The sequence below is a fragment of the Pinus tabuliformis genome, chromosome 4_2 (assembly GCF_031772625.1).
Source record: "Pinus tabuliformis cultivar Carrire ecotype Pingquan chromosome 4_2, CPIR1, whole genome shotgun sequence".
NCBI lineage: Eukaryota > Viridiplantae > Streptophyta > Pinopsida > Pinales > Pinaceae > Pinus > Pinus tabuliformis.
In genome coordinates, this window is record NC_142304.1 from 46,954,757 (window position 1) to 47,098,935 (window position 144,179).

General features: G+C 36.8%; 1 protein-coding gene across 1 annotated transcript; it reads right to left on the reverse strand.

Moving 5' to 3' along the window:
• Positions 1–126,566: 126,566 nt before the first annotated feature.
• On the reverse strand, positions 126,567–129,956 carry LOC149168234 (uncharacterized). Its single transcript, XM_089424860.1, has one exon. The coding sequence runs from the start codon at positions 129,954–129,956 to the stop codon at positions 126,567–126,569; it is 3,390 nt and encodes a 1,129-aa protein (XP_089280986.1).
• Between the last annotated feature and the right edge of the window lie 14,223 nt (positions 129,957–144,179).

The window sequence follows — 144,179 nt, forward strand, 5'->3', positions numbered from 1 at the left end:
GTCGCCAAAGGGAGTAGTACACAAATCTACATTTAATCCTCGTGAAAAAATAACACAGGATTATAATATAATAGAGGACCTGGCCCAATCGTCGTCCGCTATGTCGACACTTGAGGTAGCGCAAAATTGCACCTCCCAAGAGCAAGCTTTATTATCAGCCATCGGTGGGATTGGCCCAATGGATTCCAATCTTGTGACCTTTGATCATAAAGGATATGACCCTCAGTTACCAGCTCAACAAGCTTTCCTTATTCAAGTGAAAGCCCTCAACAAAACTATTCATCGAACAATTATTGATGAGGGGGCATCTACATGTCTTATGTCGATGAGTTGCTGGAAAAATTTAGGCTCACCACCCTTGTCGAAATCGTCAACGACCTTAAAAGCATTTGATGGACGATCATACACTCCATACGGGATTCTAAGTAACTTGCAAGTTGAACTTGGGGGCAAAACAGTAGAAGTTGATGTTGAAGTAATCGATGGAAACCTCGATGACAACATCCTACTGGGAAGGCCTTGGATATATGCCATGGCTGCAGTTGTGTCGACCTACTTCAGGAGGATTGTATTTCCTTTTCAAGGAAAAATTACAATCGTCGACCAACAAACATTTCTCCCCAACAGTTCTCAAGTTACGGGAAGCAGCACAATGATCCATGAAAGTAATCAATCCCTCCAAAATATCGGAATAGGTCTCCTAAAAGACCCTGCCTTAATGGGTACTTTTGCCCTACCGCCGGCAAGTAATCTGGCGGAAGTAGCCACAGTGGAAACCTACAATATGAAATCTTCTATATCCAACGGATTCAGAAGATTCCTAAATATTTTGTCAGCATGGATCATCACCCTAATGGAAATACTATAAATACAGTGGGCTCCGAGGACGGTTCTTATCTCATGTCAACCTCGTTAAAAAATGAAACAAGGAGTCACGAGGATAGTTCTTTTACTATGTCAACCTCATTAAAAAATGAAACAAATCCCCTTTTCAAAATTCAAAGGTAAACCTTCATTCCAACCACCAAGTTGAATGCAATGAAGCTTGGGGGGCACCCTCCTTTGACATGCATTATTATGATGCTGGGGGCATGCAAAATAAATGAGCAGTTTTGGCAAAGTTCATGCTCGTTAAAAATTAAACGTAAGCATGTGAGCAGGCTTCCTCCAGAGTTCAAGCTCATTCAGAAAAAATGAATCGGTAAATAACCTTTTGAGACCATAAATTCATCAGCCATAAAAGCCTTGGTCGTGTTTGTGCACCGTCACCTCCACTTTTCATTTGGCTGATCATTCACATCCACTTGATTGTTTACCTATTTTGAGGAACAGCTGCGAAGAGTGATCCCACTTAGCCATCCTTGTAATACTGCCGTGATTGGAAAATTCCAACCTGTACCTGGAATCTGCTGCTATCCCTGTTTATCACTCGTTCCTCAAAATACGAGTCTTCTTTGAGCTCTTTTCACTGACTCGTAAAAAATGAAAAGTTTGCCGAGTTTTGGCCTTCCAGCTCGTTAAAAGGACCGGAAGAGCTATCCCTCCTCTAGATTTTAATCTTTTTGGACCTAAGGGATTATTGCACAAAAAGATCGAGCGCTTGTCTGGTTCGGCTCGATAAAGATATCGAACATTCATCCCTTCTGTATTGTTTTATACTTTTTCGGACTTAAGGGATTAGATGACGAAAAAGGACCCCTGGAGTCCACTTTATGTACCCTTTTCAGACTCTCTAAAAATGAAAAGGACTGAGTTGTCTTTGTCGCTGGGCTCGTTAAAAATATTAGATAGCGACAAACTTGTCTTTAGACGAGAACGAGTTTCCCCATCGTTAGGCTCGTTAAAACATAGCGATGGGCTTGCCCGAAGGGCAGGTTATAGAACAAGCATATGTTATCCTCCTCAAGCTTGACAAAAATAAAGAGGTACTGGTCAGAAATGACTGGGGAAAATTGGGAAGAACCTCAAAGCTTAATGGTAGCAAGTCACTCTTGAACATGACACTTTTGCCTCCGTAAATATCGGGTTGGGTTATTATCATTCACCGGTCCCTTCACCATGGTCTCGCCATACCATCCAAATGGGGTAATGCTACCGATCCATCACATCAGTGTCGAGATATGTTCAAGAGATGTCATTCAGAAAGTGTCAACCGGGTCCCATCCACTACCATACATCATCTTTCATCCTTCCATGACCGCCACTGTGGATCATATTTCACAGATCGTTTTCACCATCATCACTAGTTCCGTTCCGTGTCACTGATGTGGGATTCATTAAGACCCTCCTTTGACGGATCGCTTCTTGTCGACATCAGCTCACTATCCAAGAAGTTGATCTAGGAACACCCCCTCAGTACTTTGAAGCTTGCATGCCTCAATGGAAAGTTTCTCACTTCCGGCGATAGGTATACATTAATGACCTTCGACCGGGAGACTTTGCGTGGTGTTCGACGTCAGATCCTATATTCACGCCACGTGAATTATGCTGCAGTACCTTGAGGGTCATCATCATTATCGGTGATTCCTCTCGCGCTTGTTAACAGTTTACATTATTGACTGGTAATCAAGCGATGTCTTTCCAAGTTCGACTCCAAGAAATTCTCACATGGATCGACTTGTACTTAGTGTGAAGATCGGAAGTTTGAAGACCCCGGATCTAGTTTCATCCATCCGGGCTGCGATATATATTCAGGAGATAAAAACATAGACATGTGCAGCAGATGATCATCCTACTAAAAGGATGATAATTAAAAGCAGAGAATTATCAGTCTACTATCAGACGATCGTCTGTTTATGTACAGCAAATGTATTTATAAAGCTGAGCATGGGAAATGCCCGCATCAGCTAGATCATGAAAAGAAAGTATGAAAAGATAATGTATTGTATTGTATTTTGTTACAGGTCACCTCCCGGCGATTGAATGAACTTCGGATCCTCCTAATAAAGCATTTCACCCGATAAACGACCTCATACTTTAGGGGGCAACTGTTATAGACATTTTTGTGCCTTACAGCATAGAGCATGAAATGTCAATAATCTAAGGGATCCAAAGTCCCTAAACAAGTTTTCTTACCCTTAGAGGAACAAGGTCAGCAAACCACAGCACTGCAAGTCAGTTCTCTACTGAAAAACACTCAAAAACAGGTCAGTTTTGGATCATTGCAGCTGCTCCACTAGGCATCTGCGCTGCATAGAAGGTACAACAAAGGCTACCTGCGTTGCATAGCAAGTAGAACAAAGGCTACCTGCGTTGGGCGTACTTGGACATGTGGAGGAATCTTTTTCTCAAAGTGCCAGTGCCCAGGAAGCTTCTAAAAAGACACTTGATGATAAGATTCGCCTAATGATGAGTTAAGAGCTTCTAAAACTCCAAGTGGAAGACAGAAACTCCAAGTGAAGAACTGAAGAACAACTGGGGTTGAAGAGGACAACAAGTCACACATCAAGCTGACTTATCTTCACTCCAAAACTCTATATAAGGATCTCATCCCATGGGATCTAGGGGAGGCCGGAATTTAGTGCAAAGAATTGCTGTTGGTTTACAGTTGTGAGCATTAGGTGATTGCTTGAGGGAGGTGAAGAAGAGATTTCTCTCCGTCGAGAAGGTGATGCTGGATTGGACCTCTCATGGTTGTATCACCGCCTGAACCTTACTTCCATATATTAATAAGGCTTTTGAGGTTCTTCTATTCGCATGTGTTTCAATGGTGTATTGTCTTACTTGCGTCTTTGATTTATGCTAATCCTTGAATCGATTATGAATGCATGCTTCTTGTAGTTTCCTTTCTTTGTCTTGTTTGCAGGATCTCGTGTAGCTGGGCCCGTGAAAAGACTTGGAGCTGGGAGCAAGCGGCAATCAAAGGAGATTGGATCGACCATTTGCGCAAGACATCGGTAAGTGGATCTCTTCCTTTTATCTCTTGCATGTCATAAAGAAGAAACTTTAGATAGCTTTGCTTTCAGCTGTTGCTAAGGAACTGTCACCCTTAGAGTGGGTTAGGGTCATTCCGAGTTGGATACTTTCCCCCACAACAATAACCCCCATGTCACCAATCAAAAAGTTCCACAGTAAAAGTTCCACCATGCTATTACAGGATGACTAACAATTTTAGATCACTATCAAGGGTAGATAACAATTATGAAACCCCTCCTTGGATACTAATGTAATGGTCAACCCGCCTGGAAAAAAATTCACACCATCTATTAATTCGACTATGGTTGTCAAATGCAAACCCCCTACCCCCTTTTCGTTGATCTCATAGGGTGAGACACCCTTGTACTCCATAAAAATCATTGATTTACCAGCTTAATAATTTCCATTTAACTGAAAGCGCATCCTGGCAAGGAGCGCCTGGCCATTAGAGCATGGCCAACCATTTTCGAAAGCACTTATAGGGCTAATATTTGACTACAATAGTAATTTCAGGGACCCTCCTCATTATGAAAGGGCATCAAGTGTTATTAATGCAAGATCTATGAGACTTCATGGCTAAGTCCCAATTGTTTAGAAATTTGGGGGTAATCCTTTACTGCATAACTGCATAAAGCACTATGACTTCAAGAGAATGAAACATAAGCGGTGATTTTAGATCTCTAGTTTTTCATTTTGTTTAGCTTCATCGATTATCCACCAAGGATGGTAAAGTGGTTGCTAGCAAGATCAAGGTTGTGAGACTTAGTGTGCGATTTTGGGTTTTATTTTAGGATCACACTTGTGCATTAGTGACAAGACTTCAATATTGACTCTCTATGTTATAGAAAAAATGAGGCTTGGCATAGCCAAGCAGTATTAGAGATGCTCTAAAGTAGCGGGGTGGGTTGCATTACAAGAGCTATTTAGAAGTTAAGAATTTACATGATAAAGTAGGGGTGAATATCCATAGTTAAGAATATTGTTACATGTTTTTAAAAATGTATATATGTTTAACCCACATATTAAATCCTTTTATAATTAATCATAAAATTATTTTAAAATAAAGTTATAATTTTTTTAATTTGTATGTTTTTTTAATCAGGGCACTGTGAGATGTATTATGGAGTATGCATTTTGATGCTTATCATGGATTGATTCTTGTCCATATTTACTTGAATTTAATTTATATGGATACATTTGTTACTTCTTATGCCAAAACTTCAATGATCATGAAAAAATTAATAGGAAGAATTCTAGGGACGTGTGGTCTTACAATAAATCATATAGGGATTTAATTATATCTCGTATTAATATGTATCTACTTTTATCTATGAACCAAATTAGGTTGTTTGAATGGTGTTCAATATTTACTTGGTTTGAAGCTTAAACCTTATGGGGATGGGTTAAGGATGGAAGCCAGATTTAGGGGAGTTAAACTATCGTAAGGGGCATCTAAGCTGGAAAAAACTTCACAAAATTGTATTTGTATCATCCCAACACAATGCTTCAAACAATCCTAGTGATATCATCCCAACACTATGGGAAAAATATTGAGAGGGTGGGGGGGAGTGAATAACTATTTTGAAATCATTAAACTTTTCAATTTCATATCAATATTTATATATGCAACTTTACTGAAGGGAACCCACGTATGTACACGACTATTATGCAGACAACTAGTGTATATACAGTAAACTTACTTTTTAGTTAATTCATCATCTATTTAACTTGATCCAATGTATCAATACCTAATTAAACTAATTAAACAGTAACCATGTGTAGTAAGAACAGAATAAACTATAATCAACATATCAACACATATGAACACCAGGATTTTTAAGTGGAAACCCAATGTGGGAAAAAACCACCAATGTTGACATCTCTCTCTCTTCTTTTTATTATAAAGAAAAAATTATTACAATCGTGTACTAGTGCAGACTCATACTAGCATGCAAGAACCCACCTACAAAATCCTACGACCTTCTCTCATTATCCATCACCCACTGGAAGGGAGCTCCAACCCCCTGATCACTTTTACCAGCACCCACCGGAAGAGAGCTCCAACCCCCTGGTAATATTTACTAGCTACCACTCAAAGGAAACTTCAATTCCCTCACTTAAGGCTACAACCATCAACACCTCCTTGGACCAAGTTTCATAAATTTTCATAATGGATCCACCTGCTATAAAACATCACAACTATAGGCCATTTCATCAAATTTTCAAACTAGACCCACCACCTAATATTAAAACTAAAAACTGATCACTGCAACTCAATCATTGAACCAACCAATCACTGAACCAACTGAATCAACCAATCACTGAATCAAGTGAAACAAAAATAAATTAAGTTATACAACCTACACCATTAGATCATTCTAACCAGATTACTAATACAAAAGCCAAACACTGCATCAACTTACTAAATCAACTAAAAGCCTTGATCAATAAAATAATACGTGAATTCCTTAAATAATACTTGTGTAAATATATCAAAACATTCAACCCTAAAAATGAACCACTCCCACTCTAGAATAAACATTGAATCATACACAGATGCACTGCATCATCCAGAAATAATCACATAACCGTCATTGATCTTGAATCACAAACAACTAGTATCTTCATCATTCTTCAATCAATCAATCCTTAATCAAAACATCATTGTTAATTCTAGATCATCAAGTAAGACTTCATTAATAAACAAAAGAAACAAAGCATGTCTGGTTAGACTGATCATACATATTTTTTAGCAAAAAACTAGCTTATATACGTGCTTTCCTCAAAACATTTCCATGTGTATATGCACTTTTTTCAGAAAACAAACCCGCGTATAGATATGAATATATACGTGACTTACTAGTATAGAACATATGTGTGTACACACCTTTCAGGTTATCTAACCCACAAACAGATCTGCAATTACTCGCACAAACCTTCACTACATCACAGAACTTCAGGCATACCTAGATCTTGGCATACACAGAAAAATCACAAATCAAGAAACTATCATTACTGATCAAATCAACCCATAATCAAAATTGTCATTTCAGATCTATTGTATTTGATCCATCATCAAATTCCCAACTGATATCATAGCTTTAGAACGAGCAATTCATTAACATCCCATTACATGCATACTTGCTTCAGATATAACTATTCATGAAATATTCATCACTTGCACACTAAACACTTTGATCTTCATCTCCTTATATACCTTAGACCTTATCCAATACCATAGGTCAAAACCACACTAATGTCGATGGTATTCTTAGACAGGATCGCATATGCATTGTTGGGCTCAATACCATAGGTCAATATCATGGTAAAGACCTTTGGTATTTGGAATACCATGTTGTGGAACTTGTACGTGCCTTTTCTTCTTCATACCCATGTGTGCACACAGATTTTCCTGAAAAAACCCATGTATAATCTACCTTTCTTCACCACAGCTGAGTGTGTATATGAATTTTCTTCATAGACCCTGGATATACTCAACTTTGTTTCACCAAACCTGCGTATACTTCTTCAATATTCATATTTATCATTCTTTTGTCTTTGAAATGATAATCCTTTTCTGTCACATGTGTAGAAATTCGCTACAAATCTCGCTCTCATACCATGTATAAAATTTGTTGGTAGGCTAACCGAATAATGAAATATAAATCAACGAAGAATACTATAACCTACTTCTACTATCAATTTGTGGAAGCTTAAAGATCAAGCTGAATAATATAACCAGAAGATGAAGAATCAATCGCACAATACACATGAAAATACTTTGGGGAAGGCCTCCGCTAAAAACCCCACTATCTGTATTATCATACAAGGTGGAAATACATATGAATTATATAAAGCCTTAGCTCTCACAACTATCCAGCTCTTAGTACAATCGTCACATATGCTCACAAGAAATCCCGGCTTCTCTCAAGCCTTTCTCTCTACCCTCCAAGCTCCTGTTTCCTTACGCTATTCCTCTGGGATGATTCTCACCTCACCAAGTGGAACACTTCTAATCTCACACACTATCACAAATGTGCAATCCTCAAGGAATGATGCCTTGACTGCATGCATGAGTTTCCTTTATAAGAAAACACATGCAACTAATAATACACTATCCTTGACTTTAATCTCAACTGGGTCTTTCTCAGAATAGACATGCATGAGTTTTTGATGAGGGAATCTTCAGTTAACTGGAGTAGCACTAGTTGAGTGCATGCAGGCATCAGTTGACTATTAACTCTCTATTAGTTCCTCAAATAGTTTGGAACTAATTTAACTGGACTTAACTCAGTAAACTGAGTTAACTAATTACAACTAAATATAACTCAATCTTATCTCCTTAATTTAAGGGATAACTCTTGCATGACTTCAGAAATACTTCTAACTTGAATTTCTCCAACTAATTAATTAAAAATGAATTAATTAATTATTTCCAAGTAGTTGTTAAGACTAAATTCGATTTTAATTCACAATTTAATTCAAGGAAAAATTAAATTGGAATATTCTTATTGCCATATTTCAACACTCCCTCTCAACAAGAAAGGGATTATCTGCCATCTCGATCCTGTCTCTGTGGAACTCGAATTTATACTTTGACAATGCCTTTGTCAAAATGTCAGCATCTTGCTCCTTTGTCGAAATATACTGCAGCAACATGATCCTCCCATCATCAACAGCTTGCTTTACCTTGTAAAGCCAACGGGAACTCACAACTGACTTGTTCTCCAGTCTCGAAACCACGTCCCAAACACTATTACAAACTATGCAGTCATACTCCTCCACCATAGCATCAACCCAAATCAGCTGTTGCACTTCTTCCTCAAAGGAAGATGGCTCAGTTTCAACACATTCCCCAGCAAGGGCCATGTATCCAGCGTACCTCTCAGGTGACCTCCTCTGTTTGTGTTGAGAAGATGGTGCTCCCACATTCTCTCTCGCATCCTCCAACAATCTGTCAGCTTTCTCTTGTGTGCTTCCATCCATCTCTGGAAGACTCTGCTTGAGTAGATGTCTCCACTCTTGGAACCTTTGCATGTAGCTACTCCGCATTAGTCTAAGGCTCCTCTTCCTTAGGAACAAACGGTTCCTCCACAACCTATAGTCGGAGTTCCCTCTCAAGGGAAACTCGCATGGCCTTATGCTCATCAAACTTGAGATCTCTGCGAACCATTGTCCTCCGACTGGTAGGCAAGTACACCCGATAGTTGTGAGGTGTATCAGTGTACCCCACAAGTATCCTCAACTCTGTTGTCAGCTCAAGCTTCTTCCTTGCATCCTTTGTCGCATGGAAATATACCGATGAGCCAAATATCCTCAAGTGACCCACATCTGGTCTCTTACCGGAGAAAGCTTCCTTTGGTGTCTTCATCCCAAGTATGCCATGCTGGCTTCTATTCTGCAAATAGATTGTTGTGTTGCACGCCTCATCCCACAAGTGAAGTGGTATGCCTTGGTCATGTAGCATTTCCCGTGCTGGTCGTACAATTATTCTGTTCTTCCTCTTAGCCACCCCATTCTATTGTGGGTTATGAGGTGTTTTCAACTCTCGTTTAATTAATTCCACTACACAGAAGTCCTTAAACTCTTGAGAGACATATTCTCCACTGTTGTCGCTTCTCAAGGCCTTGATCTTCTTCCCCGACTCTTTGTCGACCAAAGATTTGAACTCACAAAACTTTGTGAAAATTTGGTCCTTCTTCTGCATGAAATAAATCCAGCATTTACGAGAATATTCATCAATGAAAAACAAATAATACCTTTGCTTCGTTGTGGATACCATTGAGAATGGTCCACACACATCAATATGAACTCGCTCTAAGATAGCCTTTGCTCAACTGTCTCGATCATGAAAGGAATAATTGGTGTACTTTTCCAATGTACAACCTTTGCATGTGTCAACTTGCTCAAGTTTACGTTTGGGAATTATTGTAGATATCTGTTGCATTATCTTCAAATCCCTGTGATGAAAATGGCCCAATTGCCTATGCCACAACTCGCTAATGTCTTGGATTTGCACCAATTCTGCTTTCGTACTCAATGCTACACAATCATCTACCTCTAGTTTATAGAGATTCTTCACCTGAATCCCTATTCTCTTGGTCTGACCCATGGCTATGTGTCTTAGGAATGCCTTTCCTTTACTGAAGAGAACATCATAGCCTTTTTCCTCCAACATCACGACTGATACCAAGTTCTTCTTCAGTCCAGGCACATACTTCACATTTGTCAAGGTGAGAGGAGCTTCATGCTCCCTCTGAAAAGAAACCATGCCCACTCCTAAAACACTACACCTTTCGTCATCACCCATCTCTATGCACATCTTGAGGTCTTTCTCCTCCAAGACACTGAATAAACTTTTATCACTGGTCATGTGAAATGAGGCTCCACTGTCAAGATATCAGACACAACCCATCATCGATGACACCATGCATGCGATGAGGGTAAAGTCCATTTCGAACTAAGAGGCTAATTCCTCACCTTCCGATCCTTCCAAGGATCCCTTCTTGGACTTCTTCGATGGACAATTAGTCACATAATGTCCCATCTTGTGACAATTAAAGCATCTCACTTTAGACTTGTCACCCTTCTTCCCTCCATGAGAAGAATTTGATTTGGAATGGGAAGCCTTCCCCTTCCCTTTCCTTGCCTTACTTGCTAAGGCCAGATTTTCTTTATCATCATCCTTGGATGAAGAACCATCTCGTGTGCTCCTCCTGATCTCCTCCTGCATAAGATCCGACCACAGTCGTTCCCAATTCGGCAGTTTCTCCCTTACATTCACAAAGTTCTGGTAGTTATTCCAACTCTTTGGAAGGCTAAGGAGAGTAAGGCTCACCATATCATCATTGACAATAGTTATTACCACACTGCCAAGCTCATCTCTGCAGGTGGTGATCTTGTTTAGATATGTGGAAATAGTATCGCCCTTCTCTATCTTGATTCTTCAAAGCTTATCCTTGAGTGCCAATTTCCTCTGGTCACTGCTATTCTGATAGAGGTCCTTCAAGGATGATCTGTCTCACCTTCGCAAAACACTTCTTCCACTCAGCCAACTCTTGTGCATTAGTTGAAGCTGGTTTTTGGATTTCTTGATCAATGAATTCCTTCAAGCCATTGTCTTCTAATACAACCTCCATTCTATCTTTGCATGCTATGTAATTCTAGCTACCTTCCAAGGCATACTCAAGTCTCAAGCCATAGAATGCCATTGGCCAACCTTGAAATATTATATGAATCAATTTTCACCTACAACCCCAAACTTCAAACTTCGAATTCTCTTCTCAGTATACTATTCACAACTCTGATACCATGTAGAAATTCTCTACAAATCTCACTCTAATACCATGTAGGAAATCTGCTGGTAGGTTAACCTGATAATGCAATATAAATCAAAGCATAATACTATAACCTACTTCTACTATCAATTTGCGGAAGCTTAAATATCGAGTTGAACAATATAACCAGAAGAAGAAGAACCAATCGCACAATACACATGAAAATACATTGCAGAAAGCCTCAGCTAAAAACCCCACTATCTATATTATCATACGAGGTGGAAATACATAGGAATTATACAAATCCTTAGCTCTCACAGGTAGCCAACTCTCGGTACAATCCTCACAGATGCTCATAGGTAATCCTGGCTTCTCTCAAGCCTTCCTCTCTGCCCTCAAAGCTCCTATTTCCTTGTCCTGTTCCTCTAGGATGATTCTTACATCAACAAGTGGAACACTTCTAATCTCACACACTGTTAGAACTGTGCAATCCTCGAAGAATGATGCCTTGACTACATGCATGAGTTTTCTTTATAAGAAAACACATGCAACTGATAGTACATTGTCCTTAACTTTAATCTCAACTAGTTCTTTCTCATAATAGACATGCATGAGTTTTTGATGATGGAATCTTCAGTTAACTAGAGTAGCACTACTTGAGTTCATGCATGCATCAACTGACTGTTAACTCTCTATTAGTTCCTCAAACAGCTTGGAACTAATTTAACTGGACTTAACTTAGTAAACTGAGTTAACTAATTACAACTCAAATATAACTCAATCTTATCTCCTTAATTTAAGGGATAACTCTTGCATGACTTCAGAAAGACTTCTAACTTGAATTTCTCCAACTAATTAATTCAAAATGAATTAATTAATTATTTCCAAGTAGCTGTTAAGACTAAATTTGATTTTAATTCACAATTTAATTCAAGTACAAATTAAATTGGAATATTCTTGTTGCCATATTTCAACAACATGTAGACATATCCTGTTGACATATTCATCAATTAGGTTTTCATCAAAGGACAATTGATCAAGTAGGTTGCCATCAAGGACAATACATTAGTCATAATGCCAAAAATATCCCTCTTTGGACTTGATGGCAACCACTATGGTGTTTGGTCACCAAAACCTGTAGATACATGTAAGACACATCAAGCTAAGCACCAAGATTTTCAAACATCAAGTTATTCTCCCCCTTCAACATCAAGGGAAAGAGATGAACAATGCTGACTAAAGGCTTCTCCCTTGAGTGTTGTAGATTGGAACCACTGAGTATGAACACTAAATACTGACCATGCTCACCCTAAGCACATGTTGAATTTTCTGAAGGATGTGCAATGACGTACATGACTCTATGACTCAACTGAATATGACTTTTCCTATCGCTAAGGACTCAAAATTACATCAATTACCCAATCATAGTGGGTTTACATATTTGAATTCTTTATTACTTCAACCTCCCAATCATAGTGGGGTTACAAGTTACATCAGATGCCCAAAAAGATGGGAATACATGACTTGACTTCAATAGTCCATACATGACTAAATTTTACAATGATTACATTATAGGTCTTTACATGACTTTTATATCAAATGAAAGATATGACATTTAATAAAAAATACCAAAGACCTTAATAGGATCATGATAGTCATCAACAACTATCATATACTGCATAAGATCTGTACCATAGGCATCTGACATAAACAACTCATCATCAATATGTAAGATAGAACAATGTAGCTTGAATATCATCAACCTGTGACCAGGTATGTAGTAATAAAAACATAAGCGAGAACCAAGAATATCATCATAAAGTAATATAGGACAGTGTGGCATCATTATTCAACATCATCAAAACATACCATCTTTCCAAGATTCATCTAGCAGATGTAGCAATAGCATATCAATAACCATGTCTTAGGAATATCATTCTCTTGGCCAAAATTCTTCATACAAGAAGAATTATCACACCAACACCACTTCATCAAGAATTTATTTCACCAATATTCAACTCAATTAGAAATCGTTATCAACTACTCATCCCATAGGATCCATCCCTAATAGTAACATTATCATCAAATAATCATAGCATGAGATATCAAGATCTACATGTTCTTTCCACAACTCATGGATCTTTATTCAAGAAATTCATAAACATAAGCATCATTACCATTGATAAGAATCATTATGTACTAAGGGATTCTAAAACAAACATAATGCCAACAATGCATTATTAGAAGCACAAAAAATTCTCCCCTTGAACATTTTCCAATTGTTCACTATCAAATCTAATGATATCATCTCATATATCAGTAATAACATCAAAGTATCTTCATCAATCTACCATCCATCAAGGCATCAACAACTTATAAAATCCAAAACCACTTCTAAATAACATCAACAAACCATATCCATCAAGCATCAAAACGTCAAAGCCAAATAATAATTTTCTGAAGTATATCAGAGCCTTTTCCTGAGTCTGTCCCACAATTTTCTCATCAAAGAAAAACATACACGATTGTTCAACTTAGAACTTGCATATATATATGAATTATATTCATAGTATCTACGTTCAAAAACTGAAACTTCACAACTTTAGCTCCCCCTGTTCTTGTACTAAATTTTCATGTTTACTGTTACTACACCATATGCATTGCCAATGGTATAAGCAACATCAATATCACAACAATTGTGGGAATCATCGTCAAGATGAAACATGTATTACTCCCCCTGAGATTAATGATCTTGTGGACCTGGTAATAAAAAAAAATTCTTATGAGGTCAAGTACCTCATACCAATTATGTAGTCATTGTTATAAGTATTCTTCTAAGAATAATGGACTAGAATGGGCACCTTCTTATTTTACTCAGAGTTTGAATCTTCCTTATATCTATGAGAATTTTGTTCTTCAAGCACATATAATTTTTCTAGGTTTTTGTATCCTCTTGCTATCACTTCTCCAGTTTCTTCATCCATAAAATTGCACTTAGTTGATGTAAACATGATTAAATTTCCCTTATCTACCATTTGACCTACACTTAGAATAGTCTTATTTAGCCCTTCAACTAATAAAACATAAACTCTACCTCTATGTTTATTAATTCTGGCTTTACCCTTTCCCAAAACTTTTGCTGGAACATTAGTTCGAAGAATAAAATTACCATATTGATTTTTCTTGCGAGACTCCATCTTAATCTTATCTCTAGTAATGTGATGAGAGCATCCACTATCTATGTACCATTCATCTTCTTCTTTAAATGATAAAAGTGCAACACCACACCTTATCTATTCTTCTTCTTTTGCTTGTTATGATAAATGTTGGTGGATCCATATTTTTCAGGTCTTATGGCATCAATATTCCTACCTGGTTTCTTACCATGTTATCTGCGATGATCCATCGACTTGTTCCTGAATTCTTTTGCTACATGCCTAAACTTGTTACAAGCATAAAATCTTATATGAGCAAAGGAATCATAATATTTCTATTTCATATTCCTTCTATTACAATCAATGGCTTCATGAAAAAATGTATTGAAAGAAAAACATTATCCTTTAAAGCACGTGGAATCTAATGATCTATCTATGAGGCAGTTATTAGCTTGGAATATTCTACTTCTGAAATTGGTTGCAATGTGTCCATAATTATGACATATAGAACATTCAACATTATTGATCAGAGGATAGAATATATTAACATTTCTATCATTAGGATTAAATGTATTTCTTTGAAGGATCAGTTTCCTTGGTTCTTGATCAAGTTGACTTCTGATCTCTTTGTTGAGAATTTTAGGTTTTGCATTGTTACTCTTTAAATTCCTTGCTTCGACTTGTGAACTAGTTTCTCCTTCAACGGTTTCATGAAAACCAGGACCAGATTTGATGGTGGGAGACCTTTGACTACTAAGAATATTATCCAAAATCTTAGTACTATCTTGAAATCACATATGTTTATCTTTTTCTTCCAATTTACCTTTTAGTATGTTTACCTCAACATGATATTGATTTTCCTTTTCTAGATATGCTTCTTCACAACTTCTTCAACCCGTCTTCCTTCCTCCACTTGCTATTGTAATTTGAGAATCTCTTTTTTATTCAAATGCTTGAAGTAGTTCTTCATTTCACTTATTTTATTTTTCAAGATCTACTCTTAAAGACATGATCTCAACTTCAAGAACTTCACAATATTTTTTATATACCATACCAGCATGATCCTTGTTATCATATGCTAGCAAATTATCTTTAAGATTAACAATCTATTTCAAAGAAAGATCAAGTTTTGTTCTAAGATCAGAATATTCTTCTAGCTTGTCTTCTTTTTAATCAGTAAATCTATTTGACATTTTGGACAAATTGTTAGGGTTACCTGTTAGTCCACTTGATGAGGAATATTCCTTTGGGACTTCTTCATGGATTTCTTGTAGCTTATCCCAAACTTGCTTTGCAATTGTATAATGCATAACCTTATTTAATGTTGAATCAAACATCCTACAAAATATGTCACTCAAAGCCTTATTGTTATTTTTCACTTCCTCATCTGAAGGGGGAATATTGGTGTAGCCATTGCACACTAGATACCAAACATCAAGATTCATTAGATTATACTTCATCTTTTCTTTCCATTGTTGATAATTATCTTTGCTCAGTATAAGCACATCTGCCTTGTCCATTGTTTCTGACTTGCCTTGATCTTCTTCTTCTAGAGGCATCATTTTTTAATTTGTTTTCCCTTCAGAGTGCTTAGCTTCACTTTTACCCATAAGTGAAAGTCTAGTTGTTTCATTGTCATCATCACCATCATTATTGCATAGACAAGGAAATGGATCACAATTAGAACAAAATCCCATACCTAATATTTCTTTGTTACCGTCTTCTTCATTCTTGATCAATAAAGAAAATGTTGCTCCCAAACTTGAATATTTTCTCACATCTGTAACTTTCACTGCATTTGATATATCCCTGTCAAAGTTTTCAATAAAAATATCATTTTCTTCTAGGCCATCCAACTCATTACTACTTCTATCTTCAAATTCCATAAGTAATTGACATTCTTAATCAGACTTACCTTAACCATTTGAAAGACCATCACTATCTTCATGTGTATAAAAACTTATTTTGTTTTCAAACCTTCTATTTATTTTTGCAGATTCTTTCCCTTTCTCATGATTTTCTCTATAGGGACACTGAGTAGTGTAATTACCAACTCTAGCACAAGAAAATAATTTGAAGGGAAGCTTACCTATGAATCTACTAGTACCCACTTGGATTTTATTTACGAAGTATGCCTCTTATTCTTTTGATACATAACCTAATTCTTCCTTTTCTTTTCCTTTTGCAATAGCTCTGAAGGTTTCTTCTCTCATGTTTGAAGGACCACCTTTTCTCATCTCAAATGTTGTCAATATTCCATGGGGTTGATCAAGTGTGAGAATTTTTAGATCCTGCATTTCTTCAATAGCAGAGACTTTGGAATCAAACTTCGGAGTTAGCAATCTCAAAATATTTTCAACAACAGTAGCATATTTTATTTGTTCGCAAAGATTTCTCATGGAATCAACAATTTCATCTACTCTAAGAAAAAATGTTGGAATTCTTTCATCATCATGCATTTTTCAGTGTCTCACACTATATTCTAAATTTTTGGAGTTTAGAACATTTTACCTTGATTTCACCATGATAACTTTGGATAATCTTATCCCATATTCCCTTTTTTGTGTTCATTTGCATTACCTTCACAAAATAAGACATAACAAGACTTCCCTTTTTTGTGTTCATTTGCATTTGCATTGATTTCATATTGTTTCTTTCCTGTAGTATATGTGGGAATGGAGGTTGGATACTGATATCCACTTTCAACGATTTCCCATCCATTAGCTCCTAGTTCCTACAAGTATGATATCATCCTAAATTTTCAAAATACAAAGATAGTTCCTTTAAATATAGGTGGCCTGATAGAAAATACTCCTTCTTGAATACTCATCTTGATGAATCTTCCTTCAAGCAATCCAGCTTATTCCGAAGGACCTACTCTGATACCAATTGTGGGGAAAAATACTAATATGGGGAGTGATCCATAAAATACCATAGATATTCCATTGGATAATTCATCACAAGAGATCTGATAATATTATATTAAAAATATTGGATTATACACTATTACAATTTTATTTAATTTCTAGATCTATAAAATTAACTATAATTAGTGCATGCATGTAAAATTAAACGAAGAAGAAAAGTATAGAACGTCAAAAGAATATCACACACACATAATACACAAGATATGCTCTCTGGGAAACCCTTTCAGGAGAAAACCCATCTAGAAGGTGAGGGTGCTTCGCTCTCTTTCTCTATCTGGAAATATGGTTGCAGATACAAAGAAGTAATGTTTGTAGCTCGTGTGCTGCTACGGTGCACAAATCCTCTCTCTGTACTCTACCTCCTATCTCTCCTGGCTATCTTTGCTTAACTATGGAACAAAATTATCTCGAAAGAATGGAATGCCTCTTCCTCTTAGTGGCCCAGTTATAACACAACCCGATATCCTATTGGTGGTTAAGTTTGGCTACATAAACTCTTAACTAGAGTTATAAAATAGACTCTTATAGATATTTTACATCAAAAACATGTGGCTATCCCATTTTCCATGAATAATGGGGGTTGACGCAGCATCCTCCCAAACTATAGCTGTGAAAACAAGAAGGTCAACTTCTGAGTGGCATAAATTTTGCATACAGATTCTGATTGATGTGATTCCGACGCCGTTGGAAATCTCTGTATGTGTAGAATAGTATGAAATGGTGTTGTGCTTAGGAAAAAAAATTACCACCCAAAAAACTTCGTTTGATGCCTCAAAACACTCTTGGAAGGTTTTGGACCCTGTTTCGCCAAACTGGGTCTCGTTAGTGAAAACAGTCCCATGAGCTTATTCCTCCACTTTCTCCACTCCAAATGCATCGAGATGCATGAAAAATAATATAATGATCCAATTCATATTTGGGGGGTGAATCAATATTTTCAAATCATTAAAACTTTCAATTTCATATCCATATTTCTGTACACGATTTTACTAAAGGAAACTCGCATATGTACATAATTGTTATGCAGACAACTAGCATATATCCAATAAACTTACTTTTCAGTTAATTGATAATTTTTTTAAATTGAGCCAGTGTATCAGTGCCTCATTAAACATTAATTAAATAGTAACCATGTGTAGTAAGAAAATAATAAACTATAAGAAACAAATTAACACACATCAACACCCAGATTTTTAGGTGGAAACCTAATGTGGAAAAAAACCACCATTTCTGTCATATTTATATTCTTTTTGTTAAAAAAAAAATACAATATTGTATTGGCGGAGACTCAAAACAACATGTAGGAACCCACCTGCAAAAGGCTACAACCTTCTCTTTTTATCCAGCACCCACTAGAAGGGAGCTCCAACCCCCCGATCTCATTTACCGACACCCTCTAGAAGAGAGCTCCAGCCCCCTGATCAGATTTACCAACTACCACTGGAAGGAAGCTTCAACTCCCTCACTGAAGGCTCCAACCCTCAACACCTTCGTGGACCATGTTTCATAAATTTTCATACTGGATTCGCCTACTAAAAAACATCACAACTTTAGGCCACGTTTCATCAAATTTTCAGACTGGGCCCACTACCAAATATCAAAATTGAAAACTACCAAATATCAAAATTGAAAACTGATCACTGTAACTCAATCATTGAACCAACCAATCACTAAAACAAATGAATCAACCCATCACTGAATTAAGTGAAACCCAAATCAATCAACTTATACAACTAGAACAGTTAGATCATTGTAACCAGAGTGCTAATATTGAACCTAAATATTACATCAGCTTATTGAATAAACTGAAATCGTTGATCAATAAACTATCATAATCTATATGCTACTTTATTGTATAAAACCTCCGTGTATATGTGACTTCCTTGAATTATACTCACATATATAACTCAAAACATTGAAACTTGAAATTGAACCATTTTCACTCTGAAATAAACATTGAATGACACACAGATTCACTCCATAATTCTGAAATAATCACATAGCCACCATTGATATTCAATCACAAACAACAAGTAACTTCATCATTCTTCAATCAATCAATCCTTAATCAAAACATCATTGTTAATACCAGATCATCAAGTAAGACTTTATTGACAGACAAAAGAAACACATCAAGACTGGTTAGACTTATTAGACATCTTCTTTAGAAAAACTCTAGCTTATATACACACTTTCCTCAAAACATTTCCGCCTATATATGCGCTTTTCAGAAAATAAACCCGCGTATAGATCTAAATATGTACGTGACTTACCAGTATTAAACCCGCATGTGTATGTTCCTTTCAGGTTATCTAACCCATGTACAGATCTGCAATTACTGACACAAACCTTTGCTACATCACAGAACTTTAGACATACCCATATCTTGACATACATAGAACAATCACGCATCAAGACACTACCATTACTGATCAAATCAACCCATAATAAAAAAATTGTCATTTCATATGTATTGGATATGATCCATCATTAAATTCCAAGGTACAATCATAGTTTTAGATCAAGAAAATAATTAACATCCCATTGCATGCATACTTGCTTCAGATCTAACTATTCATGAAATATTCACCACTTGCACACTAAACACTTTGATATTCATCTCCTTATATAGCTTAGCCCTTATCCAATACCACAGTTCAAAAACACACTAATGTCGATGGTATTCTTGGATGGGATCAAATATCCATTATTGGATTCAATACCATAGGTCAATACCATGGTAAAGACCCTTGGTATTTGGAATACCATGTTGTTGAATATGTACCCGTCTTTTCTTCTTCATACCCACGTGTGTACACAGATTTTATTTACAGATCCTGTGTATACTCTACTTTTCTTCACCAAACCTGAATATACTTCTTCAAAATTCATCTTTATCATTCTCTTGTCTCTGGAATGAGAATCCTTTTCTATCACATGTAGATATATCATGTTGACATCTGCATCAACTAGGTTTCCATCAAAGGACAACTCATCAAGTAGGTTTCCATCAAGGAAAACACATTATTCATAATGTAAACAAACGCAATACTAGTGAAAACATTCGACTATAGGGTTCACCGATGCCTAGACTCAAACTAGTCACGAAAAAATGAAAACAAAAAATTCACTTTATAGTGGTGCAAGCCTAAACTCAATGTAGTTATAACAATAAAATATGTATCCATTTAATTTATTATAATAAACCTTCTTCCATCTCATTGTTTAAAGACTATATTATATTGTATTAAAAATTTATAATTTAGTATAACAAGCTTTTTTTAATGTATTTAGATAATATTTATGTTAATTTTAAAGAATATAAATAGTCCATAATATAATTGTGTTGAAAGAAGTTTTGTACTTTATATTTTATATAAAAAGGTATTGTGATGGAGATATGCAAATTTTTCTTTGTCTTTAATATAATTTTGTTTTTTTCTGTAAGTCAAAACATTATATTCTCTGCAAAATAAAATATTTATAAGGTTATTGCTAAAAGGTCTGTCAATCTCACCCCAACCTATTTTGTTGACCATTTCCATTATTCCAAAATAAATAGTCCAGAAAAGACTTAAACTAAATGAATAGAACACCAAATCACATGCTCAATCATCATAGTTGATAGAATCTAGGTTTTCTGGACCCATCCCAGCTAGAGGAGGGGGGTGAAATGAGAAGCTAACATGTTGCTCCAAATGAGCAAACCAAGCCTCTAACTACTCCAGCTTGTCCAAAATGTGTATACGTATATGCTAGACCACCATCACCTACTCCCAAAGTTGACTTTAGAAATATTGGATTTGAGCAAAGGTTGTCATGACTACCTCATGTTCCTCCTAACAAATTTTCTCATATTCTTCTAGTTACATTTTCACAGACTTGCATGATTGACCTTTGGTGGCATAAGATGGATTGTTCCTCTTCCTTGGTGGTGACTGACGTTCATGCCGGGATCCCAACAAGTTCTCAGTTTCCTCTAAGCTTGACCGCAACTCCTCTCACTTTCAGTATCAACATCGAGGTTTAGGTTCCATGGTCGGTACCCTTATACCTCCACCCAAGCGTGAGTTATGTCACAGTGCCATGCGCATGCTGTAGCACAAAGCCTTTCCAAATCCTAAGTCGCTTTCACCAAAATGACAACAGAAACACCACAACACCACCAAACCACAACATTTCAAACACTAGCAACACCACAACACCAGCACCACTACAACACCACAACAACACTACAATAGCAATGCACCACCGTAACACCGCAACAACACCACATTGCAACGTGTCCACCACTAACAACATTGAAACACCAGCACCACTACAACACCAACGCCACCACAACACCATAATACCACCACCATCGTAACACGTCCTCATTGTAGATAAAATATTCCCCCATGAGCCTAATGACCTTCCACTCTGAACCGTTTTCCTTCTCTATAATGGTCGACCAGCCCTAGCTCAACCTCCATAGGGAACACCCTCCCAAGATAAGGCGCCTTAGTGTGATATCCATCGAAAGAATGTGCATTGGTGCAAGCTTGAACTGAAGAGCCACCCAATGCCATAGGCCTATAACAACGAGAGGAAATTGGGGTAAGAATTTCCCAAAGTCACCTTCGAAATTCCATGCCGGGCCTCTAACACCAACAAGAATGTACGTTGTAATAGACTGTAATTCAATTAAGACACCAAAGGAGGGTTGTTGGTGGGTTGGGTTACAGAAGTGCACCCGATCAGGAGGGTGCCACAAGGAAATCTGGAAGATATATAGGAACAGAGGACTGATGAATCCCTCTTGTAGCCAGCAACCACCTTTGAAATCAACCAAAGAGAATAAAATCACCTTATCCTCCCTCCAAAACTTATCATCGTGGCATCACTCTCAGTCACACTCTCTGGATTTCCATCACTAGGGTATCATAACAATTCCCATCAAATTTCGTAGATTGACCATTTCCCATCGACATTTGTTTAAATGCACATGAGCACGTCTAGCTCGGTACACATGGACCAGTTGTTGTGTACCCTGCCACACATACCTATTTCATGTCATATGTATGGGAAGTATGGGGGGAGGCGAGGCTCAACCTCCATTATCGTCGATTTTCCCACCCCCATCGGGGTGTGTTTAATATAGAAGTAAAAAATGTGTTAGTAATCAAAAATTAGTTAAATATTGATAATATATAGAATAATTTTATAGAAATTTCAATTAAAATATATCGGAGATCCTTTTTAGTTGCATCTCAATTAAAAGACATTATAATTTTTTACATAATAATAAGGTAGTTAAAAAAATTTATTTTATTTTAATATTTTCTGCGTATGAAAGGGGTGCAATTTCCTTAGTATTGAATTTAGAGTTGACACATGAAGCTTACAAGAATATTAATAAAATAATTCTAAGTTAGACATAGGTAAAATATTTTAACATTCATGTGAAATAAGGTATTTGAAAATCAACATTGTATATGTATAAGAAAATGAAAATATTTCTTAAAGTTAAAACATTTTCTAAAAATAATAAGCCCAATTTTTATAGTATTGTTTTTTCTTACATTAAAAATGGGAAACATTAAATCAATATAAATTTCAATATTTTTACAAAATATTGCCAAAACATTTTATATTTTTTTATTATGGACTACTAAGGACCAAGATTCCTAAAATTTAACATAAATTGATGTAGTTAAAACCTTTCTAAGTGTTGATTGCGTTGTTCAGTATGGAAGAGATATGTAATTCCATCTATGCTTAACATGGACTCAAAAAATGATATATATATATATATATATATATATATATATATATATATATATATATAAGAGATCAAATCTATCGAAGTCAAAACCTCGTTTTATATACAAATTATTTTTACTTTTACCATTTATTTAGAATGAATTTACACTCATTATATAGAAAGAAAGATAATTTATTTTTCTTTATATAAAAACAAAATATCATATATATATATATATATATATATATATATATATATAAGATCAAATCTATCGAAGTAAACACCTCGTTTTATATACAAATTATTTAACACTCATTATATAAAAAGAAAGGTAATTTCTTTTTCTTTCTATATATATGTGTGTGTGTGTGTGTGTGCACAATCATGTTTATTAAATGGTTAGTAAATTCCCATAGTCATTAATGGGATAGATGTTTTCATTTAATATTACATTTAAAAATATTAAAATAATAATTTAAATTTATAGATTAAAAATATGAATAATAAAATAAATTAATGTCTGCCATTATTAAAATACTTCAATTTTCACTTTAATTTTATGTTAGGTCCCTATAATACTCATGTATTCCCTTATTATTATTGTCATTGTAGCCCCTTATTGTTATTGTTGTACCCATGTTGTCCCCATATTGCTATTGTTGTGCCCATACATTAATATTTTTATGTTGGCTCTAATTATATTGTGACCTCTTAGACTCATATATATCTAAGAAAGGAGGTCTTGTCATTTGTATCATCAAATAATTTTTCAATTGTGTAATGTAAATGAGGTTTCCCCCTCGAAGAGGCTAATTTTGAAGTCGTTGATCTATATTTTATTCTATTTTGTGAGCTGGTTGCATAACATTTGGTATCATAAACATTGAAGATTTGAAGAAACACATGGAAGGTTTGAAAGGAGGTTTGGCAAAGCTGCTACAAGAAATGCTTCCTAATGGTGAAAAGGTAGTAGAGGAAACTCATAATGAAAACAAAAGAACTGATAGTCATGATTTCTTAGACTCTAACATTGGATTAAAGACCCAACATGTTCCAAATATCGATATGAGTAAGTTTGATGGCAAGGATCCCATAACATGGATACTACAGATGGAGCAATATTTCGATATCCATAATGTGCAAAACATACAAAAGGTACACATTGCGACTTTATATTTGGAACCCAATCAGTTTGTATGGTATCAATGGCTTTTCTCTCATAAACAAATTGTCACTTAGGAAATTTTTATGGAAGAAATGATAGCACATTATGCGGATACAAAAAGAAACACCTTTTTTAGCCAATTGATAAATCTCAAACATAAGGGTTCAATGGTGGAGCACATTGAGGACTTCCAAAAATTGAATATAAAGATAAAAGATATTCTAGAGAAGCATAGGATTGATGTGTTCATAGGGACTTTAAAGGATAGAATCCAACACAAGGGTCGCCTTTGGGAACCAGATTCATTGGAGAAGGCATTCAGGTTGGAAAGAAAAATTGAAATAAAAATTATGGCAACAAGGAAGCCTACCAATCACAACTATAAAGATGGAAGTTTTGTTTCCCCTAGCCTTCCACAACGTACAAGGTTTACACCACAACAATTAGGAGAAAAAATATGAAAAGGGTTTTGTTACAGTTGTGGTAGAAAATACACTAAAGGTCATAAGTGTACTAAGAAAAAATTATTTTAAATAGATTGTGAAGAGGAAGAAGAAAAGGAACAAGAAACATCAAAAGAAGAGGATACACGCTAGGAACAAACCCTAGAGAAAGAAGAAATAAATCCGACCATATATTCTAATGCATTGGCTGAAATTACCACTTCTCAAACTATCAAGATAGAAGGACATATCAAGAAGAGAAAGATAATAGTGTTGATTGATTCGAGTAGTAACCATAATTTTATTCATTGTAAGATAGCGAAGGAATTGAATTACTTTCTATATACAACACCAAAGTGTCAAGTGATGGTTGCAAATGGAGGAACCATAAATTTCTCTGGAAAGTCCACAATATCAAGCTATCCATGGGAGAATATGTGTTGAATAGTCCAATGCTTCCATTCCAGTGGGTGGTGTTGATGTTGTACTAGGATTCCAATGGCTACAATCTTTGGGTATCATAGATTTTAATTTTAAAGAACTTTTCTTGATTTTTTTCAGAAGGAAATGAAGTTGAATTAAGGGGTATCACATGGAAACCAGGAAAGATAATCAGCTCTAATGGCATGAAAAAAATTCTAAAGAAATAACAACATGGCGTAATTGCACAATTATGTTCGCTAGAGTTTCTCACATCGAAATCCTCTATTTCTCCAGATCTCCAAAAAGCCTTGGACAATCATTCCAAGGTATTTGAGACTACCAAAGGTGTTGGGTCCCTATAATACTAGTGATTACCCCGTTACTATTGTAGTCGCATCCCTTATTAATATTTTTGTGCCCCTATTATCCCCATATTGTTATTATTGTGCCCCATAGAATCCCTCTATTGTTATTTTTGTGGCTTTATATTATCACTGTTAGGTCGGCTGGGTTATATTGTGACTCCTTAGACTCCTATGTATAGAAAGGAGGTTTTGTCATTTGAATCATCCAAGAATTGTTCATTTATGTAATGTAAAGGAGGTTGTCCCCTCGAAGAGGCTGAATTCTAAGGCATTGATCTATCTTTTCTATCTTTTCTTGAGTTGGTTTCATAACATTTGGTATCAGAGCTTTGGATTTTAGGGTTTCGCTGCTCCAAATAGGTCATCATGGAATTTTTGCTATGAATTTTTTTTCTGCGAAGTTTCAGAAGCTAAAAACAAACCCATTTGAGAAGAAATCACGCTAAAGCTTGGGTCTGAATGTCAGAGCTTTTCGCACTATATTTGCGGAGATATGTTCTAAGGAAGTTGGTCTTTTTGCAGACTCCTGAATTACATTCCAAACAGGTGACCTGTGGAAAATCGTCATAAATTTCTCTCTGAGCATTGGATTGAAATGAAGGTACAGAAAGAGGACGGACTATTGTTTCTTGTATATATTTTTTAGAGCCAAAGGTCAAAACAGTGACGCGTGGCACGTCGTACAAGTTCGCTCTACTGAACTAGTCTATAATCAGGTCACTATGGGAGATTTCACATAACTCTTCCTTGTAGAATCCAATTTGGATCAGACTGGTGGCATTGGAAAGAGGACACAAAGGGCTACTTCAGGTCGCAATTTCAGAATTGGATGATCCGAAAGTACAGAGATACATCAAAGGTAATATCGAGCTCCTACAAAGTGAAAAAGGGTGTGTAGATTCTTTTAAATTTTTGCTTAAGATTGGTTTGAAAATTTATTTTGAAGGAATTAAAAGGGCATAGTAGAGCACTATTATTGGTAACTAATGCCCCGAGGAAAGAAAATGCAAACACCTAGTAAGCAACCTGAAAGCTCTAGCATGACTCATGAAGAAGAGGAAGAAATGTTGCATGATATATCAAAATTACAAGAACAAGTGCAACAAATGTCACTCTCACAAAAGCTAACAGAAGCTAAGATAAATGGCGTGGAATCTAAGATAAAGGGCATGGAAGCTAAGATGGATGATTTGAAGATAGATTTGAAGAGAGACATGGCGAATTTGAAGACAAATTTGAAGACAGACATGGCAGATTTGAAGATAGATTTGACAAATTTTCTACAAGAAATACTTACTAATCGTGAAAAGGTAGTAAAGGAAACTCATGATGCGAACAAAAGAAATGTTAATAATGATTTCATAGACTCTAATGTGGGATCGAAGACCCACCATATTCCAAAAATCGATATGAGGAAGCTTGATGGCAAGGATCCCGCAACATGTATATTACAGATGGAGCAATTTTTCGATCTCAATAATGTGCAAAACACACAAAAGGTACGTATTGCAACTTTATATTTGGAACCAAATCAGTTTGTATGGTATCAATGGCTTTTCTCTTGTAAACAAATTATCACTTGGGCAATTTTTACGGAAGAATTGACAGCACATTATGAGGATACAAAAAGCAACACTTTTTTTAGCCAATTGATAAGCCTCAAACAAAAGGGTTCAATAATGGAGCACATTGAGGAGTTCCAAAAATTGAACATAAGGGTAAAAAGTATTCCAGAGGAGCATAGGATTGATGTGTTCATAGGGACTTTAAAGGATAATATCCAACATGATGTTTGCCTTTGGGAATTTGATTCATTAGAGAAGGCATTCAGGTTAGCAAGAAAAATGAAAAGCAAAATTATGGCAACCAGAAAGCATACCACTCACAACTATAAAGATGGAAGTGTTGTTGCCCCTACTCTTCCACAACCTATAAGGTTGACACCACAACAATTGGAAGAAAAAAGAGCAAAAGGGCTTTGTTACATTTGTGATAGCAAATACACTAAAGGTCATAAGTGTGGTGAGAAGAAATTATTCTACATAGATTGCAAAGAGGAAGAAGAAAAGGAGCAAGAATGGTCAAAAGAAGAGGATATACTCCAGGAACAAAGCCTAGATAAAGAAGAAATGAATCCGACCATATATTGTAATGCATTAGCGGGAATTACCACTCCTCAAACCATCAAGATAGAAGGACAAATCAAGAAGGAAAAGGTAATAGTGTTGATTGATTCAGGAAGTACCCACAATTTTATTCATTGTAAGGTAGCATAAGAATTGAATTGCTTCTTATATCCAGCACCAGAGTGTCAAGTGATGGTTGCAAATGGAGGAACAAGAAATTGCTCTAGAAAGTGCCATAATATGAAGCTATCAATGGGAGAATATGTATTGACTAGCCCAATGCTTTCCATTCCAATGGGAGGTGCTGATGTTGTACTAGGAGTCCAATGGCTACAATCCTTGGGTAAAATAGCTTTTAATTTTCAAGAACTTTTCATGAAATTTTCTGTGGAAGGAAAGGAAGTTGAATTAATGGGTATTGCAGGGAAACCGGGAAAGATAATCAGCTCTAACGGTGTGATAAAGCTTCTAAAAAAGGAACAAAGGGGTGTAATTGCACAATTATGTTCGCTAGATGTTTCCACATTGGAATCATCTATTTATCCAGATCTCCAAAAAGTCTTGGACAATCATTCCAAGGTATTTGAGACTCCCAAAGGTCTCCCACCTATTCGTGATCATGATCATGCTATTCATCTGATTCCAGGAAGTGCTCCTCCAAACATCATGCCGTACAGATATCCCTATGCCCAAAAGAGTGAAATTAAACGTATGGTTGCAGAAATGCTAGAGGCTGGTATAATTCAACCGAGTCACAGTTCTTTCTATACTCTAGTAGTATTAGTGCACAATAAGGATGGATCATGGTGCATGTGTCCGGATTATAGGGAGCTCAACAAGCTCACTATTAAAGATAAGTTTCCCATTCCTGTCATTGATGAATTACTATATGAATTGTATGAATCAATTTACTTCACCAAGTTGGATCTTCGTTCAGGATATCATCAAATCAGAATGAAGATTGAGTACATTCCGAAAAAAACATTTAGAACTTATGAAGGTCATTATGAATTTTTGGTCATGCCTTTTGGCCTTACCAATGCACCTTCAACATTTCAAGGTTTGATGAATTCCATTTTCAAACCATTCCTTAGAAAATTTGTGTTAGTATTTTTTGATGATATACTAATATACAACAAGTCTTGGAAGGATCATGTTGAACATGTTGACAAGGTGCTACAACTATTGGAGGAGAAACAATTATATGAAAAAAGATCCAAATGTTTCTTTGGAGTACAAGAGGTGGAATATCTGGGTCATATTGTATCTCATGAAGGAGTTAAGGTAGACCCTAGCAAAATTAAAGCCATTAAGGAATGGAAAATCCCCACATCCATAAAGCATCTGCGAGGATTTCTCGAGTTGACAGGGTATTATCGCAAGTTTGTTAAGAATTATGGGAGAATAGCAGCACCTCTAACAACATTATTGAAGAAAGATGCATTTTCATGGACTCCGGAAGCAACAAAGGCCTTCGAATATCTTAAAGAGGCAATGTGCCAAGCGCCAGTCTTAGCTACACCAGACTTCACAAAAACCTTTATTGTGAAATGTGATGCTTCAGGAAATGGAATTGGTGTTGTTTTAATGCAAGATGAAAGACCCATTGCTTTTGAAAGTCGTCCAATCAAGGGAAAGTTTTTACACAAAGCTATTTATGAGAAGGAAATGTTGGCAATACTCTGTGCACTTAAGAAATGGCGACCCTACCTAATGGGAAGACACTTCAAGGTAAAAACAGATCATGATAGCCTTAAATACTTTTTAGAACAAAGATTATCCTCTGAAGAGCAACAAAAGTGGGTCACAAAGATGTTGGTTATGACTTTGAAATCATCTACAAAAAAGGGAAGCAAAATGTGGTGGTAGATGCACTCTCAATAAAGGATGAGGATGTGGAAGCATTGTTGTGTGCCATTTCTATTATCCAACCAGACTGGATAAACGAAGCAAGGGAGGAATGGAAGAATGACGAAGAAGTGTGGGCACTTATTCGAAAGTTACAACAAGATTCCAGTACGTCTAGTACATTTAGCTGGAAAAATGATTCTTTATGGTACAAAGATCGCTTATACCTCTGTAAGAATTCCCAATTAAAACAAAAGCTTCTTATGGAATTGCACACTTCTCCCTTAGGAGGGCACTCAAGATTTTTAAAAACTTACCACAGGGTTAAGAAGGAATTTTTTTGGGATGGCCTTAAATCGGATATTCAAAAATTTGTGGCAGAATGTTTGGTTTTCCAACAAAATAACGTTGAAACAATTAAGACACCGGGTTTATTACAACCTTTATCCATTCCAAGCCAACATTGGGAGAAGGTTTCAATGGATTTTATCACAGGTTTACCCAAGTCTGAGGGAAAGAGTGTCATCATGGTGGTAGTTGATAGACTTACTAAGTATGCACACTTTTGTGCATTATCACATCCATTTAAAGCCAGTACAGTTTCTACTGCATTTATGGAAACAATTCAAAAGCTACATGGAAACCCAAATATTATTGTAAGTGACAGAGATCCCATTTTCACTGGAAATTTTTGGATAGAATTATTTTCTTGTCTTGGTACTCAGTGAGCTCATAGCTCATCTTATCATCCTCAATCTGATGGGAAAACTGAGATAGTATACAAATGTTTGGAAGGATATCTTCGTTGCTTTGTATCTGATAAACAGACACAATGGGTTAAATGGTTGCCTCTGGCCGAATGGTGGTATAACACTTCCTTCCATACAGCAACAAAAATGACCCCATTTATGGCACTTTATGGATATCAGCCACCATCCATCACATCATATTTAAGAGAAAATTCTAAGGTTCAAGCATTGGAACATCACATCGACCATCAACAACAAGTCCTCCAACTCTTAAAGGATAACCTTGTGTTGGCATAGAATAGAATGAAACAACAGGCAGATCAACATCACAGCAAAAGAAGTTTTGATGCAGGTGATTGGGTATTCCTATGGCTACAACCATATAAGCAAATGTCCCTCAAGCAAGCTAAGAAGGATAATAAATTATCACCAAAGTATTATGGTCTGTACAAGGTGTTGCAAAAGATTGGTACTATGGCATACAAATTGGAGCTTCCTGCAGCTTCTCGATTGCACCCAGTTTTCCATGTTTCATGTTTAAAGAATGTTATAGGCGACAAGCTCCCAGTTCAAACAATATTGCCAGAACTTGACGAGGAAAGAAAAATTATATTGGAACCGGAAGCGGTCACATAAATAAGAACTTGACAGCTATGAAATCGATCAATTTCAGAGTATCTTATCAAGTGGAAGAACTTATCCGCTGAAGATTCCACATGGGAGGATGAAAAATTTATACAAAAGCATCCAGAACTACTCAAGCGTTGAGGACAACACTTTTTTGAAGGATAGGGGCATGTTGAGTCCCTATAATACTAGTGATTACCCCATTACTATTGTAGTTGCATCCATTATTAATATTGTTGTGCCCCTATTATCCCCATATTGTTATCACTGTGCCCCATAGAAACCCTCTATTGCTATTTTTGTGGCTTTATATTATTACTATTAGGTCGGCTGGGTTATATTGTGACTCCTTAGACTCCTATATATAGAAAGGAGGTTTTGTCATTTGAATCATCCAAGAATTGTTCATTTATGTAATGTAAAGGAGGTTGCCCCCTCGAAGAGGCTGAATTCTAAGGCGTTGATCTATCTTTTCTATCTTTTCTTGAGTTGGTTTCATATCAAAAGGCCTCCCACCTATTTGTGATCATGATCATGTTACTCATTTGATTCCAGGAAGTGGTCCACCAAACATTAGGCCTTACATATATCCCTATGCCCAAAAGAGTGAAATTGAACGTATAGTTGCATAAATGCTAGAGGCTGGTATAATTCAACCTAGTCAAAGTTCTTTCTCTGCTCCAGTAGTATTGGTGCACAAGAAGGATGGATCATGGTGCATGTGTTTGGATTATAGGGAGCTCAACAAACTCACTATTAAAGATAAATTTCCCATTTCTGTCATTGATTAATTATTGGATGAATTGCATAGAGCAATTTACTTCACCAAGTTGGACTTTCGTTCATGATATCATGAAATCAGAACGAAGAAAGAAGACATTCTGAAAACAACATTTAGAACTCATGAGGGTCATTATGAATTTATTGTCACGCTTTTTGGCCTTACCAATGCACCTTCTACATTTCAAGGTTTGATGAATTCCATTTTCAAACCCTTCCTTAGAAAATTTGTGTTATTAGCTTTTGATGATATAGTAATCTACAGCAAGTCTTGGAAGGATCATGTTCAACATGTTGATAGAGTGCTCAAACTATTGGAGGAGAAACAATTATATGAAAAAACCTCTGAATGTTTCTTTGGAGTACAAGAGGTGGAATATTTGGGTCATATTGTATCTCATGATGGTGTTAAGGTAGACCCTAGAAAAATTAAAGCCATTAAGGAATGGAAAATCCCCACATCCATAAAGCGTCTGCGAGGATTTCTTGGGTTAACAAGGTATTATTGCAGTTTTTTAAAGAATTATGGGAGAATAGAAGCACCTATAACAACATTACTAAATAAATATGCATTTTCTTGGACTCCAGAAGCAACGAAATCCTTTGAACATCTTAAAGAGGAAATGTGCCAAGCACTGGTCTTAGCTACGCTAGTCTTCACAATGTGGAATGTGATGCCTCAAGAAATGGAATTGGTGCTTTCTTAATGAAAGAAGAAAGACCCATTGCTTTTGAAAGTCTTCCAATCAAAGGAAAGTATTGACACAAATCTATTTATGAGAAGGAAATTTTGGAAATACTGCATGTGCTTAAGAAATGGCAACCTTACCTAATGGGAAGACACTTTAGGGTAAAAACGGATCATTATAGTCTTAAATACTTTTTAGACAAAATATTATCTTTAGAAGAGAAACAAAAATGGGTCACAAAGATGTTGGGTTATGACTTTGAAATCATCTAAAAAAACGGAAGCAAAATGTTGTTGTAGATTCACTCTCAAGAAAGGATGAGGATGTGGATGCATTGCTTTATGACATTTCTATTATCCAACCAGATTGGATAAATGAAGCAAGGAATGAATGGAGGAATGAGGAAGAAGTGTGGGAACTCATTCAACATTTGCAGCAAGATCCCAGTACATTTGATACATTTAGCTGGAAAATTGATTGATTATGGTACAAAGATCGCTTATACCTCTGTAAGAATTTCCAACTCAAACAAAAGATTCTTCTGGAATTGCACACTTATCCCTTAGGAGGGAATTCAGGATTTTTAAAAACTTACCACAGGGTCAAGAAGGAATTTTTTTGGTATGGCCTTAAATTTGATATTTAAAAGTTTGTGGCAGAATGTTTGGTTTTCCAACAAAATAAAGTTGAGACAATTAAGACCTCAGGTCTATTACAACCTTTATCCATTCCAAGTCAACGTTGGGAGGAGGTTTCAATGGATTTTATCACATGTTTACCCAAGTCTGAAGGAAAGAGTGTCATCATGGTGGTAATTGATAGACTTACCAAGTATGCACACTTTTGTGCATTATCTCATCCATTTAAAGCCAATACAGTTGCTACTGCATTTATGGAAACATTTCAAAAGCTACATGGAAACCCAAAGATTATTGTAAGTGACATAGATCCTATTTTCACTAGAAATTTTTAGACATAATTATTTTCTTGTCTTAGTACTCAGTTAGCTCATAACTCATCTTATCATCCTCAATCCAATGGGAAAACTGAGATAGTGAACAAATGTTTGGAAGGATATCTTCGTTTCTTTCTATCTGATAAACAGACATAATGGGTCAAATGGTTGCCTCTATATGAATGGTGGTATAACATTTCCTTCCATACTAAAACAAAAATGACCCCATTTATGGCACTTTATGGATATCATCCACCATCCATCACATCATATTTAAGAGAAAATTCTATGGTTCAAGCAGTGGAAGATCACATCGAGCATCAACAAAAATTTCTCCAACTCTTAAAAGATAACCTAACTTTGGCACAGAATAGAATGAAACAATAGGCAGATCAACATCGCAATGAAAGAAGTTTTAATGTAGGTGACTAGGTATTTCTACAACTACTACCATACAAACAAATATCCCTCAAGCAATCTAAGAATGATAATAAATTATCACCAAAGTATTATGGTCTGTACAAGGTGTTTCAAACTATTGGTACTATGGAATACAAATTAGAACTTCCTGCATCTTCCCGAGTACACCCAATTTTCCATGTTTCATGCTTAAATAAGGTTATAGGTGACAAGCTCTAAGTTGAAACAATATTTCCAGAACTTGACTTAGGAAGGAAAAATCATATTGGAACCTGATGTAGTCACTGAAACAAGAACTCGACAACTACGAAATCGTTTAATTTCAGAGTATCTCATCAACTGGAAGAACTTACCCACTAAAGATTCCACATGGGAGGATGATAATTTTATACAGAAGCATCGAGAACTACTCAAGCATTGAAGACAACACTTTTTTTAAGGAGAGGGTTATGTTAGGTCCCTATAATACTAGTGTATTCCCTTATTATTATTGTCATTGTAGCCCCTTATTGTTATTGTTGTGCCCATGTTGTCCCCATATTTCATATTATTGTGCCCCATAAAAGTCCACTATTGTTATTTTTGTTCCCTTACATTATTATTGTTATGTCGGCTCTGATTATATTGTGACCCCTTAGAGACCTATATATAGAAATGAGGTCTTTTCATTTGTATCATCCAAGAATTGTTCAATTGTGTAATGTAAAGGAGGTTGCCCCCTCAAAGAGGCTGATTTTGAAGTCGCTGATCTATCTTTTCTTCTATTTTGTGAGTTGGTTGCATAACATGTTACATAAATTTATATAGTAAAATAAAATGTATTAGTACTTAATATGGAGATGACAAGAAATAATATTATTGATATTACATTATGTGTAATTCATTCTACATTTAATTTATATGTGATATTTAAAACAACAATATATTAATAACAAAATAATATTTTGTAAAATATTTAAATTTCCATATTAAATAACATAATTTTAAATCTACTTTATATAGAGAAAAATAAACTAATTTAAATTATAAATTTTCTTACATCCTCACTTTTCATAACTAGGCAGATGTGTAATTTATTTTATTTCTAATATAGAGTTGATATGTAATATTTTAAAAATATGAGTAACAAATAAAGGTTTAACTTGGCTTCCAAATAAAATATTTCAACACCGAGGTTGAGTAAAATATTTTAATATGAAACATATATTGAGAGAGAAGGATTGAAAGAATACGATATTTATAATTCTTTCAATACTTAATATGGATTTGATATGTAAATGTAATGTGGAGAATGTGAATTATAACTAAAATATTTCGATGTCAACTACATATATATTGTACCATCCTAGATCCATCTTTTCTCTCAATCTACCAGGAATTGAGAGTTATCAAATCTCTTTTCACTCTAAAATATGTTTGCATCTCAAGATATTTGATCCCTCTCAGTGCTTGGTATATCTAGAGTGAAGATAGATATCTCTTTACACTCTAAAATATATTTTCATTTCAAGATATTTGATCCCTCTCAGTGCTTAGTATATCTAGAGTGAAGATAGATATCTCTTTTCACTCTAAAATATGTTTGCATCTCAAGATATTTGATCCCTCTCAATGCTTGGCATATCTAGAGTGAAGATATAGCTAGTTTGGCTCATAATAAAGATCAAAACACCTATTCCATTATATATTTCACGTTGTCTAAATCAGAAAAAACCATAAAAATTAACTAAATTATAATTTTATAAATAAAAATTTCATAAAAATACAACAAAAATATATGATAACATAAACATTTCCAATACCTACAACTACATATTACTTCATTTTCTAATTAAATAAATTAATAGAGACATGGGTTCTTTAATCTAAACCAAATATAAATAATAAAGAAAATGCATAGAACCTAAAATGTTTAATAAAACAAACTTTTAGTGAAAACTTAAAATATTTCGCAAAGTGAATGGAGTCTAGTCATGTTGTGAGACATTACACTACTATGAGGATGGGGTGTGCCCTCTAATTAATTAATAAAAAACAGGTGAGCGTGGATCAGAGGTGCAGTGTTGTGGATTACCTGTCTTGGTGTGGTGAAAATTGAATGTTCCATTTTTTACCCGCTATGGTGGTCCCTTAATTGCAGTGGTTAGATAATTAAAGTTTTCTTTTAATTGAAGCTTTTTTTTCAAAGCTTTAATTAGGAAAAACAAAATTGGAATTATTTTAATTAAAGGGATCTCATTATTTGAAGGGATTATTATCTAATATTAAAGGGGCATTCAAAAAAAAAAAGGAATTTGGGGTCAACATTTTTTTTGATCTAGGGTTTGTTTAAATTATTGAAGTTTTTTATTCATTCAAAATGAATAATCAAAGTGTTGAAGCTTATCTCAATGAGAGTAATAAGCTTGATGGCTCCAATTACACCAATTGGAAGTTTAAGCTCCAGACTCTGCTTGAGGGACAGAATGCCTATGGCATTGCCACCGGTGTTGAGGTCAAGCCGACTACTGCAACTGGTGGATCGAATACAACAATTCAAGACTGGGAGAAAAGGGATATCAAGATGGCGTGTGCCCTCTAATTAATTAATAAAAAACAGGGTTCCACCACTAGCGATAGCAGCGCCAAGGGGAAGAGGCCTTTGTGGGCATGGGAACAGAGAAAACGCAATCCCTCTGCAATCCGGCCTCCATGCAGTGCCTCTCTTACAATCGGTAAGCATGGATCAGAGGTGTAGTGATGTGGACTACCTGTCTTGGTGTGGTGAATTTGGTTGGTGAAAACTGAATGTGCCAGTTTTTACTTGCTATGGTGGTCCCTTAATTGTGGTGGTCAGATAATTAAAGTTTTTTTTAATTGAATTTTTTTTCAAAGCTTTAATTTAAAAAAAAAAAAAAATTGGAGTTATTTTAACTAAAAGTCTTTCATTATTTGAAGGGATTATTATCTGATATTAATAGGTCATTTTAAAAAGAGAAAAGGAATTTGGGGTCAGTATTTTTTTTTTATCTGGGGTTTGTTTAAATTATTGAAGTTTTTTATTCATTCAAAATGAATAATCAAATTGTTGAAGCTTATCTCAATGAGAGTAATAAGCTTGATGGCTCCAATTACACCAATTGGAAGTTTAAGCTTCAGACTCTGCTTGAGGGATAGAATATGCCTATGGCATTGCCACCGGTGATGAGGTCAAGCCGACTACTGCAACTCGTGGATCGAATATAGCAATTCAAAACTGGGAGAAAAGGTAGATGAAGGCAAAGGTTCTCCTCAAGTTATCAGTCAAAGATTGCATCATCCCTCTTATTGTTACGTAGTTGTGATTTTCCTTGTCATACTTATTCAATTCCTATTCTTCAGGGATATGATTTTCTGTCCATAACAAATTGTATCTATTTAATATTGGAGATTAATGTGAAGCTTGTGTGGCATTTTACTTGAGGTAGCTCCTAGTGATCCGCACCTATGAGCTCCTCTTATTTGGTTCCCCATTTCATGTCTTCCCTGTGCTACTCTTGACATGGTATCAGAGCTGCAGATTGTTAATGTTGTACGCTAAGTTCAAGGCGCAACTAAAGCGGATTCGTCGTGAGGTTTAAGTGGATAAACACGAAGGTCACAGAGGACCACTTCACTCACATTTTATTTCCAACGCTTGGCACAAGTGCTGCATCAATATTTGCAAATACGTGCTGGATTACTTTGACGATCTTCGCGAGACCGTGGTATATAAGAGTGCCAATTGTCGATTGTAAGAGAGGCACTGCGTGGAGGCCGGATCGCAGAGGAATTGTGTTTTCTCTATTCCCATGCCCACAAAGGCCTCTTCCCCCTGGCGCTGCTATTGTTGGTGGTGGAACCTTGTTTTTTATTAATTAATTAGAGGGCACACCGCATCTTGATCTGTTGCTCACCTGTTTTTTGGTACAGTTCTACTGAGAAAAAAAATTGTGTAGTCTTCGCACTAGCGTTTTAGTGATGAAGCCACAAAATGCACCTAAAGCTTCAGATGTTATTTCATGTCCACTTTTGTTGCCTTCAAGCTGGCAGTTCCCAATTTTAGAAGGGCGATTCTTGAAATTTTATTGAAATTTTATTTTGTTGTTGGTATTTATGATTGATTAATAAGTGCTTCAATACAGCGATAAGATCCAATAGTAGCTGGCTCAATTTTTCGTATTTGAAGTCAAAACCAAGCTCCATAAAGAATTTTAGCTTTTGAAATTCTAGATCCAGTACCAATTAACTGCAGTGGATTCTATCCTAAAATTCTTTTGTATTTTTCCTACACCCCCGCTTTATAACAATTTCATCAATTGTTCATGCATTTACGTTTCCAACTACACATTTGTCAATTCGAATTTTCTTTTATGTCGGACAATTTTTTCATTAAGCATATCTACAATAACATTAAAGTTATATTTATGATCAGCTGTTTGGAAGAGGGCAGTAATAACATTTTTCGAAAAAAGTGAACCATCATAAATACGTTCAATACATTTCAAAACCCATCACAGAAATGGTCATTTAAAAGTTTTAAACATGAAATACAATCAAAATGAACTATGACGGTCAAAATGGTCGTCAAATTCCAACCCTAATCATAAGTCTTGAACTTTGAAAACCAATTTTTACTCCTTTATATTATTGGAATGGTGGATCTTATATATTCGCAAAATACATTGAGCCACAAAACTTTTATGGTATAAAATCCTTGCATTTCAAGTTGTGGTTGTGGTGAAAGTTTTTTTTTTTAAGATTTAAAAAAAGAGGTGATTTATATTTTGTTCAAAAGGACTATTCAACTAGGGTTTCATTGTGGGTGTTGTCATATTTTAAGAAAAATTCTTTCTATCAAAGAAAAAGTGAAAGGATTTTTTTAAATAGGGTTTATTAAAAACAAGGGGGAGTTCTTCAAATTATTTTTTGAAAAAGGTTTGTAAAATTTTTTCTTCTGTATAGAATTTGTAGACCATCTAAGCCATCAGAAGGTCATTTTTATTTGAACCGGTTGCTATTTCTATAGGTCAATTTTCTTGTTGATTCACAATAAGCTAGTGCTCACCAGATGAGGAAAGCCGAGAGGCTCAGAAATTCAAAGAAACAACAAAAGTTATTTAAGGTCCATTTGAATGAGTTGTAGGAAAAGAGGAAAAAAAAATCCTTTGCATTAAAATGCATAATGAAATGCGTAGATGACAACATGCTTCCCCTCATTGTAGATACAAAGTAAGCCAAGGATGCTTGGAAAACCCTTGAGAGGAGTTTTGGTGTAACGGGGAGTGATATTGTTGAAGATGAAAAGAAGGTAGATATATAGCAACAAATCTACAAAAAGATAAAGACTTTGGCGAATCCCACTTGAAAGTGGACAAGTGGACAGGAATGATGATTGCCAAGAATTTGTATAACCAATAGAGTAAGAGCATAAAGATGCTCGTGAATCCCATTGTGCTCAACCACAAGTGGATGACCATTTAGTGAATCTAGCAACCAAGCTTGTTGATGACAATGAAGCTTCCATTGAAGGAGTTAGTGGTATGGTGAATCCAAAAATTAAATTCAGTGATGTTAACTTTCATGAAGATGAGTTGGCTAGCGATGAAGAACTGTAGATGATGAAACATAAAAACCTCATTCACATGGCGTTATTCAATGATGGAATCCCAATTTTGTTTGAAAACCAAGAGATAGTGGAAGCGATAGAGGCTGAGAAGTAAGAATAAAAGGAGAAATATCTCATTGCAAAGCAGAAAGAACAAAATTGATATGGTTCTACATATGTTTTTAAACTTAACATTGATTTTTCAGTGTGCAAATGTTAGAAACAACTATGAAGTAGCAACAAAATTTGAAGAAGAATTAAAGTTCCTTGAATCATGTCTTGCAATACCATGTTTTAATGAAGTATGCATAGAAGTTTCACCAATGAATGTTGAAGACACCATGGACACTGTGGAAAATGAATATGTTAATGAAATGTTCATGTATGGGAGTCCTAAAGAGTTAAAATTGTATTGTCATCTTTGTTGTAAAAAACCAATGAGGAGAATATGATGATGAAAGGCACACTATAAAATATGACATGTGGAATAAATCCACATACAAGCCGATTTTTGAATAATTAGATGATGCGCATTGAAAACCTAGAGTAATGGAAGAGTTGAACAAACATTTTAAGCCTACAACAAAATGACAAAGATGAAGAAATTCATAGGATACATAATATGGAAGAAAATAAAAAGAAACAAAATCCAGCCCAAGCACTAATGTCAAAGGTTTTGTAAGCTTCATTGAGGCATAGACCAACAAGCATCTTAGTTTAAATTCTCATGGTTGTAATGAAGGGGGATTATTGAAGAAAATAATTCCAATCAATATTTCCTATCTATTAGGTTTCATAATTGTCAATCAAGGTGTCACGGTCAGTTTGAATTCAGTTCAGTTTAGTTGATTTTAGTTGAGTTTGAGTCCAATCAGTTATTACTACTTGTCTCCTATGTAATATTATTTAACACTTACTGAGTAATGAGAATTTTGAGTTTGATCCATTTTTTTGTTTGATATTATTCTTTATCTTCTACCTTTGCAATGTCTAACACAAACTACCCATGAATATTGATAGTTCTCCATTCATGCATACTCATCCATTGACAATATCTTAATATGAGTTCTTGATTTTGCTCGCTTGTAATAACCTTAGCAAAAATTCCAGGTAATAAAAGTTAATAAAGGAAAAATAATCACCACGGTTATTGGATACTTATTCCAAGATGAATTTTAGGAAAAACATCCTAGTGTGGGTGTTCATTTCAGTTATTATGGCTAAGGAAATTGGCAAAGGTTTTGGAAAGACAAAGTGGCATTTCTAACAATTTATCTATGAAAATAATGGAAATTAGGAGAAATGAAGGTCAAAGGTCAAAGGTTACATGTGAGGAGTAAAATGAAGGAAAATAATGGAAAATGAAGAAAATAGAGGCCACATTAATTAAAAGGATACTTAGGATCAGTTCATGGCTTTTGGTTAGTTCAGTTTTAGAGATCTCTCTCTATTCTTCTCTCTTACACTCTTGGACACTTAGATTTTCTTGGAGAATTTCAGCATTGGATCAAGAAAGGAAAAGAAGGAAAAGAGGAAGCAAAAGATCAAGCAAGATAGAGCATCATCAAGAAACTACAATGGGTTTACTTGTAGGTATAGATTTTCATGTATGATTTCCTTGCTACATTTGGCATGCATGGTTATGCATGTGTGTTCTTGGTTCTCTTGTAGTCATGTGCATGGGTTTTTCTAGGTGTGACAATGTTCTCCAGCCTTGCCTTACCATTTCCAGATAGCCATGGCGTCATGGGGTTCTCATGTTGTGGTTGAGATGGATTGTTGGATGAATTCGAAGATGAGTGAGGTGGACCTCTGAATGAAAGAACGCATGGCCTAGTGATCCCTGAACTAAACTGTGGATTGCAATAAAACCATAGGCCTAGTGAACCCTGAACCAGACTGTGGCTTGTCGTAAAGCTACATATTTTGTGCCTTGGTGGGCCTAGGAATCCTCAACTAGTGAATGGCGTAATATGCTGTAAATCCTAAAGGTGGTTTCCCTTGATCAGATCTAGGAATGCTTGTCAATGAATAGCGAGATATACGGTAAAGCCTAGAGGTTGGTGTCTCGATTATGTCCTAGTGATCCCTAGATCGAACTATGGATTGTGGTAAATCCTAGAGACTAGGACACAATAAAATTCCTCACAGGATAGGTGGAGAAATATGGTGGCATCCTTGCTTATTTATGGCCTAGGGATTCGGTGAGGATTACAATAAAGCATGATTCTATTGATGAGGGTGAGGCAGTTTAGCCTTGGGAAGCCTTGGTTGGTTCTTTTGGTTTGAGTCCCACATTCATGCTTGGAATATGGCACAGTGGTGATTACTAAAGAGAGATTTGGCTTAGCCAATCTATGGTCAGATGGAACATGGTAGTCCCATACTAGGTTGGCTTTTACATTCATTAACAAGAGTTACTTTCCTCAGTATTTTCTTTGTAAAAGTATTGGACTATATGTGGCATTTATGCCCATTATATCCTCATTATTTCTGTTGTTTTTATGTTGGATATGAATATGTTTTATGATAGTGAAAATGTATGGTTCCCATCATGTCTTTTAAATGATTGAAAAATGAGGATATGACCTAATAGATGATAATGCAGCAAATGTGATAAGGCATCAATGCTTATTGGAAATTATCAGATAAGTATAGGACCCCTATGCTTATATATGTTATTTCGACCTATAGAATGCATATTTTTTATATGTTTGACGAAATGCCTTTCATGGCTAGTAGGGGTCCAGTCAAGTCTTTGTTCGAGAATTTGCATTGCCATAATTGTCTTTATGATTCTTTTCATTTATATAAATTCCATGAAATTCTCAGTAGTGATTGGGTCCTAGCGCTAGAATTTAGCCTTAAATCTCACAATCGTTGGCATAGAATTTGTAGAAAAATGCTACAGTCGCACTCAGGAATTCTCATGGGAGAGACTGGGACCCTCAGTCGCTTGGAGGGCTTGGAAAATGAGTGATTGGGGCTCTACATTCTTGAACTACTAAGTTTCCTTAGGGGATGGTCACCTGGAAAGGTGGGGTAGCTATTGGAGGTCCTGTAGGATGTGTGGATGGTGAATTTTGTTGTGTTTTGTTGGTTCCACTTCCTTAAGGTGACCTAGGAGGTTGAACTAGATCATAGTAGTCTCTTGTCACATGTTTACCCCAGTTAGTCGATTACTTTGGTAGATGTGGGATGAGGTTGTTACAGAGCAGTATCAGACGGTGGTTCACCCCTTATATTAGATGGACAGTGTGTTGGTCACGCATTCATGTCGATTTCATATGTGTTCTAATGTTTTTTGTCTATGTACTTATGTGTATACATGGTGTTGGTTATGGTTTCAGTCGTGTTTCCATGTGAAAAGTTAGTGGCATTATTGTTAGATGTGTTTATCATGAGTTGAGGTTAATTATGTGCTAGATATGAATGTCAATGTTTGTATCTAATGTTTATGTGTGCTAGTCATAAATATGTTGTTATGAATACAATGATATGCTTATAGTTTTTGTGCATGAGGTCATCATGTGTTGTGGGTATGGTCATGCATTGATTACTCGATAATGTTTTAGATGATGATTAAATGATGATATGATTATTTTTATATATGTATTGTGATAAGTTGGTCAGTCTTACAAATGAGATATCCTCCCGGATTTATACTAACGTACATTGGTTTTTTATGATTTGGTTTAGTTGAAATAGTATGCCTTCCAGGAAGATATCAAGATGACCAGAAATATGGTAGACTACAACATTCTCGATGTCAATCAGATGAGTAGCATGGTGTTGGGCACTCTTCTGACTTAGAAGACACATTGAGGATCTTTAAGGAAGAAATAAGGATTTGTGAAGTAGATAATGACAAAGTCATGCAGGCACAAGAGAAACAGGAAGAAGTCAATGCAGTGATTCTTTAGAGTTTGTCATAATTGCGGAGAGAGGGACCACTTTGGATCAAACATGGATAGGAGGATGGGACTAATGGAGCATATGGCAGTAGGTCTCATGGTGGTCACAGGTCATATAGAGATGACGCGATTAGAGATGGTAGATTCTTGGATACTCTAGATAGGAGAGGTGATGGACACATGTACTAATCTACTTCTAGTTCTGACAAGCACTGTGATTTCCATCATTATCATGCTTAGAGGAGGAGTGATAGGGGATACTTGCCGGATAAGTTTAAGAAATTGAACCACCTACTTTTGTTAGAGATTTGAAGAAGCCTGAGGATGCATAGGCTTGGTTACTTAGAATGAATAAGTTCTTTGAACTTCATAAGTATACAAAGAATATGAAGGCCAAAATAGTTATCTTCAGCCTCAAAGGGAAAACGGATATCTGGTGGGAAGATGTAAAATGGGTCAAAGACATTGGGAAAGAGGAGTTGAGTTAGAATGAATTCAAGAGACTCTTCAAAAAGAAGTACTTGTTGGAAAGGTAATATGACAACAAGTCCAAGGAATTCTATGAGCTCAAAATTGGATTGATGACACATGAGGAGTATATGACGAAGTTCTTGGAGCTATTGAGGTATGTACCATATATTAAAGATTAAAATGCTAAAGTTCAGAGATTTGTCAGTGGATTACCATTAGAATTTAGAGATCGGATTGTGTATGATGAGCCTCTATCACTTGAGGAAGTTATTGGGAAACTAAAGCATGGCTATGAACAATCAAAGTGTAAGACAAAATCTCAGCAAGGATGGAAAGGGAAAGATCAAGGTAAACATAAATGGCAACCAAAAATAACAAGGCCTCAGAATGCAAAGGAAAAAGATAATGTTGCACCACATAACAAGTTCAATGTTGCTAGAAAGGGACATGGAACAGAACAACAGAATAGAGGTGATGGTACAAGATGGATGGAGTGTTGGACATGTGGTAAGGAGAATATTAAGAGGGATTTTCTAAAAAATCAGGTTGCTAGGCCTCATTTCTATAGCTCACAGGAGGCGCAAAATGTGGGGGATGTTCGGCAGAGAATTTCTCATATCTATGGAAAGTTGGATAATAGGCAGGAATACAATCAGGCATCTATAATTGAGATTGATGGTAAGCTTTGTGATCAATTTGTTTCTATTTTGATTAACCCTGGATCTAGTTATAGTTATGTTAACCCTCACTTGGTGAATAAGTTTGGTTTGAATAAAGAAGTGCATGTATAATATTGGTTAGTGCATTTGGCTACAGGTACGAAGAAGAGAATTCATCTTTGGGTAAGAGTTTGTGCATTTTAGTTGAATGGTATCCCTACTTCAGCATATTTGAACATATTATCTTTGGGTTCATATAGTATGATTTTGGATATGGACTGGCTATATCTTCATAGGACCAAAGTGGACTGTTATGGGAAAGCCAATGAGTGCTTGGATGACAATGGGCAGCAAGGAATCTTGCAAAGTAAGAAGAAAGAAATGTCAGTTAGGATGGTGACAGCTATGCAAGAAAAATGAAGTGACAGAAAAGGCTATGTGTTATTTGCAATATACATTTATAGTGATAAATGTAAGGAGGATCAAGATGGAGATATTGAGCAGGTACCTGATCTTACAACAGTCTCAGGATGTACTCCCAGTAGGGATCTCAAAGTTGATACCTCATAGAGAAGTGGAATTCTCCATTGATTTGGTACTATGGGAAGCACCATTATCAAAGGCACCATACAGGATGAGCACTCCAGAGTTAGTAGAGTTGAAGTTGCAATTGAAGGAAATGCTTGACAAGGGATACAGTAGGCCATGTGTATCAATGTGGGGTGAACCAATCTTGTATGTGAGGAAGAAATATGGTACTCTCTTGTTAGGCATTGATTATAGGCAATTGAACAAGGTGACCATCAAGAACAAGTACTCGTTGTTGAGGATTGATGACTTATTTGATCAGTTCAAGGGAGCAACAATGTTCTTAAAGATTGATTTAAGATCTGAATATCATCAGGTACACATCAAGGAAGAGGACATTTGCAAGACAACTTTCCACACCAAGTATCTGCATTATGAGTTTGTTGTAGTTCCATTTGGTTTGACAAATTCTCCTACTACGTTTATGTGCTTGATGAATTGGATCCTTATCTGGACAAGTTTGTTATTGTATTCATTGATGACTAAATGTAGCAGTGTTGAGACTATTGAGAGAGCATCAGTTGTATGCTAAGATTAGTAAATGCATTTTATTTTAGACAAAGGTATATTACTTGGGAATTTGATCTCCAAGGAAGGCATATCAGTAGATCAAGAGTAGATAAGAGCTATCATGGAGTGGGCATCTCCTACAAATGTGGATGAGGTAAGATCATTCATGGGGCTAGTAGACTATTATAGGAGGGTCATCAAGAACTTCTCTCAGATTGCATACCCTATTACGTCATTGCAGAGTAAAGGTAAGAAATTTGAATGGAAAGACGAATGTGCAACAATTTTTGAGCAGTTAAAGTAGTTGTTAAAAAACAATACATTGTTAAAGATTTTAGACTCGGATAAAGAGTTTGTAGTGTGTAAAGATGCTTGCAAGAGAGGACTTGGTGAAGCCCTTATGCAGGAGGGACATGTAGTATGTTATGAGTCGTGGAAACTGAATGAGCATGAGAAAAACTATTTGACACATGATCTGGAGTTGCGTGTGATGATCCATGCATTGAAGATGTGGAGGCACTATCTTCTTGGTATGAGGTTTGTATTGATGAGTGATCACATTGGCTTGAGATACTTGTTTGACCAGTCGAATATGAATTTCAGGAAAGATAGATGGTTGTCCATGATCAATGAGTTTGACTTTGAGATCAGGTACATCAAGGGTAAAGAGAATAGGGTCACATATGCTCTTAGTAGAAGTATATATGTAAATCACATTACAGCTATGAATTCTCATGGGACAGTCTCACAAAATCATATTTTACAGGTAGGTCAACAAGATGATAGGTATAGAGTTCTTATGAACATGTTACAATGGAGTATAGGTACATGTATAGGAAGTGGTAAAGGTTCACACGATGTGAACAATCATCTCTCAGTAGATGGATTGATTAGATTTAGGGACAGGATATATGTGCTAGACATGAATAAGCTCAAGAATATTATCTTTTGGGAGTTTCATACAAAACTATATTCAAGTCACCTAGGCTACCAAAATACATTGATAGAAGTAAAGAAGCTTTATTATTGGACAAATCTAAAGGAGGATGTGGTAGATTTTGTGGCTAGATGTTTGGACTATCAGCAGGTAAAGGTAGAGTGTAGGCATCCAAGTAGAATTTCTACAACTGATTATGATTCGAAAATTGAAGTGGGATTTCATTTCCATGGATTTCATTACAGATTTTCTGAGGACATTTAGACAACATGATTCCATCATGGTTGTGGTGGAGATATTGACTAAGGTAGCACACTTCATTCCAGTGAAGCCTACATATTTAGCTAGTGATGTGGCACAAGTGTTCATCAGAGATGTGGTCATATTACATGTTTTTATGAAGAATATTGTTTCAGATAGGGATGCAAAGTTCACTTCCAAGTTTTGGAAGTATTTGTTTGTAGTTTTAGGTGTAAATATGGCCTTCATTACAACTTATCGGCTACAGACAAATGGACAGACAGAGAAGGTCAACGAGATATTGGATGACGTGTTGAGGATGTATTTGATGCATCAGCAGAGGCGATGGGAGGAGTACCTTCAATTGGTTGAGTTTACTTACAATAATATTTACCAAGAATCATTGAGGATGAGTCTATTTGAGGCATTGTATGGGTGAAGTTGTAATACTCCCATCAGTTGGAGTGATCCAGTGAGTAGGGTATTGATTTGAACAGACATGTTAGCATAAATGGAACAAGAAATGCAGGTAATCAAGAATAATTTAAGGTAACACAGGACAGGAAGAAAAGTTATATAGATCATAACATGTTGTTTAAGGAGTTTTAGGTTGGGGAAAAGATGTACTTGCGCATCAAGCCAAAGAATAGATCCTTGCAGATTAGATCCTGTGCTAAGCTGGCACCTCAGTTTTGTGGACCTTTCAATATTATTGAAAGGATTGGGACAGGAGCCTATCGGCTTGCACTGCCTCCGACAGTAAAATTCCATGATGTTTTCCATGTGTCATTACTTAAGAAGTATAATAAAGATGTTTATCATGTGATTGACCGGTTTGTATTACAGGTGTATCCAAATGGGGAATTCCAGTCGAAACCTCAGTGTATATTTTCGACAAAGGTGCTCATGCTCCGAAACTAAGAAATCGAGCAAGTTAAAGTGTAGTGGAAGTACTTTGGGCCCGATGAAGCTATATGGTAGATGTCAGATCAGATGTGGGCTATGTATCCATCTTTATTTGTTGCTATAGTGAATGTCCTTAATATATCTTTCAGTATATGTTTTGGGTATATGCTTGATGTGATGTTTTGGGATATGTACATATATATATGGATGTAAATACCACCACGAGTTGTGATATAAAGCTACAATAAGCGGTATGGGAATCATGTAGTATGATTGTTATGTTATTATTTTGTCATGTTGGTTTTCTTCTCAGCAGATTAATCATTGTAAATATTGCAATGAGCTAAGTTATAAAGCTCCATGAGAAAGATGTTTTTCTTTTAGCAATCTTGTTGGTTATAGGTTTCATTGAACATCGAGGATTGTGTTCCCCCAAGCGGGAGGGTTCTATAACAAGCCTGGTGAAAATTCCATGTAATAAAAGTTAATAAAGGAAAAATAATAACCACGATTATGGGACACTTATTCCAAGTTGAATGTTGGGAAAAACATCCTAGTGTGGGTGTTCATTTAGGTTATTAATGCAAAGAAAATTGGCAAAGGCAATGGAAAAGAAAAATGGCATTTTTGGAAATTTTTTTATGAAAATAATGGAAAGTAGGAGAAAAGGAAGGTCAAAGGTCAAAGGTTGCATGTGAGGAGGAAAATGAAGGAAAATAATGGAAAATAAAGAAAATAGAGGCAACATTAATAAAAAGGCTTGTGAGGATTGGTTCATGGCTTCTCGTAAGTTCAATTTTGGAGTTCTCTCTCTATTCTCTCTCTCTCTCACTCTTGGAAACTTAGATTTTTCTTGGAACACTTCAGTGTTGAATCAAGAAAGGAAAAGAAGGTAAAGAGGAAGCAAAAGATCAAGCAAGACAAAGCAGAATCAAACAGTTGCAGCAGGTTTACTTGGAGGTATCGATTTTCATGTGTGATTTCTTTGTTAGATTTGGTATGCATGGTTACGAATGTGTGTTCTTGGTTCTCTTGTTGTCATGGACATGGGTTTTGCCAAGTGTGACAGTGTTCTTCAACCTTGCCTTGCCATTTTTGGATAGCCATGGTGTGATGGGGTTCTCATGTTGTGGTTGAGATGGATCTCCAAATGGATTCGAAGTTGAGTGAGGTGGATATTTGAATCAAAGAAAACATGGCCTAGTGATCCCTGAACCCGACTGTGGAGTATAGTAAATCCACTGGCCTCGTGATCCCTGAACCGAATTGTGAGTTGTTGTAAATCCATGTATTGTGTGCTTCAGTTGGCCTAGGAATTCTCAACTGGTGAATGACTGATCTGAAAATGGAGTAGGTGTCTTTTTCCTCTTCTCCAAAATCAAACAAACAAATAAAAAAGGTCTGTTCTGACACTTTGCAATATAATAATGGGTATTGACACAAAACAACCTTCTTTTTAATGTCTCTTCATGTCAGTAGTTAATATTCACATGTAAACTTAACATAAGAAACATAATATCACATAAGTCATGTAGGCATCGTGAAGAGCATAACAAAGGATTTGTTGACGGAGACCACCCCTCGTGGGCTACATCTTCAGACCTACCAACATAGCTAGACTTCTCGATTTATTCAATGTAAAAAGGAGTACATAATACTTTGTTGGTGAAAACATGTGGCTAGTACCCCTACAAGGTAATGTTCTCCTGTAAAGAATTATTACATAAAGCAACAATACAAGGCATCTCCTACAAAGATCCTATACTCCAACTGAAATGAGCTGACATGAGCATATGAGCACTTCAATTCCACATTGAAGAGCATAAACAAAAAGGCCCTCAACATGAAATAATGAGAAAATAAAACCTGAGCTGAACCCCATAAGTGACAACTGTTGCAGTATATTTCTAAAGGTGAGAAAACCCCTACAAAACCTTTTGCGTGCTCAAACACCTTCTACAGCTGCTTCGAAAACCTGATTGATCCATACACCCTCGGTATTTATCTTGCAAATAGACTCTCCTTAGATGTGCTCAATTCAGCAATTAGAGGTCACCATTGCATCCATAATTCAAGAAACCCCTAAGTGGACGCGTCTTGAGCTCCATTTGGTAAAAAACTCAAAATGATATGGCTCTACAAGCTATCCCATCAGTTTGGTTGTTAACTATACTACAAGGCGAACCAACGGACTAACTATCCTACAAATCTGCCAGGTGTTCACTAAAAGGTGAAAAATCCACCCTCCGCCAGTGAAATTTGTTGGAACTTTAAATTAGCTAATAACCCCTTAAGACAGAAAATTTGGGTCATATGATCACATAAGGCCATGGGCTAGGCCTTAACACCCGCCCCTACCAGCCTAGCCATTGAAACTCGAGCATGTGGTCTTATCAGGTTCCATGGGACCATGGGCTAGGCCAACGACCTGCCTTTCCCATTGAGCCCCTAAACTCCTAGTGTCGAATCACATGGGTGTCCAAAGGACCTTGGGTTGGCCCCTCTCCAACAATTTATTTCCTTACACAGCTTCCAGATAATCGTTGGGTCATATGGGTATATCGGTGACCAGGGGCCGGACCAAACTCCAAGCCCCTTCGTTGTTGGTACCTTTCCATTTCATCAAGGACTTATGGGTAAATGCAACCAGGAGCTGGGGCTAGTAGCCCAACCCATTTCCCCAAGCGAGTGTCGAAATAAACTTCATATAGAAGTTTTGTTTCTATGATTTATAAGAACCATTGTAGTGGAGTTGGTGGAGGGTTGTAACGAAAAACATGAGGTTGGGGATTCGAATCCCTCAAACCTCAGTCTGGCCATACCCAAAAAATTTCATGACCTCCTGGGGTGCCACGTGGTAGCCCATGACTCGGCCACCTGCCACCATATTACTAGTCCACCACATAAAAACCATCATCGAATAAAAATGAACCTCCAATTGATGAAACAAAGAAGTACAAGTGTCAGCACTTGGTTGGCTTGTGTCTACACAGTCACCTTGCTGACTCAGTTGTATGGTAACCTAGTAAGCATACCTGCTCAAATTTTAACTATTGGGCCAAACGGTCAACACGCGATAACTTGAGGATACAATGTCGGATTGAGGTGAAGTGAAAGTCGTTGGATTTGGAAAGGCGAGAAATTTGACTTTACACTAGTTTGAATACTTTATGGGCACTTTCGTTTTTGAGCTAAAATTTAATCACATGATCACATGTCCCCACTAAGAATGTTTGGACTCCAAAAGTTTACTTCCCTAGTAAATATAATAAGGCTAAAACTCAAAATCATTAACACAATCCAAAATGCTTACTTTTTAGTTGGTTCTCTTAAAGCCTCAATCAAGGCACTTCACCTATCTTCTCCGTGAAGACCTACTGTCATGTTAAGAGTTGACCCAAGATTCTTATCATTGACACAGGAACAAAATAATGATGGGTGGAATCTGAACATTCTCTTTAATATCATCTTTGCATAGCTCAAAAAAACCTTCATCTTTAACTTAAATTGTTGAAGACAAACTTGACTCCATCTTGGAAATTAGAAGGAACATAAAATTACTTTACCGTCCTCAAAACTGAATTTGTATGTAAAAAGTACATTGCTACAAAATTTCAATAATATAATTGGATTTACTTACAACAACATAGGCATCATGTACAATATTAAAAACAAAGATTCTATTTAGACAATTTTCATCTCGAATACTTGCATCGGTGAATACATGACAAACTTGTAAAGAAACTTGAACGATATACTTGTACATTCACAAAAGTCCTTGCACATTGGAATTATAAACAAGCCAATACATAACATCAATGGAAAGCACATAGTTGTTGCACATAGCAAAAATTATTGTCCACTTTACAAAAATACACAACAAGTAAATAACAAAAAGTAATTACAAATTTACAAAGAAACTTTACGAACAAGTCTACCCAATCTTTGCCACTCCTAGGCTTATGCGTTCTCTTTTTGCATCATCTTTGCCTTGAAGGCTGCTTAGGATTGTTGTGAGTCCTCTTTGCCACCTCTTATTTCCCTTGCATTATGTTGCACACTATCTTTTTCTTTCTTTGAATGAAGCTCTGGATGTAATTTCCAACATCATTCATTTCCATGGTCATGCATCTTGCAATGGGTACAAAAGAAATTTCTCTTTCTTGCTGACAAAGAAGTCCTCTCATGCAAAGGAGAATCATTGGGCATGATGCCTAGAATCTGATCCATTATTTTAACCATTATCATGTGTTGCTCATAGACAACCACACAACGTTCAAATGCATCATAGAAAGTACAGGGGTACATGTTCCACAAGTAGTCAAAACTACCATGAATTGGAAAACACCCATGAGGATTATAGCTATCTCTAGGGCTCCAACATTGACAGAGTGGAGTGGATGATGACATATATGGTCCCTTCAAGTATTCATCTCAAATCAATATTCTCCATACAAAGAGCCAAATTCAGCTCCTCTAGATTTTGGAGTCTCTTTTTGCCCATTCTTGCAACTTGGTCAAATGAAGCTCTGATACCAGTCTGATTTGAAAATGAAGCAGATGTATTTTTCCTCTTCTCCAAAATCGAACAAACAAATAAACAAGGATTTTTCTGATGCTTTGTGTTTGTCAATTTAATTGTCTTAAATTGATTACATAAATTATCGACCGGAGTTGGTAAACTTGTCAAGTGCAAGTGCACAATATATGCTAGAAGCCTTTTTATTAAGTTGGATGTATTAATTGATTGAGTTATTGGAAATGCATTTTTAAGTTTTGTATTCCTATTTTAAAAATTAAATTAACATTGTTATCTAGTGAAAATAAAATGATCGTGAATCTAAAGCAATATTCATTTCTTTAAAAATGAAACCATAAAGAACTCACACTTGAAGAATGAAAACTAGATTAACTCACACTTGCTGAATGAAAACTAGACTAACTCACACTTGCTAAATGAAAACTATATTAACTCACACTTGCTGAATGAAGACTATACTAACTCACGCATTCTTCAAAATTGAAAGTTCAATAAAGTAACTACAATCAAACCACACTTCTTTTCGAAATTAAACTAAGAAAACTTTTGAATAAAAATGCTCTGAAGATAAAGCAGAGAGGAATCTATATACCTAAATATATAGAGAGAAACATATTATGCTAATGTGTTGAAATTCTTTTTTTATATGAAATTCCAAAGAAATCACAAGAAAACCACTCGTATTTTAATGAGTCAAATCAACTGCATAAACTCTAAAAGAGAGCTATAAGGTTATCATAAGAAGATCAAAACTATGAATGGACAGGATTAATATTCGATGATCAAAAACAAATAATGAAGAAATTTGCTACTGCTTTTCAAGTCAAAAGAAATATCACTGTTGCAATCCAATTCTAAAATCAAACTAAGAATTATGAAATGAAACATGTACGAATATACTACAGCAAATAATACCGAACATGGAGATCTATAAGTTAAAAGGCCTTATTGTTTGCAGGGGCCCTCCACAAACAGGGGAACATAAGCTCCAATGAACAATTAACTTTGCATGAGGTCTTCAAAGGCACTTCCGTTAAATAAAAACATAGATTTTTAAAACGATTACAGTCACCATAAATTCATTCACGTTATCCCCTATTTTGTCCTGCCTTTATAAAATCCATTTAATAATTGTTTGAGGCTTTCATGCCTACTTTCGGTGAACAAAGTTCTAATTTAACTATCAAACTGAGAAATATATAATGATTCGCTCATGGTTTTATATTCGGCAAAGCAAATCGTGAGGCATTTTCATCTCAGACTCTCGCTCGCTTGCTCCAGCTACGTCTTGATCATTTCCTTTGACCACATGATTCAGGCTTTCTTCTAATTATTTGATGTAGATGAGTAGGCAGAGATTGTTGAGGGGATCAACCGCTTTCTACCCATATCTCTCTTTCCTTGAATGGTGCTTCAAACCCTGTTCAACAATGGTGTTGATTGCATAAATAGATGTTAGCTGCAGAATTGCATGAATCTGGTAGCCAATGCAAAATTTAACTTAATAATAATGAACATTTAGGAAATATGAAAAATAGGATAATTACTACCTTACCTATGTCAAAAACATGCAATTTGATGTCCATCAAGTTAAAATAAATGGTCAAGGAAAAGGAAAATGAGCGAAGAAGAGTGTCAAGATGAAGCATTCATGAGGCTTTACACTTAGCAAGATAATAAAGGGTCTTGACACAAAACAACCTTATTTTTAATGTCTCTTCAAGTCATGAGTTGGTATTCACATGTAAACTTAAAATAAGCAACATAATATCACATAAATCATATAGGAATCATGAAGAGCATAACAAGGAATTTGTTGACAGAGTTCACCCCTCCTTGGCTACATCTCCGAGCCTTCCAACATAACTAGACCGCTCCATATATTTAGTGTAAAAAGGAGTACATAAAAGTTTGTTGGTGAAAACATTTGGCCATTACCCCTACAAGGTAATGTTCTCCTACAAATAAATCTCACATAAAGCAACAGTACAAGGCATATCCTATAAAGATCCTATACTCCAACTGAAATGAGCTTACATGATCATATGAGCACTTCAATTCCACAATGAAGAGCATAAATGAAACTTCCCTCAATATGACATAATGAGAAAAGTAAACCTGAGATGAACACTGCAAGTAACAACTACTGCAATATACTTTTGTAGGTGAGAAAATCCCTATAAGGCCTTATCCATGCTCAAACTCCTTCAAGAATTACTTCAAAAACCCGATTGATCCACATACTCTTGGTCTTAAACCTACAAAAAGAATCCTTAGATGTACACAAATCAGCAATTGGAGGTCACCATTGGATCCAAAATATCCAAAAACCCCTAAGTGGACTCTTCTTGAGCTCCATTTGGTTAAAAACCCAAAAAATATCACTCTACAAGTTCTCCCATGAGTTGTGTTGTTAACTATCCTACAAATCAGACCAATAGACTAACTATCCTAAAAATCTTCGCTATTTTCCGCTAACTAGGTGACAAATCTTCCCTTCTCTGGTGCAATTTGTTGGAAAATTAAAGTAGCCAAGAACCCCTTAAGACCAAAAATTCAGGTCATATGGCTACATAAGGCCGCAGGCTAGCCCTTAATGCTTGCCCTCATCGACCCATCCCTTAAAACTCGGGCGCGTTGTCTTATTGGCTTCCACGGGACCATGGGTCAAGCCAATGACCAACCCTTCCCACCGGACCCATAAACCCCTGGCATCGGGTCACATGGGTGTCCAAAGGACCTTGGGTTGGCTCCTCTCCAGCAGCGCCTTTCCTTACGCACCTTACGAATAATCGTTGGGTCATGTGGGTATATTGGTGACTGGGGAGCAAGCCAATCTCCAAGCCACTCCATCATTGGAACCTTTCCATTTTTTCAAGGACATATGGGTAAATGCAACTGGGAGTCGGGGTTGGAAGCCTGACCCATTTCCCCGAACAAGCGCCGAAATAAACTTCATATAGAATTTTCGATTATTTTGTTAATAAGAACGATTGTAGCGGAGATGGTGGAGGGTTGTAATGCTGAACAAAGGGTCGTCGGTTTGAATCTCTTGGACCTTAGTCTGACCATACCTAAAATTTTGGATGACCTCCCGGGGTGCCACATGGCAGCCCATGACTGGGCCACGTGGTACCATATTACTGGTCTGCCACACAAAAACCACAAGCCAACAAAAATCGACCTCCAATTGACAAACCAAAGAATGAAAAGTGTTAGCACCTGGTTGGCTTGTGCCTACACAATCACCTTTTTCACTTAGTTGTACGGTCACCCAGTTAGCAAACCTCCTCAAATTTTAGTTGTTGGGTCAAATGGTGAGCACGTGATAACTTGAGAATACAATGTCATATTGAGGTGAAGCACATGTTGTTGGATTTAGAATGATGAGAAATTCCAGTTGACGCTAGTTTCAAGACTTTATCGACACTTTCATTTTCGAGCTAAAATTTGATCGCCTGATCAATGGTGGGATATACGGTAAATCCTAGAGGAGGTTTCCCTTGACCATGCCTAGGAATCCTTGCTAGTGAATGACGAGATATATGGTAAAGCCTAGAGGGTAGTGTCTCGATTATGGCCTAGTGATCCTTGGATGAGACTGTGGATTGGGGTAAAGCCTAGAGATTAGGAGATAGGAAAATACCTCACTATGTAGATGGAAAAATCCAGTAGCATCCATGCTTGTTTATGGCCTAGTGATCGAGTGAGGTTTGTGGCAAAGATTGATTCGATTGATGAGGGTGAGGTGGTTTAGCCTCGCAAAGCCTTGGTTGGTTGTTTTGGTTTGAATCTCACATTCATGCTTGGAATATGGCATGGGGGTGATTGGCTAAAGAGAGATTTCTCTCAACCAATCTATGGTCAAGTGGAACATTGTAGTCCCATACTGATTTGGCTTTTGCATTCATTAATAAGAGTTCATTTCCTCAGTATTTTTTATGTAAAAGTATTGGATTATATGTGGCATTTATGGTTGTTGTATCCTAATTATTTCTATTGTTTATATGGTGGTTATGAATATGTTTTATGACAATGAAAATATATACTTCTCATTATGTCTTGATTTGTAAGTGATCGAGCAATGAATCTATGGCCTAATAGGTGATAATGCATCTAATGTGATAAGGGATTAATGCTTCTTAACGATTCTCATATAAGTATAAGACCCCTATGCTCAGATCTGTTATTATAACCTGTAGAATGCATATTTTTGATATGTTTGACAAAATGTTTGTCATGGCTAGTAGGGGTCCAGTCAAGTCTTTGTTCAAGAATTTGCATTGGCATAATTGTCTCTATGTTTCTTTTCATTTATGTAAATTCCATGAAGTTCTGGGGAGTGACTGGGTCTTAGCTCTGGAATTTAGCTTTAATCTTGTAGTCGCTCGCATAGCACTAACAGAAAATGGTTATAGTCGCACTGAGGCAGGCTCATGGGGGTGATTGGGACCCTCAGTCGGTTGGAGGGCTTGGCAAGGGAGCGATTCAGACTATAGGTCCTTGAACTGCTGAGTTTCCTTAGGGGTTGGTCATGTGGAAAGATGGGGTAGCTCGCGGAGGTTTTGTAGGTTGTGTAGATGGTCAATTTGGTTGTGTTTTGTCGGTTCCACTTCCGTAAGGTGACCTAGGAGGTTGAATAAGATCATAGTAGCCTCTCATCACATGTTTACCCTGGTTGGTCAGTTACTTGGGTAGATGTGGAAAAAGAGTGTTACGTGTTTGTCATTTCATGTAAACTCTATGAAATATAAGACCACATGACCATTTGAATAATTAACTTATTAATTCACCATATCAAATGGCGAGTTAGAAAATTTTGAGTGAATCAATTATTTTATAAAAGGTGCGATACTTATTACATTTAAAAGTGTGCAAATAATGCTAGCTATTTTATTTTAATTAAACTTTTAAAACCAATTTTTCAATAAACTCATAAATTATTCCAAATCAACATAAACGCTTGATATATGAATATTTTAGTCTTTAGAAGTTAAATCTCCATAATTCACATATTTTTTCACATAAATAAATACATTAAATTCTGCAAGCCCAATTATGAAAGAGGCGCTGCTGACGTAATTAATTTAATTTTAAAGAAACCATTAAGCTACAAACCAAATTGTGTCTTAAACTAGTGCATGGGTATAAACCCCACAACAAATGAAATTGACTCCGGAAGACTCTAGAATGAGTGACGTGGTAGCCAAGGCAAAGGATATGAATCCACAATGATTTTTATGTAAAGTGTAGAAGGCTTGCGTGGAAAGCGGATGAGATTCCTCGTGTTTTTATAATCATTAGGGTTCTCTTTCATTTTATATTGGATAGCCTTCAAGTGTGTGAGGGTGGCCAATACCATTGTAAAATTAGGCCAAGGAAGGCGATCAGGATCTGAGAGGCCGCGTCATTGTAGCTGAGTTCATTTTTTTAAATCCAAATTGTATGTGTAATTGGCTCATGTGTTTCCTTTTGTGCTAGGCACCAATAAAATAAGCCCTAGTAGACCAAAGCAGTAGAGTCTCATTCCAGGCATGTGAAAAGAGGATGGACACAGAGATATTCAAGGAGGGACCTAGTCGTGCTTCGAACTAGGCACTGTCAACTTGAACACACACTAGAAAGGCCCATGTAGTAAGGCCTATCGGCTTGTCACGAAGAATGGAAACAGGGATTAACGCGCGACTACCTGACTAGCTACAAACGCTGACCCCCCTCCATTGCTGACGTTAAATGGACATGTGAAGCTGAGGCTGGAGTACTGATATTTGTTTGGATCTTCACGGTGAAATGGTGAGTCGTCGGTGCTCTGTACTCAAACTCACGTGAAGTTTCTGGCGGTGAAACCCTCCAGCGCTGAGGTTAAAGATTGGAATGGAGTTTAGGGCCGAGAGAGGAAAGGTGTTCCTGTATGTGACTCCGGTCAAAGGCAAGCTCCATTGCTGCAAGTCAAGGTGGAAAGAGCTTGATTCATTAGACCATAACCCACAGGATCATGGGATTCCATCCATCGAAAGGTCGAATACACAAACCCCAGAATCAGTTTGCGTCAAGTGGTATCAGAGAGTAGTAAGAGGGGAAAATGTCTACAGAAAGAGGAACTTTGAGCTACAGTTCGGTAGAATTTGTGGGGAAATTCCACAATTATAATTATCGGTAGAATTGTCAAAAGGAGGTGAGTAAATGTTCAGCCGCCAAAATAAGCAAAGAAAACTCGCGAGGTGTCAGTTGGGGTTCATTTTCTGCTCTCTGCTAAGCATGAGGAAGGAAATGCTCAGAGATACATGTGGACACTAGGACTAGGATGGTGATGGATAAGAAGAGGCAATGGCATACATGATCACGATATCATGAAAAATTTCAAGAGCGGAAGTATGACGCAGGGGTATAAACCCCACCCCAAACCAAATTGAATCCGGAAGACTCCAAAATGAGTGGCGTGGAAGATGGAGACAAATGACATGTATCTACCCTGAATTTTATGTAAAATATACCCTCTAGAAGTCATGCAGGACAAGAGGCTGAGATTCCTCACGTTTGTAATCATTAGGGTTTTCTTTCATTTTAAATTGTGTAGCCTTTAGGTGTGTCATGGAGGCCAGTACCATTGTCGACGGAGAGGCTACGCCGTTATAGCTCATATTTGTGTAATTGGCTCATGTGCTTCCTTTCGCCCAATTTATGTGTGTTCTTTTTTATTAGACGCCAGTCACATAAATGCTGGAAAACCAAATTAGCGGAGCAATGTTTCAGGCTGGTGAAAAAACGATGGACCAGAGATAATCAAGGTGGGATCGAGTCAGGCCTCGAACACATCAGAGATAATCAAGGTGGGATCGAGTCAGGCCTCGAACACGTCAGGAACCATCGAGTTAAATGTCTGCGAGAAGAAATCTGATGCCAACCTTGGGTGGGGGGCGTGTAGTCAACCCTTGCGGGCCTGTCATGAAGAATGGAAGCAGGGACTAACCCCCGACGGAAACTCCTATTTCCACCTCTATAGAAAAGTTATTGCACCCTGATATGCAAGGGGAATAGTGGGTGCCTTGCATTTATATTTCTCTCAAAGTTGACTTTGGCATGTTAGCAGCAAGGCACCCACTATTCCCCTTGCATGTCAGGGTGCATTAACTTTTCTATAGAGGTGGAAATAGGAGTTTCCACCCCCGACTACCCGAGCAAAAGCCGACCCCACAACCTCTGAGATCAAATGCCTCTGTGAGGTTGAGCCTGGAGTGTGGATATTCATTTGGACCATCGCAGGGGTCTGGTGAGTTGTCGGCGCTCTCTCCTCGAATTTGTTGGAAATAATAATTCCAACCACCGCAATAAACAGCCTGACAGTGGCCATACATGTCAGACACTTTTGCAGCTATATATGTCAAACACTTTTGCATGTTGCATCTCTGTTTGAAGACATTTTTGCAAGTTGCGTCTTAGCGTGAAGACATTTTTGCAAGTTGCCCTCAGCGTGAAGATAGAAGGACAGAAGGCAGACGTGAACCATTCAGAAACTCAGAAAAGGCATTTAAAGAATTTATGTACTTAGGTAAATTAATATGGGCAAGCGTTAATTCAACAACCTTGCCCACACTCAACAACAACATCAAAATTAATTTAGCTCTGTCATGAATTAAATGTAAAATTGTCTGTTGAGTTAAATATGAATGTAAAATCCATTTTGATGGTAAGAAGGTGGTAAGAGGGTAGAAGAGTAACACTGTGTAGAGAGGTTAGAGAGTAAGAAGTAAGGAAAAAGCTCAAGTCTATGTGGAGAAAATTGTGGAGCAATTTTTGGTGGGCACGTAAAACAGCAGTTATTGTGTTTCACTGTGTAGTGTTGAACGTATTTTATTTTACTTTGTAAATGAGTCGCAGTCTCATGCAGATGTATTTTTCATGTTCAAGAAATGAATATTAAGTTTTTAGTGTGTTGCTCCAAACTTATCGTGCTATATTTCCTGTGAGTATTCATAAAGTCTCTGGAATAGTTCTGCGGTGCACAAAATTCAAGACTGCGAAACAGTCTCACGTTGTGTGAAGATAGCTCGGCAAAATCGGCTTCGCCGTGCACGAACCTAGTTTTAGAAAAATAGCTTCGCGAAAGTTATAACTCTCTGTCTCTCTGGTATGTCAAAACGAACATCAAATTCGTCCAAATATAACTTTCTGTCTCTCCGGTATGTCAAAACGAACATCAAATTCGCCCAAATATTTCTAACATGGTATCGGAGCCCGTTAAACTCTGTTAGTGTAAAAACAAGTGTTTTTACTAACAATGAAAATTTTAATTCGCCCAAATATTTATAACATGGTATCGGAGCGGGTTAAACTCTGTAAGTGTAAAAACAAGTGTTTTTACTAACAATGAATTTTTTTTGAACCCGCATTGTTTTTTTAGCATATTTAAGGGCAGGTAGAAAGTTTGTTTTTACGCTCAGAAATGGCAACATCAAGCACAAGCTTGACTAATCCTTTTTAGCATATTTACCGACAGGTAGAAAGTTTTTTTTTACGCTTAGAAATGGCAACATCAAGCACAAGCTTGACTAATCCTCAAATACCTCAGTTTAATGGAAAAAATTATGATTATTGGACTATTACAATGAAGGCCATGTTTTCTTCTCAAGACATTTGGGATTTGGTAGAGAATGGTTTTCAAGAACCAGCAGATGCAGTAGCATACAATGCCTTAACTCAACCAGAAAGAAATGTGCTAAGGGACAACAGGAAGAAGGATTCAAAAGCCCTGTTTTATATTTTTCAAGCAGTGCATGAAATTATTTTCCGAAGGGTTGCAGCAACAACGAAGTCCAAGCAAGCATGGGACATCCTCCAGATAGTGTACCAAGGCATGGCAAAAGTCAAGACAACGAAACTACAAATGTCGAGGAGAGATTTTGAAACACTTTGTATGAAAGAGTCTGATAATATAGACTAGTTTTTTACACATGTAAGTGGGTTGGTTACTCAAATCAGGTCTCATGGTGAGACACTCGAGGAAAGAAGAATAATTGAGAAAATTTTGAGAAGTCTGCCAGCAAGGTTCCAGGCCATTGTTGTGGCCATAGAAGAGACAAAAGATCTCTCACAATTTTTAGTGGATGAGCTTAATGCATCACTGATTTCTCATGAACATAGACTAAATAGACCAGCAAGCTCCTCATTGAGCATGCCTTCAAGACACAAGTATCATTTGGTCAAGGTCGAGGCAGAGGAAGATCATATGCTAGAAGAAGAGGAAGAAGCCCACACAGAGGTGGAAGAAACAACCCTTCAAGCTCAAATGGAAGAGGCAGCAATCAAAATCCAAGTCAACGCCCAAGCCAAAATCAAGCACAAGGTTAGAGGTATAATAAATCTCAAGTTCAATGTCATCACTATAAGAAGTATGGTCATTATGCAAATGAATGTAGAAAGAAGCAATATGATATTAGTAACAAACCAAGTGTAAATTTCACAAGAGAAAATCAAAACCATGACAGCATGTTTTTAGCTTGTAATGTAGCACAAGAAAAACTGAGTGATATATGATATCTAGATTCAAGGTGTAGCAACCACATGTCAGGAAACATAGAAATGTTTTCTGATCTAGATGTAAGTGTGAAATCTGAAGTGACATTGGGGATTGATTGCAAAGTCTTTGTCATGGGAAAAGGAAGAGTTAATATCCTAACAAAGAAGGGGGAGAAGAAATACATCTCTGATGTTTACTTTGTCCCCGGTCTGAAACATAATTTCATGAGCATTGGATAGCTCATGCAGAAAGGCAACAATGTCTTCTTCAAAAATGATGTGTGCACAATTCTGGATAGGCCTCCAAGCAGACATTTTATTGCAAAGGTTCAGATGACAGACAATAGAATGTTTCCCCTGAAAATAAGATCAAATTTGCAGAAAAAATGTGCACAAGCACAACTATCAATGAACACACAAGAGGATGGTAGAAAAAGGATAGTTGTCACACAAGTAAACTTTCAAGCAGAGGTAAAAGATAAAAACTGGTTATGTCACTGGAGATTTGGACATCTCAACTTTGGAGGTTTGAATCTGCTACATAGGAAAGGCATGGTGAAGTGTCTACCACTCATAGAAAAACTAGAAAACATTTGTGAAGGATGTATCTTGGGCAAACAACATAGAGAGACATTTCTAGCAGGGAAGTCAGTGAAGGAAAAGGCACCTTTAGAGATTTTCCACTCATATTTATGTCGACCAACGCAGAAACCATCAATTGGTGGCAGTCACTATGTATTGACCTTCATAGATAACTACACAAGGAAGACATGGGTTTTTCTCCTAAAATAGAAAAGTGAAGTGGTTGAGTGCTTTCGCCAATACAAGGCTCTTGTTGAAAAGCAAAGCGGACATTTCATCAAAGTCCTTAGGACTGATAGAGGTGGAGAATACATCTTAAATAAATTCCTTCAATTTTGCAGGGAGCATGGAATTCACAAGCAGTTTATAGCAAGATATACAGCACAACAAAATGGTGTGATAGAAAGGAAGAATAGGACCATTATGGAGATGGCAAGGAGTATGTTGAAGGCAAAGCATTTGCCAAATGACTATTGGGTTGACGCTGTCACTTGTGCAACATATATCTTGAATAGATGTCCAACCAAAAGTGTCCAGAACATTGTTCCTGAAGAGGCATGGAGTGGAAGAAAACAAAATGTTACTCACATGAAAGTTTTTGGATGTGTGGCTTATGCACATGTCCTGGATGAGTTGAGAAAGAAGTTGGGTAGCAAAGGGGAGAAATGCATATTTGTTGGATACAATGATGAATCCAAGGCATACAAACCCCACAATCCATTAACCAAGAAGTTCATAATCAGCATAGATGTGCAGTTCATAGAAGAGGAAGCATGGGATGGAAGTTTAGAAAAGACAATCAATGTCAAAACATGCATACCACATGAGGACAGAGAGGAATTAACAGCAGTAAGTAATTCCCCAACTGTGACTCCCTCTACTCCTATTCAATCGTAGCAAGCAACACCATCAACAAATAATAGGACAGTCTCGCGCAACGAAGCAAGTGCTTCTCCAAGCACACCGCGAAGCGCAACACCAAGTGACATATCAAGTCCATCTTCAGCAAGCACAAGAAGGCCAAAATTCAGAAATTTAAATGAAATTTATGAGCAAGATGAAGTTGATAGTAGTGCAGGTCTGAATTCCTGATTTGCATTATTTTGTCATGCAGGTGACCCAATCCACTTTAAAGATGTAGTCAAAGAAGAAAAATTGGTTGTGGCAATGGAGGAAGAAATAGAAGTGATAGAAAGGAATGACACATGGGAGTTAGTGAGCCTTCCGAAAGGAAAACATGTTATTGGAGTGAAGTGGGTCTATAAGACCAAAAGCAACATTGAGGGAAAGATTAAAAGGCACAAAGAAAGGCTAGTTGTCAAAGGATACAAGCAGCAGCATGGAAGAGATTACGCGAAGATGTTCACGCCAGTCGCATGGATGGAGACAGTGTGCGCAGTTGTGGCAATTGTCGCGCAACATAAATGGACAGTGTATCAGATGGACGTAAAGTCAACATTCTTGAATGGAGTGTTGAAAGAGGAAGTGTATGTCGCGCAACCGCCTGGTTATGAGATTGAAGGACAAGAAGACAAAGTATATCGGTTGAAGAAAGCTCTTTATGGATTGAAGCAAGCACCGCGTGCATGGTACAACAGGATAGATGCTTACATGTTGAACAATGGTTTCGAAAAATGTGATGGTGAGCCTACTCTCTACATCAAAGAGAGTGAAGGTAAGATTCTCATTGTCGTCTTATATGTAGATGATTGGATCTTTACAGGTAGTGATGATTTCCTCATCTCTGATTTTAAACAAGTCATGAGGAGTGAGTTTGAAATCATTGACTTGGGGTTGCTAAGATTATTTTTTTGGGCATAGAAGTGAAGCAAACAGAAAATGGAATTTTTATCTCTCAAGCAAAGTATGTGGCAAAAGTTTTGGAGAGGTTTAAAATGCAAAACAGCAAGTGCGCACCAACTCCAACTGTCATAGGGTTGAAGTTGAGCAAAGAAGATTGCAGCAACAATGTCAATCCGACATTATACAAAATCATGATAGGCAGCCTGATGTATTTGACCGCCACTAGACCGGATATAATGTATGCAGTAAGTTTGGTGTCAAGTTTCATGGAGACACCCAGTGAGACACATTGGCAAGCAGCGAAAAGGATTCTGAGCTATATCAATGGGACAAAGCAGTATGGTGTTTTGTACAAAGCAACCATTGATTTCAGGCTCGTTGGTTACACTGACAGTGATTGGGCAGTCAGTGTTGATGACAGAAAGAGCACGTCAGGATATGTTTTTCATTTGGGTTCTAGAGCCATTTCATGGGCCTCCAAGAAGCAGCCAATAGTGTCACTATCAACAGCAGAAGCTGAATATGTCGCAGCAACAACAACATCGTGTTAGGCAGTTTGGATGAGAAGGATGTTGAGGGATCTTCGTCATGACCAAGAGGGCGTGAAAACACCTCAGCAATTGCATTGTCAAAGAATTCTATCTTCCACAAAAGGACCAAGCATATTGATGCTAAATATCATTTTATTAGAGAGTTGATTAACAATGATGAAATTGTGTTGCAGCACTGCAGGTCACAGGAACAACTTGCTGATATTTTCACAAAGCCATTAGCAGTGGAAGAAAATTTTGTTTATCTCAGAAACTGTTTGGGAATTGTCAATGGAGGCAGTTGTGATTAAGGGGGAGTGTTGGAAATAATAATCCAAACCACCACAATAAACAACCTAATAGCAGCCATACATGTCATACACTTTTATAGCCATACATGTCAGACACTTTTGCAGGTTGTGTCTCTGCTTGAAGACATTTTTGCAAGTTGCGTCTCAGTGTGAAGATAGAAGGACCAAAGCCAGACGCGAACCATTCAAAAACTCAGAAAAGGCATTTAAAGAATTTATGTACTTAGGTAAACTAATATGGGCAAGCATTAATTCAACAACCTTGCCCACACTCCAGAAACACCTGCACGACTTTGATCACACTCAACAACAACATCAAAATTAATTTCGCTCTGTCATGAATTAAATGTAAAATTGTCTGTTGAGTTAAATATGAATGTAAAATCCATTTTGATGGTAAGAGGGTAGAAGAGTAAGACTGTGTAGAGAGGTTAGAGAGTAAGAAGTAAGAAAAGAGTGCAAGTCTCTGTGGAGAAAATTGTGGAGCAATTTTTGGTGGGCACGTAAAACAACAGTTACTGTGTTTTACTATGTAGTGTTGCGCGTAAGTTTAAATCTCTATAAAATTTTATTTTACTTTGTAAATGAGTCGCAGTCTCATGTAGATGTATTTTTCATGTTCAAGAAATGAATATTAAGTTTTTAGTGTTTTGCTCCAAACCTATCGTGTTATATTTCTTGTGAGTATTCATAAAGTCTCTGGAATAGTTTCGCGGTGCGTGAAATTCAAGACTGAGAAATAGTCTCACGTTGTACGAAGGTAGCTTCGCGAAATTGGCTTCGCGGTGCGTGAACCTAGTTTCGCGAAAGTGATAACTGTCTGCCTCTCCCGTCCGCAAAAACAAACATCAAATTCACCCAAATATTTGTAACAGAATTCACATGAAGTTGCCGGTGGCCAAACCCACCAACGCCAAGAATGAAGATTGGAATGGAGTTTAGGATCCAGAGAGGAAAGGTGTTCATGTACGTGACTCGGGGAAAAGGTGAGCTCCACTGCTACAAGCGAAGGTGGAAAGCATTAGATTTGTGGGCCCATAACTCACAGGCTTATAGGATGCGATCCATCCAAAGGTTGATTACATAGACCCATAATTGATTTGCGTCATAAACCCTTAAACTCTCTATTTGGAGATATTAGGTCGAGCTCCCATGCAAGAATTTGACTCCTACAAACATCCATACTCCAATCCTAAGTTTAAGACTTTATTTAATCATCTGAATAATATTACAATCCATAGAAATGAATTTCATAATCAAAAGATATACAAATCAGAATATTTAATAGTGGAATAGGAAGACACTCTATATTTTAGTATAGGGAGATGTTGTTTAACATTAAAAATAATAAATATTAATAATATTTAGATTAATAATTAAAAAATAGTAATAACAAAAAAATCTCCAATTATAAATAAAATATTTCAATTTTCATTTTAATTTTACATGAATTTTATATAAAGAAATAAATTATTTAGAAGTAAAAAAATTTGACTAATTTTATAATTGCTTTTTACTTTTTAACATGAGGGATATATGTAATTATTTCATTATTCAATATGGAGTTGGCACTGGCTTCTAGAAAATAATATTGATACTACATTAGAGTGTGAAAGAAAATGATATTTTAATGCTAGTCATAAGTAAGATATTTCAATGTCAATATTAAGTAACATTGTTTTATATTGACTTTATATAGAGATATAAATTAATTGAAATTAAAAAATTTCAAATAGAATTTTCTTATTAGATGGTATGCAGAGATTTGTAATTCCTTCAATGCTTTATATGGAGTTGGGATTAATATTTAAAAATATATATATTAAAACTCTCTCTTCGGACAACTAAGTAGTTGACACAATGGGATGTTATCCCCTCCACCCACTTTTAAATCCAATTAGGGGACATCTTTGGCTCCTTGTGATAAGTCTGAAGGAGTAGACTCCCACACAGACACGAGGAGTAGGTCGTTACCAATTGGCATTTAGCTCCCCTTTTGATCACGCCAACAGAAAAGAGATTATATATATATATATATATATATATATATATATATATATAAGAAAAAAATATAAATATCTATGTTGAGAGAGGGACACTGTATATATATTATGCAAATAAAAAAATAAAATCTTATGGTTAAAACATTTTCTTAACTTCTTTTGTTAAATATGAAAGAGATATGTGTGTGTATCTATAGAGAGAGAAAGGAAGACTATGTATAAGGGATATTTGTAATTCCTTCAATGATTTATATGGGGTTGACATCTAACATTTTAAAGAAATATTATATATAGAGTGTATATATTATATAAACAAAATGAAAATAAAAGTAGCTCTATATATTTTATCGATTCATTATAACGTTGATTGATAGAAATTACATAGTGTTATTTGTTAAAAAGATTATTTTTTTCGACTCGTAAATATTTCAATCATTTAAATGGATTGTAATATTATTCAAATTATTCCCCCAGCTTCGGGTGCCCACATGAATGACGCCACATCCTTCAGAGAAGATTTATAGTGCCCTCCACTTCGTAGCTAACATCTTCCTCGCCTTACATATGGTTTCAATGATCATTAAATACTTCAACTACCAAGGACTGTCCCCACACACTCATCCCTCTGTTACACTTGTCTCCTCCCGATGTATAATTCTTTGCACTATGAGCCCTCTATGCTACATTCCCCTAGTTGTGTTGCTTAGAGCATGGTCCCTCAGGCTTTCCAATTCCTCCTCTGTGACTTCAGCTTCCACTGAGCCTCACTCCACATCCACGACCTCCCACGGCTCAGCCATGAATTGAGAGAGAGTCTGACTGCACTGTCTGAGTAGGGGGAGGGAAAAAGGGAACCCCCTGACTACCTTTGATAACAACACTATCCATGCCCTATTCCATAACATCATCCCTCCTCATGTTAGCTGTCAAGTGCTCGAGTTTGAGGAGGAAAAGACATGTTGTGGCAGGCCCACACTTTGGACTCTCTGTAATCTCCTTTCTTGTCAACTCAAGGAGCAAGAGAAAGAAAATTTCAGAGCCACTAGTTAGATAGCAGAGCTTTCGGCTTATTAAATCCATGCCTCCTCCTTTCTCAAAATACTAGCCTCTAGCCTAACCATAGATTTCCCTCCCAATGTTCTATCCCCTTCTTTCCCTTCTCGCTCACCTTCTAATTCCCTTCATGTGTGCTCATCCTCTCCCCAGTTATCTTGGCCCTTGCTTGTTGCCCCTCTCTTATCCACAAAGATGTCGAAAAAGCTCCACCTTCATCCTCTGTGAACATCCTACTTCCCCATCCTCCCCTCCTCTTCCCAATCCCGATAGCTGCTACATTTTTAGGGGAGACTCGAGGTGATGTGGGAAACACTCTCATTGAATGTGACTCTAGTGCAACTCTGGTCTAGCTCTTGAAGGTTAACTCCTCCATAGGACCATGTTAACTTCTTATGCATTCATGCTTCATTCTAGGTCTGTTTATCTTGGCCTCTATGCTCCTACGGTTTGACTGTTTGGAAAATGGCTCAGTGCCACTAAGATTACAGTTTGGAATTTTGCTTTTCAATGACTTTTCTCAATTTTTTAAACATGATTTCTACCTTTGGTTTCCGCTCCAAGGGGTAGAGGATTTTTTGTTACTCCTTCTAAGGTTTCCCCATCGAGGGGCATAATTTTTTGATGGGGGAGAGGGTTAGTCCCCATGTTCTCCAAATTGTACAATGTGTATATTTTCAATGTTAATATAATTTAAATACATGTGTTTACGAAGAAAAATTATTATTCATATTATTAAATTAAAGGTTTTAATTTCATGTTGATATAAATATATAAATTTCCATATAAAATATATTGATGACTTTTATGTTTTATCGATTGAAATTTAGTGAATATGGGATGGTAATTTAAACTTTATCCATTCTCCCCATTCTTGTTTAATCTCAAGTTATAAATTGTTCATACCATTGATTGATGCATATTACATGGCATTTCCTTTTTTAGACTAACATAGATCGATGTTAACCTTGTATGTATCTAGCTCCAAGAGTAAATAAAATCCTTTTAGTGGAAATATCTTTTAGAGTACAAAAATTAAGAAAGGTTTACACCCTCGAGAAATTTAGTCCCTCTTCACCCTTGATAGATACGGATTAGCATGGATCTTTGTTGATTTTAATATATAGATGTTTCAAATGAATAGTTTGATAATGTGATAATGGCTCAACTTTTCCAAATAGCTTAGGATAACCCCAAACCACCTATAAGATAGAATTTGCGATACTATATCTTCAATATAAAAGGCACATTTTTCTAGGGAAAAATTCAACCATAAAACATAGGCTAACAAAGGGGTTGTGTTTATACTATACAATAGGTCACTTTGTATTGTAGAAAATTTATATTGAACCAACTTCTCTTTCGTATGAGAAGCAATAAAAAATGAAATTCATAATTATGTAGCTAATCTTGAAGCTTATTAATGAAACAAGGGGGACATAGTGGAGACTCTTAAGGCCTTGAAACTATTACTAATACCAATAATGATTTGCAGTAACATATATTTATAGTGGCCCTTTCATAACTCGTAAACAAATGGATCGTCATAGTGTATTGAATTTCCTTTCCAAATATGCCCATTTCGTGGATTATAGTTTCCATTTACACTTTCTATATTGCCTATATTTTAAGGCATTATATTTGTAATGTAGATACCATACCCACTTCCATAACATTGAATCACGATCCTAAAGTTTCTAGCAAATTCTCATAGTTATTTTAACTTTAGGGAAAAATAAGAAAAACCTATCATCTATATATTTATGGTCATATAAAAGTAGACAAAAAGTGCTACAAAAGTGATCATAGATGATTTTACATGGACCAATAGGACTAATAGGTTTTAATGGCTACCTGTTATAGAATAGTGGTACAATACCTCTTATCATAACGCTAAGAAAATGTCACCATAATAAATTATGTATGGACAAGTACCACTCTCAGTGGATTTGTATGTACACGTAACATCCAAGGTGTAGAAAATTGATTGCACATTTAAGGACAATCTGGCTTTGGATAAAAACGAAATAATGTAACAAGGATAACAACATCGATCTAAGAATTTGTTTTTATAAGGTGGTCTTGTGTTTCTTTAACTTTTTTTCTAGAAGTAAACATCTCCCAAGGAAAAGAGCTGCCAAAAGATAACATCAAATTTGTATGGAACCTACCAATTCCTCTAGAACATTTGAGATGCTTCTTGTAGATTGCATTTTCCTTCACTCCAATATCCTTATAGAATTTCATGTGTTTCATTTGATCAAGATAGTGGTGGAAATTGCTAATTTCAAACTAGAATTCTAAAACTTGATGAAGAAGGCTCAATGTGGTGAAGAGGGAAGGCATTTTCCACTACAAAATAACACAATTTATATCAATGCATTATTCAAGAAGTCCTAACACAATGGAAGAATATGCAATTTGAACATGAAACTTGGAAGTAATAATTATTTTATAATACTTTTGGAAACTCTCGCATTGAAAATTATGTGTCGTTTGAAATTGTGGGGTGGGGAGGCATGTTAGGGTCTTTTCCTAGGCTCAATATATTGGAGTACCTATGAGGTGGTAATTTAGTGTACAAGGCTATCTTCTTTGAACAAGTCTCGTGAAACTATTATTTGGTATTTACTTTGCATAAAAAGGTTTCTTTTTTAAGTTCTACTAAGAGGTTGGTACTCATTAATAATAGCAGCATAAATAGTTAAGGATTTTCTAGTAATAAATTATTTATAAACCCATAAAGCTATGTAATGTATTGACAGAAATATCTATAATATTGGACTTTAAAAAGAGCTTTCCCTCAAAGTACATTAACGTATGTATTTTATACTTATCATTACAAATATTATAATTGTCATGTTTTGATTTGATTATTGTTTGTATTTTTTTTGCACTTATATATTTTTTAATATTATCATGTTTTATTTTTGCACTTATATTATATACCTAAGGTTAAACTTGCATAACTTGGTTGCAATCAGGATATTCATAGGTGTCAAATAAATTAACCATTCCATTAATCCAAAACTATGATTTTAACAAAGATTCTTCTCTTAAAAAAACCAAAAAAAATCGAATAATAGAAAATTTTAAACTTATTTTATCCAAAAACATGTTATGAAATCTATAAAACATTTCAAAATTTACTTAGTTTTTCAAGGGGTTTGATACTAATATAAATTAGTGCACCTCGTAAGGATTTGAACTATCACTGCATTGTTATATACATCTTCCAACGAATTTGAAAAATACTGTTCATGTTTTCACTTAATTCTTTATACATACGCTTTTAAAGCTGTTAATTTATTTAATCAACGAAAACGAAAAATGAGAGACCACATGCAATTATTTACGGGATTTATCTTTCTTAATTCGTTATATGAGAAAGTTAAAAATGTCTCGCTCGCCAATTGATTAAAATGATAATCAAATTATGATATAAGATTTAACAGTACTTACTGACACTATTAGGATCAAGCGATTGGTTTAGAGTACATCAGAAGCGAGAAATAGGAATTTCTTTAAACATATTGATTTACTGGTACAGCCTTCATAGCTAAAAGAATGGATCGCTTTATTATAAATGCCAGCATTATTGAAAAGTGGGGAATGCCTGTCGCTAGAACTGGAAATGATTTTTCCTCGGATCACAGGCCCATCTTCCTGGAATGGATGAATATGGATTGTAGGATGGGCTATCCTTTCAAATTTAATAGATCCCATCTCGAGGACAAATCTTTCAATGAGCTCATAACAAACAGTTGGAGGGATATCCATCAATCTGAAAGGGCTTTCTTATATACTTTTCGGGAAAAAATTCAATTGTTGAGGGATGCTGCCAAGGATTGGCAAATAAAGAAGAGGAAGAAGGACAAACAGGAGCTATTCGATATTAAAAAAGAAATATGTTATCTCTCTAACTCGGTCTATTATAATGGTCTATCTTTTGATCAAAAAAACCTTATCAGAACCTTGGAAAAAAAGAAACAAGAGTTGCTGCAAAAGGATGAAGCATCATGGAGGCTAAAAAGCAGAGCGACATGGCTCAGGGAGGGCGATCGTAATACAAAGTTTTTTCACAATTTCGCCAATGCACGAAGGGCGAAGAACTCTATTTGGAAGATTGAAGATGGCAAAGGGGGCTTTCTCCACACTCAACAGGATATTTCGGCTGAAGCCACAAGATTTTTTCAAAATCATTATAAAAGGCAGAGAAGCGAAACAAATGATATTCTATGGGCTGTGGATCTGATGCCTGTAATGTTTGATGAGGGCGCAAATGATGAGTTTTTTAAGCCTATTTTGGAAGAGGAACTTCATGATACCATTAAAAAGTTCAAAATGGATAAAAGTCCGGGGCCCGATGGTTGGCCGATAGAGTTCTTCTCTCATTTCTATGATTTGTTCAAAAATGATATGCTGCGCATGGTGGAGGCCTCCCGCATATCCGGGAATATTAACAATGCGCTAACTGCCACATTTTTAGCTCTTATTCCCAAAAAGGACAAATCGGAATCATTTTTGGATTTCAGGCCGATTGCCTTATGCAATACTCTCTTTAAAATTATATCCAAGATAATTGCGGAAAGGATGAAGGTTGTTCTAAATTCCTTTATATCAAAGGAACAGCATGCATTTTTAAAAGACAGACTCATTCTGGATGCCGTTGCTATGACACAGGAATGCCTCTTCTCAATCATTTCCAATAATATTGATGCCGCCGTTCTAAAGATAGACCTCAAAAAGGCTTTCGACTGCGTAGACTGGGGTTTCCTTAGAATCCTTCTAGCTAAAATCGGATTAAGAGCTCAAGGAATTAACTGGATAATGGCGTGTGTTGAAAACGTCAAATATTCAGTTATTATAAATGGTATCCCTTCATCTTTCTTCCAAGCGGAGAGGGGTCTTCGCCAAGGCTGCCCTCTTTCACCACTTCTATTCATTCTTGTGATGAACTCTCTTAGCTCTCAGATCAATATGGCAGTTGCTGAAGGGAGGTGCAGGCCAATTAAAATATGCAAGGATATCTCCCTTTCTCATAACCCTTTTGTAGATGACATTCTTATTTTCGTGATGTTATGTAAATCAACATGGATTTGTCTAAATGTGATCTTTCAGAAATTTCAATCCGCATCTGGTCTGATTATAAACAAAGACAAGTCTATGTTGTATCATAACGAATCAAATTTGGACTTAGCTCAATGGATTACAGCGCTGTTTGGCGTAAAACAAGCTCTGATAAAGGATGGTTTTAAATATCTGGGCTTCCACTTAAAAGCAAAGGGATATCTCTCTCGGGACTGGCAGTGGCTGATTGATCGTTTTTATAACAAAATTTCATGTTGGGAGATGCGATTTTTATCCTGGCGGGCAGATTTACCTTGGTGCAGGCCGTTCTATCTCAACTGGCGGTTTATTGGGCCCACCTCTTCCTTCTTCCTGCATCCATTACAAACAAAATGAAATCTTTGGCAGCCAACTTCTTCTGGGGTGGCAGATCATATCAGTCCAAGATCCATTTAGTGAAGATGGATTCTATTTCAAGGCCGAAGAAGTTGGGTGGATGGGGCCTTCTGCACATGCGATCTTTCAGCAAAGCCCTTCTCTGCAAATCTCTTCTTAGAGGAATTTATGGCAAAAATCAGTGGAGCATCATCATTAATCAAAAATATCTCAAAGGAAGGAGCATGGTTTTCTGGTCCAGGAGGCAAACATTGGGCATCAAAAGAGGATCCTCTATATGGCTAAGCTTTAGAAAGATCCAGTATTTCTTCATGGAGAATTTAAGATGGAGCCTTTCCTCAGGATCGAGTATTTATATTGGTTTTGACTCAACCATGTATAAGCTGGAATCGATGATCCCCCCTGCCTTGCTCACCTTCTTCTACTCAAGAGGCCTCTTCAAGTGGAATAAGCTAATTAAAACTTGGTCCTCTCAGAATCCAGTTTGGAAGGATGGGGTCGAATTATCCCTGCCCCTCTCTCTTCGCCCCTTATGGTTATCGACTATCATTAGCAATTCAAGCAAAGGAATCATTCAATCAGGTTCAAAGGATGAACTGATTTGGTCACTCGAGAAATCCTCTCAATCTATCTGCGTCAGAGATCTATATGCTGCTTTCTCATCCGGCCAGCCGCCTTCTTCCCCCATTTTTCCACTCAAATTTTGGAAAACATCTTGTCCGCTCAAGATGATTCTTTTCTCATGGCTTCTCTTCTCGGACAGGAATCTCACCTGGGAGGTTCTCCAAAGAAAGGGATGGCAGGGTCCGGGAAGATGTCAAATGTGCCTTTCTGAAGCTGAATCCAATACACACATGTTCTTCCAATGTGCCTCATCTTCTACAATCTGGTATGACTTGTCTTTGATTTATGGTTTTTCTCACCGGGTTTTTTCATCTGTTCAAGATGGTTTCATTTGGTGGAGTGCTCAGAATCCTACCTGGTGTTCTTTATTCATTCTCACCTACTGGTTCTTATGGAAATGGAGAAATGATCGCATTTTCCAGGACTCCAGGACGCCCCTTGCTTCTATCCTGGTCTCAATTTCGGGTTTCATGCCTCCTTCGGATTAATCACAGATCCTGGTCTGCTTTTAGCAAGCTCTTTTTGGACCCATATGCTTTCTTATTTGCGGCTCTTGCTAATCCTGCACATTTTAAATCTATTTTGATTTTCGGGCTTCACTTCCTCCTTGTGAAGCGTTATAGGTTTGTTTTTCTCTGGCTAATATGCTGTCTGATCATCGGTGATAGTATCTGATACAATCTGTAATTATGTTGACTATGCTTTACCGATTCTCATGTATTTTGATCTTTATATTCACTTAATATAATCCGTGATGATTTTCTCTCTGAAAAAAATTGATTTCCAAATATATGTATTATTCATTAAAGAATTTTATTTTTAAAATTTGGTTACTTTTGAATAGGGATTTTAGAATTTTTATTTAATTATGAATAATATTATTAAGTAAATAGTAATTATCTATTTTTTATAGAATATTTTTAGTAAATTTAAAGTTAAGATTTATTTAGAGAGTAGTTAAGATTTTTGTCTTTTTTATTTAAATCAATTGATTAAAATGATATCATAAATAAATGTTATATGAAATAAGTTATAATTTTTTGGCCATGATAAATGGTGATGTTAACCATAGTATTGTATAACAAATTAATAATCTTTATGATAAAATAGAGTGAATCTTATTACATGTTTTTTTAAATGTATATATGATTAAGTTTCATATTAATTATTTTATTAATAATAATAATATTTACAATAGAGTTATAATTTAAATTATTTTTATGGTTTTTTATAGTTTAGCAATGCCAAATGTATTATGAAATAAATATTTTGATGTTTAATATGGATTGATGTCTATTTGCATTCATTTAATTTATATGGCTATGCTATTAGTTTATGTGTTCATTATAGATTTCTCACATCATAAATTTTTTTAAATACTTAAGATGGTTTGTGAAATTTATTTATTTTTTACCATATTATCATTTTTCATAATAATTTTTTTTTTTAATTTTATTATTTTTTTAATTTATTATTATTATTATTTGCTGGTGATGGTGATGGTGATCTTGATGATTAATATCCACTAGGATTGATATAGTTTATTTGACTTAAGAAGGTAAGAGATAAAGTGGAATTATTTAGCAGTTCATTTATGTGTTTGGGGATTATCTGGAATTATTGAGTAGTGCATTGTAGTGTGATAATAATTAGATGGAAGATACGAATAAGATGAACAATTTAAGTGAAATTGTTATTCATCTTCAAGTTTGGCTCCTTCATCCCATGGTGTTTTTGGAATCAACGAATGTTTTGGGAATCAACCAATTTCCAATTTCACTATGAAATTCATGCAATTTTTTTGTTATTTTAATACTGTTTATTTTATTCTTTTAAGAATGTTCATTTTTTTCTTAACATTAGTGAAAACAAGCAGATATTTTTTATTTTCTAGATTAAGATTGATCACTTCAGATAAGATCTTAATTTTTCTTTTCACTCTAACTCCTTATAACTCCACACTTTCTTCTTCATTTTTAAAATAATAATATTTTTATTATTATTCTTATTCTTATTTATAAAATTATCTTTATTTTTACATTTCTATATTCTACCCAAGATGGTGTTTTGAAAGTTACAAAGAATTTTAGAACATGTGGGACTGCCTACACTGCAAGACTGGTAGCTTTATTAATCAAAAGATTTGTGAGCATGCCGCTCACATCAATCATGGCAAAACCCACATTCTTGCGCATACTGCTGACATCAAGCATGGCAAGACCCGCTCCTATGTTTTGGCAGAACTGCAGATAAATCTAAGCATCACATTTCCATTGGAGAGGCCCAAGCCATTGCTAGGGTTAGTCATTTCCATCATCATAAATTGAGGGAGGCCCTAGAAATCGACAAGAGACCCAATAATTTGAATAGAGATAATGGTTGGATTATTAATGGAAGTTGGGTCTATGTCGTGTCATCCTAGTTTTTTAGGTTTATTTTTTGGATTTATTTTGTTTGTTTATTTACCTATGTAGGTATTGGTGTCTTTTTTATAGTATTTGTTGTTGGTTTATTCTTCATTAGAGTTTATATTCTTGACCCCTTGTGTTTTCTTAAGTATTTCATCATCCTATTCATTCTGAATTCCTTTTAGTATTTTTGTTATAGTCGTTACTTATTAATATTTGTTTTTAATAAATTAATAAATTAATATATAATTTACTGGTTAGTGATTACTTAATAATATTTTCTTTTAATATATTAATAAATTAATATCATAATTTAAATATTATTGTTGGTTACTTAATAATATTTGCTTTTAATATATTAATAAATTAATATCATAATTTAAATATTATTGTTCAAATATCACGGTTACTTGAAATTATGGTGTCTACATTCTCTTTATTTAAGCCTTTGCCATGGTCTCCCTCTTCATCTAGTGATAATGAATCACACTTATCCATTAGAAAAACCTTACCTAAAAATTTCTCTTATTTGATTAACTTTCAACTTCCATATTTATTACTAAATAAAATATATATTCAAAACGATAAACATGTTTTAAATTTTATTTATAATTTATCCGGCAAAAGCTCTATTATTAATTAGAAAATAAAATTAAAAATAATTTAATTAAATAAATAAAACAATTAACCTTTACTACATAATTTTTACTGCCTACGCCAAAAATTCATTGACGGAGAAAAGATTAATGCGTGCCTACGCCAAAAATTCATTGACGAAGAAAAGATTAATACGCAGAGTGATAGGGGCACGCGTACTCTCAAAATAAGTAAGGGATGACGTTAATGCAAATCACAGTAATATGTATCCAATTCTTTTATTACAAGAAATCTTCTTCCATCGCATTCTTGCAAACTTTATATGGGATTATATTAAAAGATTTATAATTTATTTTAATAAAGTTAATTTTATGTGTTTGGATAATGTTTATGTTAATTTTAAAAAATATAAATAATTAATAATATTGTTGTGTCTAAAGACCATTTTACTTTATATTCCAGATTTGATGGAATGGAAATGTGTGATCGATTTAATACTTAATAAATAATTTTAAATTATTTAAATAATGATAATAAATAAATGTTTTTTATATAGATTTCTAGGTAAAATATATTAGTAATTTATGGAGTAAATAGTTAATTAAAAGTAAAAATTTTATTATTTTTCTTATAAGTGTTTTTTGCATCATAATATAAAAAAAATGATATTGATGATGATGATGGTGGTTAACCTGTGCTGAGACTAAATATTGGTCTATCAGACCTAAAAAAACAAATTATTTATTTTGATTTAAGATTTTATTCTTATGCTCAAAAAGCTTGGAGAGAAGCCTCTGGAGCTCACTATAATTTTGACATTGTAAAAGGCCAGGAAGGTCAGTATTGTAACAAAGATTGTGGAACTGAGATCTAATGTGGTTGTACGCAGGGCACTCTAAGAGGAAGTAGTTTTCACCCTTGATGTTCCTAAATAAAAGATTTTATTATATATAAATAAAAGATTTTAAAATCCATTTTGACTAAATCATTTGAAAATCAACATTATATGTATACAATTTAATTGAAAACCAAAGATTTATGTATGTTTGTGTGAAAGATATTTATTTTATTTTTATATCTATTAGGTTTCAAAAGAATTAAATCATTCACGTGAAAACATCAATTTATATAGATTTTTTTTACATAACATTATATATACACAACCTAGTTGAAAGCCAAAGGTTTATGTGTGTGTTTGTGTGAAGGATATTTATCTTATCTCTATATTTATTTATTAGGGTTTAAAAGCATGAAATCTATTTATGTAAAAACATTATTTTATATAGATTTTTTTTTTTTTTTACATTTTCTATTTAGTTAAGATGAATTTACATTGATAATATAAAAACAAAAAAATATTTTTATATAAAAACTAAAATTAACACATAAATAAATAAAAATATCAATTTTAAATACAAACAAAAATATAAGGATTTTTTCAAAAATAATATTTTAAGATAATATTTATAAAATAAAGGTAGAGGCCAAGCTAGAAACCAAATTGTGTATTAACCCCCTTTGTTTATGGGATAAGAAACTCGTGCAAAATTTTGATTATTAAAATTTAAAAAAACATACATACTCTAATCCATCCTCTTATAAAAAATGCACATACTCTAAATCATTAATTATATATAAACCCATAACTAAAATTATATTTTTAATATACATGAATTTTTTTATATACACATGAATTTATAACTTTTTATTTAATAATTTGAATAATATTGCAATATATTAAAATAAATTAAAATAATCAAATATATACAAATAAACCTTCGAACAAGGTGAGAGTTGTTAAATGGGCATTGGTAGGATCCACGCCATGGTCAGAGGATATAATGGTGGGTGGTGAGATGATGACCCTCATTTATTCCTTTATATGCGCAAGGTGGCCAAGAATGCTATTAGAATTAAAGTGTTGCACAAGATGCGACCAAAAGGAACACCTCAAGGGTTTGGTTCAAAGACTCTAGTCTCGTGTTGCTGAAAATTGCTTTTTTGAAAGATCAAGGATGACCGCGAAGGGAACGCTCTAGTCTGTCTTCGACTTTGAGCCCCTAAGTAGTTGTTCTGGGTATGTCCTTTTCGTTTTCTCTAAGAACACCCTTACCATTGTGTTCAAATGTGATTTCTTAATTCTTCGGATGGATTTTTCGAATTCAGTGATACAGGACAGTCATGAAGACTCTGAGGAAGTATGGGAGGCAAGAAATTATCATTCCAATAAATGGTCTGCATACTCGCAAAGTCTTTATGTCTGTTACAAAATTCTTCTTTCTGTGATGTCTATGCATTCTAAAAATCAATATGGGGTTTTGGTCTTTGTCTCTTGTGTAAGGGTTTTTCTTATTGTGTTATCTCTGTGATAAACCATCTGCGTGGGCTAATATGCAGAAATTTGAAGAGGAAATCCCATGACTTGATTATAGTCCCTGTCTCAAGGGTGTCCTGTGAATAGAGGGTGGATTTCGGTGACCCATTGCATTGAGGTTGGGTCAACTCCATGATGAATACTTTGTTCCATGGGTTTTTTGCTTATTATCCTACTATTTTATGTTATTTTACTTTTACAAGGTTGCATTTTCCTCGGTTTCGTAAGGCTACCACACTAGGTTGTCTCTCTATCAGTTGGCATCCAATCTGGATGGGATGATGGGCGCTAGTGTTTGTGGTACACATATACTGGTTCCTAGTGCACCCATGACGTTTGCAATATAGTCTTATAGCATGACCCTCCTTGAGCCGAGGGAATATAGGTCGGGGGGGGGGGGGAAGGCCGAATTCAGAGTAGTGGACAGGGACATGGTGTTCGATAGTCTCATCCATGCCAAACTAGGGGTCAGGGATGCCAAAGCATCATAGGATTGACTTGTGAGACCACCGAGGCCTATCAGGTCAAGGCGCCTCCACAAGTTTGACAATTGGTTTCAAGGTGGGAGTCAGATTTAAAACAGGAAGCCGAGAATATTGATGTGGTCATGGATGACTCGCAGACCCTAGTCTAGGATCAAGGCCATTCTAGAGGCCGATATACCTAGTATCAATAGACAATATATTATATTGGATAGTGAAAACATTGTGGCAAAAGCTATGATGACCTTCTCTAGTGACTCATCCAAGCCTGAAACAGATAGGCAGGAAATTTCAAATCATCCAATGTTATATCCAACAACAAAATGCTTACCTAAGTCACATCGAGAAGCACATCCCTTGCCTCCCTCAAACCGAACTATCAGGGTACAATGCTAAAGATTTGATGCCCATAGTGCCATCTAATGAGTAATTTGATGATCAAGATAGCTATGTTTTCTAAATTTTGAGATGTATACATGACTTCTTTACAAAATTTGATGTTTTGTTATAACTACATAGCTAAAAGGAAAATTAAAAACAATTAGACTTATATAACATTACTAGACAATGTTAGGCTTTTTAAATTTTGGATGGCTTACAATGCCAAGAGACATGGTTTCCGAGTAATGAGGTTGATGCCATCTTATCCTAATGGATATAGGTGTAAAACTTACCCACTTTTTAAAAATAGAATAGAAAAAAAATAACAAACTTACACACAAAATATATATATATATATATATATATATATAAAACAGAATGAAAAGAACGGCTAAAATTTACATTATTACCCCATATATACTAGGCAATCCACTAAATTGGAATAGATAAACCTTAAAATCTATCAATATATTTCTACAGGGCAAGAATCAAAATTACACTTTTATATTTTTATAATGTACATCAATTTTTAATTTAGTAATTTGAATAATATTACACCAAATATTACTGCCCAAAAATTTAATATGTAATATGTATCAATCAATGTAGTGAACCATTTAAAACATGATTTGGAAAAAGAACTAGGATAATGGCTAAAGATTACATCATTATCCCATACAGCTTGTCAAGCCTCCACATTTGAATCGATAAACCTCAATTACATTGAAGTTACAATACCAAGCCGCTGTCCAAAAATTTAAGCAAATACACGGCTAAATTAAAACAGAACCTTCTGTGAAGTCTGGTGAATTCGTGTATGTAATCTATCTTGGTTTAAATTACAATATTCACATGGGCGGGAGGGATTATAAAAATGTTGAACGGCCCATCCCTTCACAGCTGGTAGTTTGGTTGCCAAGAATATTTAAACAAAATATACATTGCAGATGCGGTTGCTGAATGAGAGTTTTAATGCCGATTGAGACGAGTCGTCAACCATATCGATGTCTACAGTAAATTCTGGAACAATATATGTCTTGGGATACTGAAGCGCACGCATTAATTTTGTGTGTGGAATACAGTGAATGTACAAATTTCTTATTGATTGTCAATGTCGCAACCATATTGATGTCGGGATACTAAAACTCGCGCATTCATTTTGTTGGTCAAATACAGTGAATCTATGAAATTGTCCCCCCATCTTTTCGTCGTTTTGTGTTTCGTTTGGAGTCAGTGTTAGTTAGTGTAGCCACAGAAAGCTTGATCACTTCCAATGAACAAAATCCCTCCAAGTTTAAATGAGATTTTTACATATATGTAATTAGATATAATGGTTCCCAGGTGCAGTTAGACAAATGGGATAAAAATAAATCTTTCTCGTTTATCAAAACTCAAAAAGGATGTTCTTTGTATCTATCCAATTTGGACTCCACGATAGAAACATATATCACTTTAAAAGTTTTATGATTTTACCTCCGCTCTTTCCTAACATATGACACCTCTGTGGCAGGTCTCATTAATATTCTGATTTACTTCCAATAATACTTGCTTGGTACCCCCACACACATATATATATATATAGATATATATGGGTTTATATACCAATGACCATACGATAGGGGGCACCTTTGAAACATTATACATATATATAGATATTCACATTGTGCGATCAAATGACTTTCGTTCAATATTGAGCTTGCTCCCCTCTCCCCCGTTCCCGTGCCTCCCTTTGTTGATGTCATTGGGGAGAAGGGGGTCCACTATCGTAGTTCCCCCTTGTAGTTTTAAGGAAATGATCCAATTGTACTCGCTTGCATGACATATCCGACAATTCACACTCAATAACAAACCCCCTCCCCTTGATCACATCACAAAGGAGCTGCGCTATTTTGGTTTTGGCTCATTGTTCTCGTCCCACATCTTACAACCCACCATAAATCCACCCATATTAAGGTTTGCGATGCCTCACCCTTCCTTCGGTGACATCATGGGTAGGAGGCCCCACTAAAATCTTGGTCGTTCATTCCCCACAGCTGATATGATGGTCGCAATCAAGGCAAGACACCCCCGAGTAATGTCACAAGGGGAGGGAACGGGTTAGGGAGGAGGGGGTTCCCGCTATCACTCCTGACTGTCGATCTTGTCGATTAATCCATGTCATCCATTGAACCAAACTCCCACCCTTGGTGAGTTAATAAGGTTATATGGGTTCACCCCTTGGCCCTTAGGGCTAAGGCCCCACCTTAGTGCATACACAAGGTTAGTTGTCCTCAATCCTCGTGCACTTTGGTGTGTGTGTGTATATATATATATATGTTTGTGTGTGTGTGTTGTATGAAATATATAGCCACATATATATGATGTCATGCCTGCAAGAGGGTCGAACCTCTCGACACAGGACTAGGTCAAATTTAGCATTGCAGAGCCATTTCAACCTGAAATGATTAGTCTTTACGCCATTAGCATAAAAAATCACGTCACACATAGTTCTGGCTATGAGATTTAAGTGTTAATCCTAGAACCTCAACACTCAATTCTACGATGTTCACACACACACACATATTTGTGCATTTGTACAATTTATGTACATTTTCTCCTTCTTGCACACAACCATTACTATAAATCTTATTGTATGTTTACATTCATGGAAATGAGATCGCTACCCTAAGAATACCAAACATGCTAATGATTTTAATAATGCTAGAAGGATGGCATAGGTTCTCTAGTATATACCCTTTGTGGTCTTGAGTCATCATTGTTCAGCTCAACACTTGAGCTCCATGTTTCATCAAATAAATACAGGTTGTTACACCATCCTCAATGCTTACTCACATTAACCTCACAATTGTATTCAATCTACACATACAACACTAATATAGCTATGTGTTTCCTTGCATACGTATGTTAGAATAGAATCATTTAACACAAGGAATTGTTCATTCACATTCTTGTATGGAAGATTGCTAGAACTCTATCATTGTAACTGCAAGGAATCCATGAACCATTCATGCCACAATAAAAAATCAAATTAACAACATAAACATAAACTTCATAGAAATTGTACATATGAAGATACTTATATTGAGCTAAACTTAGGCAACTAATTTTGGGACAATGACTCTCCATCCAGCCATAGACAAGCTGCAACGATTCCTCACTTGCAGTTGTCACCCTCGATCTAGATTTTAGAGACTAAGGTGATTTTTTCTCAAGGGATCAAACTCAAAACGCTAGTTGAAACAGGGACACTAGAGATTTCCCTACCTCCACCCACTAACAATTTAGAAGTCAACAAAGCACAAGGAATCGAGAGGCCTATTACCTCCACCCTTCAACTATTCAGTCAACCGGTAAATACCATGGAATCCAGAGATTGATTCTCCACCCTTAACACACCACCAAAGACTCCAGGGGGTTCCCCTCCACCTTGAAAACATGTAACAAAGTGGTTCCACCCAGTGAATGGAATCTAGAACTCACTCCCAAACACTAGATGAATAAGCAAAGGAGACTTACGAAATTTCCCTTACCAGGAATTCAAGTATCAAGCCTCCACCTTGGTTGTCGAGGGAATCCATAGAAGATCATCTCCACCGTCCAACCCCAGCGCATCCATAGACTTATCCTCATTTGAGGAGATTTCTTCTCATGATGTTTTTTCTCAACCGACGTATATCAAATGTCTTCTCTGAGAGTTGGCGATGTGTTGAATCCATCCACATTGCTCCCTAGTTGTAAAATTATCTTTGTTGCACTAGTTCTCCCCCAATATTTTTTTCCTTCATGTCTCGACCACCGTGGTGATATTCTGAGTGACTCTCGTTGAATTTTTATGTCTCCTTCTTGCGGTTGAATTCTATTTTTTTTTTTCTAGCTACCAACGCAACCCATGCCTCACAATTTTTTGTCCCTTTTCCTTATCAATTTGTCCAAGGAAAGCATGGCCATATTCCTTTTTCTTTCGCTCCATAAATTCAGAAAATCATTCCATTAAAACAAACCAAATATCCTTTAATGGTTGTCATAAAACCTCTCCAGTCTCCAGAATCTATGTCCCTTGAGTCAACCAATTAATTTTTTTCTAATATTTACATGAAATATTTATTATGCATTTACAAGTGGAAAATAAACGGGGCTCTCACAAACTATTCCCCCTTGGGGAAACACCATCCTCTATTCCATGTTCCATATGTAACACAAAAGACATGTTTCAAACAAACATACTATTTACGAAGCTTTATATTCACAAATTTGTATATTGTCTACAAATTTAAATGCATTTCCTTTGAGTAATAAACAAAAATGGAAATGATGCATGAATTGAATCAATTGTTTCCTATGTGCCTTCATGAGGCCTAAAGTGTCTCCACTACACCTTCACTTGATTTATTGCTCAGTTCCAAGCCGTGAAAATACTCCAAATTAGGATGCATAGTAACTCTAGCTTAAACTCGCCCTACCACCCACTGCAAGGAAAAGACCCCAGACTAGTGGAGGTTTTTATGGAAGGCCGTATAAAAATAGCACAAAAATCCATTTGTAGCATAGGGAACTAGAGGAGTTGGGCGGGTGGATTTTTTGCGGATGTTTCTTAATGGTGCATCTCTAATACACTAACACATGGGTGTGTTCCTATACCTATATGCATTGGTGCTTAACAACATCTGGTGCATTATGGAAAAGTTATTTTTATAAAAATAAAAAGAAAACTGTGCACTAAGTACATAATGCACATTGGTGCATATACTACTCGATAGCACTTGAAAATGGTTAAATTTAAAAAAACGTTGTTTTTAAAAATCATTTTTCTAAGTTTGGTTCTAAACTCTCATGATGCTCAAGTGCATAAACAATATGGTGCACCATTGTGGGGTTTTTAATTTAAAAGTGGTGTTCCACTGATTATATTATACACATCGGTGTCATTAATTGAACTGAAGGCCCCATTGCTTAATATAAAATGGTGCACTGTTGTGAGGGTTATTTTTTATATAAATAAAAACAATGATTTTCTACGTATATAAGGCACACCAGTCCGTATACTATTCGATAGGATCTAACAAACATTAAATTTAAAAAAAAATTCGGTCGTAAAATTCATTTTCACCATTTCAGTGCTACACTCAGATAAAGCATCAGTGCTTTCCATTTTTATGAAAGCCTTGGTGCGTAAAAACATGGTGCACCAAGGCAAGGTTTTTAATTTAAAATCATTGGTGTGCTACTCATATAATAAGCATCGGTGCCATAATAGAACTGTATATCGTGGTGCTTAATAGACAATGTTGCATCATTTGATGGTTATTTTTTTAAAAATAAAAAACTAACGGTGCATTAAGTAACTTCGGAGCACCAGTGCGTATACTACTCGATAGCACCAGACTAGAGTGATTTAAAAAAAAATGATCGTAGAATTCATTTTCACCATTTGGGTGCTATACTCCCATCAAGCCTCTATCTATGAACCTTCTTGGAAAGCCCTGGTGCTTATAAAACATGGTGCATGGTTTCAGGGCTTTTAATTTAAACATATCGGCGAGCTACATGAAACTGGAGCACTAATAGGTATATTACTCGATAACCCTGAATAAATAATGGTGGTCATAAAATTCATTTCATAATTTCGGTGTTATACTCCCACAATGTACTAGTGATATTCTTATTTTTCCACAATGCAATGCATAAATAACATGGTGCACCTCAGTAGGGTTTTTAATTTAAAAAATCACAGTGCAATTCGTAAATACTTTGCATTGGTATGTCGGTTAATCTAGTGCACCATAATAGGGTTACATAAAAAAAACACTTACTAGCCGTAAAATCCATTTTTACCATTTGCAGTGTTGTAGATATCTCAATCACCAGTGCAACTTTTACGTCTTTGAAGCACCCTACCATCAGTGCTTCCCTTGCCTTCCATGCTTATGTTAGTAGCTCTCTGCATGCCTTTCAAATTTTGTCAAATGGTGGTCAAATTATTTTTTTTGTTTACGTCGCAAGCATGCCTCTCCGATGAGTAAATGTCTAGGTAATGTTTATGTTTCTCGCTAACTTAATTTTTTAGTAGTGTAGTGTTGAAAATTAATTTAAAAAATACACTATTTTTTTTATGCATTTTAGATGTTCGACTCACACCATTCATGGCGCACCTTATAAATTTACATGGTGCACTGCAAGTCAGTACGTAACGTTAATGCACTACTAGTGGTTTAGTGTGTTTGGTAAATGTAAATACACTGAGATATGAAGTTCAACAACACATCAATTTAAAAATTATATTTTTTATGGAAGTTCTGGTGGTAAAATTAACTTCTGAGTGCATTTATTTCTATCAAACGTACCATATAATATTAAAAAGTTATAGCTCGGTGTGTTCAGTAACCTGAACATTTTGGTGCAGTGCGTCAATGTAAAATTAACACACCAGCGTGAAATGTTATGTTGATGCACCACATTGAAACATATAAATAGCTAATATTATATATGTATGCGAATTGAAAGTGGTGCATCTAGTTGATGTATACACTATTTTCATTGAATTCATGTTTTTGTGGTGCACTATTTACGTTTCATTCCCATTTTTTTGGTGCACCAAGGTTGAATTTTTATTTTTAATTGAAATTTATATCTCCATATTTAGAAATACATTTTTCATTTAATAAAAAAAAATTATGTTTTATGTATGAAGTTGATGTATTTTTTATGTCAATCATGTAGAGATGTTAGAGGAGAGAGGAGCAACAACATCAAGAGCAAATTTGAGTGGTACAATATGGTACAAGAGTGGGAGGCACAACAGAGGGAGAGGGATTTGTACCCTCAGCCTATTACCAGAGTGACACAAGGCCTCTTGAGGAGTGTAGGCCTCCTTAAGTACTATGAGGTGGCTATATCCCTGAAGGGCAAAATCCGGGTTATTGGCACAGTTGATCCATCGGTGGGATGTCCACCGACGATCTTTTAATGCCGAACTTGACATGTGGTATGAGGCCACTTAGGAGTACATTTATTTTATCACTGGCCTATCCACGATAGGGGAGGATTTTCCCTAGTTTCTTTATGTCCCCCATGGTTTTGAAGCAGGAATCCATCTTGCCTACTCTCAGAGATATATTGGGGATCATACAATTTCTACTCTAGATTTTAAGATGTTTGGTGGAAAAGTATGGATCACTTATTTTGGTGTAGAGGAGGTTAGGTGCCTCTAAGTGTTATTGAGTAACATCTAACATTATACAAGTGACAGACATCACATTATTTACCCTCTATTGTATTATGTTGATTCTTTGGTGCAAAATCCATGATGTACCATATGGTCTACCATTTTTTTGTGGTATTTTTGTATAGCTTTAGATAGATGTCACGCTATGATACATGGGAGGGCGAAATTCCATTTTTATTCAAAGCTTTTTTGTTTATTTTTTAAGAGGTTTCTATAGATGAGGCCTAATTTGTAGAAATTTCACCTGTAGATCAAACTAATATATGCAATGTACTAAAGCATAATACTTGATCTAGTTCTACAAAACATTAAGTGGAAGCATAATCGATTTCATAAGCAACATCAAGCATAAACACATATAACTGATCAAGAGAAATAATCAACCATAACACAAGATATATCACTGGGGAAAGCAACAGCATAAAACCCCAACACTGTATTTTCAATCAAGTGGAAATCCTCTTCAGGTTACAAAAAGAATTAGCTCAAGAGCTATCCTGTACTCTCTGCAATCAAAAGATGAAGATCATAGACTCCCTAGGCCTCAATATATAGGCCACAAGTCCTCCAAGCTCCTATATCACGTAATTATCTTGGAAATAAATCCTTCTCCATGCAAGGAATATTCACCTAAAATATCCTAGCAACTGATAGTACACTGTCCCACTATTTGAACTCAACTAGGTCTCTGTCTGAACTGACATGCATCGAGAGAATACTTAGTTATCTGAAAATAATAGTTGTCACCTGCATGCAAGCATCAACAAACTATCTCTCATTAATTTAACAACTTGTTAAATTAATCTAATTGGACTTGACTAAGTTAAACTAAGTCAACTGATCCTCCCATTATAGAACTCATACTTGATTCCTCAATCAGTGGAGAAAATCAAGGATAAATTCCTCAATTAGTGGGACAAATAATTGCATGTTCTCACAAAGACTTCAAGTTTAATTTTCCATAACTAATTAACTCATGGAGATTAATTAATTAATATTTTAAACTTTTGTTAAGACCAAATTCGTTTTTACCTCCTATAGTTAGACCAGGGACTGCTAAAAATAGGAAGGGACCATGAAATGCTATTTTTAGAAGATGCTATTTTTAGCAGTTTCACCTCTCACCCAAGGTGGCCAAAATGCTCATTAGCCAAATTGATATTTTTAGACATGCTATTTTTAGGAGTTTTATTTTTAGCACTTTCTAAATTTAGCATTTCTTGTTGCACACTTTTCAACACTCCCTGTCAACAAGAAAGGGATTATCAGAAACCCCGATCCTGTCTCTATGGAACTCAAACTTTCCCTTTGACAATGCCTTTGTCAAAATATATGTATCCTATTCCTCAATCGAAATGTACAGCAACATCATGATCCTCTTGACCACACAATCCCGTAGATGATGATAGCGGATATCTATATGCTTGGACATGTCATGATACACTGGATTCTCAGAGTTTAATGCAACTCTGATTATTACAATATATCACTGTAGGACCCATCATCTAACCAAACAATCCCACTAGAATCTTTCGCATCTAGATGACCTCACATGTAGCCTGACTAGCATTCACGATTCAACCTCCGCTTAGCTAAGTGAAACTGATCTTTGTTTCCTACTATACCAAGAAACCACAACTGACCCAAGGTTGAAGATCCCTCCAGAAGTGCTCTTCTTGTCTGATGGACTACCTGCCCAATCTGCATCCATGAAGCCTTGGAGCTTCACTCCCTCTATTCGCATGTACCATAATCCATATTGTGTAGCGCCTCTGAGATATCTAGGCACATGCTTTGGCGCCTTCCAAAACAACTTGGTTGGCTGAACCATAGCTTGAATCAGCTGGTTCACCGCAAAGCACAAATCCAGTCATGTATTCACCAGATACATGAGTGAACCTACAATCTGCCGATAAATTGTAGCAGCTACTACCACACCTGATGTAGCATCCTCCTTCCTCCAGTTACCTACTAGAGGAGTCTCCATGGGCTTGCACATCTCCATGTGGAAGAGCTTGAGTATCTCATTGGCATACTTGCCCTGAGACACAAATACTTCCCCATCTCTCTACCACACCTCCATGCCTAGAAAGTAGTACATGAGGCCCATGTCCTTCATCTCCAACTCTCTTGCAAGGTCCTCCTTGCAAGACTTGATCAACTGATCATCACCTGTCAAAATCAGATCATCGACATAAAGTACAATAATCAATAGCTTACCTTCTACCATGATGTGGTAGAGGTTCGAATCCGCTTCACTCTTGGAGAAGCCCAACCCGGTGAAATAGCTGTTGATCTTGGTATACCATGCACGAGGTGCTTGCTTCAACCCATACAATGCTCGCTTGAGCTGGCACACATGCGACTCACGATCGAAGGTCTCAAATCCCTCAGGTTGCTTTATGTATACCTCTTCCTCAATATCCCCATTGAGGAAAGTTGTCTTCACATCCATCTCATGGATCTTCCAACCCATCTGAGTTGATAGTGCTAGAATCGATCTAATCGATGAGTACCTTGCAACAGGAGCAAAAGTCTCATCATAGTCAATCCCCTCAACTTGTGAGAAACCATGGGCAACAAACCTTGCCTTGTGTTTCTCAATACTTCCATCAGTTGCCTGCTTTACCTTGTAAAGCCATCGGGAAGTAACCACTTACTTGTCCTCCGGTCTAGGGACAACATCCCACACACTGTTCCGCATGATAGAATCATAGTCCTCTACCATCGCATCCACACAAACTGGCTGCTGCACTGCCTCCTCAAAAGAAGAACGCTCGGTCGCTACATAATCCCCAGCCAGGGCCATGTAGCCAGTGTATCTATCTGGAGATCTCCTCTGTCTGCTTTAAGAGGATGGTTGCCCCACATTCTCTCTCGCATCTTGCATCAATCTGTCAGCTTCCCTTGAGTGTTTTCGCCCATCTTTGGAAGACTCTCCAACAGTGGTGATCTCCACTACTGGAATCTCTACATGCAGTTGATCCGCATCATCAGGAGGCTCCTCCTCCTTGGGAGCTAATAGTTCCTCATAATCACCATGCAACTTGAGCTCCCTCTCAAGTGACACTCGCATGGCTCGCTTCTCATCAAACTTCAAATCCCTGTGCACTATGGTCCTCTGACTGGCAGGCAAAAACACATGATAGTTGTGAAGTGTATCCGTGTACCCCACAAGTATTCCCAACTTAGCTGTTGGGTCTAGATTCTTCCGAGCATCTTTGGTCACATGACAGAAGACTGGTGATCCAAAGATGCGGAAGTGACTCACATCTGGTCACTTCCCCGAAAAAGCCTCCATAGGTGTCTTCATCCCCCAAATACGATGAGGACTTTTGTTCTAAAGATACACTGCTGTATTGCATGCCTCAGCCCACAGATTAAGTGGTAGGCCTTGGTCATGCAACATCTCTTGAGCTACTCCCACAATAGATCTGTTCTTCCTTTCGGCCACCCCATTCTATTGTGGATTATGAGGTGCCGTGAGTTCCCGTTTAATTCCTTCTGAAGCATAGAAGTCCTTAAATAGTTGGAACATACTCTCTACCATTATCAGTCCGCAAGGCCTTTACTTTCATCCCTGATTCTTTCTCTGCCAAAGCTTTGAACTCACAAAATTTTAAGAAGGTTTGATCCTTCTTTTGCATGAAGTAGATCCAACATCTACGAGAAAAATCATCAACAAAAATAACATAGTACCTATGCTTTGCCGTGAAGGGTGTAGAGAAGGGCCCACATACATCTGAATGGACTTGCTTTAGAACTACTCCTGCTCTACTATCCCGATCATGAAAGGAAGCTTTTGCATACTTACCCAAACTGCAACCTTTACATGTGCTCGTTTTCTCCAGCTTGCACTTGGGTAATCTGGTAGAAATTTGTTGCATGATCTTCAAGGCCCCATGATGCAAGTGGCCCAGTCTCCTATGCCATAACTCGCCAATATCTTGGCCATGCACCACCTCTGCTTTGGAACTCAATGCAGCACAATATTCTACATGTAACTTATAGAGATTCTTAATTCGAATCCCTATCTGTTTGGTCTATCTAGTGTCGATATGCCCTAGGAAAACCTTTCCCAAACTAAAGACTACATCATAGCCTTTATCCTCAAGCATAGAAATAGACACAAGATTCTTTTTCAGCCCTAGTACATACATAACATTGGAAAGAGTGAGGGGAGAACCATGCTCCCTCTGAAACACAATCGTACCTTCACCTGAGACACGGTACTTTCTGTCATCACCCATCTTGATTCGTATCTAGAGATCCTTCTCCTCCAAAGTGATGAAAATATTCTTGTCACTTGACATATGGAAAGAGGCTCCACTGTCCAAGTACCAAACACATCCCATGCTAGATGAAACCATGTATGCAATAAGTGAGAAATCCATCTCAAACTGTGAAGCTAGTGCATCACCATCAGATTCCTTGGAGGAACCTTTCTTGGAATTCTTCTTTGGACAATTAGTAGCATAATGGCCCAACTCATGATAATGAAAGCATCTCACCTTCGACTTGTCAAACTTCTTCCCTCCTTGAGAGGACTTGGATTAGGATGCCTTCCCTTTCCCTTTCTTAGCTTTAAATGCTAAAGCCAAGTTCTCTTCATCATCATGTTTTGATGAAGATCCATCCCTGGTGCTCCGTCTGATCTCCTCTTGCATCAAATCTGACCATAGTTGTTCCCAATCTGGCAGTTTTTCCCTTCCATTCACTGAGTCCTGGTAGCTATACTAGCTCTTAGGAAGGCCAAGGAGTGCTAGACTCACCATATCATCATCAACTGTAGTAACCCCTACACTTGCAAGCTCATCCCTACAAGTGGTGGGCTTGTTCAGGAACATAGAGATAGTGTCACCCTTTTCACACTTGATCTTGCGAAGTTTGTTCTTCAGTGCCAGCTTCCTTTGATCACTGCTATTCTGATATAAATCTTTCAGTGTTTTCCACATTGCATGCGGAGTCTCCTTCCCATGGAGGCTCGAGATTATGTGATCTTGAACTCCCTCCAGGATGATTCTCCTAGCTCTAGCCACACACTTCTTCCATTCTGCCAGTTGAGTAGGATCAGTAGGCTTAGGGACATCTTAATCAATGAATTTTTTAAGGTTGTTATCTTCCAATACTACCTCCATGCGATCCTTCCAAGCTATGTAGTTTGAGCTACCATCAAAGGCATACTCAAGCCTCAAACCATAGAAAGCCATCAGTGAAATGGATGTCATAAGAACTTGAGATCTATATCCCAAATAATAAACTTCGAATTTCTCTTGCTTGTATACTGTTCTTCCTTGATCACCTGTGCTCCGATACCATGTAGAAATTTCACCTATAGATCAAACTAATATATGCAATGTACTAAAGTATAATACTTGATCTATTTCTACAAAACATTAAGCAGAAGCATAATCGATTTCATGAGAAACATAAAGCATAAACACATATAACTGATCAAGAGAAATAATCAACCATAACACAAGATATATCACAGGGGAAATCACGAGCATAAAACCCCAACACTGTATTTTCAATCAAGTGGAAATCCTCTTCAGGTTACAAAAGGAATCAGCGCAAGAGCTATCCTGTACTCTTTGCAATCAGAAGATGAAGATCATAGACTCCCTAGGCCTCAATATATAGACCACAAGTCCTCCAAGCTCCTATATCACGTAATTCTCTTCGAAATAAATCCTTCTCGATGCAAGGAATATTCACCTAAAATATCCTAGCAACTGATAGTACATTGTCCCACTATCTGAACTCAATTGGGTCTTTGTCTGAACTAACATGCATCAGTTATCCATGAGAGAATACTCAGTTATATGAAAATAATAGTTGTCACATGCATGCAAGCATCAACAAACTATCTCTCATTAATTTAATAACTTGTTAAATTAATCTAACTGGACTTGACTAAGTTAAACTAAGTCAATTGATCCTCCCATTATAGAACTCATACTTGATTCCTCAATCAGTGGAGAAAATCAAGGATAAATTCCTCAATTAGTGGGACAACTAATTACATGTTCTCACAAAGACTTCAAGTTTAATTTTCCATAGCTAATTCACTCATGGAGATTAATTAATTAATATTTTACACTGTTGTTAAGACCAAATTCGTTTTTACTTCCTATAGGTAGACTAGGGACTGCTAAAAAAGGAAGGGACCATGAAATGCTATTTTTAGTAGTTTCACCTCTCACCCAAGGTGGCCAAAATGCTCATTGGCCAAACTGCTATTTTTAGACATGCTATTTTTAGCAGTTCTATTTTTAGCACTTTCTAAATTTAGCATTTCTTGTTGCACACTTTTCAACATAATTTTGGTTGTCTCCCTCCTAGGTCGATGACTAAGGTGAAAATGCACTTGTGGGGAGAGATGATGCCCAAGAGGGGCCATTTGGATTATCCCGCTAGTATTTTCGATGATGCATTGGGGCTACTGGATAGTGAGACCAACCACATGCTCATCTTGAACCGTGTCCTTACACATGGATGGATTGGAAAAATTTTCCCAACATCCTCTTCACATAGAATGAGCCAATAGATGATAGAGGCAATATTAAGTTTTCTTTAAATTAATCTAGTTTCATTTTTTTGTCTTAATTAGTTAGAATACAATTTATTCTAGCACGTTCTTTATCTTATTTTGTTAAATTTTTTAATGAAATTGTCTAACATTTGTTTTGTACTATATATTTTGTAGACGTTGGCACATTCATTGGGGACATGCCTCCTCCCCCACCAGAGTTAGATGCAGAGATGGACGAGAATACGAAGGGTGAGGGACTTCCTAATCAGCTGCATATACACATGGTCATGCGATTACGCCGTATGCTTGATATTGGCTTCTGGATGGAGTTGGGCAACCAACTTTCTAGACTATTGGTTGAGGTGGGAGTTCTCCCTGCGACGACTCAAGACATCAAGGAAGATCCTAGGTGCTTGGAATTATGGATGGAATTATCACGCGATATGATGGGTCTTATGCATCATATCATGGAAGCTACCAACTTTATACAAGAATTGAGGGGGGTGGAAATGCAACAGATACATAGTCTTCACCCAGGCTAGCCCATCGGATCATGATGATCAGGGTGGTGATCCTTCTTGTAGTACTCCACCTCCATGTGATGGCCATGCAACAGATACATAGTCAACTTCACCTAGACATACTAACGTATTAGATGATGATCACGGTGGTGATCACCCTTTTGGCAATACTCCACCTCCTGATCCTCATTCACCTCATGACCACCCAATGCCTCATGTTTCTCCTTAGAGAGTAGACAAACCACCTCCTCCTTCACCTTATTCTTTGACTCTTTTGGTAGTTGACTATCCATCATCTTCTACTGCAGACCATGCTACCATTAGTACTGTTGTATCAAATATTTTATAGTAGTTATTTGACTTGTTTATATATATATATATATATATAATTTTTTTCTTTGCATGTTCATGTACTTTATTTATATGTTTTTGTTGATGTGTATAATATTAGATATGTTCATTTAGTGTGTTCGCAGATAGATGTGTATGTTATAGCAGCTATTTGACATAAATGGTATATTTGAGCATGTGTGTGGTGATGATGTTAGACAATGCTTTTGTTTTGTTAGATGTGATCATGACGGTGATGCCTTGCTATATTATTTGATTTGTGTGCTAACTAATGACATTTATATGTGCTAGAGGATTATATAATTAGATAATGTTAGGAAATTTAAATGTTTGTTTTAGATGTTGTTTATGTTTGTTAGATGGATATCATCATGATGTATATTTTTATGAAATGATATTTATTATATATTATGTACTCATGAAATTATATCAAAATTTTATATATTAAATTAATGAAAAATGACTTACCTTAAGTAATAAATGCAAAGATATTTTTATAAATTACAAATTTTAATACAGTTGAAACTATAATTGTAAAAGTACAATAATTATTTTTTCTATTGCATAGATGGTTCATACATATTCATTCTAACTAAATTCTTATTCAAACAAGGGTTGCTAGCAGCATAGTCCCCGCCTATAGAAAACACAAAAAAAAGTGTTCATAAAACATGTCTAAAAAATAGTCACTACAAAGCAAAATCAATTTTACACACAATTAAATTGTACAAACCTCTAAACAAAACCACCATTTTAGTCAAGAATCAGAAAGTTATGACCTATACGTATAATACAAGAGTTAGACAACATCTAATTAATCTTTGCAATTAATTTTCAAAACATATATTGCAACATGTAATCATTAAAAAAATCAAATATTTATAATAAAATTAAAATATATAACTCATTGGTCTATAAAATCACCTATAATTAAAAAATTAGTTCATAAAATATTGGATTATAAAAATAACATTACAATTAATTTGATTTTATAAAGTTAAGAAATTAAAGTTTATTTATTAATAATTATTATTTAAAATATAATTTTTAAATTAATATGTAATTTTAAAATTGAATTATAATTATTTTTTAAATTTCTAATGTTTAAAATAATAAATAAGAAAATGGAATAATAAAACTATTATCACTAATATTTATTTATAACTATTATCAATAATATTTATTTAAAAAATATATAAATAATCTTTTAAGTTTATTTATAAAAGTCAATCTACTGTTAAATTTAAAAAATGTAAATTAGGTGTTGATCAAGTTGTGAGTTAGTTGGCACTCTCATCAATTGAGATTCAATGTGAAGGACATCGAGGTACAAACTCATCACCCCCCACATGCTTGAGGTGATGGGTGCGGTGGCTCCTTCCTTGTGAGAGGCAAATACCCCTATGGAAGGTGGCAGAGGTAGTATTTTTGTGGCTTGGCTTGGTGGCAAACACTCTACGAGTTTTATTAATCGGTTAAGTGTTTCGGGGAAAGCAGTGTGGAAGGGTGTCGACGAAAGCAGAGACATGCCACAACCCTGGGAAAGATGGTGGACTAATCTTCTCCAGGCAAAGGTAACCTTGTATGTTAACTTTTTTTTCTCCCTGTCCTCCATGTATCCACTTGTCTCGTCATGGGATTTGGGTCTGCATGGGGTTGAATTGCATGCGGGTGGGAGCAATTGGTGTTTCTGGAAGCCCGCGGTGTTGGTATCCTTGTTGCAGCATGTTATCTTGACTGGTATGGTCTCAATGTAAGTTTGTTTTGAAATTATTCTCTCCTGAATGGGGTTATATGGGATGCGATTATTTGTCGCCATCCCTTGCAACCACCTTAGTCTACTCTGGTTTGATAACCCTGGGGTTTCAGGTTGGTTTGTCTTCATATTTTTCTCAAGGTTTCATATTACTATAATTCATAGGGTTAAATGGAAGTTTTTCCCTCTGCATGACTATTGGTCCCAACACTGTAATGATTTCGTTGTCTATCTTGATAATCCCTTCTCCCATGGCATGTGTAGAAGCCCCCATGAGGTTACAATCGAAGTTCTGCATTGGTCTATGTCTGGGGATTACTTTAATTTTTTTGGTCATGGTGGTCTATTCGATTCTTCTTCTGGCTATTATGGAAATTGGGATTACTTTAATATTGCTGGTCATGGTGGTCTATCTGCTTCTTCTGGCTATTGATATGTTGGTATGGAAACCAAGTTCTTATGTGGAACAACTGACAATGCACAGGGATATCAGATAAGAGCAGTGGAGGTTCACTGTTTTTTATTATGGCAATTATTGTTTATTTCTCTCGTTGCAGGTGTGCGGGTTGTTAGGGTCACCTGGAAGTGAAAGGCTTCTGGGATCGAGCTACCATCTTCTAAGGTGACTCACCATACCCAAATTTTGAGTGGGCACCGTGATATTGTATTTATGGCGTGAGATGCAAAGTTAAGGGACGTGGAAGGAGGCCTCGAGTGACCTTGTAAGAGGAACAACCTAGCTCCTCAAGTGGTAGAGAAAGGGGCTATAAACCAATAAACAACACCATAAACGATGTGGCCAATTCTTATCGTGAAGGGACCAGGGAAGAATTTTTCTGTTTTATTGTGGAGTGGGAAGCTGATCTGAACTGCCAGGCGGGCTCGATAGATATTGATATGGATAACTGGAGGGCATTGGTTCTATATCCTAGGAATACTGCGGGTGAGTGACCTAGTTCAAATAGACTTTATCTTTAAACTCGAATATGAAAAGTATCTTGGGCAAAGCCATGGAACAAATTTCAGTTTTCATGGCAATGACGGTACAAGATTGCCCAACTACAAGCAGGACTTCTAGAAACTTCAGTTTCAACTCCAAAAACAAGATGGACACCTATGCCGAATTGAGGATCACCTCCCTTGCCTTCTTTCACAAACAATACTGTCAGGTTCCAATGTTAAGGACCCGACCCTAGTCGATTCTGCATCTGTCGAGGGAGATGAGTAGGAAGCTAGATGTTTCCTATTTTGATTATTATATATTCGGGTAGGTTTTAATTTTTAGAATGATGTTTTATATGTTGATAGGAAAATTGTATGTGGACAAGGTAAATATATATTGACTTATATAGTTTGGGTAGAAAGACATATTACTTCTTGCTACTGGATGGCTTATTATGCTATTAGGTAGCCCAAAGGCATTGTTTCCCTTTGGGCAAGTTGAGGCCACCTAACTATTCATGTGTGGATGTAAATTCCTTATATTTTAATGAAAATGGAAAGATTTACCAAGCTTACGAAGAAAAAAAACAACTTTAATTAGATTTTTTTTATAATTAATTTAGATTTAATATAACTTAAAAAATTGTATTTTTATCATTAAAGTTATGAAAGCTTTAAGAATTTTAAATTTAATATTTATAGTAATTCTTACAAATTTAAATTTAAATGTACTATCTTACCAACTTAAGATTAATATCTTACCAATTACGTAAAATGTCAACAAGAATAATAAAAAGAAATATAACTAGCATGGGACCTATTCATATGGGATATTGTTCGATGTGACCATGATGATGATGCTATATTAAATGATTAGATTTGTGTTCTAGCTAATTAATGATGTTTATATGTGCTAGAGGTGTTTATAATTAGATTATGTTAGTGAATTTGAATGTGTATTTTAGATTATGTTTATGTTTGTTAGATGGTTATCATCATGGTGTTTATTTTTATGAAATGATATATATTTATTATAGATTATATATGAAATTACATGAAAAAATACTTACATTAAATAAAAAATGCAATGATATTCTTATAAATTACAAAATTTAATATGGTTGAAACTATAATTGTAAAATTACCATAAATATTTTCCTAATGTATAGATAGTTCATACATATTCATTCTAACTAAATTTCTTTCAAAAAGAAAGTACACATGAATAAATGTTATTTTACATTATACTATTTCTTCTTTTGAATAGACTCTTCTACACTAAAAATTGTTATTATAAAAAACTTATGACCTCCAATCATATGCATTTTGTTCACCCTAAAATTTTATGCATGCGACCCCTCCTATATTTGTTGTTTTTTCATTAATTCATAAGTTTTTTTTCTATGAATAAGATAGAATATATTACTATATGAAAACTATATTTTCAAAAGGTTGGATTGTGTGAGAAAACCTCTCTAGCAAAAGAGCCAACAACATAGGCCTTCCCGGCTTCCGATGGAACTGTTTTATAATGAAGCTTGCAAAAAGAGGAATTCTAAGTTTTTTGAGAAAATTACAAGGAGTCGTGTTGATGCTATCTCCAATGAGTTCGAAGGGAGGGGTTACAAAGAACATAATACAACTATACCAAAAATCTTTATTTCTTATATAGTGCCTGTTGATAAGAGATCTTAGATGATTGAGAGCCATAGAGAGTAACATTTCAAACAAAGGAGTCCACCACAGGCATTAAGGATTTCATTCTTTAGAGTCATCATCTAGGCTGATAGGAAGCTCTTGGGTGTTGGATTCCTGCATGATTGTGGCCCTTGGACTACTAGAGGAAGCACCAAGTGATTCCTTTTTTACGTTGGGGGAGCTGTCGCTCGATGAGCGGATCTTCGTGGTAGCCTCTTTCTTCAGCATAGTATAATGCAGAGAATCTCTGGTGATGAAGCGAAAATGATGGACTGATTCCACATAATGACAAACTTATGTGTAAGCTTGTCAAATTTCTCTTCAACTGCCTTGGATATTTCTTCCTTCTCCTCCATTGCCAAACCGAGGAACATTTTCATCTGCCATGAGAGGTCGATTGCATGAGTGTATACGTTCTCCATGGCCCTGGTGAGACTTGGGTTAGGGATCCACGAAAATTAATTTTCCACTTCTTCCAAGGACACCCATCATCTAAGGAATCTCGCTTGAGCTTCCAGGTTTGCGATCCATTCCTACATCTCAGGGTTAAAAACTATGGAATAATTCATGGCATCTCTCCTAGTAGAAGACTCGGCTCTCGTGGTGGGAAGGGAACCCAACTTGTTCCAACAAGAGGTGTCACAACCATGACCTCGCCCACGATTGGGAACTAGGCTTGAACCGTGCTTAGGCACCATGAAAGGGGGAGTGGAGTTCAACGGGCTGACAATGAAAGGGAGCGAGGAGAAACAAGGGGAAAGAGCAGGCAAGGTGATTGGGAGGAGCAAGTGTGAGGGGTTATACATAGGGGCTAGAGTGCATTGAGGGGCAAGGTGATTAGAGGTGGGGGTGAATGCGGATAATGGGAGGTAGCAAAGGTAGGTGAGGGAGGATATACCAAAAGAGGATGATAGGAAGGATGGATGACACCTGAGATGGGATACAGAGCTTATGATAGCTCCTTTGGCATGATTGTCATTGGGATTGTGGCACGAGGAATATTTCTTAGTACTCGCTTTGGTTGAGCAACTGATATCATCATTGATGAGGCTAGGGATCTTAAAGCAGTTAGTGCTCGTTATTCTAATTATCCTTTTCATGATGGCCTCACATTGCTGACGAAGCCTGCCGTGCTCCAGGTCAATCCAAGCCAACAAACGTAGATGGTAGTTTCCCTCGATGCCTTCATTTTCTAGCCTATCAGCTAGGCCATTCCTATTGTGCCTGATATCTTGGAAATGTAACCCGCTCATCCTCTCTATGTGGCCTTTCATTCTTTGGAGGATTTTGTTTAGGTGCTACTTGTCTGACACTGTGGTAGCTTCAATTCCTTGCTGTAATTCGCGGCTGGCCTGAGTTGCCAGCGTCAAGTCCCTTTGATGATTAGGGGCCCAAAGTTTTGGAGTTTAGAAATGGCTCGCCTCTATCCCAGGGCCTTTAATTCCACTGCATTGTTGGTATTGTTTCCAAGATTGTCTGCATAGATCCATCATATTTCTCCATGTGAGTTCTGGAAGATACCCGTGAAGGCTGCTCTGCCTGAGTTACCTTTTGTTGGCCCATCATAGTAGAGTTTGAGAGTGCATGTCTCCAGGGGAGACTAGTGGTCTGCGTTTCCCTAATTTCCCGGAATTTTTGAGGCCTTGGAGTAGTGGGTGAGATGAATATCCAGGAGGGTGAGAATACGCAACTCCGAACTACTGGGAGGGTTGCTGGGGCATTGAAGAGTGGAGGAAGCACCTGTTTCTTGGATAGTTTGCTCAACTATGGAAAGAACAAATTCTTCTTGATTGTGGATTCCTCTGAAAATTATAGCATTCCTTTCCTTCCACAGCGCCCAACAAATGATACTTGATATAAGGTTCAAGGATCTATTCACTAGAGGATTAGGGAAAAGGGAGGACCTAAAGTTTTCAATGGTATTGAGGATGGAGGAGATATCCCTATCTTAAACCTTGAAAACTAAATATACCCAATTCCACAGCTTGTTCACAAAGGGGCACTCGTTCAACACATGGTTTGATGTATCTTCCTTTTTCCCATAAGGATTTCATCTAGAGGGGCCAATGAACCCTTTCTTCCTTAATTTGTCCTAGGTAAGAATTTTTTTGTGCATGATGAGCCATAACAAAAGGGTGATTTTTGGCTAGTATTTCCTTTCCCACAATGTTTTCCATTTTCACCTCGTCTGATGTTGGTCATGGAACACAATGTAGTTGTAAGATTCCTTTAAGTTGAAGTGACCGACCAGATTCTTCCCCCATCTGATATTGTCCTTAGTGGTTTCAACTTGAATTTTTCTTTTCTGGATTTCACTCGAGAGCTTCTGCGACTCTAGAGGGTTAGTTGGGGGTTCCAAATCTTTTTTTGTCTAACCATTCCCTCGAATTGTCACTACCATTGCTTGGTTTCCAATATTGGTTGAACCTATTCTTTCCCCTGTTTTTCATACCTATCATGATCTGTCTAAATTGATCATTGATAAGATCTGACCATTGTTTCCAGGCATCTTCCCAAAATAGAGCTTTGTCCCCATTTCCTACCTCCCAAAAATCGTGATTTTGTTTTACTGCTCTATTGTCCCAAGCCTCGTTCCATATGGGAGGGCTCTTAATGGTCCCATTGAACCTGATGATATCTTCATGTGAGTGGGTAGAAACATGTTTCACTTTCCATAGGATGTCCCAGGGGGATCTTGGGTTTACAATCCAACGCCACAACATTTTGGATCCCAAGGTTTTCCCTAAGAGCTCAGGGTTCCTTAGACCAAGACTGCCTGCTTTTTTGTGTTTACCCAATTTTTCCCAAGCCACCAATACCCACTTCTACTTATTTTCCAAGCCTCTCCATCGGAAATTTCTTTGGAGGTTTCTGAGAGTGTTGGAAATGGATTTGGGGGCCACAAGTGTTATAGACATTTTTGTGCCTTACAGCATGAAGCATGAAATGTCAATAATCTAAGGGATCCAAAGTCCCTAAACATGTTGTTCCTACCCCTAGAGGAACAAGGTCAGCAAACCATAGCACTGAATATCAGTTCTCCACCTGAAAACACTCAAAAACAAGCTAATTCTGGATCATGTCAACTGCTCCACTGAGCATCTGCGCTGAATGTCAACTGCTCCACTCTGTACCTGCGCTGAATGTCAACTGTAATGAAGGCTACCTGCGCTGGGCGAGATTGGCCAAGTGGCACAGTCATTCCTCAAGGTGTCAATGCCCAGGAAGCTTCCAAAATGACACTTGGATCAGGGAATTCGCCTAGTGATGAGTAAGAGGATCTAGATCTCCAAGTGGAAGCAAGAACCTCCAAGTGGACTCAAGAACTGAAGAATAACTGAAGTGGGAGAGGACACTAGTCAGCTTCATGCCAGCCTCAAGCTGACTCATCCTTTCTCCAAAACTCCTATATATAGAGCTCTCTCATGAGGTCTAAGGAAGGCTGGAATCTTGTGAATGTAAGGAAGTGCTGTTGGTTTGAGTATAGAACTATTGGGTGATTTGCTTGAAGGAGGTGAAGAGGAGATTTCTTTCTGCTGGGAGGTGTTGCTGGATTGGGCCTCTTATGGTTGTAACACTCTCAGAACTTTACTTCTTCCATTAATAAAGCATCTGAGGTTCTTCTATATGCATGTGTCTCAATGGTGAATTGTTATACTTGTGTATTTGATTTATTCTAATCCTTGAATCAATTATGAATGTATGCTTCTTGTAGTTTCCCTCTCTTGCCCTTTTGCAGGATCTTTGTGTAGCTGGGCCAGTGAAAGAGCAAGGAGCTGGGAGCAAGCAGCAAAGAGAGAAGATTGGATCAATCATTAGTGGAAGACAACGGTTAGTGGATCTCTTTCTCCCCTCTCTTACATCTCATAAAGAAGTAATCTCGAATAGCTTTGCATTCGGTTGTTGCTGAGGTACTATCACCCTTAGAGTGGGATAGGGTCATTCCGTATTGGATACTTTTCCCAACAACAAATTGGCGACTCCGCTGGGGATCGTATCTTGTTGGTTGTTTGTGTTTTTGCTATTCATTTCATAAACACAGGGAGTACCGAATCGAACTGCATTTGGATCTTTCAAATGCAAAGTAGAGGGCAGCTACTCTAGCTCAGTTGCTGGGCAAGTTTATGATTTGAAGAGCTGATCCACAAGGACTCTAAACAGCTCTTAGTGATAGCTTTTCATCCTCCTTTTCATCCCTTAGTGTGTACTTGACTGATAGCTTCTGATTTGGCCAAAAACTGTGAATTTTTGAGCAATCTGTGACCCGGAAACTGAGAAAAACGAAAGTTTGTCTCTTCAGTGCAGGTGCTGTGAAGGCAGTCTGCATTTCAGCGCAGTTCCCGAAGGGGATACCTGCGCTGAAGGTCAAACTGCCAGTGTACTACCTGCGCTGAACCAGTTTTGCCTAGCGCTACTGGGGTTCCCTCCTGTTTATTGCCTTGTTTTCACTCTTGTTTTTGCAGCCTGTTACCAGTCAATGTACCTATCTGAAACCAACTTTCCTTGCCAATATTCTGCCTCGGTTGTATAAAGAAACTGTGTTTGTTCTTTGTGTATTTCTTGTATCATTTACAGTTTCCCATAACGAAAGTGAACTAGTCTTGCTGTGGCCTCTTAGATCTAGACCTGTGATAAGTGTCGGTCTGATCTTAAGAGTTAGTTTATTTGCTGTTCATAGTTGATTGAGCTTTTGCTTTCATCATATGGTTTGAATTTGTATATTTCTAGTGTCGAAACAAGTAAATCTTAAGGTGTCTTTTGATTTTGGACAAGCTTGTTTGCTTTCACTTGAAATTGAATTTAAAGTTATACAACAGCTTTCTTTTTGTATCGCACCAACATTAAGAAAAAGAAAAGAAATACCTGCATTGTGCATGTGCATTATGACAGCTTGCATGTTGATTTAGGAAAAAGTGCATTAGTGTGTGCTCTATGATCTGTGTGAAAAGATGTTGTCTTTCTTTTCCCTCAGTAGTTAAGATTTTCAAAGTTGAAAGATTGAAAAGCTTGCTTATCATCTTAGACTGCATTTAGGAGTGTTACTATACATCTCGTGGTGATCCATAAAGGCAAACTGCTAAACAAGATCAACCTTAAAATAAATTGAATTTACATAACAACGCATTGAAACATAACGCAAACACATAGAGGTCTAAGCTAGAGACGTGTTCCGGCGTCGTTAAACGTGATATCTTAGCGTTGAGTGGTTGGGTGATTCCTCCACGGTGAAGCGATAAGTATCAATACGGACTTGTGCTCCCACGTACCGTCGCGTATATATTGGGAGACCCCTATAGGAACAAAGCCTTTATCCATAGGAATCCGTGTCGGCCGCCCTACTGATCGCAATGCAGTGAACACAGCATTCATGAAGATCGACCACTCGTACCGTAAAACGTATTCTGTGGTTTTGCGAAAAGTTTGGCACACCCTCTGCCTAGAACTCCAGAGCAGTTTCTTTTGGCCTTTTTTAAACTCTATAACTGAAAAAGTCCATCCGAGCATTTGTCACTTTGGGCTCGTTAAAACATCGAAGGAGACTAGAGTCATCTTTAGCTTTTTCTCGACTCTTAAAAAGTGAAAAAGCAAGTTGTGTCTAAAGCGTCGTTATAAAATTTATTTTAAATGGAACATAATCACCTCCTATTCCTGCGTTGATCTGTAGGTTGAGAACATGGAACGCCCCAACCAAGGAATTCCACATGATGGAAATCCTAGTCCTTTCTCCTCTTGGGGAGAAGTTGGTGCGCCCCACATGGCCACATTGTCGCTTCCAGGACTGACAATTGGCCTGCCTATTTGGCTATTCTCAACCAATGTAGTTCAGAACACCATGGTTACTGAATAGTCGAGTCAACAGTTAGATCAGTCTAGAGCTGCCCACCAGCCTTCTAATTCCTATAACTCTTCCTCCGATCCTTCATCTTCGCAAGGTAGAGCCGGCAAAAGCCAAGCTCCCATGAAGAAGAAGGAGAAGAAGGAGAGAGAGAAGAAGAAGAAGGAGCCTAAGGCGACTGGGGGCAAGCAAAAGACATCTGACAAAAATCCACACACAGCACGGACCGGGCCTAAATCGCCATGTGTCATATGTAGAGGAGACCACTTCCATAGAGATTGTCCCTGTATTCCCCGGATACTAAGGGACTGGTCACCTCGTTTGCACAATTCGGGAGCATCAACCTCTGATAGCCATGTTGAATGCTTACCGTCAACCAGCGAAAGTGAAGGTTCAAGACAAAGAGGGGGAGCAAGATCCCCCTGAAAACTGTGTAAAGGCGATCACGCCATCCAACGTTGTCCCTTCTTAGACGAAGCGAAGAGAGTTTTGGAAGATCGTCCGGTTTCACTGTTGAGACTTCCTCCTGGATACAAAAAACTCGTGCCAAGTCCTTCGTTGGTTGAAAATACAGCTGGCCCACTCAAGTGGTCAGCTGAAGCGTTAGTCATTGAAAATGAACCTACTGAATCCAGACCAGACGAAAGTCTAAAGGTCGATACGGCAGTTGACCCGGTTCTTCCTTCAGAGGTTTCATCCTCAAATGACACCGTCACTGAAGATTCATCTTCAAATGACACCCTCACTGAAGAGAATAAGGATGACACCATCCAGATTCTTTTCATCAACACAGACTCTGATGAGCATCAGGGCAATGCACCCATTCCTTTATCGCAAGAAGGAACATCGTCAGGGTCATATCCGGCCGTGTATTCGGTCCCACCACCAAGCAACCTGGTTGTATCCTTTGATTGGAACCAACTAGGCAGACCCCGGTTGCCAGCCAGTGTACCATTCAGAATCATAGTCCAAATTTATAGAATGGTAATGGCTGGAACTATCATTGATGAAGGGGCATCTGTGAGTATCCTTTCCTCTATTGCTTGGAAAGCACTGGGTTCCCCAGAGCTTTTTCCTGAGATAAGAAATCTCTTGGGTTTTGATAAAGGAACCAGTCGACCATTAGGGATCCTCCCCAATGTACCTGTTACATTGAAAGGGAAGACCGTTCAAATGAACGTGATGGTTGTTCAAGGACCCTTGGATTATAACCTACTCCTTGGACGAGACTATATATATTGCATGGGAGCTATAGTCTCCTCACTCTTTAGAGTTATGTGTTTTCCACACGAAGAAAGAATGGTCAAGCTCGTAGACCAACTTTCATTTCCGGGATCACGCATCGCAAATAGTCACATACCAACCCTCAATGGTCTATTCACTCAAGAAATGTCTCCACCCCCAGTCCTCCTTCCCGATGAGTGCGAGTGATTCGGAAAGATGGGACTGGAACCCAGGGGGCATGCATCCTGGTCTGCTTCGGGCAGAGGAAACCTCGGGTATAAGGTAGAATTTCCGCGAAAGAATATGACTAGTCCGTACCCCGTCCGTGGATGGAAGAGGGGTTGTTCTAGAACATGATTCTTTTGTTAAGGTTACTTGCTTGAAAAAGGTCATTCACCATTGTCTACTTCAGTAGACAGTGCCGAGGAAATGTTTTCGTTTGATGGTGTTAACAAAACAATCTTTGGGTAACCAGAAAGAGGCAAGCCTCACCCTTTAGAACAAATTTTTTATCGGATAAGTAGGGGCAGCCTTGAAATTGTACTTTATACCTGGGGGCATGCAAACATTTTGGAGTGCAAGCAAGGGACGACTATTTATTTTTTAAATTTTTAGGTCCTCCCTTTAAACCTGTAGGTCTAACCCTTTAAACTCGTAGGATTAGCCGTTTCCAAACTTGCATAAAGAAAGGATATGAGGAGCATAGCTTCGTGAGATAAAGCTCCATAAAAAATAGCTATCTCACAGGAGACATTTCTTATCTTATGACTGGTATATCGAGCAGTTTTACCGCGGAATTTATGCTCGTTAAAAAATAGAAAAGCGAGATCCGAGCAGTTTTAACGCGGAATTCATGCTCGTTAAAAAATAAACATAAGCATTGAGCAGTATTTTGGCGCATTCAAGCTCATTAAAAAATGAACCCATCTTGGTAAATAACCACTGTGATCGTAAATTTATTAGCCATAAAAAACCTTGGTCGTGTTTGCACCCGCCACCTCCATTCCATTTGGCCAATCGTTCACCTCCATATGATTGTTTACCTATTTTGTGGAATAGCTGCGAAGAGTGATTTCACTTAGCCATCCTTGTGACACTACCGTGATTGGAAAATTCCAACCTGTACCTGGAATCTGCTGCTATCCCTGTTTATCACTCGTTCCTCAAAAGACGAGTCTTCTTTGAGCTCTTTTCTCCTGACTCGTAAAATATGAAAAGTTTGCCGAGTTTTGGCCTTCCAGCTCGTTAAAGTGACCGGAAGAGCTATCCCTCCTCTAGATTTTAATCTTTTTGGACCTGAGGGATTATTACACAAAAAGGTCGAGCGCTTGTTTTATTCGGCTCGTTAAAGTTATCGAAAACTCATCCCTTCTGTATTGTTTTATACTTTTTCGGACTTAAGGGATTAGATGACGAAAAAGGAATTTTGGAGTTAACTTTCTGTACCTTTTCAGACTCTCTAAAAATGAAAAGGACCGAGTTTTCCTTGTTGTTAGACTCGTTAAAATGATTAAATAGCGACAAACTTGTCTTTAGACGAGAACGAGTTTCCCTATCGCTAGGCTCGTTAAAACATAGCGATGGGCTTACCCGAAGGGCAGGTTATAGAACAAGCATATGTTATCCTCCTCAAGCTTGACAAAAATAAAGAGGTACTGGTCAGAAATGACTGGGGAAAAATTGGGAGAACCTCAAAGCTTTAATGGTAGCAAGTCACTCTTGAACATGACACTTTTCCTCCGTATCACATCGGGTTGGGTTGTTTCATTCACCGGTCTCATCACCATGGTCTTCGCCAAACCATCCACATTTGGGGTAATGCTACCAATCCATCACATCAGTGTCGTTATATGTTCAAGAGATGTTGTTCAGAAAGAGTCAACCATGTCCCATCCACTGCCATACATTATCCTTCATCCACCCATGATCGCCACCCTGAATCATATTTCACAGATTGTTTTCACCTCCACTAAAATCATTAGCTCCGTTCCGTGTCACTGATGTGGGATTCATTAAGGCCCTCCTTTGACGGATCGCTTCTTGTCAACTTCAGCTCATTATCCAAGAAGTTGATCTAGGAACAACCCCCTCAGTACTTTGAAGCTTGCATGCCTCAATGGCAAGTTTCTCACTTTCGGCGACAGGTATACATCAATGACCTTCGACCAGAAGATTTTGCGTGGTGTTCGACACCAAGTCCTATATTCACACCACGTGAATTGTACTGCAGTACCTTGAGGGTCATTATCATTATCGGTGATTCCTCTCGTGCTTGTTAACGGTTTACATTATTGACTGGTAATCAAGCGATGTCTTTCCATGTTCGACTTCAGCGTAATTCTCACATGGATTGACTTGTACTTAGAGTGAAGATCGAACGAGTTTGAAGACCCCGGATCTAGTTTCATCCATCCGGGCTGCGATATATATTCAGGAAATATAAAGACATTTGATATGTACATCATTGCAGAAGATGATCATCCTACTCAAAGGATGATAATTTCAGCAGAGAATTATCAGTCTACCATCAGACGATCGTCTGTTCTATGTACCAAAATGAATTTATAAAGCTGAGCATGGGAATGCCCGCCTCAACTAGATCATGAAAGCAGAATGAAAAATAATGTATTGTATTGTATTTTACTACAGGTCACCTCTCAACGATTGAATGAACTTCGGATCCTCCTGATAAAGCATTTCACCCGATAAACGACCTCATACTTTAGGGGGCAACTGTTATAGACATTTTTGTGCCTTACAGCATGAAGCATGAAATGTCAATAATCTAAGGGATCCAAAGTCCCTAAACATGTTGTTCCTACCCCTAGAGGAACAAGGTCAGCAAACCACAACACTGAATATCAGTTCTCCACCTGAAAACACTCAAAAACAAGCTAATTCTGGATCATGTCAACTGCTCCACTGAGCATCTGCGCTGAATGTCAACTGCTCCACTCTGTACCTGTGCTGAATGTCAACTGTAATGAAGGCTACCTGCGTTGGGCGAGATTGGCCAAGTGGCACAGTCATTCCTCAAGGTGTCAATGCCCAGGAAGCTTCCAAAATGACACTTGGATCAGGGAATTTGCCTAGTGATGAGTAAGAGGATCTAGATCTCCAAGTGGAAGCAAGAACCTCCAAGTGGACTCAAGAACTGAAGAATAACTGAAGTGGGAGAGGACACTAGTCAGCTTCATGCCAGCCTCAAGCTGACTCATCCTTTCTCCAAAACTCCTATATATAGAGCTCTCTCATGAGGTCTAAGGAAGGCTGGAATCTTGTGAATATAAGGAAGTGCTATTGGTTTGAGTATAGAACTATTGGGTGATTTGCTTGAAGGAGGTGAAGAGGAGATTTCTTTCTGCTGGGAGGTGTTGCTGGATTGGGCCTCTTATGGTTGTAACACTCTCAGAACTTTACTTCTTCCATTAATAAAGCATCCGAGGTTCTTCTATATGCATGTGTCTCAATGGTGAATTGTTATACTTGTGTATTTGATTTATTCTAATCCTTGAATCAATTATGAATGTATGCTTCTTGTAGTTTCCCTCTCTTGCCCTTTTGCAGGATCTTTGTGTAGCTGGGCCAGTGAAAGAGCAAGGAGCTGGGAGCAAGCAGCAAAGAGAGAAGATTGGATCAATCATTAGCGGAAGACAACGGTTAGTGGATCTCTTTCTCCCCTCTCTTACATCTCATAAAGAAGTAATCTCGAATAGCTTTGCATTCGGTTGTTGCTGAGGTACTATCACCCTTAGAGTGGGATAGGGTCATTCCGTATTGGATACTTTTCCCAACAACAACAAGGGCCGAGCACAAATAATGGGTATGGGCTGTAACACAGACTTGACTAGAACCAAAGGACCTGCAAATTTTAGAGATCTAAATGTCCATTTAGGAAGTCTATTTTCCATTTTAGTGATAAGATATTCCCAGGTTGAACGAGCCAGGGTCTTGTTAGTAAGAGGGGTACCAAGGTATTTTGAAGGGAGGTTGCATCGCTAAAATTCCATGATGCTGGCAATCTTCCTTTAGATGGCCAGAGGGGTATTAAAGAAAAATAATTTGGACTTTTCTTGGTTTATAGAGGTGCCAGAAGCAACAGAGAAACCTGAGAGGATGGAATTGAAGGATAAGGCTTTTTTAATTGTGGGGAGGTCCATTAACAAAGTATCATCAAAAAATTGTTGGTGAGTGGAGGGAGGAGTAGAGGTGTAAATCTTGAGGCCAGATAGGGCATTGGTGGAAGAGGTAGTTGTTATGGATCTGCTGAGGCCCTATTCCATTATGCCAAAAAGAAAGGGAGAAATAGGATCCCCCTGACGGATGCCTCTAGATGGGTTGAAGGGTTGATATGGGGATCCATTCAGGAGAATCGAGAAGAAATCCCCTAAGATCATTGCCATAATCCATTTAATGAAATCCTTGTGAAACCCAAAAGCTGCAAGGACCTCTTTCATGTATTCCTAAATGATTTATCGAAAGCTTTAGACATGTCTAATTGCATCACCATTCTAGACTTCCTCTGAACTTTAAGAGAATGGATTAATTCATGGGAAAGGATAATGCTATCCATGATTTTCCTCCCTTCCACATAACCAGTTTGGTGTTGGGAGATCATGAGAGGCAGGATGGTTTTTCTTCTGTTTACCAAGACTTTTTAGATGATCTTGTATATGACGTTGCAGAGGGATATAGGAAAAAAACGTTTTTGGGGATTCAACACATTGATCCTTGGGAATTAAGGTTATAAAGATGAAATTAAGAGCTTTTAGAACTGACTTTTGAATTCATGACTGCTCCACGAGGGCATGAACCTCATTTTTTAGCATAGGGAAACAAGGTTTGTAGAAGTCTATGTTAAACCCATCCAGACCAGGTGCTCTACCATAGGACATAGTCATAATAACTTCATCCACCTCTTGCATTGAAACTTTCCTCAATAGAATTTTATTGTGATCCTTAGTAAGGATAGTTGGGATGTTGTTGGTTATATCTTGAATGGCCCTTGCCCGATCAGTATTGGGATCTAATAGGAGAATGGTGAAGTATTGATTTAATTCATCTACCATGTCCTCATCAGATTGGATAAGGTTTCCCTCTCTATTTTTTAGGTCCAATATGCTATTGTGTCTTCTGTGTTGTATCATTGGACGATGAAAGAAAACTGAGTTCCTTTTCCCACACTTTAGCCAGTTAATGTAGGATTTTTTATGCCAAAGTTTCTCTTCTTGAGAGACCCTTTCCTCCCAAATTTTTTGAAGATTGAGCTCTTCATGTTTCCTTTGTTTAGTGATGCCCTCATTAATGATTTGTTGCTGGAGGATTTCCATTTTAAGTTCCAGGTTCCTTTTGTCAGTGATGATGTTGCCAAAAGTTTCCTTGTTCCATAGTTTGATCTCATTTTTGATGGATTTCAGTTTCTGTTGGAATTTATACATCTTATTTCTGGTTTGGGGCATCGGTTTACTCCACCATTCTTTCATTTTTTCCATGAAATCCAGGTGCTCCAACCAAAAGGATTCGAATCTGAAGGGTCTATTCTTCGGGCTAGGGGAAATGTGAATATTCAAGGATATCGACCAATGGTTGAATACTGATTGAGGGAGAATTCTTACCTCTATTTCTCATGAGGTGAGATAGATCTCATCTAAAAGAAGGAATCATTCAAGCCTAGAAGAAATTTGTCTGTCTCCCCCTCGTCTATTATTCCAAGTGAAAATTCCAAATTTCGTAGGGATGTCAATTAGACTGAGGCCTTCTATGGTGGAATGAAAGGCCTCAGAGTCCTTATCAAGTTTTCTTATGCATCCATTATTTTCCCTGAGGTTTATCACCATGTTGAAGGCCCCCATGAAAATTTGAAAGGCAGGTGGATGGAATCAAGGAGTTTAGATATGCTCTACAACATCCTGATTCACTCCACTGTTCTATGCGGAGCATAGATATTGGTGACACAGATCCTATCGTTGGTGCCAATGATTTTCAAAACAGTGGTGATGGAGTGTTTTGTGGCAATAGAGGAGGTAAGATATTACTGAGAGATTTTCGACATGGCCATGATTCCCCCTGCTGATCCGGTGGCTGAGTTCGCGGTGTATGTATATTGCTAGAAACAATTTTTTTGAAGGATAGTGAGGTGAACCGTGTCAAGTTTGGTTTCTTGAATTAAAAGGATATTTGGTTTATCAGCAAGCAGAATGTTTTTCAAGATTCTTTTCTTTCCTAGACCATTAATTCCTCTAATATTCCAAGAGATGCAATGCATCGGTCAAGAGTGGGAGTTAGGGCTAGCACCTTTACCTTTCCTTCATTGATGAGTCTGGACCTAAGTTCTTGAAGAAGATGACTGATCATTTTCCTTCCTCTTTTTTTGACTTGGGCCTTTTGGGCTGTAATTTCTTGCTGCTATGTTTACCAAAATTCCATTAACTGCATTGTTTTTAGGTGGTGTTTGACTTGAGCTCTGCTTTAATTCCTCTTGAAGGAGGTAGGCTCCTTTGATTTTTTGGATTTAGTCTTCTGGAATTGAAGCCAGACCATTTTTCTTCCATTCCTTTGCTACTGATAAGAGGTCAACTCCTTCCAATGCCTCTTCTATTGCGTTTTCCTCCGGGGTAGAGTCCACTAGTACTTGTTCCATTATTATTTATTCCTATGAATTCTTGGCTCCCTTGTTGTTATGATCCAAGTAATGATCCTCTTGCTTCTGGTTTTTTGCATTTTGTTTATCCTATTTGGCCTCCTCATCATTTGAGATATTTGAGAGTGGTTGTTCTTGAAAATTATTCAAATCTACAAATTTTTTTAGGCTAGCTATTTCGTGTTGTTCTTTCTTTGTGTTATTTTTCTTGTTGTTTTTATTCTTTGTGTTTACTCTGGTGAAACCATGTTCATCCTTTTTCTTTCTAACCTGCTCACTGCTTTGAGGCATTTTATTTTGTGGAAAATCCCTAAAGAGGTGTCCATGCTCATGGAATTCTATACACCGGAATGGGATGTCTTCATAGTCAATGCTCTCGAGTGAGACTTCATCCTTGAATATTAGTTTGATGGCTTCCGGAAGGGCTCCATAGAAATAGATGTGAACATATATTCTGGCATAAGAAACATAATGTCTGCTTCGTGTGCCCTCAATTTTTTTTATGTATTCACTTAGTTGGTCTCCAATGTCTTTAAGGAAAAAAGGATCCCAACAATCAGCCGACAGGGAATAGAGGTGAACCCAAATCGAGACTCTAGTGAAGTCCTCTTTCTTAGGAGTGAAGTTTTCTTTTTGGAATCTGATATAGAGACCTGTAGAGTTGAAGAAGTAGGGTCCTCCCTTAAATATCCTATGTTTGTCTTCTAAGAGATCCAAAATGATTGTAAAGAACCCCTTTAAACCTAGCTGTAGTCTGATTTCTCGCTTTGGTTTCCATTTGGCTTGAATCCACTAATTTAGTTCTTTCTCTGTGGGCTATATTCTCATGAATTTCAAAATTACTGCATGTCCTTGCATATAGTCTCTATAAACAGCTGCCCTTGGGTGTTGGATTTCCAACTCAGGGATTTTTTTGGCTTTTGGATTGCAGTTGCTTCTTGGTTTTATTCTTTCCTTTTGTAGTTGTTCCTCTATAGTTTCTTCCTCCATAGCTAAAGTATTTGCAGAGGTGGTGCCTGTGGTAGTTTGAGCCTCAACGTTTTTCCCTTTCTCGTTCTGTTTGGCCCTTACTTTAGGGCTTGTTTTGGAGGAGTGAAAGGTTGGGCATGAAGCTAGCTTGGTGAAAAATGACTCCTCCTCTTGTGGTCGAATAGTGACCATGTCGCGAAAGGAGGGTGCATCAAGGCCAACATATGACTCCTCCACGGAAGAAGGAGCGGCGAGGGAAATCCCAGGCATCCGAACACCCTAGATTTCTGAGGGAAGCCACCCAGAGAGCACATGGATACAAGACCTAGAGCTTTAGAGGTTCAGATCCGTTGCCGCCATCATCTAGTGCAGATTGGGGTTCCACCTTAGAAAAATTCAAAGCCAAAAATTAGGGAAGTCTTCCATTAATTCGTAAGTTGATAGTTATGAAAATTTTAAATTACTTCATTAATTTTGGTTTTAGTCAACACTAGGGGCCTAATTTAAATATTTCCAAAAGAAATGATAAAAGTATGTAAAATAAAAAACAACTAAGTTGAATTTTTTTTTATCACAAATTCGAAATTAAATTTATCACAAGCTTAAAAATATAAAAAAAATTGTTAAAATATCAAATTTTAAATTATAAATTACACAATTAGAAATACTTAGTTTTAACTCTAAAAATGTTTGCATTAGAAGAAAAAGGTGTAAAAACATTTGCAAAACTTACCAATTATATAAAATGCCAAGAAGAACAATAAAAAAAAATATAATTAGTGAAAAAAAAAACATACAGCAATAGTATAAATGATGCAATAGCACATGTAGATATCACTCTTCATTTTCATCACCCTGATTATATTCCTCACTTGGCATGATAACATTGTTGTTCTAAAAAATATGTTTTGATCTAGGGCCGCATCTTAATACAAACCACAAATCTATATTTGACACATCTAGGTAAAAAAACACATGGTTGTAGTGATTGCAGAGAACATAAGGCTCCACAACTTCATGCCACATATTTCTAGAGTTGATAGATATCAACCTACTATCGTGATATTCCTTTACATTATTATGATCAAAGGTTTCCCACGACTTGCATCTAAAACTAAAACATTACGATGAAGAGAAGTCCACTTCAATGATCTCTTGTATCTTTCTGACGTAACCTAACATCCCATGTATTAGGTTTTGATCTTAGTGGATAGCATGACTAGATTAATCGAAATCGACTTCCACTTTATAGTCTTGTGACATGCGTCCATCATCAGCATCCTCTATGTGAAAATCATGTCCATATGCCAATATATATATAGGAACACATGCACTTATAAAAAAGTTAAAAAATTACGGTGTCATGTGTCTAATAATGAACATAATTGAAATATAAATATAGATGTTACAACTCAAAGGTGCATTGTTAGTGGAGCAGCTGAACTACACACCAGAATTAATAATAGATACAGCAGAAGCAGAGGAGGTACGTAACATTTTTGAAAGACAAGCCCTCATCTGTCGTTTCAATGGTTTCTGGCCAAAACCTATGGACCTCTTTCAGTGGATTTTCTCAAGATGGTCTCTAAATAGTGAAATCAGGCTCTGCTCCAAAGGCTTCTTTATTGTTAAATTTCCTTCAGAAGATGTTAGGGAAGCAATTATACAGATGGGACCATGGTTTTGGGGATCTTCAGGACTCTTCATTACTCCTTGGACCCCAGATTTTGATGCAAATACCTATATAGTCTCAAGGGTGCCAGTGTGGGTACGATTACATAACCTCCCAGCACATTTTTGGGACCAAAAGACACTAGCATGCATCAGAAACTCATTGGGCAGATACATTAAATTGGATACCCAGCGATTGGAAGAAGGAATCTACACTTTCGCACGAATCTGTGTGGAAGTTGATCTCAGCAAAGGATTACCGGACCGCATAGTACTGAAGCACAAAGATCGCTGCTGGATACAAACAATAGACTATGAAAACACAGCTTTCCGTTGCAGAATATGTAGGCAGACAGGGCACCTACAAAATGCCTGCCCAGAATTCAAAAAAGACAGCCAAAGACGGAGGAAATCCGGGAAAAAAAAAGGGTGGACATTTCCCACACCAGACCCAGAAGAGGAAGAAGGAGAAGAGGAACTGCCCACCACAAATGAGAACAGTCAAACAGAACAACAGGAACAAACCACTCAAGTGCCAATGGAATCGCAACCGGGAAAGAACCCTGACACAACGGAGCAAAGTGGAACCAAAAGGCAGCATAAATCGGACACCTCGGACTCAGACAAGGAAAACCCACGACCTGGAGAGGAAAACTTTTTTCAACTCGTTCCCATGCAACCAGCTCAAGGCGAGTGGCGCAAGGTAGAGAAGAAAAAGGGGAGGAAAACTTGATCTTCCCCCCACCAGGCACCTCAGTGCTCTAAGCACGGTTTTTTACACAGCAGTTTTATTTATCTCTGTACTTGACACTTGTGTCAACCATTTTTTTGCCAGGCTTCACAGCCCTGTCTTTGCAATGCTTCGGCATCTACAAAATGTAATTTTCAAAATTAATGGAAATTACGACTTTTTTCTACGGGAAAAAAAAAACTCAAAGGTGCATTGTGTAGTTAAAAATGTACATAAGGAGATTACAACAGAGTTGTTGCACCCAATCCCTATGTTTAGTGCATCCTCTTCAGAACGCAAGTAATGATGAGATGCACGATATTTTTATTTGACTTGCTCCAAAATCCAATTGCTGGGGCATATCATTGGCATATTTTCTTTTAAATGATCAAGATAAGGCATGTTTCTACCATTCAACCATCTAGATTCTTTGTTTTCATTGTCCCATTTCCTCCTCTTTTGTTCGTACAATGCAACCCACGACTTTGTTGCTTCTGAATTGTAAGGAATGATTTTTTTGATGTATTCAATTTATAAATTAGATGATGAAATCAAGGCAACATATATGGTATGTGTGATATCAAAATATACATTATGAAGTTTAGAGTGAATAGTTATTGTGTATAAATTTGACAAATGATAAGTTACTTACTCTTTATTGTTTGTATTTTCCATTCATTTCAAGAAGGTCCCCTTATGCTTTTCCTTCATCCCTTTCGTGGTCCCAAATCACCACACCTAGTGTGTTTTTTTATCTTCATAATGTATTCACTAGCATAATAGAAAGAATCATACGATAGGTACCCCTTTGCCATAGACCCCTCATATTTCCCCTTTTTCAAACAAAACCTTTCAATTTATTCATGTACCTATCTAAGAAGATCATCCAATGACAAGAAACCACCCCAACTAATTCAACCTCATATACAGGATGAATTATAAGATGAAAATGCAAGTCCTTGAAACTTGTCGACAACTCCTTCTCAAACATAGAATCAATCTAATCTCTCTCTTGATGATACCGTGGAATACTAGCCATATGAATCTCCTTTTATGTGATCCAACATACAAATGTAGATAATTTAGATATGGCACATAGTATGTCTTGGGAGAAGTCATGGTTCACACACCCACACATGAGGAAATGATAATGCCACTACAAAGTAAAAGAATACAAAAATTAATTATATTTTATCCCATCGCATAAAAATAATACCAACTAGTAAAATCATGTTTTTGACATACGTACTCTTAGAAGTTTGAAATGGTCATGTGATTTCAACCCCGAAAAATGTTCTTCCATGGAGAAGCAACTTCGTAGTGAAGGCCTATATAAAGAAGGCACCCTCACACCCTCTATAACTTCCTTTTCCAAAGAAAGATCATCTTTCTTTAAACTCCATTGGACATCACCTTCTTTGAAATACCTAGAGGGACGAACCTCTCCTCTACTTTCTTGTCTTGGCCAATGTTTCTTTTTAGTTTTTGAATAAATAATAACTCTCCAAATAACCAATGTGTCATTTTATTTTTATGATATGTGCCTCCATAAAGAAGATGAAATACTTTAAAATATATGGATAGGACCTAGTAAGTGGGAAATATTTAGATGTTCCCAATATGGGACCTCATAAAATATAGACTTCCTAATCATCCTAATAGGACATTTCTCGACTTAGGTGTCAAAGAATTCTGGACCATCGAACATATGTTTCATATTTCAATCAAGAATTTATGTAATCTCCTTCTTCTTCTCTCTCTAATATACTCTAAGCCATTTAGTTGGTGTCATTATTGCAAACTTTTGGGTTCTCTCTGGCTTACCATTGAAAGCAGATGTTTCTCTTCTATAAGGGTTTTCTTATGGGAGGAATACCCTAGATCAGTGATATAATAGCTTTCATAGGTGGTTGGACCACCTAGCCTTCAAATAAGGTCCACACCATTTACATTCGTGATACTCTTTTGTTACAAGGCCTGTGAAATTATTTCATACATGGCATGTTAGTAATCATGAATATCAGAACAATTGCAGTAAATTAAATTAATATGTGAAGCAATATTGTTACATATATAAACAAATCAATGAACATGTAATTTACTAGATCAAACTCCTAAGCCTAGATAATCATGAGTGGCGTAAGAACATATGTCATACAACAAAAATCTCCTCTCTCTTGTTATGAGTCTGGACACATCGAATACATGTATCCATTCCCATAATTACATCAACTCGTCTACTAATGGTTGTAAGTAGACATTCATATTCTTCACTTGTCTTCTACTAGAGACTATGAGAGCCAACATAATATGTTCATTCTTCATGGAAAATCATGGTGAGATATTGTTATTGATCACTACTATAGACCAAATAGAATAGTTCATGTTTTGGAGGGAATATTGGTTAATGCCATCCATGGCTATGTTGAGTCATAGAATTTGTACTTCATCCTTGAATTTTTCAGGCCATGTATCCTCTATATGCTTCATGGCCATTGAATCTATTGGGGTTCGCATGACTCTGGACTCACTTCTATGTGAGGCATGCCATCCCTGCAACATAGCTAAATATTTGCAATGAAAGAGAATATGAATCCTTAGGATTATAGGCATGTGCCTCAATATCTTATGAGGATGACCATGTGATTTACTCCTTTTATTTTATTTATGGTACCTATTATGCCCACATTTAAGAGATATATCTTTATTTTCATTTCTCCTTTATATATAATACACACATTCGAGAATGCATGATATGATATGTCCAACACCCAAAATTTTCAACAATTGTTTTTCTTCTTTTATCAGGCAAGACATTATCAGTTCGAAGAACCTTATCTTTTAATAACCTATAGTTGGTGGGCAATAAAAATGTAAATGTCAATATTTATCATTCATAGAATTGACCATTTTTAATGTTTATTGTGTGACAATATTTCTCAAAATATAAGGGACCTGATCATGGTCAATAATATCAATATTGTCGAAAACATGCATTCAATGTTCCAAAATTTTCTTTCAAGTTGTATAGTAACATCGCTGTCCTCAGCCGGGTAGACTTTGGTAGGCATCCAGTTCTAGAGAGAGGGGTGGTAGAAGTAGATTTTAGGGTTTCGAAAAAAGTATTAGTAATATGAGCATCATCCTGACTATCTCATCATTCAGGAATGCATCTAACAGTAGTGCATACATGGCAGTCATATCTCATAAGTAATCATCGATACCAATCTCTATTTGATTTCCTTCATTGCCAACATGTGATGAATAACTACTATTGTTGTAGTCATTCCTAATTGGTGAATTTGGACGTAGTGGGAATTTAATAGGTGGTTGATTGAACCATTCTTAGTATGCTTCCTCTTTGATTTTTTATCTTCATGCAGTATTCTCTTAATTTGAAATTGTAATGGGGTGCACTAGAATATGGTAAGTGGGTCACTCATCATCACTATAATATTAATTTCAAAAAATATTGAACATTAGTACATCAATGATATTAGTAACGCAATGCAATTCGTTTGTTAAAATTACATTATACCAAACAATTATTACCATTTCTAACCTAGGATTGTGGTTATAAGATGGCGTGTTATAATTGGCAAGGTAAATCAGATGTCCATTTTCATCAACCAATTTCTTCTGGTATGTTGCTCCTGATAAGAGCTTATAACGTTTTTTAATTGGTGGAATATTTTTTGCATCTAAACTCGATTATGAATCAAGATCTTGCAAATTTTGATACATTTTTATTCAAATTGACATGGATAAAAAAAAATTAAATAGGTAATCGACATATAAATAAAATATGAAATTTGTGTTGGGTGTGATACCAAATAAATAAATAAATAAAATAAAATCATAAGGTAATATTATGAATTCTTGAGGCTTATGGAAAAGGTTTAAAGTCATGGTTTTGGGTTCATGGTTTTGGACCCGTGGTTTTCATAACACATGGTATTATGCCAATAATATTTCTCTAGATTATTTGATGAGAGATTATTTATATGTAATATTGGTTAGAAATTGTGTGTAGGGTGAGAAGGCAAGAAGATTGGAGTTTAGCTAATGGTTGTAAGTTTTTATTTGATGGAAAAGTTAGAGATCTTTCCCCGTGGTTTTTCCCTATAGGGTTTTCCATGTAAATATATTATTCATTTGCTTTTGTGAATTTCTTTTACATTGTCTTTTTTAATATGGGATTTAAATTTACATGTTGATATAGATATACTAAATTATTCATAAATCTGATATTTATGTCATAGATCTACCAAAATTTACACAAATATAATACTTTTAATGGTAAATAATTTGTTGGTTGTTTTAACAAGTGGTATCACAACAGGTGTAATGATTTTTGTTGTGTCTATAGTTTGTTGTTGTTGTGTGAAATTTTCTACTGGATATATCTACGTAAATGGGATGGGTTTTGAATTTCAATTAAAGTGAAAATTGATTTATTGTGGTATGAGAGAAAGTTTCAATCCTTGGATGTGTGGCTTATGGGCCCACCATGCTTTCTTTGTACATTTTTTCATTTAATAAAATATTAGATACATCGTCAGAACACAATTTACCTTTTGGTGCCACATTACTTATTGCGACAATCAAGTTCTCCAACTATCTAGCATTGAACTCAACACTAACAAGGCGTGGATCTCATGGTTCATCAAATACATTTTTCAGTGAAGTGAGATGATTTAATATTATATGCAGCTCATTTAAATGTTCATCTACTAGAATCCCTTCCTTCATTTTGAGATTAACCAATATCTTCATTCAAAATAATTTATTTACTGTTGTATCTCGATCATATAAATCATGACGTTTTTCCATAAAGGTTCAATTTTTTTTTCTTGAGAAACATGGAAATATACCGTATTTGCCAAATATTGTTGGGATATTGTTAGGATTAACCTTGACTGAGGAATGAAAATGTACTAATAAATACATAAGATTGTTCTAGTTTATTTCTTAAATAGGTCATGTATGTACCATATCTTGGAATAAATTTTATTTCAACTGGGAAGTTAGATGATGAAGGCTACCTTACAATGTTTGGCAAAGGAGGTTGGAAAATTGTGAAGGGCTCACTAGTTGTTGCAAAGGGGTAGAAAATTGGCACTCTCTACACATTAAAGTCAAAGTTGTAAAATTATAATATTGTTGTTGTTAAGGAAGAGTTTACAATATATTTATGAAACAAAAGGCTTGGGCACATGTCAGAAAGAGGACTGATAATTCTTACTCAGGAAAAACTTTTGCCTAGTATAAAAGGTACATAATTTAAATTTTGTGAACATTGTGTTATGGGTGGACAAAAGATGGTGTCATTTATGAGAGATGGTCCTAAAAGAGATACAAACACATTAGATCTAGTACATTTTGATGTTTGTGGTCCAATCAATATAAAATCACTAGGAGGAGTTGCTTATTTTGTTACTTTTATTGATGATACATAACAAAAGTTGTGGGATTTCCCTATTAAATTCAAGGATCAAGTTCTAGACATTTTTCAGAAACTTCATATGGTTGTTGAAAGAAAAACTAATAAATTATTAAGATATATTAGAATAGATAATGGTGGGGAATATTGCTCCAATTTATTCAAAGAATGGTGTAGCAGACATGGCATAAAACATGTGCACTCCATAACAATATGGAACAACCGAGAGAATGAATTAGACAATAATGGAGAAGGTGAGTAATATGCTTTGAAATTATGGCTTGCCTAAATACTTTTGGTAAGAGGTTTTTCAAACAAATTTCTATTTAATATATCAGTGTGCCACAAATTCATTAGTTGGTGGCATTACTGAAAAAGTATAGACTGGTAAAGATTTATGTTCTTTGCATTTGAAAATAGTTTTTTGTGAAGCATAAGTGCATAGTCCTAAAGAATAGAGATCCAAGTTGGATGAAAAGTCATTAAAATGCATTTTATTAGGATATGTTGATAATGAGCTAGGTTACTAGTTATGGGATCCTTTCAAAAAGAGATTTATTAGATGCAGGGATGTTATTTTTAAAGAAGAAAAAATGTTTAAAACTAATGAAAACAATGTGGAGGAGAAAAGAACTATTTAAATTCCATAACAATAGGAAAAGAAATGACCATTACAAGAAGAAACATCAAACGATAATGAGCATCCATTGCATCAAAATGAAAGTGAGGAACAATCAGGAGAAGAACATGAAGAACAACAAAATCAACAACCATGGGTAGAAATTCCACCACAAAACTCATCAATTGCAAGTCTACAAGGCAATATAAGCATTCACAAAGGTATTCTCCCTTAGTATATATTTTATTGACTAATGGAACTGAACCCGCTTGTTTTTAGGAAGCATGTGAAGGACAAGATGACATAAAATAGGAGGACCTTATGTAGGAAGAGATAAAATCCCTACATGATAATAAGACATGGAAATTAGAGGAAGAGATATATATGGAGCAGCCAAAAGGATTCATTGCAAAAGGTAAAGAAAAATTGGTATGCAGGTTGAAGAATAGACTATATTTTCTAAAACAAGACCCTTGTTAATGGTATAAGAAATTTGATTGTTTTATGCTTGATCATTATTTCAAAAGGCTAAATGCATATCATTGTGTATAAATTAAAAGAGATGAAAGATGCAATTTCATTATCTTGTTATTATATGTTAATGACATGTTGATTGTTGGGAATGATAAGATCATGATTAATGGGTTAAAAGAAGAATTAAAAGGGGCCTTTGCAATGAAGAATTTAGGACCAACAATGAATATTTTGGGAATGAAAGTTATATGTGACAAAAAATGAATAATTACGTCTATCACAAAAACAATAGCTTGGAAAAGTATTGGAAAAATTCAATATGCTTGATGTAAAATTTGTAGGTACACCACTTGCTTCTCATTTCGAATTAACATCTAAACGATTCCCCTCTACTACTGAAGAAAAATAAGAAATGTATCCAAGATTCCATATGCTTTAGCAATGGACAATTTTATGTATGCTATGATATACACTCACCTTGACATTGCACATTCATTGGGAGTAGTACGTAGGTTTCTTGCAAACACGTGCAAGGAATATTGGAATGTTGTTAACTGGATGTTAAGATATATTAAAGGATCGATTGACTATTGTTTGTGCTTTCAAGGTACTAATACATTGTTGGGAGGATTTATAGTTGCTGATTTCATAGGTGACATGGATTCTAGAATACCTACAACAAGTTATATTTATACATTTGTAGGGTCCACAGTATCATGGATATCTAGACTACAAAAGGTGGTGGATCTTTCTACCACAAAAGCTTAGTATATGGAAGAAATCGATGCATGTGAGAAAATTATTTGGATGAAGAGGTTCCTAGAGGAGCTAATCCTGCAACAAGAAAATTATGTATTAAATTGTGACAGTCAAAGTGCACTCCATCTTGCTAAAAACCCCACTTTTCACTACAAAACAAGGCATATTGATGTTAAATACCATTGGATCAGTGAAGTGTTAGATGTTGGGCTACTACAGTTGAAGACAATACACATAGATGATAATCTAGATGATATGCTAGCAACAACTTTATTACGGGATAAGCAAGATATTTGTATAACCTTGGTTGGGTTGTTGCAAAGATGATAAAGGAGCTTGGGAAAGATATGTAACTAAAAGATATAAAATTATTTTGGTATCAAGAGGGAGATTATTGTGTGTGAGACCAAATAAATAAATAGATAAAATAAAATGATAATGTAAAATGATGACTTATTAAATATTCTTGAAAACGTTTAGAGTCATGGTTTTGGGTTCGTGGTTTTGGAGCCATGGTTTTCATAACACATGGTATTGTGCCAATAATATTTCTCTATATTATTCGATGAGAGACTATTTATATGTAATATTGGTTAGATATTGTGTGTGGGGTGAGAAAGAAAGACGATTGGATTTAAGCTCATGCTTGTAAGTTTTTATTTAATGGAAAAGTTATAGATCTTTCCCGGTGGATTTTCCCTATAGGGCTTTGCACATAAATCTATTGTTGATTTGGTTTTGTGAATTTATTTTAGATTATTTTTTTTCAGATCTAGGATTTAGATTTACATGTTTATATAGATCTACTACATTATTCATAGATCCAATATATATGTTACATATCTACCACAATTCACACAAATATAGTATTTATATTGGTAATAATTTGTTGGTTAAGACTTGTAGAGATGTAAAGGGAGAACTCTATGAAGGACTTTGAACAATATGGATCCAACTGAAATTTGAAGAATAAACCATTTCATATTATGAGATTTTCTCCCTACATTTGAGGAATATCAACAATAAACTTTTTTGTACATACCTAAAATTCATTTCGAGAACTATATAACCAGAATATGAATTTCAATATAGTTGTCAAACCAATTTTCAAAAATAAAACAACTTTAAACAGAAAATGTATACTATGAAATTTTGTAATTCATGTAGATGCATCTTAATGGATAATTTGAAATGAATATAAAATTTATGTGAAAATAAAAATTCATATAACTTTTTTTTTTTGTAAGCTACGGTAAAAATTCTATTAATAAAAACTATGTATATTTACATAAGACCACCCGCCCAACAGGGAAACCAGGTGATTTTCTAATAATATATAACCGTCATGATAGAGAATCAATGTATCAAGACCAGAGAAAATATCACACTAATCTATCTAAAAACAGTCTATGCACCAGTAGAGATATATCCATATTGTTCAAAAATCCATATTGTTGAAAACTGTTACCAGTATACTGCTATGACCAACTATTGACTGGAAAAAAACACAAAAAACTCCATGTAAAAACCTGTGAATGTGTTCAAACTACTGTGGCTACAGATGCTTGTCCTCATTCCTCACAGCATTTTCATCATCTTCTATCTTCACAGCTATTCCATTATCTTTCAACAGCTTGATGAGCTGATCCATTTTCCTGTCCTGCATGAGAAGGGTCATTTGTATATTTTTCAATTCTCGTTTGAACAATGGCGTATCCTGTGCGAGCTCCACCATTTCTGCTGCTACCTGTTCCAGGGCCTTAGCAAGCAAACGCTTCATTCCCCAATATACGTGCAGTGACTGCTTATAGAGGGACATCCTTCCCCTTGTATGTCCAGGATCAGGTAATAAGCTCTCCCAATCAGCCATCTCTGGATCAGATTGATCTTGCAGAGCCTCTTCCTCTAACTTATCTATTATCTTACGGATTTTAAAATTTGTTTCCCTGGTGTAAGCCGCCTCTGCATCCTGTAATTTCTGGCGCATATCCTTCTTAGCCCGACCACGAACAGCACGGCCAGAGCTCTCTTCGGATCCGCGATGCTCCTCTCGCCCGACATGTCTCCCTCTGCCCGTAACACCTCCTCGACCCCTTCTCCCACGCCCGCGCCTGCTCCTTGCTGCAACTGCCTCGTCACCATCCCCAGAATCAATATCAGTATCATCTTTGCCCTCCTCCGGAACTGAACGCCTCATCCACCTACCCACTTTCCCACCAGAGGAGGGACGAGGAATATCCTCCTCAAGAAAGTCGCGAATGTCATCTTCCAGCTCATCAGAGTCTTCAGGGATATCTAAATACATGGGAGGGAGGGACTCTTCCATCACTTGTTTCCCTTTCTCTGCCATCGTGGCACCCTGACTGCGAGTTCTCCTTCCTTCGAAGCGAGATTGATTACTATCCATATTATCCACTCGCGTATTCCACTGCAAACGACTTCCTATACAGTCTGGGGTCCTAAAGAAAACAATGTAACACAAACCAATAGTCTCCCACCACCTCCTCAATACCTGCAACTCTCTTACCCACTCTGAGCCTGTACAGAGGATAAATGAGACCCTTTCTTTCGCTCTCCCAACAGCAGGTAAGAAATTGGCATCGCTGCAAATACTATCATTCCATCTTCGGAGAAGAGCATGCAGTATGAGGACCTTGCTCGGCCACCTTCCCACGTTGTGAGCAATTATTCTCCAAACCATCTCAATAATACACGTTGCGTAGCCCAAATCCTGATGTGATGCTCGCGCTGCCCTCCTGACGCCACCGCTCTCCCAACGCAGTACCTGCCCTGCCGTCAGCCTTGGGATGAGCAGGCCTTCGCATGCATGGATATAAGGATGCCGCCCATTTAAACTTTCGATACATATAATCCGTAAGCTGCTGCTGTCGTCATAAATGCTGTTATCATATTCAGTCAGAAGCATGAGGAGAAGGCCGGTATGCAGTCCTATCCTCCCCTGTCGCCTCATAATTCCTTTTAGATTTTCAATATAACTATAACTAAAGCCTCGTATGTCTCCATACATACAGATGTCCCATTCGTTTGAAATCATCAGGAAACGGTGTTTTAGGCGGTCCAATCCTCCCCCCTCGCCTCATGATTATCCTGACGCAATATGACTGCCAGGTCATTCCATCTCATGTCCTCCTGTAAGGCCACCCAACTGCCATCCAATAGACAATGTGAACCACCACACGCCCAGTTTGCCAAATAATCAGCCGCTCGATTGCCTCGTCTGAGAACATGGGTGACTGTAATATAGTCAATCCTCCTCATTTGATGTTCAATATCCTGAATAATTGCGGCCGTCCGCCAGCTCTTGGCTACATGGTCCCAAGCTTTGCCTCTCTGTAATTTCCTCATCATTTCAATAACAATTTGGGAGTCACCTTCAATAGCAAGGTTACGATAACCATTCCTCGCAGCAATCCGAATACCATGAAAAATTCCCCATAGTTCGGCTTCATTATTGGACATTTCACCACCCCATTCTGCATATACCCACCGCGAGAGACCGCCACTATCCCGGAAGATACCACCCCACCCTGCATCTCCGGGATTTCCTTTTGATGCACCGTCAAAGGATAATTTAATGCAATCATCTATTGGGAACCTAAAACGATTTGGGCTCTGGATAGTAACTCGATTACGCTTATCATTATTAGGATACAACATTGTATATTCTAGGTTCAATTGGCATAAAATTCTTTGCTCATCCAAGTTTAATTGCCAATCCTCCTCTCGCCAAGGTTCGGACAAGATCGTTTCCTTAATGGAACGGCAAACCACATCCCATATAATGGCGCCATGGCAGCTTCGGTCTTTAAAAATCCGTCGATTACGCTCCTTCCAGACCTCCCAGATTACGAATCCCAGTGTCAAACTCCATATCCTCCTCAGTAACTTGCTATGGAAACGACCTGTACCCCATTGTAAAATGGTATTTCGTAGACTATGAGGATCCCTATCATTCTGCCCGAAGAGAACCCTCACCTCTTCCCACAAAGTTTGTGTATACAGACAACGATTTAACAAATGCTCCTGATTCTCAACATCATTATTACAAAGATAACATCGCGATGGACCAATCATCCCGCGTTTCTGCATTTGGTCCCATGTCAAGATCCGTTGTCGACACACTAACCATGCAAACATAGTTACTTTGGGCCACCATTTACATTCCCACAATTTTTTCCAATCCACTTGGTCCGCCGGTCGATCCTCTCTGGTTAACCTATAATAAGCTTCTTTAACTGTAAACATGCCTTGCATGGTCTTACCCCAACGAAGAATATCGCCACCTGAACGGATCTTGATTTTCCTGGAGTCCAATTCTCTGATAAACAAAAGCTGAGTCTCAGGGCTGATTCTCTGCTGCCATTCCATCGGTTGTTTCCATATCCGCCACTGCTCATTCGGATTAGGCAATCTCCAGTAATCCTGAACATATTCAAGTCCTGCCTGTTGTGCACCTTCTTGAAGGTCCTGTAAATGTGGATTACTTTGCAATTTCTCACGTTGTTGCCATCCATCCGTCCAAAACCTTGCTAGATTACCTTCCCTAATTTCCCAGAACGCAAACTCGCGGACGACATCATTGTTCCTTCTTGCAAGCTCCCAGATTTGGGATCCTCTTGGAGTATCGTGTACCCGGACTCGGCCTTCCACCGAACCTGGCATGTTATATTTTTGATTCCAGATACGTTTCCATATATCAGTACCCCCTTGCACCCATCTCCACCATAGCTTCGCCCCTAAAGCCTTATTTACGATTTCCAAATCGCGAATTCCTAAGCCCCCTTCCTCTTTCCGGCGGATGACCTGCTCCCAGGAAACTAAAGTCCATTTTCTTTGCTGGGTTGGTCCTCCCCAAAGAAACTTACCCAAGATTTGTCTTAATTTACAGAACACACCCTTAGGGGCAGACATGATTGACAATGGGTATATTGGAATGGATAGTAGCACTGATTTTAAGAGAACCACTCTACTTGCGATATTCAACACTCTAAACGACCAGTTATGTAATCTTTGCTGTATCTTCTCAATCAAATTTTGCCAAGTATTAATACGCCTAGAATTACTATCTAACTGAATACCTAGGTATTTTGTCGGCAAAGCACCCTGTCTAAAACCTAACACCCGAGTTAAATGGGCTTTGACAACTGCAGGAGAATTGAAAATAAAAGTACAGGATTTATCATTGTTAACTGCCATACCTGAAGCTGTCATAAAAACTTCCAAGATGTGTTTGAATCCCCTTACCTCTCGAAGTGAAGCCTCACCAAACAACATCAAGTCATCAACAAACTGTTGATGCGTAATGATTAAGTTTGACCCCCATAATCTCAGTCCTTTGATTCTACGGTCCCTGACCTGCTGCTTAAGTTTCCTGCTCAAGCCTTCCATTGCTAAAATGAACAGGAATGGTGAAATTGGATCCCCTTGCCTGATACCCCTAGTGGCATTGAACGTATCAGTAGGTATCCCATTGAGCAATATTGAGAAGTTCGGAGTAGAGACCAAACTACTTATCCAGGCAATCCACCTACTGTCGAAACCAAAAGCGTGAAGAACAACGCGTAGATAATCCCAATTCAAGCGATCATATGCCTTGGATAAATCAAGCTTCATAAGCATACCTTTCTTCTTCTGCTGTTTTAAGGAATGTATAACCTCCTGTGATACCACTATACCATCTAGGATCTGCCTACCTTCCACAAAACCCGTCTGTTCAGGCGCAATTAAATTTGGTAGGAGAGGTTTCAGCCGTTTCGCAATGACGGAGGAGATTATCTTATATATTACGTTGCAGAGGGCAATGGGTCTGAAACCCTGTGGGTCTTCAGATGCATTATTCTTAGGAATCAACGTGAAGAAAGTTGAGTTAATACCTGGCCAGACTTGCTGTCTGAACCGCGATTCCTCCACTGCATCCACTATGTCTTTCCCTAGAAAGTGCCAGGTCGCCTGAAAGAATTCAATCGTATAACCATCCGGGCCTGGAGCCTTATTCTTGGCCATGTTCATTACAACTTCCTCCACCTCCTCCAAAGTGACTGCCCTCATGAGTGCCTTATTCTGGTCCACTGTTATAATCCTTGGTATTTCACTACAAATAGTAGTAATAGCCTCTGCTCTATCCCTCCGAGTTTCCGTGAGCACCCCCTTAAAATACTCCACCAGAGTCCGTGCAATACCAACTTGCTCTATCTCTCTTTCACCCTCCGCATTCCGGATAGAGAAAATTCGATTCCGCTGTCGATGTTGAATCATAGCCTGATGGAAAAATTTTGTATTCCGTTCGCCTGCTCGCAACCAACGAATCCTTGATTTTTGTTGCCATAAAATCTCCTCTTGTTTGCGTCGTTCCTCCAACTGACTAAGAATCTGTCCTTCCTCCCTACTCTTATCCTCATCTCTACCCTCCAATATTATCTTCTGCTGAATCTCTTCCATTGCTCCTTCCAAACGTTGCTTAGCTGCCAAAATGTTCCCAAATTCCTTCCGATTCCATGCTTTTATTCACTGTTTTAATTCCTTTAGCTTCAACTGAAGCGTATGCATTCACCCATGCCCGCTACTAGTACATTGATGCCACCAAGTTTCCATGTTTTGAATGAATTGTGGATCCCGTAACCAAAAAGATTCAAAACGAAAAGGCCTGTTCCCTTTGATCTGCTTAATATCTACCTCCAAGTGAATGGGCCAATGATCTGAACCAATGCAGGGCATAATTTTCGCTTCAATAAACACATCTCTATTGAAAATTTGCTCGGATATCAAAAATCGATCCAGACGAGATGCAATCTGGCTCTCTCCCCCACGGCGATTATTCCAAGTATGTACACCATTTATTGTTTGAATGTCAATCAATCCTAGATCCCTTATCATATCATTAAACTCCTCCATAATCGAATCTGCTCGCCTTACCCCTCCTCGCTTCTCCCCTAGATGCCTAATTAAATTGAAATCCCCCCCTATCATCCATGGGATATTCGGAAAGAGAAGTCTCAGAGAACGTAAGTTCCTCAAAAAGTCCTGCCTATCATTACGATTATGAGGGCCGTAGACCCCAGTAAACAAAACTCTTTCCCCCATTCCAACAAGTCTAAACCTGCCAGACAAAATTCTAGGGAAGGAAAGCCAATTTTCGAAGATTACCTCCTCAGTATTCCACATAACAGCCAATCCACCTGCTGTCGCTGTTGCATCTAAGGCCATAACGTCATATCCAAGCTTCATTCTCTTAACAATTGTTTCAAGCTGTTGACCAGTCACCTTCGTTTCCTGAACCACCATAATAGTTGGCTTGTCTCTTTGCAATCGATCCTTCAAGTATCGCTGTTTCCCCTGACTATTCAGGCCGCGAATATTCCAACTTTCAACAATCATTTAAAACTTTCGAGGGGTCTGAAGGAATACCTCAGACAGAGGTATCACCCGTCCAGAGTTGACCAGAGTCTCTCCCACAGCTTGAATGGATTCCGTCAACGTTCGTCGTCCTTTTTTCCTGCCAGTCTTACCATCAATAATTGGGGAATCGTGATTATCTATGACCCCCTTAGATTCCAAACACCCCGCCATCTTCTCCTTATAGCGTTGAAAAGTTTCTTTGTATAATTGTTTTTCGTTATCGGGTATGAATCTCTCGTCCAATTTTTTCCAATCTGTAAGCAATTTCTTCATAATGATTTCTTCCTCTGTTCCACTCTCTTTAACAGTTTCTTTCCCCTTCGTTGCTTGATCTAAAGGTTTATTAGTTTTACCCTTCTCATCTACTTCCGGCTCGCGACTAGGGCTTCGACTTTTCCTCTTTCCATCCTTAATTATTTCCATCGGCGCTATCACATTACCCTCTTTGTTCAATACAAGTGAATTTACTTCACTTCGGTCGTTTCATTGGGTTCCTTCTTCCTGTTGATGAAGAACATTATATGGATTCTGACTCTCTGGAATGCCAGTCGTAACCTTAGAGGGTTTAGGATTACCAGGATGAGGTCGTCTTCTCCTCTGAACCTCCTGAAAATCAGTTGCTATCCCACCACCCTTCTCAGACATTTGAATGTCCGCTGGTTTATTCGGTGTACCTTTCTGATCATTACCCTGCGGGCACTCCTGGGCAAGGTGACCATAAACATGGCAGCGACGACAGCGAAACGGCACATGTTCGTAATCCAGAGGCTGTTGCCAAATTTCGTCCTGATACTCCAGCTCAATGGATTCCGGTAACGGTGCCGAAATATCCATATATACACAAATTCGAGCATACGACGTATATTTCCCCCGTTTCGTAGTCTCTGCAACTTTCACAAAAGTCCCAATTGAATTTCCAATGCCTTCTAAGATCTCTGGATCCCAAAATTCATCTGGTAGTCCAAACAAACGCACCCAGAGTGGTGCAGCCTTAATTTGCTCTGCATCAGGGTTGTATCGGTCTTCCCAATATCGTGTAAATAAGCCCGCATTATTCATAAAATAGGGTCCCTCCTCAAAGACCTTTGCTTTGTCCTGTAAGTTAGCGAAAATGACTGTAAAAAAACCTTTAGCACCCAATTTTAGCTCAATATCCCCACGAGGGTTCCAACGCTGATGAATCCACCGCAAGAGGTCTCGTTCAGACGGCCAATACCCAATAAATTTACAGATTAATGCATGGTCTCTCATATAACAGCGATATTCCTCCAATTTGTTGTTCGGAATGACATACCTGGGTTTCTTCTGCGCCCGTGGAAGACATTTATTAACCAGGCGAGCCTGCCATTGGTTGCCCAGAACTGGGGTAGCAGCAGCAGCATCCAAACCTTGCACAGTCGCCGTACTAGTTCCAGCATGCCCCATCATGACATCCCGAAAGGAGGGGATTTCACCCCTCCCCTGCCGTACATCCATTCCTAAGGTCAAAAAAAGTACGAAACCCTACTACACTATGGTTCCCAAGTAAGTTAAAGGTACTATCAGCACAAGGAAACCCTCGTGCAAACCTGCCTATTGAAACCTGTGCAATTGTTTATCAGAGCAATTGTTTAAACATATTGATTCTCTTGTAAAACTAACCCACAATAGTGCGTTAAAATAATAACGGTATTGATGCATTAAAATAATAACCATACAGGTTTGAGAAATTTCAAAAATAAAAACGAATTCTATCATGTTGGTGAGTTAAAAAAATTTAACGCGCCAATAATTTATCTTAATTGGTGCTTACTATTAAACACACAGGTTCTTTTTATTAGAAAATCACCAATGTTCCATAAAACTGAAAAAAAAAATAAGGGTGCAATTTTATTTTTTTCAAATTGAAAAATGAGTGGTAATATATTTTTGGAAATGTATTTACAAAGTCTTATAAATAGTAAAACATTATTGGCTATTTCAATATTTTTCCCAAAATTTCAAGGGATACTGGGATAATGTGGAGTAGCAAAATACTTTGGAACAACAGAACTATTCAAAAGATCAGAATTTGAAGGATATGGTGATTCACTCAAAACCATGTATAGTAAAATTTTAAATTTTATGATTTTACTAATAAATTTTTTTACAATTTCTGTTAGATTTAATTAAAATTTAGAAAAAAATAAAAAAACTTACATAGTAAAATTTTTTCTATTAATTTTAATAATAATTCTTTTACAATCTCTGTTCCTATTTAAAATTTAAAAAATTCATAAAAAAATCAATTTAATTAAATCCTCTACCACTTCACATTTAGGACTTTTCGGCATTTTAGATTTCATAGATTTGTGTTAATATATATAAAGCATTTTACATGTCAACCAAAGGAACCACTTATTGAATCAGATCCAAAGTGTGTTGGCCCTGTCCGTTTTTTTAAGAAATGGCTTATGTTTATCAATGCATCCTTTGTAATATAACTCGGTGCCCTCTACCAAATAGCATCGTTAATTCAAAAGAAAAGTGTCTAATTTCTTATGTTTTCTCTTTTCATTGTGATGGAGGTCCTTCTCTACCAAATAGCATCATTAATTCCCCAAAAAAAGTGTTTAATTTCATATGTTTTCTCTTTTCATTGTGATGGAGGTGCTTTTATCGTTACACATTAAAAAAAAGTAATTTTCATTGTCGATGCTCAACAATGAAACGACTCAATGTGTTTACGAAATTAAATGCACTAGTGCATTTATTCACATAACCACACCATTTACCATACCTCTTTTTGATAAAAATGATGTGATTTACTTATAAAATATATTTAATAGCTCCTATATTGAATGGTATATTTTTTATATAGATAAAAAATGTATTAGAAGTTGTCAAGTAACAAAAATATTGATCGATAGCACATCCAAAAAAAGAGAAAAACCAAGTTATTTGTAAATTATTTACAAAATTAATATGTTTAAACTATATGTAAGTTTAGCTAATATGTATTGGTTATTGTGTGTCATGCAGAGCTATAAAATGCGGAAGCTCGATAAGATTCTTTATTATCTAAGTGCAGAAGAGTGTTAAAGCCTACTAGATAATGTACTTAAGAATGTTAGATGGCATGTTTTAAACAATATATTGATTCACATATGGTTAATATTCTACAAGGACCAACAACAAAGGAAAAGAATATTGTTTTATGAAAATAAAAATTCTAAAACATGTAAATGATGATGAATTGGTGCTCAGCTCATCTGGAGTGGTGCTAGAGGTTAATGAAATGGGGAGAAATTTTACAAAATTGTGAGGGATATAGTGGAATCAATGTATATATGTACTTTCCACTTATAATACAAAAATCAATCCAATGATTCCAATAACCAAGTTATATTTAAACTATCGAAAGTGTTTCCAAAGCAATGATTAATGAGACCTGTCAATAGAAAAAACATATAACAACAAAAGAAATAATTCAAAAAGTAATATTCTTAATTAAAATAATTTTCTACAATTATATGTATATATTACTATAAAGCATTCATTTATTAATATCATTATTGTTATATCTATTTTTCATATATCAATATAAACATAGTTTATTATTTTTCATGAAGATTATGAAAATCCAAAAGGATCAACAAGTTGATATCTGAAACATGCTAAAAATGTCCAAAAACGTGTACAAGGACATGGTCAAAGAAATGGACATAAATGCATCACAAGAGGAGTCATCTCAACAACAACATGCTTAAAATGTATGTAATCATTGGTTTTTTCCTATTAGGTACATATAAACAAATAATTTAGCATAAATATTATTTTTCAAGTATTTTCTTGCATAAAATAAAACAAAGTATAACTCATTCAATACATAAAATAGGAAGAAAGAAAAGGGTTGATATCAAAGATTGTGAGTAATTGTTAATATTTCCTTATAGCAACTTAAGGTTTCATTTTTGAATATTTCATGTTGTTCTATAAGAACCATCCTTGAATGTTTTCAAATGGGTGCTAAAATTCAAAGAAGAGCCATGAGAAGAATTGGTTGACATTGGGTTAAGAATGGGTTTTGAGTATATGTTGGAAATTCCAAAATTAATTGTGGAGTTTGTAAGTATCTATGTTGTTTTAGTTCTTTCAGTTTATAAATAATAGAACAAATAAATCCTTTATATTAAATCTATAATTTATTATGGGGTATAAACCTTGCAAGAAAAAAAGTATGGAACTACGCCAACAGAAGAGATGTTGAAATAAGGCACGAGATTTGGTTTTGAAGAAATCTGTAAAATTCACGACTCTGTTCTTGCTATGGTACATTTCATTTTTATTTACTTTGATGTATATTATTTATTTCAATTTTAATTATTCTCACCCATGTAGATACACTCATTACACTTTTTTTTTTGTTCGTAATGGAAACTGAAGAAGATGAAAACAATAAATACAATGAACAAAAAATTCTTCCAAATAACCCAATCCATGGAAGTAGCTTGAGCACTGACACTAGTTCCAAAAAAGAATGATTATCTATTTGGCTATCAATTCAAGTTGTTGTATTTTTTGAAATAATTGTTTGTGAAAATCAGACAATTTTTTTAATGTAATGAACTGTTGAAAATGCACCAAGAAAATATTTGTTTAACTTTTCCTTGGTCAAACTGGAGAAAAATTGAATTTCCACATCAGAAGACAACTTGGATGATGTTAACTTGTGTTGCATGGCTTGTGCCGACTAGTTTACTCAATAAATTGAAGTTAGAGGAGTTAGAGTTCATTTCTGCATGATTGATTTCTAATTTTTAGCAATATATTTAAGTTAATTTGAATTATTGTTAGTTTACCTAGTTCTATCCGTTAGAAGAACTAGCGGAGGTCAAGTTGTGGATGTCGAACTTCAAATGCACTTAGTGATAAACCAGTTAATTGATCAATCAATGCAAATAATTGTTGCATGAAGAAAATTTCAGTTACCCGATTGAGATGGAGATTCTAAGGTAATGTACTATCATTTGTAGCATATTCCAATGTGTACAAGTGGTGCATGTAGTTAAAGGAAGATCTAAGACAATTACACAATTCCATGGTGTGAAATTCCTAAAAAATAGGGGTAATTTCCCAAGGGAACAATGCAAGGAAATAAGAGCTTGGAGGGCTTAAAAATTGGCTAAGCATTGGCCAGAGTTAGTCAGTTAGGCCGAGAGATAGAATATACACTTGTAGGGCATGCTCATGCTTGAGAAAGCATTGTATTTCTTATTTATTCTTTGATTAATGCAATATAGATAGGAAGGCATTTTGAGCAATTACTTTCCCCTAGATAAATTTTTGTGCATGTGTGATGTTTTCGTTTGAATGTATATGATTTTTGTTTTATATGGTGAATTAACATCCACACATTAGTAGAATAACTTCAAGTCTTGTGATTTAGTAAATTTCATGGGAATTATTGAATCTACACATTAATTTCTACATGGTATCAGAGTTGGAATCACTGTAGAGCATATATTTCAAAGTTGTTAGTGCAGGAGGTTCGAATTTGCAGATCAAAGTTGCAGGTTGTCTTCAAGACTAAGAAGATGGCTTTCAATGAACTAAGGCTTGAGTATGTCCTTGAGGGAATCTTGAATTATGTTGCATGGAAGTACTGCATGGAGGCAGGATTCGAGGATAATGGGTTGAAGGAATTCATTGATCATGATATTCTGAAACTAGTAGAATCTGATGCTAAGGATTTGGAAGAATGGAAGAAGTGTGTTGCCAAGGCAAGGAGAATCATATTGGAGAGAGTACAATACCATATTGTATCAAATATGTAAGGGAAAGATATTTTCTATACAATGTGGCAAGTGCTAAGAGATTTGTTCCATAATACTAGTGACCATAGGAAATTGGCACTCAAGCACCAATTTTGAAAAATCAAGATGCGGAGGAATGAGATCATTCCACCGTAACTAAGCAAGTTCACACAGTGTGGTGATGAACTTGGTCAAGTTGGTGTTACTGTAGCAGAGGCTGATTTGGTGAGACTAGCCCTTCCCAAGAGTTGTCACAACTACTAAGATTCATTGAATGGGAGGGAGAAACTACCAAATTAGGAATGCTTATGGTTTGATTTGGTACAAGAGGAAATAAGGTGGAATACCAAAGATGAAATTTCATCAAAGGGCAAGGATGAGGAGAAATATGCCTTGGATGGAAAGTCAAAGAAATGGAAAGGGAAGAAATCCCAATTCCAAACAGAATATAGTCAAGGGGGAAAGAAGAAAGACTTGTTGAGAACCAAGTGCTTTCACTATCATGAATTTGGGAATTATGCAATGAAGTGTCCACACAAGAAGGCAAGAAAGAATACCACAAGAGGAGAATCAGGTGAATCTTTGGCTTCAGAGTTTGAGGTTGATTTTACTCTCATTTCATGCATGTCCAACACAATGACGGAAGTGTGTGGTATCTCGACAGTGGTGCCTTGTTCCATATCATGGGGATAGAGATTTTTTCCATGATTTGGAGGAGAAGGATCTGCATATTCACATCGAGATGTGAGATGATGGAAGGTACAATGTGACTAAGATTGTTAAAGTCACCTTTGTTGGGTAGTTGGACTCCCCTCTTAAGCTCAATGATGTGATGTTTTTTATGGGTCTAAAGAAGAATCTTGTCTCTGTTGCAATTTTGGAAGATTGTGCCTACGATGTGATCTTCAGAAAAGGAAAGGAATTCTTGAGACATGTAGCCAGGGTTCAAGTGAAGAACCTCTACAAGCTAGACGTGGAGGATTGTGTTGCATTGAGCACAAAAATAAAGAAGGTGAAAATTTGCGATGTCGGCAAACTTTGGCATAGAAGACTTGGCCATTTGCATCTTGAAACTTTGAATATCATGCAACAGATTACCAAAGGCCTCCCCAAAGAAGCACTAGATCAGTAGGACACATGAAAAGGGTGTACCTTGGGGAAGTTGATCTGTAAATTGTCGTGGATATTCCATTGGATAGTTCGTCACACCATATTTCATAATATTGTATTTAAAATCTAGGATTCTACATTATTACAGTATATATATTCTATATATATATATATATATATATATATATATATATATATATATATATATATATATATATATATATATATATATATATATATTACCCTAATTAGTGCATGCATGCCAATGGAAATTATGAAAAAAGGTAGAGAATGAAAAAGTAATGGCACGCACACACACAAGACAAAATATTCTCTCTAGGAAATCCTCTCGGGAGAAAAGCCAGCTAGAGGGTGCGATTGCTTCACTCTCATTCTATGTATGGAAATATGGCTGCAATTATGAAGAAGTAATTCTTGTGGCTTGTGGGTTGCTACAGTTCGCATATCCTATGTATGTTCTCTACCTCCTATCTCTCCTAGCTATATTTTCTCATCTATGGAACAAAATTCTCTCGAAAGAATGGAATGCCTCTTCCTCCTAGTGGCTCGGTTATAACACCTTTCAACATCCTACTAGTGGTTAATTTTGGCTACATCAACTCTTAACTAGAGTTACAATATAGACTCTTCTAGAGTATTTTACATCATAATCACATGTCTATCTCCTTTTCCATGAATAATCAGGGCTGGAGGATTGTGTTGCATTGAGCGCAAAAGAAAAGAAGATGCAAAGTTGCGATGTCGGTGAACTTTGCCATAGAAGACTTGCGCATTTGAATCATGACACTTTGAATATCATGCAACAGATTATCACAGGCCTCCCCAAAGAAGCACTAGAGCAGTAGGACACATGCAAAGGGTGTACCTTGTGGAAGTTGATCTGTAAATTGTCATGGATATTCCATTGGACAGTTCATCACAACATATTTGAAAATATTGTATTTAAAATCTAAGATTCTACACTATTACAATTTTATTTAATATAGATATATATATATATATATATATATATATATATATATATATATATATATATATATATATATATATATATTACTCTAATTAGTGCAACCATGCTAATGGAAGCTATGGAAAAAGGTAGAGAATGAAAAAATAATGGCACGCACACAGATAAGACACAAAATATTCTCTCTGGGAAACCCTTTTGGGAGAAAAGCCAGGTGGAGGGAGTGATTGCTTCACTCTCTTTCTATATATGGAAATATGGATGCAAGTATCAAGAAGCAGTTCTCGTGGCTTGTGGGCTGCTACAGTTCACATATTCTCTATATGTTCTCTACCTCCTATCTCTACTAGTTATCTTTTCTTAGCTATGGAACAAAATTCTCTAGAAATAATGGAATGCCTTTTTCTCCTAGTGGTCCGGTTATAACACATTTCGACATCCTACTAGTGGTTAATTTTGACTACATCAACTCTTAACTAGAGTTACTATATATACTCTTCTAGAGTATTTTACATCATAATCACATGTCTGTCTTCTTTTCCATGAATAATCAGGGCTGGCGCGACATCCTCTCGAACTATAGGTGTGAAAACAGGATGGTCCACTTCTGAGTGGCATAACTTTTGCATATGGAATCTAATTGACACGCTTCTTTCCTCGTGTTGGAAATAATACTGGGGGGGTGAATCAATATTAGCAAATCAATAAATTTTTCATTTCATACTATGATTCATATACGCTACTTCTGTTAAGGGAACTCGCGTGTACACACTATGTTTAATGCAACTAGCATATATCCAGTAAACTTGTAATTCAGTTAATTCATCATATGTTGATTTTTAATCAGTGAATCAAAACTTCATTAACCATATAAACAACAAACAAGTGTAGTAAAACAGAATAGATCATCACACATAAGAAACACACATGAACACCATGATATAAGGTGGAAACCCAATGCGGGACAAAAAAAACCTGCTGTCGTCTTCCTTTAATATAAGAAAAACCTATTTACAATCTTGTACTAGCGTAGACTCATACCAATATGCAGGCACCCACCTGCAGAAGGATACAACCTTCTTTCATTCTCCAGCTACTACAGAAAGGGAGCTACAACCTCCTGGCTCTTATACTAGCCGATATATTTACTAGTACATAGGCGTCGGCCTACAAAAGGCTACAACCCTCTCTCATTTTCTAGCTGCTATTGGAAGGGAGCTCCAACCACCTGGCTCTTATACTGGCTGATATGTTTACCAGTACGTAGGCACTGGCCTACTGAAGGCTCCAACCTTCACTCTTCCTCCAGGGACCACCTTTCATAAATTTTCACACTGGATACTCTTGGATCACAACACCATTATATGAAGGCCACGTTTCATCCAATTTTCATACTGGACCCATCAACAACATTGAAGCTCAAAATCAATCACCACTGCAATACACCATCAACTACACCTGCATCATCAATCTCTAAATCACCCAAAAAGTGAATCACTTAATCCTGTCATCAAAACAAAGTCACCAGAACACAGAGCAGAACCCAGAACTCTGCAACAACCATCAGAACCATATGCAAATTCAGATATCATATTTCATAATGTATATGCTACTCTGATGAACCGAACCGGTGTGTATACGCGCTTTTACCAAAGCGAACCCGTGTACGGATTTGTAAATATTAACTCATAACTTTGCAGCTATTCCACACATCAATCATACCCAGATCATAACATTTATAGAATGAACATGCATCATTAATTCAGATATAGTCTATCCATGATCAAACCACCTAATGATAATATATTCCAAGTCTTATGATCTCGGTCCATCATCCATCATAATCCACATCGGTCCATCCTTGGTTCAGATCAAGCAAAGCATCACAAACCCATAACCTACATACTGGATCTCACACTTCATCAGATATTCAATACTTGCACACATGGCCTAATGATATTCTCCTTCTTTTACAGTTTTAAGCCTTTCTCAATACCATGGTCCAAAACCACTTTAGGACCAATACCTTGGACCAGATACCTTGGACCAATACCATGGACCAAATACCTTGGACCAAAATTTAGTTTTCCAATATATATGTGCCTTTCCTTCTGTGAAAGTGCATGTGTACATTATACGCAGATTTTGGTCTGTTAACCTGCGTGTATACACCTCTTTGTCAAGGTGAACTTGTGTATACCTCTATTTCTTCATTCTCTTGTAGTCTGATCATTAATTCTTTGCTATTGACCTGCTGCACTATGATCTGTCAGCTGAGTGAGTTGCCACCAAGGACAACACCTATATCATAATGCCAACAATATCCCCCTTTGGACTTGATGGCAACAACAACACCAAATCTCTCTCCCCCTTTGACATCGAGGGAAAAGGGTGGACGAAGATATTATCTCCTTAGATATACATTATGTTGTCCATACTCCCCTTGAGTACATGCTAAAATATTTGATTTAGCTCCCCCTTTGTACATGCTAATATGCACTAAACCGTCCATGCTCTTCCTGAGAACATGTTGAATTCTCTGATCGAACTCCCCCTTTGTACATGCTAAGATGTACTAAACCCTCCTTGCTCCCCCTGGGCACATGCAGAGTGTGCAAAAATATATTCAAAATAATAACATGACCCTACAACTCAACTAAGTGAGTATGACCTTCCTATCACCAATGACTCATACATACATCAATCTCCCAACCAAGTGGGGATACACCATTTTTTACTCAGCCACCCAACCAAGTGGGGATATACCAAAGTTTATACATGACTGAAATAGAAATTATTCCATCATCCTTCCCATGCAAAGTGGGGTCACAAATTAGGTTTTTTCATGACCTTTACATCAAATGATATAAATGACTTTTATAACAAGAACCAGCAACCTAAACAAGACCATGATAGTCATCAGCAACTATCATACACCATATATGATCTGCACCATAAGCATCTGTCATCAACATCCAGACCTGTAACCTGCAATACCATTATTTTCACCAACCAACAATAAGTAGCAAGATTTATCATTTAGCCACATAAGCATCATCACCAAAGACTACTAACCATAATGCCAACAATGCATTATTCGAAGCATATGCTCCCCCTGAACATGTTCCATCTGTTCATTGTTAGATCTGATCATGCATATATCAACAAGAGGTATCAAGGCATCATCATCAATCAGATATACATCAAGTTAACTTGTGAGGATCAAAAACACTTCTAAACAACATCTTATGAGTACCAACACATTTCCACACATCATCAACAGATTGTAACCATCATCAAACAGAGAAAATAATTTTCTGAACCATATCAGACCCTTTTTCTTGAGTCTGTCCCATTTCTTTTCCTCAAACCAGCATATACGCGAATGTGTGGCTTCGAACTCGCATATATACGTGACTTATCTTCATGAAATTTGCGTATGAGATTTAGAACACTGAAGTTTCACACTTTCAGCTCCCTTTGAGTCTGTCATGTCTGTGTACTCTGCTATGCCACATCTTTCTGACTGTACTTCCTTATTCTTCCATATCTTCGACTATGATGATGTTTTCTCCTTTTGGTATGGTGTCCAAAATCTTCTCATGCATTCCTTTGCTATATGTCCAAGCTTGTTACATGCATAAAATCTCATATGTTTCATATTCCTTCTATAGTAGTCAATGGCTTTGTGACCAAACATATTGCAAGAAAAGCAATATCCCTTGAAGTACCTAGAACGTGATGATCTTTCTGTGTGACGGTCTTGCACCATTCTACTTCTGCATCTCGCTGCAACATGTCCAAGATTATGACATACATAACACTCAACATTATTTATATGAGAAAATAACCGACTATCACTTCCATAGTTTGGAGTAAAAGATTTTCTTTGACGGATTTCTTTCCTTGGTTGTTGATGTGGTTGACCTCTTATCTCCTTGTTGAGCATTTCAGGTTTTGCATTAGAGTTCCTTGCCTCACCTTGTGAGCTAGATTCACCTTCAACAGATTCATAAAAACCAAGACCAGTTTTGATAGCAGGGGACCTTTGACTACTAAGAATATTATCCAAAATCTTATTACTATCTTGAAATTGTAACAGTTTATCCTTTTCTTCTAATTTACCTTTTAAGATATTTACCTCAACCTAATATTGCTCTTCCTTTTCCAGATGTTGCTTCTTCAAGATTTCTGTAGCCTTTCTTCCTTCTTCCACTTGTTGCCTTAATTTGAGAATCTCATTTTCTTGTTCTTTATCTGCTTCATTCTGCTTATCTTTTAATGATATCACTTCATCCTGCAGCATTTGACGTACTTTTAAGGAACACTCCAGCTGAGCTTTTAATCTGGTGACTTCTTCTTTGAGGGCACTCTCCCTTTTGTTAAATAGATCTTGTTGATCTATGATTTTATCTGATGCTTCATTTGCTTGTTCATCTTCAATCTGAGATGATTCAGAATCTGAATACTTGCTTCCACCTAACGGCAAGCTGTCATTGTTCCTTTGAGATGTCTTCTTCTTCTGACGAACTTTCTTTCCCATTGTTCTACGGATCTCCTTCAAGCGATCAAGCTTCTACCAAAGGACCTGCTCTAATACCAATTGTTGGAAATAATATTGAGTGGGGGGGGGGGGGGGTTGAATCAGTATTATCAAATCAATAACTTTTTCATTTCATACTCTGATTCATATACACTACTTCTGTTAAGGGAACTCGCGTGTACATGCAACTGTGTTTAATGTAACTAGCGTATATCCAGTAAACTTGTAATTAAGTTAATTCATCATATGTTGATCTTTAATCAGTGCATCATAACTTCATTAACCAAATAAACAGTAAACAGGTGCAATAAAACAGAATAGATCATCACACATAAGAAACACACATGAACACCAAGATATAAGGTGGAAACCCAATGTGGGACAAAAACCACCTGCTGTCGTCTTCCTTTAATATAAGAAAAACCTGTTTACAATCTTATACTGGTGCAGACTCATATCAGTACGCAGGCACCCACCTACAGAAGGCTACAACCTTTTCTCATTCTCGAGCTACTACTAAAAGGGAGCTACAACCCCCTGGCTCTTGTATTAGCCGATATATTTACTAGTACATAGGCACTGGCCTATAGAAGGCTACAACCCTCTCTCATTTTCTAGATGCTATTGGAAGGGACCTCCAACGCCCTGGATCTTATACTGGACAATATGTTTACGATTATGTAGGTTTTGGCCTACTGAAGGCTCCAACCTTCACTCTTCCTCCAGGGACCACGTTTCATAAATTTTCAAACTGGATACTCTTGGATCACAACACCATTATATGAAGGCCACGTTTCATCCAATTTTCATACTGGACCCATCAACAACATTGAAGCTAAAAATCAATCACC

What these genes read in the sequence shown, in the direction of transcription:
- LOC149168234 (XM_089424860.1), bottom strand. Translation starts at nt 129,956, where the DNA reads ATGGAAGAGATTCAGCAGAAGATAATATTGGAGGGTAGAGATGAGGAT.